Source organism: Solanum verrucosum, unplaced genomic scaffold (assembly GCF_900185275.1).
Source record: "Solanum verrucosum unplaced genomic scaffold, falcon-dt-bn FXZP01000142.1, whole genome shotgun sequence".
Lineage (NCBI taxonomy): Eukaryota > Viridiplantae > Streptophyta > Magnoliopsida > Solanales > Solanaceae > Solanum > Solanum verrucosum.
Window position 1 is genome coordinate 165,692 of NW_026020259.1, and position 143,609 is coordinate 309,300.

Consider the following 143,609-nt stretch of genomic DNA (forward strand, 5'->3'; position numbering starts at 1 on the left):
CACAAAATTAAATAAATTTCTGAAAGTCAGAGCATCCAAAGATGATTTTTAAAACAAGTTCACACTTCACACTACACACTACACACTACACACTTAAAATAAAATATTCCTTTCGTATCAAAATACTTGTCATATTTTACTTTTTAAAAATAAAATTACATGAATTTTAATCGATATTACAATATATATTTTGAATCATATTAATATGATATTATAATTTATAATATTATTTATTTATTTTATTAATATTTAAATTTTAGCTTTAGAATATTAAATTAATTTAACTCTAAAGATCAATCACTAAAAGTGATTTTGATTCGTCGATTAAGACTCAACTCCTCGATTTACATTAACAGTGATTTTAATTCGCCCATTTAGACTCAACTCCTCAATTTACATTAGTGATACATATACTCATTTCAAAAGAGTGTAAACACTTCTCAATTTTTAAAAAATTAGACAAAATCCAAAAATTGTTGGTAAATAATTTTTTTTAAAAGTATCCACCACCCCGCACCCGCACCCCACAAAAAAAAAGTGTAATAATAAATATTTTTTTTTTTTAAAAAAAGGTCCTTGAGGAATGGGCTGAGCTGAGCATAGCAGAGAAAAAAAGTATAGTACCAAAAAAAAACATTTTTATCGTCATTTCATCTTTCAGCATACTACTGAACTAACCTTATTTTAGTTGCAATATTTGAAAAATATTTTAAAAATTTAAAGTACAATAAGAACAAGTTTTAGTTATATTTCTTGTAAACAAATAGTACAAGTATATTGCAATAATATGAAAAATTCAAAATAAAAAAATAAAAACAATCAACTTAGAGGATTAGTATCACTAAACCTTGTTGGATTAAGCCTTTCTCCTGTTGTTGCTGGTTCTGATTTACATCTTGTAAGAAGTAATGGATGAACACAAGCTTTACTACTTTCTTCATTAATGGAGCTCTGCATTTCTTCATTTCCATGGCTTTTTCTCGATCCTAAATCCCCAATTATAGGTTTTTCGAGAACTGGAGGAGGTTTTTCTTCTTCTTCTTCTTCTTCTTCCTCCTCCAGTTCTCGAATATTATTTTGGGGATTTTGACTGTTCAATGGAGAACCCCAGAATTTACTAGCTAATGATGAAGATCTATAAGGTGCTGATCTACATCGAGTCAAAATCAAAGCATTTTTTGGTGGATTGAAATTAGAATCCGCATAGCCATTTTCATTTTCTTCTGATTCAGAAATTGCAATTTCGGCATTTGTTGTAACAATTTTTTGAACTTTTTGAGCTGATTCAACTTTTTTTACACAATACCCAAATGGAAAACAACAAACCCATTTCTTCAAATTTGAAATCAACGATTTGGGTCTGTGTAATTTAATGATTTTGCATTGGAATTTACAGCAGCATGTTGTTGTTTTTGGGGTTTTCTTCTCTTCTATACGTTGTCGTTGTTGATGTTTTTTTGTGGTGTTATTGGAGGATCTGCGAACACGAACTTGACCTATACAAGTGACTTTTGGGGAAGAAGGTTCTTGAGTTTTTTCAATAGCGATATTGTTTTTGTTTTTGCGCATAAACATAGGGCTAGCTCGTGTTCTTGCTCTGCTGCTTTTGCTTCCAACATTGCTTCTTAAGAACCTCATTAATGGCGGTGGAAATTTTTCTGTTCGATTAGGACTTGAAATGGGTTTTGAAAATAAACTCTTCATATTCTTATGATTGTTCTTCTTTTTATGCTTTTAGCTCTCTTTGTGTGTGTGTGTATTTTTGTTTATGTTGTGACTTTGTGTGTTTGTTGTTGGAGTAATGGAGAAGATAGAGAAGGTGTGGTTTTGTTCCTTTGCCATGTTTCTTTCTAGTTTTTCAGTTTTTATATGGTATGGTGATTATGGAGTACTTTTTTTGTTTTCTTTTTCTTTAGGTATTTGGTATTCGGATTTTTCTGTTTTTAATTAGAGATTTTAAATTCAAGTCTTGTAAGAAGAAAATAGGCATAATACATAAATATGACCATTAACTTGACTTCAACGGATAGCTATGCCTATCAACATTAAGTGCGCATAAATAGACATTTAAATTTGTATAAAATTGAAAAAGTAGACAAACTTGTCCTACATGACATAATACACATAGGACGCCACGTAGGACACAAAATTGTCATGTAGGACGAGTCTGTCCATTTGCTTAATTTTATACAGGTTTAAATGTCTACTTGTGCACATCCAAAATTAAAGGTCATAATTACTAGTTGATGCCAAGTTAAATGTAATATTTATGTATTATGCCAAGAAAATATTATTGGATGCACCGTTTTAAAAAATAGATTATGTAATGCGCAAATCAAATTCTAAGTCGATCGAAATTCAATTTGAATAGCTGAATGTGTTGAGGTGTGTGAGAATGTTAGCAACTTGATTGATGAGGGTCGATTTTTTATTTTTTAATCTCTTCTTCATTTTTCCTTCCTTTATTCCTATTTTTGAAAAAAATAAATATTAAGGAGTGTAACCAACACTCATATTAGAGTGATATAATTAACTCATTAGTTCTAACTAGTCAATAACTTGAATATTATATAATTCAGCCTATTTTGACCTGTTTGAGTTCAAAATCTTTTATTTTATATATATAACAAACAAATATATTAAATACAAAATTTGATAAGAATCGAATGATTTAAATTATGATGTATTAGTTAACCTATTTTGATTCAATTCATTTCATTGTAAGTAACTTTTCAATAAAGTCGATTGATTACTTATTTATTGATTCAGTTCATTTTGACAATTCATTTCAGCATGATCATTTCCCTGAGAAAACTAATTAATTAATAGCAATTTTGATAATGAATAACAAGGAAATCCGAATACATAATCTACGTCTACTCTATATTTTATATTAATAAGCTGAAATATATATATATATATATATATATATATATATTAAATGTAATCATTTCATATAAAAATTTAAAGGCATTAAAAAATACACATTTCTATTTATTTAATTATATCGTTAACCTAACAAAATGGTAATTAAATACCCCTGACATCAAGAAGCTTTAAATATGATGGCAATATTGACACAACAAGAATAGTTTAAACCGAACACTAATTAGTAAAAAGTTTCAAATAAATTTATAGAGTTTAAAGAATATTGGTTCAAACAAATTCGATATCACGACATTATATCCACTTCCGATTATACCAAAACCTTTAGATTTCTGATAAAAAATATAAAAGAATATTAACTATCTTACCAAATACTCTTGGTAATTCTTGTGATTTTTACTTATATATTGGTATTTAATAGAGTAAAATGATATTGAGGTGGTGGGGTTTGGTGCAAAATTTATTGTTGTATGTACAAGTAATATCAACAGATTTGATCAATACTCACAGAATTATGGTCAGAGTGATGAATTTTATTTTATTTTATTTTATTAGAAGTTTTGAATTTGAGTCCTCTTAATTACAGAGTCATCTCTGTTAGAGTGAGTTTCACCCCTCATACGAATTTTTTCAATGAAAATTTATATTGAATCAGACTTCAATATGAATATTACTCTCCGAAAAAAAAACCAAAAAAAGAAATATTAAAAGTTGTGCACGTTTGGCTGAATAAGACAAGTAGATTGTTTAATTGTAGCTTTGTATCCTTTCTTTTGGCTTTATACTTTTTTTCACCACAAAATTTCTTGGTTTTGGCAATTTCCAACTTTTGTATTCTTTCTTTTCATCTTTTCTCCCTTTCACACATTTATATTTTGTGGGGGCACATTTATTTTTATAGCTCAGTAGTAAAACAAGAAGAAAAAGAAATGTTGAAACTTGTAGGGTTTTGGTACATTAATTAAAAGTTTGGGTTTTTTGGATATAAATAGTCTGTCAAATTTATTGTTATGTATTTTTTCTATCTTGTATATATAAATCATATACTAATTTTACATAATTATAAATATATTATATATCTAACAGAGTGACATTTATCTTTAGTTTAAGCGATCGAGTGAATTGTTATTTAAGTTAATCCTTCCAAGAGTTTTGATTGTTATTTGTAGAGTTAATGATAAAAGTATATGATCTTAACTATCACATATTTATTAATTTACTTATCCTAACTAATTATTATTCTATTAATTTATCTAAATTATCATCATCTTAATTCTTAACTATCACTTCCTTTGCAATTAAACGTAAATACAATACGATGTTAAATTGACCTACACACGCCTGTTGTTAATTAGAAATAAATATTTGATCAACTCATCATTGAGGTGTGTTTTAATGCAAATGGACTAATAGTTTGAGTAGCTAGGTATAAAGAACATTGAATAGCTGAAGTATCAAACTCGTAAAAAGATGATAGCTTAATATATTTTTGACCATTAACTTTTATTTTTTAGTAACTGATTTCGACTATTTATTTTGTGTAGGGGTAAGTCCCAGATGAATCACCTAAAACCTTTTAAAATATGAAGCACTATCAAGGAGTGTGATGAGATGAATGAAAAAAATCTCGAATTCAGATTTTATAATAAAAAAACTTTTATAGAAAACATCTCTCTTTTAATGAAATTTACGTGACATGAATCTAAATTAGTGTGACTTATATACAAAATATTTCATCAAAGGAAAATGATTTTACCTGCCTTTCACGTTTCAATGTAATATCAATTATCATGTAAATACCTAACTAAATCTACCAAACTAGGCCCTAAGAATAATTCAACCAATCGTTTAATAATCATGCTTTCATGACCTGATTAATTCAGATTTATATTATGTAAGATTCATTAAAGGAATAACTACTCCGATCCCTATCGAGAGTTTCTCATTTTTTAGGATTTGAACTCTAAATCGTTGATTCTAGCATTTGAAATTCACCGATCCAACTGATTATGATTAGCACTACGTAGAATTTATTAAAAGGAAAATGCTTCCTATGAAAAGTTTCTCGATTCTCAGGGTTTGAACCATGAATATCTTGTTCAAGTATTCAAAATTTACCAACCCAACTAATTTAGATTTGTATCAATAGTTTCTCGATCCCTAGAGATTGAACCTTAAGGCCTAAATCTATGATTCTAATATTCAGAATTTAATGACCCTATTAATATATTAAAGGAGATAAGTTGTTTATAGAAGGAATTTCTTAATTCTCATGGTTCGAATCTGATACCTCTACTTGAAAGTCGAAAGATCTTATTTGTTCCACCATACTCCTATATGATTGTCATTATTCAACCCATTTAACTTTCATATTTATCATCATTTTTTTCACATAACTAATCAACAACTTGATATTGAAAGTTGAAATAACCTCCCCTAACATGGGTGGAAGTTAGTTCTATAATTAAACTACTCTAAGCAAACTCCTATAATTTGACAATTATTGCAATCTAACAAAACCTAGACAATTTATGACAATTATTTCATGACAAATTATGATAATATAAGGTAAAAGTTCCATCATAATAAATCACAATAATTAAATCAAGGGTAGTTGTCTTTATTGTTTATCGTTTTCCTTAGTTTTTCCTATGGTGTAAATATTTTTGTAAAAAAATGCAAATATCAATTTCTTCTTGATTTATTTAACCACATTATCATATTAATTACTACAAAGATTAATCGATGATTTATCAATAAGTCACACAATCTTAAGAAGTTATAAATATACTAAGCAATTTTTTTCAATTTGCTTAAAACCTTTATGGGTAAAATTAGTGATGGAAAGTAGAGAAGAGTTAATGGTCAAAAATATATATGAACTATTATTTGTTCTCAAGTTTCATACTTTAGCTATCTGTTATTTTATTTTCCTACCTGAAATGTCACCATCATTTATGTAGAAAAAGAGGAACAATTAATAATTGTTATGTATTTTAATACATATATAGATGATGATAATTTAAATTGAAAAAAAAAACCTATCGTTAGAATGTAAAACTCGAAAAAGAAAAAGTAATTTGACCATTATTTTACCCTACACAAATATAAAAAGAAAAAATTCTCTATTAATTTGATTTTCAAAAAAGAGCAAAGAGGGACAATTTTTAAATTTACCACCATTGCTTGAGACCAACTTCTCTAAAAGCACATGCAAATTCAGTACTTTTTATTTTATTTATAATATATTTAAACATAATTGTCAGTAGAATAATAAAATAATACCAATACAAGAAAACAAAAGGTCAACTAATATTTCAGAAATCCTTATGGCAATCAAGAAAATGCTTGACCCCAAAAGGACAATAAAAGAGGGGTAACAAGTCAATCAAGAATCATCCTACTGAAAAAGTTCTGGACACAAGAAAACCAATCAATTTACAAAATAAATTATTCAAATATTTGACTTGACACAAAATTTAAGAAAAAAACGTAAACCTCTGAACTTGTAATACACAATTTGTTTGGCAACGAAACCAAAGCGTGCAAAGCCAAATTCTTTAACCTAACAACAACGAAATGAAAAGATGAGGTGCCTCAAGCATCCGCACCCTACTTAAAGGGATCAATGGTTTTGGGCACATAGCTTTCCTCACCCCTCTGAGTGGAGCATATGCTACTGGAAATCGAGTTTGAAATTCTCACCTTTAAATGAAAATTTAGCGTAAACTAGAAATAAAATATGTCATATCAAGACATAAGGAATTATAATTTATAGTATAGTTCAATATTAGGATGAAAAGACTACAAAAAACAGTGCTTATACAGTACCTACTACACTATTACTCATAGTAATTTCCATCTTTTCAAACTTTTTCCTTTTCTCTTTTTCTGTGGGTGATTCTGGACAATAGTTTCTTGTAGGGGACTGTTTTTGTGATGTTATACAAAAAATGGCCCACAGATTCTAGAAAATAAACTTATCAGATGATTGCACTATCAAGTATATTTTCTTCACTAAGGTACAATCCAACAGTTTCATCTTTGTGAACCATCATATTTTAATGTACAGAAAGCTCGATGCACAAAATATTTCGTATTAATAGGGTCAAGGGAAGGGCCGTGCCTCAAGAGGTACAATGTAGACAACCTACCCTAATGCAAACATTAGTGACTGCTTACACGATCACACGGAGACAACTTTATCAACTTCATATGTTAGTACTTAATAATACTCAAAAGATCATTGATCTTTTCATCCCAACTACTGATTTTCCTGATTCAGGTCCAATTTTCTTCTCTTGATCCCCACCACCAATGATCTCATCTTCCATTTTGCCGTCAGTTTCTTCATCTGGAGAAGCAACTCAGAAATTATTAATAGTATCATAATTCCCAAAAAGAAAAATGAAGTCCAAAGGGGACATAGTTGACAATATAGCTATGTTGCTAGGTTTCTCCAAAAATACTGCCGCCACGCTGTTGGGTCCTCCAAAAATGCACTACTTTTGGAGGATCTGACATGTGCTCGTCAATATTTTTGAAAAGTCTAAGCAACATAGCAATATAGTATGATGCTAAAGCCAATTTGTTCCTTGCTTTTCTGCTTTAGGATTGAGAGTCAACCTCAACTAATTTAGAATCGAGACCTAAGTTGCTCAAACTCGGGTGTAGGCGTCTGATACGGGTGTGGATCTAGAGGTCGGATCTATCATGATCTAATTTTTAAGATTCGGGGATATGGATACGGGTGCAGGGATTCGCCTAAAAATAATTAAAATATCTAAAAATAGAGTTATAAAACATAAATTATGAGATATTATGTAAAGAACTCGAGTAGAATCCTGGAAGGAGATTAAAAGAAACGGAGTAACATAGAAATTTTTATATAAAAGATATTCCATTTTCTTCAATTTCACCTTAACTTTTGTATTGATTATAGAAATCACTAAAACTGTCCCAACTTCTCCCATTGATTTTGGTCAAAGTACCCAAAATCGATTGACCAAATCGGGCACAGATCCCACACCCACACCCATGTCATGTCGACACAGGTGCAGCACCAAAAGTGAAGAGTCTGAGCAACTTAGATCGAGACATAGTTGTTCCTATAGTTGTTTTCTTTATACTCCTTTGATATGTCGTTTAACGTTTGGCATATCCAACTAAATAATTTGGTTAATTAATCATAAGGGATACAACAACAACATACATATCGGATCCAGTGAAATACCACAAGTGGGGTTTGGAGATGGTAGGATGTATGCAGACCTTACCCCTACCTTTGTGGGGTAGAGAGGTTGTTTCTGATATTAATCATAAGGGATATTCCTTAAAATAAGTATAAACGATGATAAGCCTTCTAGTATACATCTAGATTTATGAGGGGCATTAGTTAGTACTTATTATACTTTGGCACGAAAGGGAAGTAGTGATACCTGAAGCATTACCTAGAGAAAATTCAGTAAGACGTCGGACACAATCCTTGAGTGCTTGGAGCTCAGCTTCTTTCTCGTTGAGTTTCGAATGAGTTTGGCAAAGCTCAGACTCTAACTCCACTATCTGGCCTTCTTGTTGTTCAATGAGCAGATGACAAAGCTTTTGATCCAGTTCAGATGGCAATACTCCACTGCATTGATAAGTTTCTGCATTGAGGTCATCAGCTTGGTTAAATTCTTTCTCCAGAAAGTCATCCTGTGCAGCAAAAGCCAATAGTAAAACATTAGTTTGTGAAGCGGAACGAGAAGATGGAAAATCTTGTATTATCGACATTTGCATGTTCTGCATTTAGCTAATTGGTTAGATGTTGGAGTTCCAATGATAGGTCTAAATCAGAGAACAAAATGTTCCATGAACTTCGCTATAAACCTCAAAAAGTGCGAACACAAATATTCCTAATGCTATAAGAAAAGTACCAGCACGGCCATCTATAGTTGCAATTAAATTCGATTAAGATATTTAGGCCATTATGAGAATGATAATCAACTTTACTAGTGTAAGAGAAGAAATCCCACTTGATTTGTTGTAACATGGATTCATCCTTGTTAGGGAGCGCATTGGGACTTCCCAGCGCCAATCGAGATTTAGTAGGGCCCCAATACAAGTACCGGACACCGGATGAGAAACCAAAAAGAAAAATGGATTCATCATAGCCATGAGGGGCTGTCCAACCATTTCTAGTTAGAAAAAGTCCAAACAGCCTAACCTAAGAATAACTTCCAATTTCTGTTAATGCTTATGTGACTGTTTTATCCAAATTCATGCTACCTCTTAACAAGAATAACATAATGATGTCCATTTGGATTGACCAATTGCAAATACTACTCTTTTCAGATATCACATTGTTTTAGTCCAAATGCCTACTAAGTTACTACTTGATAAGTAAAAAAATATATCGTTCATCTGACCCTATCACAATTTGGTTAGTCAAAAATTACCCTTTGACTATGATTTTTTCAAACAATTTTTACACATTCTATGTTCATGAATTCTGACTTAGAATTATTTCTGAACATGTAAATTTTACATAGAAACTTAAGGAACAGTTCTTTTTCATACCGCATCACTTTTTCTGGATCGAGGCAGTAGTATTGATTTGTATATAACAACATATTACTTGCATCAAGATGATGCTGGAAAGATTTTTAGTAGAATTTGTTTTAAATGGACCCAACGAAAATGTACTCATTCACAAATATAGGTAAATTATTAAGAAGTTAGGAAACTACCAAATTGTAGTGAAAACATAGAGATGGAAAAGATATGCAGGGTAGTCAAGATCATATAGAGGAAATTTAATACACAATGAGCTCACCTGACATGGATCTCTTCCTCCATTCAAATCCATATCTTCTGTAGAACACCATGGAAGCTTTAGTAACTCGGATTCGAGCTCAGCCTCCAGCTGATCCATTTCCATAACCTCAGGTTGTGGCTCTTCTGTAACGACACTGCTTGCACATTCACCCTCCTCAGCCACTTGGAGATCTAGTGCTCTATAAATATTCCTGTTCTCATTGTTACTCTCAGCAATCGCATGTATTCTACATTCTCTATTATTCTTTTCATCTATGTCGCCTTCATTCTTCGAAGCACACAGGTTATGTGCAACTTTTTTCCTAGAAAGTTCAGCTTTTAATTCCTCTACAGCTTTTGCAGTTTCATCCATGGTAGTGTTAAGCCTATTGATCTCAGATTTCCCAGCTGACATCATGCACATCATTCCAATTCCGAGTCCATAACCAAAAAATGAATTCCCTGGACGATGTAAAGCACATTAAGCAAGGGAATCTAAAAAAAATGCATAGGGCAGCAAATGATATATAGGTTCACGGTTCACCCAGTGTTATCAAAGGCGCGCTTAAGCCTTGAAACGAGGCTCAAAATATGTTGAGCGCTTCGCCTGGCTTTATGTGCGCTTCAGTGTCTTCATGAAGGTTCAAAGACATACTTTTCCTTGCCAATGAGCAGAAGTGACACTAAACAATTGATATGTCACTTTATCATAATTTTTTTTTAAAATTTCTTTGGTCATATATTTGTCATTCATGTTTATAATTATTAGACTTGGACTAAACATATATATTTGTGTTTTTTTCTCCCTTTGCACCTTTTTTCATTAAAGCCCACACTTTATTTGCGTTTTGCGCTTAAAGCCCCACGGACCTTAGAGCCTTTTTGCACTTTTCGCCTTTGATAACACTGGGCTCACCTACTTGGAGCAACTTAATATAAGAGATAATATTCACTCCAATAAGACTATCAAAGTAACATGCACAAATAGAAAATTTAGAACTAAACAGGAAGAGTAACTATTCTTTTACGTCATCAAGTCCGACCAATAAGATAGTAGTAGTATGCCTCGAGCTTATTTAGAACTGTTGTTTCTTTTACATTGATCATCTTAACTATTTCCGCTGTCAATATTCTTCTTTTCTATGATATTTTCATCTCAGCTTCTTTATTCTTGTATTTTCCAAACCTGTTTTGTAAAATGTTTTTTCTTGAACCGAGGGTTTATCTGAAACAACCTCTCTACCCCTCAAAGGTAGGGGTAAGGTCTATGTACACCTCACTAGTGGAAACACACTGGGTAAGATAATGTTGTTGTTGTAGTTTGCATCGAGCCATGACAGGATACCAGCTGACCAGAGAAAGTAAATACAGTGATGAAAGACAGTTCCATAAGTGGCATTCTATACTAATTGTCTCGTTCCCACCCTTCAATGCACCCATCCCCACTCTTCCCCCACCTACCACCCCAGACCCCTGTCCGACAACCCCATCCGCTATATTGTTTGCTTAGATTACATATAAATGACTTGTGATAATATATTTGCTTACTTACCAAGCACAAAAAGACAAGTAAGCAGACTGCTTATATTGCTTATTTTCCAAGAAAACATTTTCCTTCATACCAAACACACCCTAAGATACTCTTTTTTTATCAACACAACAGTTTTCTGTAAAAATTACCAAGAGACTTAAACAGTATAAAGCTCTCTTTCAATTAGCAATCTGAAAATCCCGAAAGCAAATCCAAATGGGAGCATACTTGTTCCACACTTTCATTGGTATAAGTAAACCTATCAATTTTTGACAAGATATGGTTTTGCTCTCAACATGAGAGAGCTAATGTTTTGGAGCTTTATACTTATTGGGATCTGGCATCTTTCTGCTTAATTCCACAATCAGGTGAACAGTGGTTTTGATTCCACCAGCAGTTGACCGAGCTATTTAACGGGAAAAAAAAGGTGTCCGGTTAATGTATCAAAATGCAGATTATCATCATCCCTATGGTACTACTGGTCAGACTCTTTTAACGCAGGACAGGAAAAAACCTCGCCAACCCCATTCAAAAGAAAAAGAAAGGCATAGAAGATGAATAGGAGAGTAGATCACATCGCTAAAACATAAATAGCACATTTTGTGAATTTAATATATTGCAAAAGTAACATTACAGTATCTATGATGCCTATGCTAAACAATGTACAAAAGTTACTCTGCTGATGTACCATTGCACTAGTGTAACTCTTCTCTCAAAATTTTGCTAAAGGTAAATAAATAGTCATACTACTTGAAGCCACCATTCTTTAGCTTCAGGCCCCTCACCTTTGAACGTGATTAATATAGGACGGTTGAAAACCTCTCCATCTGATTATGGAAGTTGTAATTCCAATTTGAGTTTTTCACATCTCTTTTTATTGGTTTCCAACCTAGTGTCAGGTACCTACATTAGATCCCCCGAGTAAATCTGGATTCCATCCGAAAAGTCCCACATTGGGGTAAAGCGCTACCTAACAAAGGCGACTTCATACCTATGCAAAACTAATTTTCTACTTACATTCCATAACAAACACAATTATCAACCAACACATTCAAAATTAGAGTGTCATGATGCTTCTATGAGCAAAAGATAGTGGACTTGAGAGCAACATTAGCTAAATGAGAAATTGTGATCCACAATTAAATTGAAACACAGTCCCTACCAAAGCATACTATTGCATTAAAGTGACAGAAAAGAAAATGTACAATATATATATATAATATTTTAGAAAGTTTACCTTTGGAAGCACAAGAATCACATTTCCCTGAAGGAACTTTATTAGTTCTCCTCTTCTTTAAACAAACATAAAATCTCTTCCCATTCCTTCTCTTCCTCTGATCCAACCTAACCAATTCCTTTTCACCACTCCTCACATTTCCACATTTTCCCCCTAATTTCCCACCACTTTTTCCCTTCCACTCCATCACATTCCCTTTGGTCTTTTTAGAACCTTCCACATTTTTCTTCCTCAAATTCCTAAACCCCATTTCAGAACCAGAAGCACTTGAAAACCTAAAAATTGACCCATCAGAAAACCCCTCACTCTTTTCTTGAATGCTACAGCCAAGATTACACACAAAGTTTGAATCTTTATGCTGAAAGGGAGTGTTAAACCCTTCTGGATCAAAGGGTTTATCAAAATTACTGATAAAGATTGAATCTTTATGCCCTTGTGGGTTAAAGGGTTTATCACAAATACTGGTAAAGATTGAATCTTTATGCTGAAAGGAAGTCATAAACTCTTCTGGATCATTGAGTTTATCACATTTACTGTCACTTTCAGTGGAACCAGAGATGGGTTCAGTGGCATTTTGGTTAAAGATTTTCTTGGCTAAAAAACCAGATCCTGCTGCTGCTGCAACTACTAAAGCTGGCCACATTTGGGTGTTTTTCTTTCTCAAGATTTTAGACAAGGGGTTTAAGATTTTGAACAAAAACAGAAACTAGAGAGATCACATTCAAAAATTGCTAGTAAATGTTGTTGCAGTTCATAATAACTAAGTGAAAGTGACAAGCTTTGAATTTTGTCTATGTGACATGTGGTGGGGGGTGGGGGTAGGGGGTATACGTGGCTTCTTATATAGAGTTTGCTCACGTGCTTCCCGCTTACTGATAATTTTTTCAATTTTGTGGTCTTTGGTCCTTTAGAAGGCCTAAAGATGGAGATTTTGGGCCAATTTACCAACAATCCATTAAGAAAACCTCTCTCCTGGGTGGGTATAGTACGATAGATATCTAATACCATATTGAAATTAAAAAATTTAATGTTATGATTTGAATTTAATGATATTTGATATGTGTTTATTTTAAAATTTAATATTTTGTATTTATAAAAAAAATATTAAAATATCGTATCGAAATATATAGTTATATATAAAATTCATAGTTTCATATGTATGTAACTAATTATTTAAATGTCGAAATTTTGATTAGTTTGTCTTGATTTAAATGTTCTTTTTGGGTGATTAATTAACAAAGAGAGATGTTTGTACTTTGTTTTGAATATTTTTACATGTATAAGGTTAATATATTGTTGAGATGTTTCTTGAAAAGCCAAAGTCATAATTCTTTATCATACGAATATATATATATATTATTTTGAAGAATAAACTATATTATACTTTCACATACTTAGACATATAAGAATTACTTAGTACCTATAGGAAATAAAAATATAAATTAAAAATCTCATGTTACAACATCATGTTTATATCCATGCTATCAGCATAAAAAATATTTTATATCCATGATATTAGCATAAAAATGAAATTTGTTCAAAAATCTTTGCATAACATAAGAAAAAGAGTTTGGAAGCATAAAAAAGCTTTATTTCATATGGATAAAACAATTTCAGAAATGGAACAAGTATATCTGCATACTAGCCATAGTTATGGTGCAATAATTTTTTCAATACATGAAATGAAAATGTATAGAATACAGGAGTATTTTGAATATAAAAATGTTCTATCAATCTTAAAAAATTATAGAGTATTTACTGCATAGTTATCTGCAACCCTATTTTAGAACAAAAAGAAACTTGTTTAAAATGTTTAAAACAACAAGAAACTAATGTTATCAGAGCCAAGGCACTAAAAGAAATTATGGAACTAGATTTTACTCTAGTAAAACCTATATGGTATATAGAAAGAGAAACCTTAGTAGCAATACTACAGGTAATTAAAAAACTAGATAAATATCTAAAAAGGAAAATAGTAACCATAATTACTCTGAAAAATAAATCTGAAGAAGAAAGATATGAAATGCATTATAATTTTTCTGAAGAAATTATAGATGATATGAATACTTCTGATTATTACTTTTCAGAATAAATAAAAATGAGCCTAAAAGAAGTCTCAGAATTTACTAAAACACTTAATAGAAAGTCAAAAACAACTAACTCTAAGGTTAAAAATGATAGAAATAGAAATTATTTCTATAAAAGAAAATCTACGAGGAAGAATTACAAGCATAATTGAAAAAACAGAAAAGTTTGACAAAATGGTAAGTCAAAAATACATAAACGAATTACTAGCAAAAAAATTTGCGAGTAAAAATACTTATCAAAAAGAAAGTATGGATGAAATATTAATCCAAAAATTCCTAGAAAAACAAAAAATTGAAGAATAAAATCTAGAAATAGCAGAAAACAATTCTTCGGAATCAGACAAAAAATTGCAAAAAGATGAATGAACTAGATGAACTGGTTTATGCTTTGGAAGATCTTAATCTTTCAGAACAAGAAATAAAAGTATTTATGAATAAAGGAGAAACAGGAGGACCCCAAGGAAAATTTGAAAAATTTGAAGAAGGTGATGGATCCAAATCTATTAAAGAAGAATGGCAAGAGCCAGAAAAGAATGGAATTTTTTTTGCGCATAAAGCAAAAAAGAATAATGATTTTATAAAACACTATCATAATAGTGATAAATCAAAATTTATGCCAAATAGACTCCGAACAGGAGATATTGAAACTCAATTCTTAGATCTCGATTGTAAAAGAGATCCAGAAAATAGTTTAGACTTATGATCTCAAAACATGCTTCTATATTTCCTATTAGGAAAAGGAAATTATACAGATGAAGAAAAATATATCATTATGATAAATATTTTTATTGGAAAAGTAAATAATTGGTTTTTTGGATTAACTGATGATGCAGAAAAAATAATTAAAAATGATACCATAGAAGGATTAAAAAATTCTTTACAAGAAGGTATAACTAATCTAAAGCAATATATAGCAAATGAATTCTTTGGTGGACAAGGAAATACAAAGGAAAATAAAGAAATGATAAGAACAATTGCGAAAGAGCAATTAGAAAAATTACAAATTTGTAAAATGAGTTATATTCAAGAATACACTTGTGAATTCGAAGAATATTACTATAAAATATTTGATAGTGGAAAAGAAATGTTACCATATCTTGAAAAGTACTATAAAAAATTACCAAGCTTTTGGGCCAAATATTTCAGAGAAGAATATGAAAAAGAAAATAAAAAAGGAGACACTCTTTTGTCAAAGAATAAGCTTCTTAAAAAATAGACTTGATCAATTATGTATGTCACATAGCATTCAAAGAAAAGCTAAAAGAATAAATACACAAATTTATTGTTTAGATACTAATGCAGCTGCAGCAATGAAAAACCTTATAAAAAGAGAAAACTTAAAAAAGGTTTAATAAAAAGAAAGGATTTTTCTAAATAAAACTATATTCCTAGAAAAAAATATTATAGGAAGAAAAAAGAATTTACAAAATCAAAACCTGCAGAAAAATGCAAATGTTATAATTGTGGTGAAGAAGGCCATAAAAGTTACGAATGTAATAAAAGAAAAGTAAAAATCTCAAAAATTGACAGAATAGAAATTGATTCTGATTTAGAATCCATAAAATCTATAGATAGCGAAGATTTCTTTAATGAAATCTATGAAGAATACTCAATCATTCTAAAGATTCTAACTAAATAAGTAAAGAAATTCAAGAAAGAGAAGATTCAGTTCAAATCTTAGAAACTGAAGAAGATCACAGAGGATATGCATTAAAAGCAACTTTTGATGAAGAGATATTCCGAAAAATCCAAGGATTAAAACTTAATCTTAAGACAGAAGATAACTTATTAAGTAGAATGCAAAGAATGTTTGCAAGAAATAAAATTTCTTATCATGAATATCAGGAAATAGAAAAAGTAATAGAAATTACCCAGACAACAAGAAAACATAAACTAAACTTGTTAACAAAACCTATGATAGATCAAATTCTTAGGAAACTCCTGAAAAGAAAAGGAAAAAAAATGAATTATGTTCATTTAGGAGGAATCCAAATATTAGTCAAATCGACTTTTAAAGAAGGAATCAATTGTCCAATAGTTATAAATCTATCAGACGAAGATTTATGAATGCAAGAGAAGGAAATCTTGGTATAGTAGAGAGAAACCTAGCCTATACAAAACTCCTCTTTACATATTATCCGAAATATTGTATTTCACTCAAAGATGCTGATTTCAATGACGCATTGAGTTTACATTTTCAGATCAAAAGAAAAGATCTATTTAAACCAGGTAATCATATAATGAGTATTTATTACCAAGGTTTGTACACAGTTACAAACTCAAACTATGGTAAAGTATATAAAAATAAAGAAATGATCGAAATAGATCAAGAATGTACAGGGATAGCGAGAATTGTTGAAGCAGAAATTCAGCAAGCTCAAATTCCAGACGAATATGAAATTCAGTTTGGAAAAACACAAGAAATAGGAAGTTCTAGTAACCCTAGACTATCAATAGAATATGGAAGGAATTCCATTAGAAAAAGTAGATATCCTACAAAGATGATAGAAATTTCAGATATCACTAGGATTAAAGGAAGAATCTTTAATGGAATTGAATGGAAACATCAAGAAATCTTGATACAAACAGGAGCAACTGCTAACCATGTAAAAGGGATTCTACTAGATGGAATATCAATATACGAGGTAAGCAATATACTTATAAAACCTTCGAAGGAAATAACTTTAGTTGTAAAAATACAATAAGAATAACAGTTCTGTGCTATATTACAAATCATGAAAGTGATCAGGATCTAATCCTAGGAAACCTTTTCCTAAATAATTTAGAAGACTATAGTATAGGGAAAAATGGCATAGAAATCATAGACAAAGGTGAAAGTGTGAAACATGTTTCATACCAAAAATGTAAATGCCAAAAGAAACTAATTTTAAAGTTTCAGTTTTCGTAGAAATAACCTTCTATGATACAAAAATAACAACCTGTTGTCAAATAGACAATGGATCTGAAGCAAGTTTAGCAAAATCTTTTTTAATAAAAGATTGAGACATAAACAAAAATAACATATCAATGATTAGAATCACAGGAGATAAAGAAAGACTTTCAAAGTTTAAAGAGAAAGTAGAGATAATCTTAGGATCAAAGATTGTTTCTATAAATAAATTATTTGCTTATGATAAACTGGAAACAGATTTATTATTAGGAAATGATTTTCTACAACAGTTTCAGGATTATCATCAAACATTAGCATGATAAGCCTTAAGACTCCTTGCGGACATTTTATAAAAGTCCCAAGAAAACAAAATCCATATAATCTTGAAAAAGATAATGGAAATTTTAAAAGAAAATACTTAGAAAATCTAAGAAAAATTACTTGTAAGTGTCTTAATCTACAAAAGATTAAAGAAAATCTACAAAAATCTTATGGAGAAAATCCATTAGAAAAAATGGGAACAAAATCATGAAAGGGCAACTTTAACCTTAAAAGACCCTAGCATAATCATCAGAGTAAGACCCATGCTCTACAACGAAAATGATAAAATTGAATTTAAAATTCAAATTAAAGAATTACTCAACTTAAAATTAATAAGAATGAGTAAAAGTCCTCATAGTAGCCCAGCATTTATGGTAAGAAACCATGCTGAAATAAAAAGAGGAAAAGTTCGTATGGTGATAAACTATAAAGAGCTAAATAAAAACTGTTTATTTGATGGATATTTTATCCCAAATAAAAATAATCTGATTAACCTTGCAAAAGGAAAAACCTATTTCTCAAAATTTGACTGTAAAAGTGGATTTTGGCAAATAAAATTAGCAGAAAATTCAATTCAGTTAACTGCTTTCAGTACTCCTAACGGACATTATGAGTGGTTGGTCATGCCCTTTAGGTTAAAAAATGCGCCACAAATATTCCAAAGAAAAATGGATAAAATATTTTCAGAAATTTTTTTTTTAATTGTTTATATAGATGACATTCTATATGTTCTAAAACATATGAAGAACATTTAAGACATCTGAAAGAATTTTCAGAAATTTGTTTGAAAAATGAAATTGTGTTAAGTCAGAAAAAAGCTGACATCAATAAAAATGAAATAAAATTCTTAAGGATGATTATTTCAAAAAATGGAATAGAACTCCAATCACACATCTCAAAAAAGATCATAGAATTTCCTGATAAATTAACAACAAAACAAGAAATTCAAAGATTTTTAGGTTGTTTAAATTACGCAGGAGAATTTATTCCGGATTTAGCTAAGAAACGAAATATACTACAAAAATTAATAAGAAAATCCAATAGACATGGATGGACAGAAGAACACACACAGTGTATCAAAAGTCTAAAAGAAGAATGTGCTAAGTTGCCAAAACTTAGATTACCAGAAGACAATGATGATCTGGTTTTACAAACTGATGCATCTGACTATCATTGGGGAGCATTATTGCAAACCGATTTAAATGAAATTTGCAAGTACACGAGTGATACTTTTAATGATGCTGAAACAAGATATTTTACAAATGAAAAAGAGTTATTGGCTATTGTTAGAGGAATTAGAAAATTCTCTACTTTCCTTTTGCCAAAACAATTTGTTATTAGAACTGATAATACGCAGGTATCAGGACTAATAGTTAACAAGCTTCTTTCTGAACCTTAATACAGAAGATTGCATCGATGGCAAGTGTTATTATCCTTTTATTCATTTACAATAGAATACATTAAAGGAAGTGACAATTTTCTTGTAGATTTTATCTCCAGAAATGTCCAATATGGACAATTGGATGAAAATCCTGGTAAACTGGATATATGCAAAAATGGAAACAGTGGATGAATCCATAGACGATAAAAGCCAGAGGCTATTCAAAATCAGAGATGAACTATCAGAGTTATCTGAACAAGCTCGGATTTTACAATTTGAAATAAATCATCTCAATACCACACAAGCTGAAAAACATGAGAGAATTTTTACTCTTGTGTGAACATTGGATACATATCCAAAACAGAATTCAATTCTAAAGGGGAATATTAATCCCAACAAAGTGGCAGGAGATGTCCCACTAGCACCTAGTGCCCAAAACATCTCAAAGGTAAGCACGGAAATGTCTATTCATATATCGAAAGATGTAGAAAAAGCCGAGCAATAGAAGCTTCTACTTCGAAAGAAGGAACAAGCTCATCATCAGCAAAAGCTGGAAAAACCTATCTCTTTGGGAAACCAGAAAGTAAAACTAACCAAGTTCCATCAGGAACAAAAGTGTTTTCTTCTTTTCAGGTTGGCAAAAAACACCCTAAAGAAGAAGAGTATCTTGCATTTACAAGATACGTATACAACCTCCCTGAAGAAAGCGGAGAAACATTTGGTGTTTTAGGAACAACAAGTTTGTTTCCGAGAATATCAATATTTCCAAATGGATCACCGAGCTTCACAGCTCAATTATTTGAATTTGGATATTTAGATCGTGTATATGCAAAACAGGATCTAAAAGAATTATCACAACTACCAGCAAAACTGTTTAATTCAGTTAAAAACTATGCCCAAGGAAATGGCGTTTATTGCAGATTTTACAGCATTTCTATGGAATGCAAAGATTTGCAGGCTTATTATTCAACTCTCAACTACATAGCAGTTGAAAAAATAAAAGATTTCAATGTCAAAGTCACAGGTGTAGACAAGAAACTTCCTCATCTTAACAAGAAATGGATTCAAACTAGACGAGCTTTAGGAATAAAAGCATTATATTTTATTCTTAAACGATTCTATAATGAAGACTGCAGAGTCATAGATCAAGACCAAGATTGGGTTTTGATGACCAAGATTGGGTTTTGGTAACCAAAGAAAAGTCTAAATTAAAAGATAGAATTCTTGACATAGAGCTTCACAGATTAGGAGCAACAGAAGAAACATGGAAATTAGCATGTAAAATGCTAGATCATAATCACCCAGGAGCGGAATAGCTGTCAAATGAAAGACAAAACAGGAGACGTAAGCACTTACGTCATTAAGATATCAACAACGAAAAGAATCTTTTCTTTTCCTCAAAGTCAAAAAGAGAGGTCACATCTTGTCGGCCATCAACAAAAGAAGATGGAAAAAGACATCCTCATCTTATCAACAAAGAATCTTCAATCAGTGAAGGACTAAAGAGAAAATATGTAGAAGTTTAGGGAAGTCCCTAAAAACATATATTTTGTAATAAGTCCCTCCTTCCATCTATAAAAGGAGAGGAACTTCATACTTGAGAGGCAGACTACATTTTCTGAGAGAAAACACTTGAAAGAAAAATGTTAGGTACTTCTAAGAGTATGAGTGTGAATGAGTAGTAACTTCTCCCGCCAGGGAAAAGTATTTCTTTTATGTCGTGAGTATTGTAAAATATAGTATAGTTTGTCCGTAAAATATTCATATGAAATAGAGTTTGGTTTTTATAGCTCTCTTCTTATACTCCATAAATAGTCTTAAACGAAGGTTGCGATTTTCTGCCTTAAGGGGGAACAATAAGGAAGTAAGCCGCAAGACTGAGGTCGATTAGGCTGAAATACTGTTCATTGCCTGGAGGAGAACTACTGCGGTAGTGATAAGGACTATTCATCGAATAAAAGAAGGAAGGTATAAACACACAACTTTTATCTCATATTATTATTTTGAAGAATAAAATATATTATACTTTCACATACTTAGACATATAAGAATTACTTAGTACCTATAGGGAATAAAAATATAAATTAAAAATCTCATGTTACAACATCATGTTTATATCCATGCTATCAGCATAAAAAATATTTTATATCCATGCTCTTAGCATAAAAATGAAATTTGTTCAAAAATCTTTGCATAGCATAAGGAAAAGAGCTTGGAAGCATAAAAAAGCTTTATTTCATATGGGTAAAGCAATTTCAGAAATGGAACAAGTATATCTACATACTAGCCATAGTTATGATGCAATAATTTTTTCAATACATGAAATGAAAATGTATAGAATACAAGAGTATTTTGAATATAAAAATGATATATCAATCTTTAAAAAAAAAATTAAAATAAATAAATATATATATATATATATATATATATATATATATATATATATATATAAGTTGAAGACTTAAAGTTGACCAAACTATATTAACCGATTTACCGTACAGTAAAATATTGAAACCAAACTTTAAAATACTAAATCATACCGAATTAGTTTGTTATGGTAATAATATAATATTTTTAAAAACCGTAATTAAAATTACCAATCCAGGCTTTTTAATACCCTATCATGTCCACCCCTCTCCATTTGTGGTGTTGGTTAATTTAGAGGGGTTCAACTATAAATTTTGGATCAAATATGATTTTCAAATATTTTAAGCTTTGAAATATGCATATCAGGAGCTAGTGGAATATATATATATATATATATATATATATATATATATATATATATATATATATTCAAATAGATCTTGCTATGAATTTTTTATATATAAATGAAACTCTAGACTATACCTAGGAGTTTAATGAAAATCGTGAAGTTTAAACTTATAAAAATTCACAAGGTTGAAATTTCAACCGTCAGTTTTAATTCCAAGAACACATTATAGGGTCATAATATTTCACGTTAGCACCGAAATTTAAAGATTTTTATGTTACAATCTGATCATGTCACCTTCTGAACGACACTTCAACAATTAAAAAATTAAATTAAATTAATTTTCAAACGTAGGCTAAATTTGATTAACCGTTCAAAAGGTGGATACTTGCCCATTTCTCCCTTTTTGTGGTGCCTGAGATTTTAGCTTTACCATTACATAGTAGAGGTCGATAAAAGATAATAATCTCGAATAAATTTAAGATTAAGTTTGTCCAAATTTGATTTGAGGTATCAGTAATCTCGAAATTACTATCTCATATAGAAGGTACAAATCACACAAAAAATTATTGCTTATCTCATTCCATGTACCAAACGACCCGTAAGAGGAAAAAACTACATAGCAAGCAAGCAATTCCTTGCAATATGAGAGCTACAACTGTATGACCAGATGATATTTTATAACACAACACATCAGCATTTCAGTATGAAGAAAAATTAGAATTTCTTACTAAAATATTGGTCCAAATTACTATATATTAAAACAAAAGGCAGCTCTCATCAAACTTTGACTATTTTTTACTCAATAGAACTTGCAAAGAGTGTAGGAGCAACTACACTATTAACTTGTAACTTACCTGTTATACTTTCCCTCTTGATCCATTTACAAACACTTAAAACATAAATGTCAGATCAAAACTAGAAAGATGTCCAAGTAAAGGAAGTAGCGATAAACAACGTCTAAGAGGTATGTGAACCTCCAAACCATCAAATCCGAGTTGGTCAAGCTGGTTCAACATCGAGTTCCACTCTTTTGGAACATCTGCAACAGTCAAAAGGAGAAAGAATCAAAGAACTCGTCCGGAGTAATGAAATAGAAATATTAGCATGAAGTTTTAATGAAATAGTAACATCTATTTCTTTGCACAGTACAAGAAGGAGCAGGGTACTGTAATAACAAGTTCCATAAAGAATCACCTCATTCTGGAACATATTTAAGACTCCCCTTGTACTAGCAAAATGAATTTGAAGCAGTAATTCGAAAAAATAGCTCTTGGTCAATACACATCGATACATATTGCAATGGACAGATTATTATAAGACATTATTTCGGTTATACATTACAAAATCAATCTGGTGTTATATTGCATCTCTTATAGCGTGACGACATTTTATGCTTTCTTATACCTCTGATGGATTAAATTAAGGTAGAAGGAAGAATAGGTAATATATCGAAGTTACTGCATGTTATAATTTGTTAATAAACAGACATTGAGTCTAACTCAACCACAAAAGTTATCTTATGAGGAGAGAATAGCCCAAGATCATATAAAGAAAACAACAATATATTTCCTTAACCAATGTGGGACACTTAACACTCTCCCCCCTCCTGCTGCACTCCCACGATGGATAATCTGTTATGTGGATGATATTGGGCGAACCAAGAACAAGGATGTGTTTGGCTCTAATACCATGTTAAGAAAATGAATGATTGCTTTAAATCAACTCTAAAAGCTAGCTCATGAGGTGAGCGTTGCTCAAAACCATACAAAGAGACAACAGTCTATTTCGTCAACTAATGTGGAGCACTTATAATATGATTATTATATGCATGTCTATAATTTTGTAAATCAAGTGTGACACTTTGTTTTATTCCTATATTCACCTATATATTCCCTTCCTTGTGCCTTGCAAGCACGAGATGAAGCATGCTCCACCATCTTTCAGAATAACTGTAGTAAAGATGCAAGCACGAGATGTAGCATGCTCCACCATCTTTTAGAATAACTACAGTAAAAGATGTGTCGAGTTCCTATTCTAATTTCTCCATACTTCAATAGTCTTCTACCACCTTCAATGATGTCACTCCTGGCTATGTTCCAGAAACAATGAAATAAATCCATGTTGAGACCAGCAATTGCGTCTTCTTCGCAGCTCCCAACTCCACTCATACTTCTTCCTTAGGAAACTCCTCACCATGGTCTCACCCACTCCCTTTATCTTCCTCTGTTTTATTTAATGAATGCCCTTTTACCTATGCTTGCATCTATACTCTTCTTATATAATGGGATATAGAGTCCTTCTAATTGCACCTCTCACTTCCCATTATCCACATGACGTTGTACAAACTACATCACATTTGGACAAAATTAAAAACAAATTCGTGCAATCAGAACAAGGCTGGCACTGGATAGCCAACTATTATGTTTTGTGCTACTACACTAAATTGTCTATCACTCTGTCGAAACTAATCATTTGACTTCACCATAAGTAATACATTCAAGGCAAAAAATCTATCCACAAAGTCCAGCACAAATCCTTCAAATTATTTTTTGAATTAGTGTCATACATTGTTTCTTTCAAACTTTTATTCCAAATCAGTTTATAAACAGGAGTACAAAACTAGGCCGTCAAAGTACACATGTTAACAACATTTCACAAACACTTTATTGCAAAATGAGCATGCATTACGTATATCTCTCAGAATGACACTAGTACCATTTTGAGGAAATGGTGATGCAAACTTACAAGAGAAGCATGTGTAATTACGCATATTTCACTATACAAACATCTCATAGAAGAAATGTACTCATGAGGCTACAAGTGTTTTGAGAAGGAAAGGTTAAAATAATAACGTTAAAGTCCTTCACTCCTTCATCATACTTGATGTAGAAATTTCTCCTCTGTGAGAAGTCAAGTAAGCCTCCCTCCAAAATTTAATCAACAACCATGCATATTTCTAGCAATTAAGATGAGAGAAGGAAAAGGTTCTCTAGAGAAGAGTTGAGTCATGTATAAATACAAGAATGTACGAAGTTTTGTATTAAACACAAGGATGGAGAAAGCATGGCACACTTAATAGTCTAATAGGCCTTACTTAGAACTTAATGTATCCTATACAAAGAGAAAAGTATCCTGATTTATGGAAATACAATTATTCCTTCACAGTATAACTACTTGATTTGCTCCAGGTATAGGGGTAAGGTCTGAACACACTCTACCCTCCCCAGATCCTACTTGTGAGACTTCACTGGTTATGTTGTTGTATAATTACACATGTTACTCAAGAAAATATACTTCCTAATAATTCTTGCTTGCACAACCCACTCTATGTATATTTTAATAAAGATTGTGCAAGCTTCTCATCAAGAATAACGGAAGTCGTATGCATCTTTCTTCTAGTAATCTGCTAAATGTGTCATCAAAGTCATTACCAATGAATGATCAAGTCAATAATGGAACCACACAAAAACCAGTGCATGAAGTATTTCAAAAATCATTCTTCCTTTTCCTTCAAAGTCTTATCTTGTTAAGTGCATATGAAAAAAAGATGGCAAGTGCTTACGATAAGACTTTGTGACATGCAAAATCTCAGCATAAGCACAACATCATATTCTAGGACCTCATCATAAGAAAATAGATAAAAATAACAATACAAAATCAATGCCCATTTTTTTGAGCTCTTGTCTGACACCCTCTTCTTTTGACAAACTAATCAATATTCAAGTATTCTTCATCTTGTCAAGTTAAAGCATGAATTTGACAATATAATAATACTACAAAGAACAATGAAACATAAAGATATAAAGAATAATCATAAGTTAGGATTTCATGAAACAAAAACTTGTGAATTTATATAGATAAAAATGGAAAGATATCATAAAGTATCTTAAATTTTATAATTTAATAGTTGGAGGTTATGAATATGAAAACTTAAAAGTCATGGAATTAATAATATTATTAAGAATAGAAATTTAATCGATTTAAGTTATGAAAGTGAAACTTAAAAATTAAATAAATAAGAAAAAAGACAAATAAAGAAGATAAAAGAAATACATTTATATTATATAAAGATATAAATTTCTTGAATTGAATAAATAAAATAAAAAAAGTGAAAAAAGAACAAAGAAAGGAATGACCATTAAAAAACCATAAAATTAACTATCGTGAATAGTTTGTCGGAAATTTTAAAAATCAAATGAAAAGATTTGTAATACTTGATGAGAAATTGAGAAATACTTAGGAAAAGAGAATACTAGCATTAATGACAAAATAAATTAAATATGGCTATTGATAAAGATATAATTAAATATGATTATTTTTAATATTCGTTAAATTTTTAGGTGAATTTTTTTTGTATTTTAAAATTAAAGAAAAGGTTAAAAAAAATCACAAAAAAATAAATAGAATTGAAGCTCATAGAGAGCGTCATATCACCATTTTCATTTTCAGCTTTATTATTATATATAGATTGATTCCTGTCAAACTTTCAAATGAAAAAATTATAAAAGCTTACCCCGCCTAAAACATGTCATCCTAAAGATCAATTGCAAGCATGTTGCACTCTATCAAAATACGGCCTGAGGTCTACTACAATCTCATTATCATCAGAATCAGATTCAGTGGAACCTTAAGAAAACAAACACAAAGGAAGGAAAATTATTTACTGGAACACCAATTTGTATCAATACAAAATAAATATGTAATATGTGTAGAATGTTTTACCTTCTTGCCCATAAAGTCAATCTCTAGCTAGTACATAACTTCGCCTCCACATTTCCAGGTAAAGTAGAACTCGTAAATTTTAAAATAATACGACATTCAATGCTAAAGATAGATTTAAAGGCTAGTATGGTAATAGGTCTACTCAAGACGCCCCTTGCCATCAATGAGAGTTCAGAATACTTTAGTCTATTTTCCTTCCAATGGGCACGTATATCCAAATTTGAATTTACTTTACGGTCAATATTCGGCTCCTCTGTAACGACTTGTTCCCGTCGTTATAGAAAATCCAACAGGAAAAATTTTGGGCCTGAAAACTTTTTCGTAGTAACTTGGAATTTCCCAATCTAGTCCAGATTTGGATGAAATCGGAGTTAGTAAGGTCTAGGAAAATCTGGTAACAATTGGGAGATTTAATTATGATATTGATCATATGAGTAGATAGCTAAGACGTTAAGGAAACCGTACGACTTTACGGAATTGATTTCGGGTGAGTAGAACTCCCGAAACTGATCTTAGCGTGAACGGATAGTTTCTGAGTGTCGTTGGTTGAAGATGTGTTGTGAAATGGGAGTTTGGAATTCTTAAATCGACTCACTGGTTCCGTGCAAGCCGCTAAGACGGGATTATTCCCGCCAGGGTGGGGCCTTTGTAGCAGGGTGAGTACCGTTGTGGCGGGACAATCGCGATTTAAGTCGGAAATAAACCCCAAAAACATTTTATTCTGCACTTTTCGACTTTGAGAGCTAGGAGACGACCATAATTTAAGCAGATTTTTATAACTATATTTTTTTATGTTTGAATTATTTTTAGTGAAATCCGTGCACCTATATCCATACCTGGATCCATACCCTCTGTTGGTTTTTTTAAAAGATGGGGCAGTAAAAAGAAGGGTTGAAAATGTCTCACTTTGGATTGAACTGACTTTTAATTGATTTCAATAATTTTATTAAGCATTGAGGGCTTTAAATAGTCAACATAAAACACATAATCAGCATAATTTGAAATTTAAACAACCTAAAGTATCTCACATAAACAAACTAATTAAAATTCAAAATTCAAGTTCATCTTATACTAAACAACTTATTTTACTACTGCAGTAACTACAAGCTAATTTCAACACTCCCCCTTTGCTTTAATTACTGCAATTTTAAAAACTGCTCCTCAATTTTTGCTCTAAGCAATTTTAAAAACTGCTCCTCAATTTTATGCCACCGAATAGTGATTTTTTCTTCTTTTCATTTTGTGCTTCGAAAACACCTTCCATGACATTGTCTTGTGTAGAAATTCATTTGAAAGTGCTTTTATATGGACAATTGTAAGATTTGCAAAGTGTTGTTCTAAGATTTTTCTTCCATCACAACAACACATGGTATAGGTTATAAAATATGATTTCATTTTCACTGACCAAATCTGATAATTTTTGTTAGTGAAACTTTTTTGGGTATTCAAAGAGAAACTATTGTTCGACATCGATATTTGTTTAAAATAGCCTTGTGCTTTGAAAATAAGCACGGGTTAAAATGGGTAGCCCTGACAGGTTGAAAGGGTAGCAACTTACTGGTTAAAATGGCAGCCTTTACGAGTTAAAAATGGTATGTTAGTTCTTTGAAGAACTCACAGATCTGTAAGATAATGAGACTCTTGATACTGCCGTTGGTTTTTTTAAAAGATGGAGCAGCAAAAAAGGTTGAAAATGTCTCTTGGGATTGAAATGACTTTCAATTGATTTCAATCATTTTATTAAGTATTGAGGGCTTTAAATAGCCAACATAAAACAAATAATCTGTGTAATTTGAAATTTAAACAACCTAAAATATTTCAACATAAACAAACTAACTAAAATTCAAAATTCAAGTTTATCTTAAACTAAACAACTTATTTTGTCAAAAACTACTCAAGTAACTAAAAGCAAATTTCAACACCCTCGAATCTAATCATGAAGGATCCGACCTCTAGATCCGCACCCGTATTGAACACCAAACTCGTGACCTACGGAAACAACTATGACATTGCTTCAAAGTTCCCCTTTCGAATTAACATTATATGTAAATAAATTAAAAGAATTGTTATTTTTCATTTTTCTTTAGATTCAATTCAGCATTATTACTTTGTCATTGCAATTGAATAAACAAGAAACAATTTTTGTTGGGATTCCGAGTAATCCCATGATAGATCCACAACACTGAATAAATGTGACAATACACATGACAAATAGGCTCATAATGTAAAAACAATAAATGAATATGATAATAAACGTGACAAATAGACTCATACGATGGAAACACTAAATAAACATGACAATACAATCATACTATGAAAACACTAAACAAATGTGTAAATACACATGACAAATAGACTCATAATGTGAAAACAGCAAATAAACATGACGAATAGACTCATAATATGAAAACATTAAATAAGCATGACTATACACGTGACAGATGGACTTGTGCACCTACTATAAATTTCACAAGCATTCCACTCAAAATTGCTCAAGCTTATTCAACCAAAACATTTTATTTCTTCTTTAATTATTTGTATTCGCAATGGATAAGAAGACCGGAAAGGGTAGGCAAAAGATTGAAATGAAGTCGATTGAGTCTAAAGAAGCACACACGGTTACTTTCTCAAAAAGGAAAAAAGGATTGTTCAAGAAAGTGGATGAGTATTCAACTCTGACCGGAGTAGATATTGGTATTTTACTCTTTTCACCAAGTGGAAAACCATATTCCTATGGCTCCACGAGTGTAGATGAAATAACTGATAAATTTTTTTATTTAAAACTTGATGATCGCCAAGGTGAAGGTGATCATGCCGATGTGGGAAAATCAAATGTTTTTGAGGCATTTGAAGAACTTCGTAAAGAAATACAAGCATTGGACAAGAAACAAAAAGAGCACCCTCACTCGGACATATTGTTACACAAATACATGTTGGAGGAGTACATGGCAATCAAGTTGCGATTAGACAACATTAAAAAGGACAGAAAAGGTAAATCTGTCCATGAGCCTGAAAAGGAGGAGAGTTCTTGAACTCATAATTACCATGGAGGTGGTAATTGGAATTCTTGAATTTGGAGTTGTGTTTGGAGGAAACTTTACCAGCTACCAAGTCGTTTATGTATTGTCAAGTCTTGTCTTTGTTATTAAGTTAATTGTTGTTAGTCTTTAGTCGTCCATTTATTTGAGCCTTTAGGTGACAAAAAGGAAAGGTTATGGAGTTCTTGTGTAATTAAGAGTTGGTCATTTCGTTTGTTTCATCTTTAGACTTTAATGATGTTGTGTTGCCTAGATTGGTAAATCAATTGAAATCGTTTATCGAACTAGTGAACAATGTGAAAGTGATGGATCTAAGAAAACCCTCATGCACTCATTAGTGTTCTTTTTATGTTTCCATGTCCAGCGAGATTGATGCATTTATTTTACACCACGGCTAGCTCTCTGTGAGATGGTGGGCATCTCTTTGACATGAGTTTATCTAATATCCATAGACATATTCAGGAGGGTGCTCTTTTTGTTTCTTGTCCAATGCTTGTATTTCTTTACGAAGTTCTTCAAATGCTTCAAAAACATTTGATTTGCCCACATCGGCATGATCACCTTCACCTTGGCGATCATCAAGTTTTAAATAAAAAAATTTATCAGTTATTTCATCTATACTCGTGGAGCAATAGGAATATGGTTTTCCACTTGGTGAAAAGAGTAAAACATCAACATCTGCTCCGGTTAGATTTGAATACTCATCCACTTTCTTGAACAATCTTTTTTTTTCCTTTTTGAGAAAGTAACAGTGTGCTTCCTTAGACTCAGTCAACTTCATTTCAATCTTTTGCCTACCCTTTCCGGTCTTTTTATCCATTGCAAAAACAAATAATTAAAGAAGAAATAAGATGTTTTGGTTGAATAAGCTTGAGCAATTTTGAGTGGACTGATTGTGAAATTTATAGTAGGTGCACAAGTCCATTTGTCACGTGTATAGTCACGCTTATTTAATGTTTTCATATTATGAGTCTATTCGTCAAGTCTTGTCTTTGTTATTAAGCTAATTGTTGTTAGTCTTTAGTCGTCCACTTATTTGAGCCTTTAGGTGACAAAAAGGAAGGTTATGGAGTTCTTGTGTAATTAAGAGTTGGTCATTTCATTTGTTTCATCTTTAGACTTTAATGATGTTGTGTTGCCTAGATTGGTAAATCAATTGAAATCGTTTATCGAACTAGTGACCAATGTGAAAGTGATGGATCTAAGAAAACCCTTGTGCACTCATTAGTGTTCTTTTATGTTTCCATGTCCCGCGAGATTGATGCATTTATTTTACACCACGGCTAGCTCTCTGTGAGATGGTGGGCATCTCTTTGACATGAGTTTATCTAATATCTATTGACATATTCAGTAGTTCAAGAGCCATATCGAATCTGGTTTCAACCCCATCCACATTTGTAATGAAATAGAGTACCTTATTTCATTTTATCGAGAGCACATACACAAATGGGGTTCCTTTCTTGTACAATACAAAATAAAGTTCACCCAGTTACACTAGCCTTAGAGAATACTTTTCCAGATTCCACTTATTCCTTTTCTGGCTACAATCTTTTGAAACCTTGATTACTAAATTAGCAATGTAGATATTAACTATACAAAGTCAAAACTGCTCTTTCGAAGTAAGTAATTCATGTGAATAAATCTTTTAAGTATTAATGACCACCTAACAATCTTCAAAATTATAACAATCAGAGGCAAATGTATTTTGCATTACTAAACCATGCATTAGGAACACACAATTTGGGCATAGAACACAAAAAGGAAGAATTTCATCCCCGAGAAGTACTAATGTTCTTTGTCTAACTATTAAACCTCGTCAAGGTAAATTGACATGCATAGCAGTCACCTATCAAATTTTATGATACAAAAATTTGATAGGTAAACTCAGAATGCAGGATCTTACTTGACCAAGCTTAACATCTCCACTGCTTGGATTATATAGCACATGAATGTTCCTAACTGCGGGCCCCTCATTGACTGGGGTTCAAGCAATCAAAGCAGCCACTAATGTTTGCATCAAGGTGGACTATCTAGATCACACCCCTTGTGGACTCGATTGCCATTTTGTTTTTCTACAATGTTAATTCTATATTATGAAAGAAAAGAAAACATGGGAAATAACTAGTTTTGTTTTTCATTTACATGTACATTTTCTCCTAATGTGTACAAGAAAAAAATTGACAACTCCAACTCAATAAAACCTTATAAGATCATTTTAAACCTCTAATTAGTTACATTTATTGTTACTTTTTAACCTTGATTAGCTTAAATGAAGTTGTTGAGCTAATTACTTCCCTTTTTTGACATTATCTTTTTCACTTCCAGTGTTATTTTCTAGATTTCCTTTGAAGTAATATCGGCAAATGGCAATTGTATGCCCAGTACCATAAATTCATAGTGCATACATTACAACTCACATACATTAGACCTATAATTAAAGTATTCCATAAAAAATACATGTCTTTAATATATTCCATCCAAAATACACAAGATATGATTTAACACTTGATCCATCTCAATACTAATTCTTGGATTGGCAATGCCCGCTCTCTTAACCAATTCTTGGTTCTTATTTCTCCTATATTGGCTAAACGCCATTAAGATCAGTCCTAACTTTCAATCGCATCGTTAATATTTACTGTGAAGACTAGTACCTTATCATTACTTTACTTGAAGGTCTAACATCCTCTCTATCTTCACTAGGTAGAGATAAGGTTGCGTATGCACCATCCTCCCATATCCCACTTGTGGGATTACACCGGGTATGTAGTTGTTGTTGTTATAAACACTACAAGTCCAATTATTTGAAATGCACATCTGTCAGAAAGTAATTCCTTTTATTATTATTTTGGTAAATTATGTTAGATTGAATTAAAGTTATCATCTGTTTGGATATTTGAATTTGTTGCCTGAGGTTTCTGATCAAATATCTTTCAAAATTGTCCCAAACTGGAAGAGTACATTCTATATGGTTATTAGGAAATTCAAGTGAAAAGTCAACTTATCAAATCGTTCCGAGCAACTTAGTGATATAGTACTTATTTTGGGATTGTGCACGATCCTTGGGTGTGAGATACGAGCCTACACATTAATCAACTTAGGCACATCATGCATTGGATATCCTTGAATCATGATGTGCATTGTCTTTCAATGAAAAAAACTTATGATGCTCACAGAGCGTTTTCCAAGTAGAAAGGTATATTATTGGAAATAATCTAATTCACATCAGTTGCTCTCAGCATGAGAGTATATGTCCTGGCGATCTCATCTCTCATGAATCTGTGATCACAATAAGAGTCGTCATAGACCTATACATCTTAAGATCGGAATCAAGAGATGAGAGTTAGGTACTAACAATTACTCTCCCTTAATTCGTCTAGGACGTAAGCTAAGAAGGATAAAATTGCATGTTAACCTACAATAGAAGGAACTTTAGTTTCTTCATCACATCTTAGGTCATTGCAAGTCTTAATCAGTTCACTATAAGCAAATATGTCCAATGTAACAACCTATGTAGGCCTCACTATGCACAGATAAGTAGGTGCAATAATATGTTGATTAAAAGTGATAAATGGGGACTAGATACACCAAGAGAAAAATTATCTCCAGAAACCTACAAATCATGGAGTACGTGTGGACTTAGTTAAGGACACAACAGAAGAATTTAGGGATCCGCATGACGATGGCAAAGAAGATGCTCCTAGCTGAATAAGACCATGTGGAAAGAACTCACTGAAACTTGATTATTGCATTGTATCAATTTAAAGTATCTATGTTTTTTGGTATGCTTACAATTCTATCAGTTTTAACCATTTGTGCTCCTTGATATTCTTCACAATTGATGAACTTTAACAGAAAAGAGGCTATGGTGGTTTACTGGGTTCAATTCTATAAACTTAGATTCAAAAATAGGAACAGGCTATTCCTAATCGACACAGTGCTATTATGCAAGAGATAAGTTTAAAAATATATGATAGACCTTATGCTTCAGTTTCAAGTTCATTGGACATAATAAAGAACTTTTCTTGTGCTTCCGAGGGTGTGATCTAGTGGTCAATAAGAGTAGAACCATGATGTCTTAAGTTCAAATCCAAACGAGGCAAAAACACCAGTCATTTCTTCCCATTTTCCTACGCCTTGGTAGGCAGAATTACCTGTACTGGTGGGAGGCAGTAGGTGGCCGGTTAGTCGAGGTGCGTGTAAACTGACCCAGACATCACCATCAAATTTAATATATATAAATAAATCACCGTGGTTTTTCTGTCTGCCTTGTCTCACCTCCTCACTTATAAATGTTGTCTTAATCAAGCTTCCCTCTATTTGGCATTTCATATACCTTTAAGTTTGTTTCTTAACCAAGAAATCATCTTGGAGGTCTTAAAACTTGATAGATTTGCACTGAAATTTAACTCTACCAACAACCCATCAGAAGACAACTTCCCTTCATTCAACCATCTTTCAAACCACCATAATATCCTTTAAGATTCAAGGAAGTAACAAAGTAATTCCAAGATAGATGAAGGTCAAATTTCTCACAGATTCGACAAAAAAGTTACTTTTGAGTATACTTTGAGTTAACCATGAATTTTCATTAGTTTGCAGTATTCATCCATAAACTAACATCGCAGATGATCAATCTCTTGTGATGGAAAGGGTTCAGGTTAAGCAGAACTAAAGCCGAATACTTGGAGTGCAAGTTTGGTTATGCCGTTATGGAAGTGAGATAGACGTGGAAGTGCGGCTTGATACTTGGGACATCCCTAAGAGAGTAAGTTTCAAGTATATTGGGTCTTTAATCCAAGGAAATGGGGAGATCGACGATGACGTCACACACCGTATTAGTGCAAGGTGGATGAAGTGGAGGCTCGCTTCCGGAGCCTTGAGTGATAAAGAGGTACAGCCAAAACTTAAGGATAAGTTCACAAAGTGGTGGTTAGACCAACTCTGTTGTATGGGGAGGAGTTTTGGCCAATCAAGAACCCCCAATTCAAAAGATGCAAGTTGCAAAAATGAGGGTGTTGAGATAGATGTGGGCCATACTAGGAAAGATAAGATCAAATATGAGGATATTCAGGGCAAGGTGTGAGTGGCATCTGTGGTGGAAAAAATGAGGAAAGTGAGACTGAGATGATTTGGACATGTGAAAAGAAGATGTGTAGATGCCCTAGTAAGGAGGTGTGAGAGGTTGGATATAGTGGGTGTGAGGAGAGGCAGAGGTAGACTGAAGAAGTATTGGGGAGAGGAGATTAGACACAACATGGCACAACTTCAGCTTATCGAGGACATGACCTTAGATAGGATGGTATGGAGGTTACAGATTACGGTAGAAGGTTAGTAGGTAGTTGAAGCGGGTTTATGCTTGGTGGGAGCCTGGGAGCACTGTGTATGTCATAGTATTAGTCTTTTACATGCATTTTCCTTTTCGCTACCGTATTATTTAATTGTTGTTACTGTTTTTTTTCCTCTTAGAGCTTTGTTCTGCTTTCGCTAAGAATTGACATGTTTTCTTCACTGTCGTGTTCCCTTTTATGTAAATATTTTTATTTGTTGCACTTGAGCTGAGGGTCTTTCGGAAATAGCCTCTCTACTTCCACGAGGTAGGGGTAATGTATGTGTATTCTCTAGCCTCCCTAGACCCCATTTGCGGAATTACACCGGGTATGTTTGTTGTTGTTATCCACAAACTAACACTTGGAGACAAAGTACTAGCAGGTATGATAGATAGACTACTTTCTTGATAAATGCAGAACTTCCAAACATAAAATTTGTCATGACAAGATTCTGGAAAATATAGACAACCGTGCATTCTTAAAACAGAACAATATTTTGTGCTATAACATTGAATGATTGATTTACAAACTAGTAACACACTAAGAATGATGTATACATTCATATATCACCAAACTGATTAATCGAAAAACATAAATACTATTATCAGATATATCAGAGAAGGGCAATTAAACTAAACACATTATACTTGTAGTTCATTCACAATACAAAACTAGTCATACTTCAACCGCAGTTAACTATAACAACACATCACACTACAACAATAACAACAACTACCGTCAAGCCCAAACTTTTTGGGACTGCTATATGAATCCTCAAAATACACTCCGCCCCACTTGGAGTCATTTCATTCCGAAACTCAAATAATAATGTGTACTTTTACAAAAACGAAGGCCAGGGGAGGGGTGGTTTATAGGGCATTTGATGGTGCCCATGAACACATGGTCTCTCCACCAAATTAGATATTTTATGTACATATTTCCAAGAACTGATCTAATATCATCTGTTGGCACCTATGCTCCAAGAGGACTAAATGGTGCACTTGGTTGAATGCTAAGTTATTTACATAAAGGAGCAAAGTATTAATTCCCACTTATACTTCTTTTTTCTCCTTTTTTAGTGGTGCAATCATGTTATAAAACTCCTAAATTCTCCTCTGACTAAGGATTCTCTAAGATAAACAGACTAAACAAAGTATATTAACTACGCCTTAGTTCCAATTAACTTGGTGCCGGCTATAACAATCACATCACAAAACAATAATAACAACAACTAATATCAATCCCACACTGTTGTATCTGTTATATGAAATACTCAATATACATTCCACTCCACTTGGAAACATTTCATTCCGACATTCAAATAATAATATGTAATTTTAGACAAAATAAGGGTTATCTAAAATAAACAAATTACAACAACTACGCCTCAGTGCCAATCAAGTTGGTGTCTGCTATATGATCCACACTTCTACATTTAAGCTCATTTCACATCATAATCATCACCATTGTAACAAAAAGAACATAAATTCTCTTACCAGTGAACGGCAAGTAATCAATCAGCACGCTTGTAGGACGGGTGTTTCTTCGCAGACCTTGCATTCTCATACTCAAATCTCAGAACATTAGGAATATGAGAAGTGTCCTTAACATAAAAGAACCTCCCGAAAGCACTCTCTTCAATAGCAGGAAATAAACCACTGAGCACATTGTTAACAATCCAAAACCAACCCCAACCAAGCACAGTCCCCAAAGCAGCACCAGCAAACACCTGTGCAACCGTATGATAACCCAAATACACCCTCGAATACATCGTCAAAACCGCCAATGGCCAAACCAAAACAACCGCAACCAACAACTGATTTCTAAAAATTAGCCCCAATTTCTTATAAGTCAATAGAGTAAAATACACAGCAAAGAAAAACATGTATTGGGAATGACTAGAAGGCCATCCATGAGAATCACACATTTCAAGAAGTGCACAAGTTTCGGGTCGGGCTTGCTGAACTGATTTCTTGATAATTTCATTGATAAACTGAGAAATGATAAGCCCAATTGCAAAGAACATACCTTGAAGCTCTCTACGAAAAATGAAGTGAGAAATGAAACCACCAAGGCTTATAAATACAGGAACCAATGAAACCCACGCTAAGAAATGGCCTAATTGATCACCCTTTCGGTATCTAACATGGGTAAGTGTCACTGCCTTCAATGGATGATGAGACATTGAAAAAGATTGGTTTTTTAGTCAGATCTGTGATGTGGGGAAGAGTAAAAAACCACTGAGGGAACACCCTTTTGAAGATTGTTGAGAAATGAAGTGAAATCAAGAATGGGGAAAAGGGGGCAGATGTTGAGTTGTTGAAGGAGCCATAAATGTGGGAAAGACTACACAATGAAGGAAGGTGGAGATAGACAAGTGTTTGGAGATGATTGGTAGAACATATAAGAGTTCTAATTTTGACAAGTGTCTACATTTGTTTTTCTAAAATTTTGATTTTATTAATTCAATTAATTTAAATTTTCGTTGCGTAGAATTCATAAAAAAATAATATCAATCCGGAGCTTTTTTTTATTGCAATGTTTGAATCTGGAACCTCTAATCAAAGGTTAATCAAGTGAATGAGCTCACGTTATCTTTAGTTGATAAGTATATTATTAAGATAAAATTATTATACTACTTAATTACTCATCATAGCTATAGTTTGTTATAATTATCATTCGCGACTAACATTAACTATTAATTACGTGGGCTGACTTCGAGTTGTATAATCAACCACATTTGTATAATTCGCAACTAGCAATACTTCTTTTGATTTGTATTTGTATAAGATGATTTATATTTGTATATAACAATAATTTCCTTTGGTTTTTTAGTTTTGTCACCATATACATTCAATCTTTTTGTATATAACTTTTTAAAATTTGTATAAACGTGTAGTTTTCAGATTTTGTATAATATAAGTTATATAATTAATTTGTATAATATATTTTGTATAATTATTTAAAGTCATATGTTTATGTTTGTATCAATTTGTTATTTCAAGTTTTATCATATTTGTATAATTTCAGACTTTATATTACTCAATTATACAAAAACACGCGAATTATACAAATGAGATGTGAATTATACAAATTATTTCCCTCTTTCCTCCCTCTCCCAATCTCGCTCGCCTCTCTCAACCCTCCTCGAATCTGGCTCGCCTCTCTCCTCCCTCTCCCAATCCCGCTCGCCTCTCTCCTCCCTCTCCCAATCTCGCTTGCCATATATACAAATGCATATGTATAATATACAATTATCTAACCAAAATACATATACAATTCACCTCTCTCCCACTCTCTGCCCTCTCTCGCTCACCTCTCTCCCAATCTCGCTCGCCTCTCCCTCCCTCTCCCAATCTCGCTGGCCATATATACAAATACATATGTATAATATACAATTATCTAACTGATATACATATACAATTCACCTCTCTCCACTCTCTGCCCTCTCTCGCTCGCCTCTCTCCTCTCTCCCAATCTCGCTCGCCTCCCTCCCAATCTCGCTCGCCTCCCTCCTCCCTATAACATGTAGCTACGAATAGTAATTATCAAACTATAGTTATGGAGAGTAATTAGGCAATATTTGAGTGGCTATATCAAAAAGTTCCTTTATTATTAATATATGAAAAAAATGTTCTTTTAAATCTTTAAAATCGTGTGTTTTTATTTTTAATTGTTGATGAATTTTGGTGAGGTTAGGGATTCCACATGTACTGTGGACCATGTAAACATTTGTTTTTTATGCTCTTTTGTGATAAATATTGTTTTATTCCTTGTATGTTGCAATTAGGCTAATGTAAAAAAACTTTTTTTTTAAATTGAAATTTTAACTGTGATAATTAGAGTTACTAAATTGTCATACTTAGATAAAATATTACTGATTAAAATAGGTAAAAAATAGGTAAATGACATAGTATAAGAAAGAAATTACTTCCTTTTCTTACTTTTTCATTAATTACCAAAAATCCATTTTTTTAGTGTTTTTCGGATACATAATATAGCAGTGTGGATACTTAATATAACAGTGCAGATACTTTAATTAATAACGGGCGGATACTTAAATTATTAAGTTGTTAGCAGCACAGATACTTAACGGGCGGATACTATAATTAATAACGGGTGGATACTTAAATTATTAAGTTGTTAGCAGCATAAATACTTAATTAACGGGCGGATGCATAATATAGCAGCGCGGATACTTTAATTAATAACGGGTGGATACTTAAACTAATAAAGTATCCGGTTAAGTTGAATTGGGGGAAAATAAGGGATTTTTGTATCTTAGTAAAAGAGTAGGGAAATATTGAAAATAAGTAAAGAAGTGTTGTGTATTTAAGTAATTTTTCCTTAAAATAGTTCGCTACGAATGGTATAGTCAAATTGTTAAACGGTTATAACAAGGCATATAAATATGGTAATCATAGTCTTGATACTAATTAATCAATACAATGAGGCTCAAATACTTGGTAATGGGTTATTAGATGGGTTATGAATAATCACAGTCAAATTACTAATAATCATAAGTGACCCGATGTAAAAAAAAAAGAAAAAGTAAGAGTTAATTAGAACAATCTAAAAGTTAATTAAAAAAATGCATTTAATTATAAAAAACGTGATTTTTGCTTACATAACACTGGCAGTATTATACATGTTGAGTTACATAAATTGTTTTATTTTTAAATTATCTGTATTTTATTTGAAGTTTCGTTTTTATCTTTAGTGATAATAATGTTAAGTTTTCCTAATGACATATTGAGGAAACCTATATATATTAACATATGTCATGATTATACGTGATATCACTTCTTATTCTAATAGTCAATTTAGTGAGTTCATTTTTAGTTCTTTAATTTTTTTCCATTTTATCAAATAATTCACATATTCTTTAAGGATTAATCAAGATATTCATGCCCTATGCAACTCGATATTTTTTTCATAAAAACTTTACTTATCCTAAAATTGAGTTATAAACGTTCATTCTACATTATTATGTTCTCGCTATTAGTCAAATTAGAAGAATGACTAATTGAATTACTTAAATGTTGTTTTAAATAAAGCTTTATAATTTTAAAAAATAAAAATACATTGAGTGTGTTCTATGATAATGCAAGTTAAGATGAGTAAGATGACTTGCTCGATCAATTTGAGATATCATACCTTATACATTGCTCACGATTTAAATAAAAATCAGATTTATATATTAAAAAATGTTGTCTATTAATCCTATAAATACACATTAACTCTTTTCAAACCATGATAATATCACACCTTAAACCTTCCTTTTTCTATTTTTCATTTTTTTATATATATTCTCTTATCTTTTCCCTCATCCTCCATTAAAATAAATTAATTATATCTTAACCCTAAATAATTTGACATACTTAAAAAAATATATAAAACTTAAATTTTACATCGTATAACAAACATTTACATATAAGTATTGACGAACAAATTAAGTTTCAACTATTAATGCGCGTGTAAAACATCCAGACTAAACTTTTTATATCTTTATGAAAATTCGAGCTTATATGATTACGCATTTAGATAAAAATGTTAAGTATTTTTTATTAATTTATTTATGTATTTTTTTTATAAAAAAAAAGAATAAACAAAGCCGCTGGGGTTTTACAAGTAAACTGAATTCATCTTCTTAAACCCTGCAATTCCCACAACTTGTTTCTCAGCTGCCAAAATTAACTTGTAGCGTTGCCTCAAATTTCAGCTCCAATTTCTCTGCAATCGAAAACCCATCTCAGAGTTATGGAAAAAGATGCATCTTTCTTGTTTGGTGGCATCTCTTTCAACCGCAAAAAGTTTGCTCGCGATTTCGACAGATTTAAGGTATTTTGTTTTTGATTTTTTTTGCTTCGACCCTTTTTTAGTTTCAGAGTAAAATAGTGAACTTTATTGAGAAATATGGATTTTGGGAATTGTGGGGTTGGGTTTTTTTTTGGTTTGAATTTACATTGCAAAGATTCTTGAGTTTTTTTTGTGTGTAATTTGATGTGTAGGGGAAAAACATAGTTGATTCAGCTGAGAAATTGCAATTGATTGAGAAGGTATTACTGTTGAACTGTGTAAGTTTGATTCTACAAGCAGTAATAGGAAGGAACCCGAGTTCCTCCGAATCAGTGTGTTTATAGCATTTTAGCGTATTCATTGTTTCGATTTCAGATGTTTCTTGTTGTAAAAAACTCAATGATTTATTGTGTGTATGTCATTGATTTGGTTTTATATTTCACCTAGGAGGATAAAACTATTGATGATTCATTAGAGAAAGTGGAGTTCGTCGAGAATGAGATATCTGAAATGGAGGATGGGACAAGTACTAGCGTGAGTAAGAAGAGGAAGAGGAAGGAGAAGGGAGCAGTTCCTGGTAAAATTCCTTTGTCTGTCTATTTGAGCTTCTCGTTTATTTCTTTGTACGTAGTATAAAATAATTACTGAAGTTTGCTGTTTTGGCCCTTTGTTCTAATTCATGGCATTGGTTTTAGACTCAGTGGAGGGATTTTCCGTCTTCAAGAGTTCAAAATTGAAAAAGGAAGCTGCAAGCGAAGAGACTGATCAATCTGTAAATGAACTGCTTCAGGGAAAAAAAGAATATTATCAACAATTGGAGGTTTGTCTCATTTGCTATGAGTTGGTTGTAAGCCTTTTTGCTGCGTTCATGAATTGTTGATAAACTTTTATTGAAGAGATATTTCTTCTGTTCCTTTGATTTTGTGGATTTAGAGGGACGCAATTTTTCGGAAGATGCACAACATTCATGTTTCAGGGAGTAACATCCCTTCACCATTGCTCAATTTTGCTGAACTAAGATCAAGGTACTCTGTCATGCATTGTGTTGATTTTTGATCTGGAGACACATGATTCTCTACCTCCCTTTCTCTAATGGTCGCATGCTTTACCAAGGCCAAGTATTTAAGATGTTTATTTATTTACAGTAGGATATACATCTAAGTTGCTCGGACTCTTCACTTTCGGTGTCGCACCCGTGTCGACACCATGTGGGTGTGGGATCCATACCCGATCTGCTAATTTTGGGTGCTTTGACCAAATTCGAGGGAGAAATTCTGGGCAAATTCAATGATTTCTATAATCAAAACAAAAACTAAGGTGAAATTAAAGAAAATGAAATACCTTGCATAGATAAATTTCTATTGTTACTCCTTTCCTTTTATCCCCTTTCAGGATTCTCTCTTGATCAATATTTCTCCTCAAGTTTTCCACATAATATCTCATAATTTAGGTTTTATAACTTTATTTTTAGATATTTGAATTATTTTTAGTCGAATCCCTGCACCCGTATCCACACATGGATCCGTATTCCCGAATCTTAAAATTTAGATCATAGAGGATCCGACCTCTAGATCTGCACCCATATCGGACACCCGCACCCGAGCAACTTAGATATCCATTGTATGGAACAGTTCGATCATGTTAAGGAAGTTATTTTAGTGAAACTCCCAATAAGAACTTAGTCTATTCATTTTGTTGACCGCTTTCTATGTCTCCTTGAATCTACTTTATGTGAGTTACACATTTTGTTGTAATGTGTCGAGCAAGAATAGGCTGTGATGGGGTGTTGAGGAATATTTTAAGCTGTTTTGAATTGATCTAGCATGCAAAATAAGTAGGCTAATGAAAGATTTTGCTGTTTCTCCTGCATTTATGGTATCTTTTTTCTTATCTATTACAATTTTTTATGTCTTATATTCTTTTTCTTGGGAATGGTTGGGGAAGGGAGATCACTTACGAGGCTTAGCTTAAGAAGCATATAGGACAGGGCTTGTAGAAATATATCATAAATGCATAAATGATTTTGTTCTCAATTGCTACTCTTTTTCGTCATGTCATCTTTACTTGTGTACTGTGCCTCTTTTGGGGATAGACTGTTGGTGGTAAAATGAGGTAGGATTCTGCAACTGTGCATTGAAGTCCTTTTTCTCTAATACTCCTTTCCATATATTCCCCTTTACGTCATATTCCCTTTCTTAGGACATAAACGGGGGATGTACTAAGTTGTTGTTAAAAGCAAATTGCTTTGTCTCTATTGATCAGTTAATTATTGTTATCTGCACTTGACGTTCCCTCTGTCCTCAGTTTCACCAACAGTCTGTTTGTATATGGTGCCACAGATATAAATGTCGATCATATCTATTACGAAATCTGGCAAAACTGGGATTTAAAGAACCAACGCCAATCCAAAGGCAGGCTGTTCCAGTCCTCTTATCTGTATGATCTTCCTTGAATTCCGCCACTGTTTTATATATACACATGTATCTTTCTTGTTTTCCTTTGAGAATCTTTAATCATGTTTGACTTTCACCAGGGGAGGGAATGCTTTGCTTGTGCACCTACTGGTTGTGGCAAAACATTTGCTTTTGTTTTTCCTATACTTATGAAACTCAAGGTACATATATATTGGCATTGTTATGTTTGCTTGTCATCATTTTTATTATAAGTTAGAAGACATCTGACAGCCATCTTTTTTGATCAGCACACTTCAAAGGATGGTGTCCGAGCTGTAATTCTTTCCCCTACAAGAGAGTTAGCTGCTCAGACAACAAGAGAATGCAAAAGGTTGGCCAGGAAGAAGTTCTACATCAGGTTGATGACTAAACAACTCGCTAAAAGTGGGGACTTTTCTAAACTGCGATGTGATGTACTGATCTCGACACCATTGCGCTTAAAGTTTGCTATCCAAAAAAGAAAGCTTGATTTAAGTAGGTATGTTCCTCATTTTCTAGGGTTCAAACGCGTATGTGCTAGTGTGGGCATTTCAACTTTCAACCTTGTTGATATTAAATCAGTGTGGTCTAGTTAAGTACGAGTTTCTGAGGTGATGACATTGTAGATCCCAAGACGACTGCATAATTTGTACTGTAATTCATAACAAAAAGCAACTGGTGAAGTTAAGGGTCTAGTTTAGAGATATAAAGCTCTTTGTTATACTGCTTGATTTGCACCATCACAATTAGATTTAATTATTTTTCAGGCTGAGTTTGTCTCATTTTTACTTTTATCATTGTTTATTATTGTTTGTTAATAATAATCTACCCTAGTATGTCGTTTATGGCATTTCGATTATCACATGATATTATTGCTGTTTTGGCTACTTTTGCACTGTTTCTTGTTTCAATTTCTCTTCATTGTCTTCTTCTTTATACTGGGATTTGTTACACTTTAGCCGAGGGTCTTTTGGAAACAGCCGCTCTACCTCCATGAGGTAGTGTAAGGTTTGCGTACATTCTACCCTCCCCACACCTCATTTATGGGATTTCACTGGGTATGTTGTTGTTGCTGAGTTTGATGTAGAGGAGCATATGCATTGGCTTTATTCTGTGTAGACCTAAAAAAAATGTTGCTATTTGGAATTGGTGCTAAGTATTTCCTTTTTTTAATCAGCATTAGCATGCCTTTACACCAACTCCTTTTGGATGCAGGGTTGAATTTCTTGTCTTAGATGAATCTGATAAGCTTTTCGAGCCTGGCATGCTAGAGCAGGTTGATTTTGTGGTGAAGGCATGCACAAATCCTTCAATTCTTCGGTCATTGTTCAGTGCTACTTTACCCGATATAGTTGAAGACCGAGCACGTACAATAATGCATGATGCTGTTCGAGTAATTATTGGTAGGAAGTAAGTACTAATAGGCCTTTGGTAGATGTATCTTAACTCTGCAGTGAAGTGAATGGTTATTTGGCTTCATACTCTCTTTTTTTTGTTGTTTTTTGGTGAAGGAGGAGAAGATCTTCCTTCCTCTCCTATTTCTGACTTTCCATCTTGGTGAATGCTTACTCGGCTGCTTTTGTATTTCTGCAGAAATTCGGCATCTGAAACAATAGAGCAAAAATTGGTATATGTAGGGAGTGAAGAAGGGAAGCTTCTGGCTCTTCGTCAAAACTTTGCAGAGGTATGATCCTCATGTTCCTTAGTCATCAGAGCTGATTGTATACCTCTTTTATGTGATTGGAGCCGCCACTGGCATAATAATTGCTTGCACAACACCTTTACTTATCCCCAAAAATCCTAGAACAACAATATTTACATGAGGGATTTCACATGAATACTAGTTTCTACACATTTGCTGTGGAACTATCACTCTTGAATCACTCTAGCATATTTAGATAGTGCATTTCTGTTATTTCCTGCATTTTCTTTCTTTCCATTCCCTCAGATGTCCATCTGTGCTGTCAATTGTTCACCGTTTTCTTTTTCTGCTCAGTTGGTTTTTATATTCCCAGAAAATGGGCTCTAGTTGAAACCCCTTGATTTGATGATTTGGAGCCATTGTTTTGCTGAGAGGGATTTCAACATCTGAGTCGTGCTTCTTTCTTTTTGTTCACTCTATAAGAAACTCCTGTTCCTTTTGCTGCTTACCATTGTGTAAGGTTGTACTGTTACTTAAGCGAATCATCTTCTTCTTTTGATAGGCAAAGGGGAGTTACTACCTTGAAAAACAATTAAATCCCCGTAAAACATTATATTGCATGCTACAAAGTTTGTCCAGTTGTCTATACAATATGGTATGTTATGTGTGCTCCAAAAACATAAAAAGAAGGCTTAATAACATAGACAACCCCTTAAACTTGTCAATAAATTTTGAGGGGCTGTGATTAAGGCTTAAGCCTTAAAGGAAAGAGGTTTTTTAGATTTATGTACAAACCGACGACATCAGCCCTCAAGGGGAAATTCCAATACGATATTGCTATGTTTACTTCCAAAGTCACATTCTTTTCATCGACACTCGCTGGAACTTTCACCAACGGTCAATTGCATTTTCACTTCTTAGTTTGGTGTTTTTATTTGATACCATAGTGATTGTTTGGAAAATCTTATCATCGTTGCTAATTTAGTTAGTTTATCTTTTTGCTATTTTGTTGAGCTGATCTATGATCAACATCTACAATGATTTGTTAACTTGATAATGTATACCTAACTCATCTTATTATTGCATTGTCTCTCTGATTTATTATATATATATATATATAGAGTTTGAACCCACCAGTGCTAGTATTCGTTCAAAACAAGGAGCGTGCAAAGGAGCTATATGACGAGCTAAAATTGGAAGATATTCGACCTGATGTTATCCATTCAGACCTTTCTCAGATACAGGTAACTTTTGCATGACTTCTGTATTTTCTACATCAAGAGGAGATCCATCTGCCTTCTGTTTTAGATAGAGCAATATATGTCGATGTTGAAGTTCAGGGTTATGATTTTTTCATATTGGCTGATTACATTGTATCCTGCTGTATAGAACACTTCTTCTGGTTCCTACTTATACTTTAATTTTAATTCAGAGAGAAAATGCTATTGATAATTTTAGAGCTGGAAAAACATGGGTTTTAATTGCCACTGATGTTGTTGCCCGGGGTATGGATTTCAAAGGGGTTAACTGCGTGATAAATTACGATTTCCCAGACGCTGCTGCAGCATATATTCACAGAATTGGTAAATATCCAACCCAAATTCGACTTATACAACCTTATATAGTGATTCATAAGTCATAGTCTTACAGTGAATCATAAGAGTTTCAATTGTTCACTGAAAACTGCACGGTGATTCTTGTAAATAGGACGTTCTGGCAGAGCAGGAAGGAGTGGACAGGCGATAACATTTTATACTGAAGCAGATATTCCCTTTTTGAGGAACATCGCAAATGTTATTACATCTTCTGGTGGTGAGGTTCCAGAGTGGATCATGTCTCTGACCAAGAAAAAGTGGAGGAAACACAGACCACAAAGAGAAACCATTTCAACTCAGCCAGACATATGAAACATCCCTCACAGTTTTGAGCATTATATCAAGTTTATAAACTTTTTTTACAACATTAATGTATGATTCAACTTGTAATTTATTTTATGTATGAGTTTGGAATGTTCACTTAAATGTTAGAGATATGAATGTTGCCTTTTTTGAAAAGAAACTCTTTGTAGTCCTTGATTCTCATTAAGTAAATGGAGTTCCTTCAAGTTAGTTTGTGGATTGTTTTTAACTCCACTTGTTATAACTAAGTTTTTTGGAGTTGGTGTTTCATGTTTGAGGCGAGGGTCTGCCAGAAACAACCTCTCTACCCCACAAAGTTGTGGTAAGGTATAGTCCGTGCACATTCTACTTGAATCTGTGAGATTACGTTGTTGTGGTATTTCATGTTTGTTTTAAGCTTTTTTCAGGTGGAACTTTTTAAATCTTTTACTTTCACGAAAAGGACGGAAAATGTAGTCACCTTATCTTGATAATCATTTTCATGACTCGAACCCATCATTTAGATTGCTTGCACATATAAAAAAACATTATTTTTCTTACTCGAATCCATAACTTATAAGATAAATACAAATTATGGCTTGAACGCATAATTATTTTTCTGACTTGAACCCATAACTTATAAGATAAATAAAAATTAAAAGCAACTTTCACATATAACAAATATAAAAATTATATTTGTATGTTATAACTATAGTTTGCATAATTGTGCTTCATAACAAATTTTATGTTTGCTATGGAGCTTTTGATTTGTATAATTCGCTACAAACATCCAATTTTATACAAATTGTTCAGTTTTGTATAAATTTATTTATACATTGTAATTTGTATAATTATAAGTGTATAGGACGAAAATATATGTATTTATATATACACTTTTCTCTCGCTTTATACAAACACATTTTATACTGAAATGTATAAAATGACTAATTGTATACCGAATTAGACGGCAAAAAAAGGGGATGTTTGCTGCGAATTACAATTAAAATAAACTATGACTATAACATTTAATTTGAATTAATTATTTGTTATTTCATACAATTTTCCCTAAATATTATGGCTCGAACATGTGACTGCACACAAAAAAATAGAAAGGTCCTACCGGGAGTCGAACCCAGGTCGCTGGATTCAAAGTCCAGAGTGCTAACCACTACACCATAGAACCTTGTTGTTCTATTTTCTGTGTTATATTAACAAGTATGTATTATAATAAACCAAAGAGTTAAATTATCAGCATATCACTTTTTCAATTTTCAATACTCAACTATCCATTATTTTCTTTATCGCCCCAAACTATCATTTCATTTGTAATAAAACACACTTCGATATTGCTTGACTAGATATTTGCTCCCCCTCGACAACATGCGTGCATACGACAACTTATTAATTAATATACAGAGAAAGTGATAGTTAAAATATGAAAATCACAAAAAGATGATAGTTTAGGTGGATTAACATAAAAATAGACAGTGAAGGCATAAAACTCACGAAAAAGTGATAGTTCAAATATGATTTTTTTATCGTTATCTCAAATTCGGAAAAGTGTAACATACTAAAGTTCAGGGAGACAATTGCAAAATCTGGAAACCATCCAAACCAAAACATAAAACCCCACAAAAACCCTTGTGTTTCTTCCTGTAAAATTCACTTCCATCTACACAAGATTCACAAAAAACCCTTGGTGTATATGAAAGATTCAAACTTTCTCTAAAACCCAATTCCATCCATGAATTACTTAACAAAATCAATAGCAAAAAAGGCCTTTTTCTCCTCTTCTTCTCCCCAAAAATGCCAACTTTTACTCCAAACCCTCAGTTCAAGATTTGCCTCTACAACCATTTCTAAGCCAAGAAAACCCAAAATCCCTAAACCCCAAGAACCCTCTTCATCTTATGTGCTTACCCATCCAAGAATTGAGATTTATGATGAAGCAGAAGATGTGTCTTCTTGGCCAAAGCCAAGTGAGATACCTTACCAAGCAAAAGTTGCAAATTCTGTTAATCTTGTTGGTTTTGTGCAAACCCCAGTTCATTTTGAAGCTTCCACTGATGGGAAATATTGTGCTAGTACTGTTGTTGCTCATGAGAATAGTGATGATAACTCTGTTTTGATGATTCCTGTTGTGTTTGCTGGTGATTTAGCTCATATTGTTGCTTGTCATGTTAAGGAAAATGATTGTGTTTATGTGTATGGGAAGTTCTCTATGGAACCATTGTCTTGTGAATTCATGGATGAATATCAGTCTTGTTTTCATATTGTTGCTGAAAATGTTAACTTTGTGCAGGGTCTGAAACGAAATGTTTCCCTAAAGGGAAATGTAAAATCAGTTTATCCGAAAGGTAAGAACTTTTTGTTGGATGAAAATGATAACCAGCATTCTGATTATTTGGTCAAACAGAAAGAAAGGTTGTCTGGTTTAGAATATGATGATTCTGTTAATTTGGGTGAGAGCAAGTCGGAGGAAGGTGTTACGGGAGGTGATGATTGGAGAGACCTTATTAAGAATCCGAAACAATGGTGGGATTGTCGAAAGGCGAAGTTAGATGGAATTGTGAAAGCAAGGCACCCTGATTTCAAGAAAAAGGATAGTAGTACTTCTCTATGGATTGAGAATGCTCCAAGGTGGGTTCTTGAGGGACTTGAAGGACTTGAATTCGATGCTTATGCTCCTAAATCTAAAAGCGTTGGGAAGGACGTTGATTCTTGGAAAGATTTGCTGGAGAATCCTGATAAATGGTGGGACAACAGAGCTAGTAAATTGAATCAGAAAGCACCTGATTTTAAGCACAAGAATACCGGTATAGGGCTTTGGGTCGGTAGCTCACCAGATTGGGTGTTGTCTCAGTTGCCACCATTGAGGGATCAACGAGCTGCTTCTTCAGACAAGTAGGGACATGCAAGTAGGACTTGAAGGAAGGTAAGCAATATGCACGATGAACCAGAGCTATTCTCAACTTCATTTTAGGAAGAGTTTCCATATAATTTTGATGCTATGGGAGTAAACTTTGTCCAGTGTAGTCAAGTCTAGGCCACCTATAGTTTGAGAAGTATTTCGGTGGAGGGAAGCACATTGTCGTTATGCTTATAAAACACTTATTTCCCCCCATAATGGTACATCTTATAGCACTTTCTTATGATGGTTTTGTTTTCCGATGCATCTTTTCGTTGTGATTTTGGTGAATATGAAGTTCTTGATTGTAGTATTTTGAAAATAATGGTGCTGTTTGCTCATTCCTCGTACTTAAGCTCCGAGGCCAAGCCAAATTTCTTCATGCAAAATTTTCTCAATTTTTCTGTTGGTAGGTACCAGTAAGATAATATGACATGTTGGAAAATTTGCAAAAAGTGAAATGTAGGGGAAAATAATGACATGAACTTGAATATCAACCTAAGCTCACTAGTCTGGAACTTTTACCAGTTGTTTAGAGAAAACTACTAGTAATAATAGTATGCATCCAAGGCATGACATTGTTGAACACATATCTGTCTTAGATGACTTACGAGTCTGTCTTATCTGCTGCCTGGCATCTTTAAGACACTTGCGAGTCTGTCTTATCCGCTGCCTGGCATCTTCATATAGCGTTACAGCTTTCATTACTTGAAACTATGGATAAAACAAGTGACAGATGCTCCTTTGGTAAATTCTGACTGTTAGAAGTCCACATGTGAGTGATGACTGGTTTATTTTGATTACAGTGTGCGGCCAAGGTATGCACAAGTTTGTTTTTGTGTGCAGTGAGTTAGAATGGCCAAAATCACATTGCATCGCACAAAGAATCTGCACCATGTATAGATTATTCAGTTCTCCAATAAGTTTTGAAGTGAATTAACTTGCAGGGTCATTTTAAATTTCTCAACTACAGCTTAAGCTTATAGTCATGTAATGACCTGGTTGGCTAAAGGATCAACTTTTGGGAACATTATGCTATTTTCTATATGTTAGCAAGCATATTTTGAAGTCTGAACCATGTTCTAAATGGTACAGCAAGTTCTGAATGTTGTGAAATTTGTCTATCGTTGTTGGTTTAGTAAGCTGTCACAATAATAGATAGAGTTGGTACTCAATTTCCCTCTGGTTTCAATGTCACATTATTTCGTTCTTGTTATTGCTCTCATAACTATATTCCCTTTTTCAAACTGTTTGGCATGATTTATTTAAGCGGAGGGTCTATCGGAACAATCTCTCTATCTCTATAAGGTAGGGGTAAGGTACATACACTCCAGTCGTTACATTTATGTTAAGTCTAGGCGCTTGGCTGTTGTACCTTCTATTAGATGGTCGCTACATTTATGTTACATCTAGTTGATTGGCAGTTGTACCTTCTAATCTGGATTCGCACTGCAAAAGGCCCATTTGAGGGGAAGGTGTTTTCTAACCAAAAAAAATTCATACCTAGGATTCGACTCGAGACATCTGGTTAAGGGTAATGGGATCTTATCCTTGCCACCACAACTCTTCTTGGTGTTTTACCTAGGTGATTCTTACTCTGTATGACTTTGACAAATGTGTGGTTAGATAGTTGTCAATTATGTTGCCCATATCCTTCAAAAAAATGTTGACGCATCCATGCCAGATATTTCAAAAATGCACAACTTTTGGGGGGTCCGATACACATATGGCTATATTCTTTAAGGAGCTGAGCAACATAGATTGTCTTGCCACCTTGTTTACTTATATTCCAAACAAGTTCTGAACAAAAACTCATACAGAAAGTAATTCAAAGTTCTCAATCCTAAACTAGTACTCCCTCTACCCAAATCAGTTGTTATGTTTCCTTTTTCGAAAGTCATTTTAATTTATTTTCGAAACTAAATTAGATTAAATTAATTTAAGATTTAAATATTCAAAAACTATACAATAAAACTCTATAACTTACAACTTTTCTCATGTTAATTTGATGAGAAAATATACTTTAAAATGCTAATTAAATTTTACATAGTTTCACTCTCGAGAAGCAAAATGTAACAACTAATACGAAAGGGAGGGAATATCTATCTTATTTCCTTTTTTTTCAGGTTTCACACTCAAAACTAGTATTTTTTTTAAAAGTCTATTATCATTAAGATTCTGATTAAACATCATTATGAGTTCATAAAGTTTCTGATTAAATATCATTAAACTTACCTACTGTTTTAAGTGAGTAATAATTAATAATTATCTTTAAAATAGTACTTCATTATGATAAACAATTTAAATATGGTCACCAACTTGCTTAAACAACTCAATTAAAAAAATAGCAAGGTGCATGACATTTCAAATATGAAATTATTTCTTGAATTTTAGGTGTATGAGCTTTCCATCTCAACTAATATTTGGTATAGAAAGCAACTTATTTCCTTCTGCATATGATTAAATTTCTTTATTTTTTTCTTTTACTTCAAGCAAAACCCCTCAACAAATGAAATAAAATTGAGAAACAACCAGCACTTTGTTTTCATTTAACCAACACCTTCAATCATATATATGTTTGTTAGCTCTTGTCCTATTTTTATTTTTTTCTATTCTCTATCATAGTAGTTATATATAATTTCCATACTACATTTTCTTGTCCATTACATCATATCATAATTTTCTTCTATTTTTTTTTTTGTTCACTAAGATCAAAGAATCTTTTATGGGGTCTTTAGAAAGATCAAAGAAAAAAGTTCAACTATGGAAGAAAGCAATTTTTCATTTTCTTCTTTGTTTTGTTATGGGATTCTTTACTGGCTTTGCTCCAACAGGCAAAGGCACTACTACTTCAATGTTTTCCACTAGGAATGCTATTGCTATTCCCAAAACTCATCATGAGTCAAATCAAACATATCCTTCATTAAACATGATGGTCAATAAACCTTTGTCAGACGAAACATCATCAACAACAACAACAATAACAACAGTAACATCACAATGGTCTAAACTAAACGAAACGAGGCACTCAAAAAAGGTCTTAGCAGAAGATCAAGAGGAGGAAGAAGAAAAGCAACAAGATCAAGATCAGGATCAGGATCAAGAGCCAGAAGAGGCTAACGATGAGTTCTTGAACACCAAAAGGCTACTAATAATAGTCACTCCAACAAGCGCAAAGGATCAAAATAGAGGAATGTTACTAAAGAGGCTATCAAACACATTGAGATTGATTCCACAACCAATTTTGTGGATAGTTGTGGAACAACAAATTGAGGATTCACAAGTATCTGAAATACTTAGAAAAACAGGCATTATGTATAGACATTTGGTTTTCAAGGAGAATTTCACTAACATTCATGAAGAAGTGGATCATCAAAGAAATGTGGCACTAAATCACATTGAACATCATAGGTTAAGTGGGATTGTTCATTTTGCTAGCCTCTCTAATGTCTATGATCTCACCTTCTTTGATGAGCTTAGAGCAATTGAGTAAGTATTCTTATTTTCTTCTCCTCTCCATTTTCCTTTTAATCATTTCCATCATATATATATTCTTTATACAGATGCAAACGTGGAGTTAGGATTTTGAGTTTCTCAGATATGGATTTTAGAAAATGCAACTTACTGATCTCTTGATAAACTATTTAAACATAAATACATGGTTTGAGCCAACACTACTAGAATATAACCCTTTAGGTGAAACTATAGTTCCGCTCTTTATAGGTTTTTCAATTGTTCATTTAACTTAGATTTCTTGGAAACGTTATAACAAGTAACTTATTTTATTTTTCAGATTATTGATGTCACTTTTGTAAATGACGGTTACAGTAAGCTATTTAGATGGAATAATAGTATAAAAATTACTCTTTTAAATTGTCAGTGTATAAAAGCTAAACTCGGAGAAATTTGGATACTCTCAAGACATCAAAAGTTAGTTGGGAAACCAAAAAGAAAAATTACAATGGAAAAGGTGTTAGTTGGGAAATTCTTGTCCCACATATTTAAATATAACATGAAAAACTTTAGTTTTTTTTAACAAATCCGACTTATGGACTTGTTTATTTGGTTGTTATAGTGTCTCACTACTTAAACAATTAAAAATAAAAAAAAATGCAGTTAAAATCAAGCCTAATTGACTAATAGTCTAATAGAATAAGTTTATCATATCCAAGTTTTTTTTTTCTTCAATTAGTTTGTTTATTTATACTTAACACTAATTAGTGTTAAGAGATAGATTTTTAAGTTGATTAAGCATCTTATATTATGTCTTTATAGAATAAGGATCCAAGAAAATCTTTGACAACTTATACAAACACATGGCTTTGCTGAGTTTTTTTAGAAAATTGTTTCTAGAATTTATAAAAGGAACAATTTGATGCACTAAGTTCTTGTTATATGTGAGATTTGGGAAGAGTTGAACCATATTGAGAATTTGTTTTATATAGATTTACCTTATATTATTGTGAGAAGTTGTTTTTACGATTTAAAAATCGTGATCTCCTGGTCTAAAGGTGCAAATTCATAATTTAAATTTCATATTACATATCATTTGATCTACTGGGTTCAAAATCTATTATTTATACTTCGTTAGTAAATTTTTAAATACACATACATGATTTGAGTCAAAACTACTGAACTTAGACTGTCAGACGAACTCATAATACGTAATCTTACCTTGCATTTTTGTGAGACAATTTTTACTGCTTGAACATGAAACCTCTCGGTCCAAAAGTTAATTCATAATTTAAATTTTATGAGTTAGATAATTAACACAAACCTTTTGGTTTATTTTATCTCAAAATTCATAATATTTATACTTATTTTAGTGAACTTTTAACATAAATACACAATTTGAATTCAAACTACTGAATTCACATTGCGCAACCTTAAGAAGTTGTTTTCTCTACTGAAAACCTCTAACCTCCTAATTCGAAGATAGATTGAAAATTTAAATTCTATGAGTTTAATATCACATATTATATGATTTGAATCAAAATTACTGAATTTTATTATAGGGGATTTGGGACATGGCCAATGGCATTATTATCAGCAAACAAGAAGGAAGTGATAATAGAGGGACCAGTTTGTGATTCATCAGAAGTTATGGGGTGGCATTTGAAGAAATCAAATAATTCAAATATAGATGAAAGGCCTCCAATTAGAATTTCAAGTTTTGCTTTTAATACTTCAATTCTTTGGGATCCAGAAAGATGGGGTAGAACTTCTTCTATACAAGACACTTCTCAGGTAAAATAAATAAATATATTATTTTAATTAAATTTTAGTTTGGGAAAATTCATTTTAATTAACTTGATCTTGTTGAAGTAAAAAATGTGACATTAGTTCGATAATATGCATCTTTAGTTAGCTTTTCGATCTTACACTTAAATTCATTTTAGCAACAATTTATCTCATGATTATTATTATTATCAAGATAAAGAATCTCAGCTTCTATATATATGTGATGTAGAATCAGTAAAAGAAAAAAGTTACTTCCTGAAATGTCAATTTTTTTTTAAAAAAAATTAAGAAATTTAGTAGGTGACCTCAACAAACTTCTAGTCATCACTATCATTAATTGACCATAGACAGCCAAGTGCTTTATAAGAAATCACTAATTATACACCTAATCATATATTTATAATAATTGACAACTAAACTTTACCAAAACTTTTCCATAAATGAATATAGGTATAATGAAAAGTAAAAGAACAACTCAACTATATGATCTTGTCACTTTCTCCTAATTTCTTTTAAAAATAAATTACAATATCCTTAGATTTTAGAAGCGAATTCATAATTTTGAATTTATAGATTCTGAATTTTATGACGATATAACGAGTGAGTTTAAAATTATGTTATTTATGTATTTTAATGAATTTCGTAATATAAATACATAATTTAAGTCTAAACTATTGAATTATGCTGAACTCATAACTTGTCCTCTGTATTAGACCTTACAATAAACTTCAAATCATATGCTTATTGTCATAGTTTGAAAATCTTAGTGTCACGAGTTTGAATTCTAATAATATTATGCTTACTATTTCTCATTAATTATGTTTGTCTTCTCACAAAAAACTATGTGAAAAAATTTAAATTAAACGATTTAAAAAATATTCAACTTCCAAAATCCTCCCTAAATATACAAAAAAATATTTATCCCTTTTTTTGATAATTTTTTTAATTATTATTTGCAGGATTCTCTAAAATTTGTGAGAAAAGAGGTTCTTGAAGATGAGACTAAATTGATGGGAATTCCTCCAAATGATTGCTCCAAAATTTTGTTATGGAATCTTCCACTTTCGACTTGAATATATTTCAGAGTTATTTGATTTTAAGAAAAAAGAGAAAAAAATAATCATCTTCTGATAAATGATAAAACAATTTGTTTTGCTAGAAAAATCCTATCAATATTTCAGAATTCTCATATTTATTGTTATATCCCTCTTTTTTAGTTTGTTGTATTTTTCTTGGTCCATTACTAAAATTTTGTTTTAGATGTAGACACACATTGGTCTTGGCATTTTAATTGAAACAATTTTTCCTTTGAGCTTTTTTTCTTTCTTTCTATTTAAGTGAAGTTGTGCTAAATTAAATATTTTTTATATTGATAATTCTAGTTATAACAAAAACATATACTGATGTAATTTTATAAGTGAAGTAAAAAAATTGTAGGATATATTGTTGTGATTTTAAGGTATAAATAAATAAAAATATAACATATACATTTTGGGATGGCACAAAAAATGCACCTTTTGCGTTGCACTTCTTCATCACACTCTTTTATTATCTATGAATTCAGAAGTCATGCCTCAAATTTTAGACAATGATTTTTTTTTGCCTATTTTCTTAATAAAGTAAAGTCCTTGTGGTGACTCGAGATTGTCTTTTAAGTTCGACGAAGTTATTGATATTTGAGGTACTACTACTCTAATATATCCTGGAAAAAAGTAATCCAATACTTCAGACACATAAAAGAAACCGAATATTTCTTAAGAATAAAGTGATCAAATTAAATGGGCTTGAATTAATAATTATATATTTTGATTTATTGTTCTTAACTCATGATACTACTAGTATGAGGATTTTACCCCTGGATATTTTGTGGGACAAACATACTATTTTCGATAGAATCTCAACTAAGAAAAGTGTAATCAAAGAAAGATTGAAAGTAAAATAACGAGAAAACAATGACAAGATACACAAAAGAATCAACAAGTAATAGTGAGAATTGAAGTAAAAGACACTACACGACTATTAACTAATATTACTAAATACATGGAAGATGAGAAGATGAGACTGACTCCCTACCTCTCGCACATAAAAGTATGACAATATGTACTCGGCTACCTATTAATCTTTTTTATCCTAGTTCTCTTACACACCTTATCTAGGTTATATTCTCAATAAGATAAGATGTATCATGTCTTGTCTAATCACCTCCTTAATTCTTCTTTGGTCTACAATTGTCTTATCTGAACCATCTCAAACTCACTTCCTTCATCTTGTCTTTCACGGAGGTCACTCCACATTGTCATGTGTAACTTCATTTCTAATTTTATCTTTAATAGTACGTATATCCACACATCCAATTGAACATTCTCATTTCCGCTACTTTCATTTTCTAAACATATATCTCTTGATTAACCAGTACTCTACCTCGTATAACAATTTGGATCTACCCACCACTATAAAACATATTCTATAACATAACTCCATTTGTCCATTCTCTAAAAAGTCAAGAAAGTAGATACAAAATTCAACAAGTAATCACTATGTTATCTATAGCAATATAATAACTCCAAAACTATGTTTTGTTCCAAACAAAAAGAACAAAAAGAAGAGGAGAAAAAACAAAGAAAGGTGGGGGACTAAATGCAAATGCACTATCAATTTGTGGGGTTGATCATGATAAAATGAAATAATAATAATAATAATAATAATAATAATAATAATTAATAATAATAATAATAATAATTATTATTATTATAACGGTCACGTAAAACTTACATTATATTTTATTGTAACGGTTGTATTCCTATATATGTCAATAAAGTAATCTAGTTAAATAAATGCCTTGATATTATACGATGAATAAAGAAATGCCATAACAACCATAGGTTTAATTTTATAATATTCACATCTTTGTCAATCAGGTTTAACAAAAGTTATTTTTTTTTGTTATAAAGGACAGAAGGTGACAGTTGGCCACCTAAGCACAAATAAATTTGCATTCATCTTATAACTCTTACATAATATTTGTTACGTTAATCCTCACCAACATAAATATTAAATAATTTTATCTATAATAATTTAAACATATCAAAAAAATACTTAGTAATAATTTTTATTCGGTTGAAATTTAAACCCGAAGTCTCATAATTTCTTTCCGAAAAATAATAATTTAAGAAGAGAAGAGTTTACTTCAAATTTACGTCTATGTTTTAATCATATAAGTTTTGGTTCTTGCTAGTTCAAAAACTTTTGATGTTTTGTTATTGGTGAAATGTCAACTTCACCTTGAGTGGAATATTAACAAACACACAGATTAGAACTTTGTATTATATCTCTGTGTTTCTAATTATTTGTCCATTTTTGAATTGACACATTAATTAAGAAAATAATTATTAATATAATAAATTTATCATTTTACCCCTATTAATTATAAAATAGATGAATTAAAAATTTAATATTTTAAAATAATTAATTGAGGGTATAATAAACTAAAAAAAATCATTTCATGATTTATCAAAATGAACGAATAAAAAAGAAAAATTAGACAAATAATTAGATACAGAAAGAGTAACAAGTAACAACCTTTAGTATTTAGCATTACTAGAACATTACTGAGAAAAGCACATAATAAAGAACTAGAAGCATCTATTCATTGTTCACTTTAAACTTTAATGGTGTGTAACATCTTTTTCTTTAACTCTTATATAAAATAATAATTTACTTTAAACTTATCAAGAATCAAGTAAATTAATTTTTAAAGTCAAATTTATTTAGTTCAATTCAATCTCATTATGATCTTTTCATATTTTCATTCTTGGATTCTTCTTTCGTAACCATGGAAGGACGTGGTGTAAGTGGATAAGATTTTTTTATTTTTAGTATTTTGAAGTATGATAATTTATTTTCAGATAACACTTTCTATTAGATGGATTCTGTATGATGATAATCTAATTAATCGAACTTTAATACGAGTTCGAAAGTTTCAATAAATAAATCTTTCTTTAGCCAAGATCTGATTTCTCCCTCTCTCCTTACTTCCCTCACTTCTATACTAACAAGTGCTCATCTCAAAAGGGGTGACACCAAAAGGGTCCAGCTATTTTCTCTATCTTTTTTGTTTTCTGTATTTTGAGAAGAAAGAAAAAAAAGTAAAAGCTTATAGTCCTTTCAAGAACACAATAAAGAAGTATAAGCTCCCATAGATCTATCAAGCTCCAATCTTTACTGGGTATTTTTTATTTTTTTTAAATATCAACTAAAAATGTGTGTTGTTCTTATTGTATGCTAGCTCTGTATTTTCTTGTTTCCTGTTTGATTTTTCAGTTTTCTTGAAATTTTTGGTTGTTTGTATGATTGATAACTGGGAAATGTTTGATCTTTAGTACATTATGTAAATGTTTTTTTCTTCTTTTGTATATATTTGGTGGCAATGGCGGAGTCAGAATTTTCATCAAGGATTCATTGTATAGTATATATACACAAAAAGATTTGACCTTTGTATATACAATGTGACTTTCTACTGTTTGGTGGAGTTTTTGCTATTTGGTGCATTATCTTCTGTTAAAGTTGATTTATTTGCTTTTCAAATTGAAAAAGAATAAAAAAATCTTTTAAGCTTAATTTATCCAATTGGTTTAGTAGTTGTGTTATTTAGATTAATTTGGACTTAAAAAGCTTGGATCTTTATTTTGTGTAATTTAGGCACTTAATAGAAAGGTGCAATCACTTAAGTGTGTAATTTATTGTGTTATAGGGCAAATTGTGGAATGAAAAGAAGATGGGGAAGAAAGGAAGCTGGTTTTCTTCTGTAAAGAAGGCTTTGAGCCCAGATCCTAAGGAAAAGGCTGACAAGGTATATTGTAATATCATTTATGTTCTATAATGCTCGGACTTTTCAAAAATGTATTCGGGTGAGTGTTGGATCCTCCAAAAGTTATCAATTTTGGAGGATCTGACGCGGGTGCCGCAACAGTTTTGGAGAGTCTGAGCAACATAGTTTCTATCCATTCCTTGTGAATTTTGTTTAGTTTATCTAGTGTTTAATAGGAGGTTGTGGAGAAACATGGATTAGGGTAGAAGATTAGTAGGTAGTAGAGTATTGTCTCGCTTATCCATCTAGTAGTTGTAGTATTTGTCGTGTAGCTTCCTGTCCGTCGATTTCTGTTACTATCTATTGTCTTTAGTACTTCCATTATCACACTTTTTCAGGTGTAGATACTGTTCCATTTCAGTTATTTCTTTTTCGATATGCTTTTCCTTGAGTTGATGGTCTATCGGAAACAATCTCTCTGCCTCCTAAGGTAGGGGTAAGGTCTGCGTACACTCTACCCTCCCCAAACCCCACTTGTGGAATTACACTGTGTATGTTGTTGTTGTTGTTATCTAGTTGCTGATACTTATTGTGCTTGAACATCAGAAAGCAAGTAAATCAAAGAAGAAATGGTTTGGGAAAGAAAAGCATACGCTCCCTGATTCTTCGACCGTGGTAACTGCAACAGCATCTCCTCCTCATCCTGTTCCTGTCCCCCCTGTGGAAGAGGTCAAATTGGAGGAAGTGGAAGAAGAGCAGACGAAACATGCTTATTCAGTTGCAGTTGCCACAGCTGCAGCTGCTGAAGCTGCTGTCGCAGCTGCCCACGCTGCTGCAGAGGTTGTCCGGTTGACTACAGTGAACCAATTTTCTGGCAAATCACAGGAGGAAGTAGCTGCAATAAGAGTTCAGACTGCATTTCGAGGTTATCTGGTATGCTTTTATTTGCTATCGAGTTTTGCATTCCCTGATATGGTCGCATTTGTTTCAATTGTTTATGACTTCTGAATAAATAGCACTAAATGTATGTTGTTTCGTTTTCGGAGAATGTAGAAGAAGTGGTTGATGCTGAGATAACCTTGCAAATATTTTGGTTTATCATTTGTAGGCTAGGAGGGCATTGAGGGCCTTACGAGGACTTGTCAGACTCAAATCGCTTGTTGATGGACCTACGGCCAAGAGACAAACTGCAAATGCTCTAAAATGCATGCAAACACTATCTCGGATGCAATCTCAGATTAGTTCAAGAAGGATCAGGATGTTGGAGGAGAACCGAGCTCTCCAGAGGCAGCTTATGCAAAAGCATGTGAAAGAACTTGAGAGTCTGAGGGTTAGTTTATTTCTTTTATTCTCTTCTTCTCGTTAAAGAGAGGATTTGGTGCTGGAATAGACGAACATGATTCTTCAATATGCACACTCAAGATAAATCTACCCCTCAATAACCAGAATGCCATTCAGTCATAGTCCCTTTGTCTCAATTTGTTCGTCTTACTTTCCTTTTTAGTCCGTTTATAAAAGAATGCCTCTTTCCTCTTTTTGGCAACTCTTTAATCCTAACTTTCCACGTGACATATTTAAGACCACAAAATTAAAAGGGATTTTGGTACGTTCTTCATATCTTTAGTTTAAGACCACACGATTCAAAAGTCTTTTCTACTTTCTTAAACTTCATGTCAAGTCAACAAACTAATTGAAACAAGAGGGAGTATTAAGTTTCTTACTTATGGGTCCTGGGGTGGGGAAGTTATGTCACAATTCAGCGGAATGGTGCTCAGAGTATGCTGCAAGACGGGATTAGTTATTTTGTTTCAAACATCTTCTATAATTGGTCAAAATACTTTGTTGATTTCCTATAGCTCTCTTTTGAACAGCTAGGGATCTTTGTATCATTCTGTGTTGTCAGCCAAGTTTATCCTTCCATTTCTTCTCTTTGGAGGGAGAGGGTTCTCGTCTTTTGGTTTAAGTAGGTGAATGTTTATTCTGGTGGAAATATGAACTTTCCTAATGAATTTGAACTTCTTATCTAACAGCACTCTTTGTTTTCTCATTTTTTGATAGAGAGGAGAAGAATGGGATGATAGTCTACAATCCAAGGAGCGGGTTGAAGCTAGCTTGCTCTGCAAATATGAAGCTGCAATTAGACGAGAAAGAGCGCTTGCATATTCATATTCTCACCAGGTATTCAACTAATATTTGTTTCATAGATTATAAGGCCCCGTTTAGACATGATCCCAAATCGTATGTCCAAAATTAAGAATGAAAGATTGCTGATAGCTTGGCCTCCACTCATGTTGTCCTCCCCTATTACACATACACTAATGCAAGACTCGAGAGATTGAATGATCGGTGTGTTTAGAGATTATAATTTTTCTCGAGCTAACAAGAACTTTATGAGTCATTGATTGTGTCAATTTTTAAAACTGAACAGCAAACCTGGAAGAAATCATCAAGATCTACCAATTTGTTGTTCATGGATCCGACCAATCCGCAATGGGGTTGGAGCTGGCTAGAGCGGTGGACGGGTGCTAGGCCTTGGGAAAGTCAAAGCATGTCTGAGAAACAACTTAAAACCGATCAGATATTTGTTAGAAGCGTGAGCATTTCTGGAGGAGAAATTGCGAAGTCATTTGCCCGTCATCAGCTGAATTCTGAACTCCCTTCGTCTCCATCCAGCCAAAAGCCGAGCCATCCATCAGGCTACCACTCTCCAATAACCCCTTCCAAGCCAACCACTTCAGTAGCAGCAGCCAGAAAACTGAAACCAGCAAGCCCGAGAATTAGTGCAATGAACCAAGATGATGATATCCGAAGCATGCAGTCAGAACGGAACAGGAGGCACAGCATTGCAGGATCATCTATAAGAGATGACGAGAGCCTGGCAAGCTCGCCTTCAGTCCCAAGTTACATGGCGTCCACTCAGTCTGCGAAGGCCAAAACACGGTTGCAAAGTCCGTTAGGCACGGAAAATGACACACCAGAAAAAGGATCAGCAGGGTCTGTGAAGAAGCGGCTCTCTTATCCACCGTCACCTGCCAGACCAAGGCGGCATTCAGGCCCACCAAAATTTGACAACACCTCCTTGAACACCTCCATCACCGAAGATCATGTGAATGGAGTCGTCAACTAATTATTCTTGTCACAAACAATAAGCAATCCTGCCACCCTTCTGGCTTATAGGTATGCGTTTAAAATGCCATTCTCGGTGCGATATCAACTACTTTGATTTGCTGCACTTGAGTCGAATGTCCTTCAGAAACAGCCTCTCCCTCCCCATACCTCACTTGAGGGATTTCACTAGGTATGTTGTTGTGCGGGCTTTGCCCTGGATGACTCTTGCTTTTCGCGTTACTTTCTCTCGCGGTTGTTGATGACAACAAAAGTGCCAATAGTTGTGAATCATTTTAGATAACATTTCCTTGACTGTGATTACATATATGATTGTATTATTTTTAGTACTATGTACACCCTAATAGTGAAAAAAAAAATGTTACTATTTCTTTGTTCAGACAATTGGATACTGCTTGTTTCACCTTCCCATGTATCTGCAGAAACTCTAAAGTGAATATAGTAAAGTAGACAATGTGATTGGAAAATGCACGTCGTGTACAATGACTACGTCTCAATTCCAAATAAGTCAGGGTCGATTATATGAATCTTTACGAAAAAATACACATGAAATGTGAATGATCAAATACATCTGAAATAAAAACTAATACATAGTCCTCTCTGTTAGAGAATTATTTTTCAATTTAAGAGCTGAAGAGAGGCTATGTTTGTGTGAATTTTACCAGCAAGCATGCAGTTACTTCCGTCTGTTTAATCTTCTTGTCTTAACTACTTATGTTTTAGATCGTTTAAAAAAAAATGATTATTTTGGAAATTTCTTAATTGCCATTTTTTAAATGTCATGTTTAAGAATTAAGATCACAAAAATTTAAAAACATTGTTTTAATCTATTTGTCTTAATTTTTTTTATAGTTCCTTTGAAAAAAATGATTTTTTTTGACATTTCCTTAATTGCAATTTTTCAGATGTCTTGTTTAAGAATTAAGATCACAAAATTTAATTATTTTTGTTTACTTCTCAAAATTTTATGTCAAATCAAAGTTAGATAAATAATTTTTTTCCTTTTTTACTTCTCAAAATTCAATATCAAATTAAAATCAGACAGCTAAATTAAAATGGAGAAAATATAATACATATATACTCCCTCTATCTCAATTTATGTGCACTTTTTGTTTTTCGAAAGTCAAACAATTTAAGTTTGGCCAATAATTTGCGCATGGAATCTTCAAATTTTTTGAAATTTAATTTATATATTTGTAAACTACGTAAATAGTACTATAAGTCAAAATATAATAATTCAAAGTATTTAAAAGATCTATGAAAAACTAACGATAAAAATAAACTTATTTGAATCTCGAAATCTGTCACATAAAATGAGACGGAGAGCAACTTTTATTTGAAAAGAAAAAGAGTGTTTAACGCCATGCAATTAGTTCAAATTAGATACACAATAACTTCAAATAATTTTTTTTGTCATTAAATCACCTTTATACGTGACAACATGTAAAATTTTATGTAACCTCAAGATCACAAATTCCAAATTTTAAAGAGACTTTACTATAAATAGTCTTCTCAAGTGACTTGATAATACTTTATCCATTTATTTTTATTTTTTTAATATTTCAAAAATATATTTTTATTTTTATTTGTGACTTTTAATATATCAAAAAAAGACAAAAAAAAAATTACTTTACTCTCAATATTAATTACTTATTCTCCAAATTATTTTCTATTATTTAAGAACATACATCAATTAATATGAATATTACGATGAAATATATAATCTTCTCTATCTGTTCACTTTTACTTGCGGAATAAAGTAAGTGTAAAATAGAACAAATAAAAATTGACGGAGCACTAACCCTAACAAGAAAAAGTGCGACCCAACAAGAAAAAACCCATCAATGGATTCTCACTTGGTCTAAATCTCTTCTTCGTTATATTCAAGCTCTTAGGTGAAGAACCATCAGGAAAAAATGGTGAGAATCTTTTTCTTCTATTAATTTAGGACTATTTTTATGGAAAAAGAATCATAATTTTTACTTGACTCTTATTAATTGTGAAAAAAACTTAGCAATTGTCTGTTTTGTTTACCTTCAATAGTTGATACTGGGAATTTATGAATCTTTAATCTTTTGTGTTTGTTCTATGCCTTTTGTACTTTTGAGGGTTGTTATTTGCTGATTTTGATCATAAATATTTGAACTTTTCTTCTTTTATTTGAAGAAAATTTATCTGAGACCAACCCTTATGACCAACTGCAGCCTTTGTAACTCGAGGATGATCGGCCAACCCTTAGGCTCGATACTTGATTTTGATATGCTTTACTTGAGCTGATATTTGTTGCTCTTGAGTCGAGGTCTTTTGGAAACAACCTCTCTAGGTAGTGGTAAGGTCTGCGTTCATTTTACCCTTCCCAGACCCACTTGTAGTATTTCACTAGGCATTTTGTTGTTGTTGTTTACTTGAGTTGAGGGTCTATCGGAATTAGCCTCTCTAATTTCACAAGGTAGGGATAAGGTTGTGTACATACCACTCTCCCCGAACTCCACTTTTGGGACACACTAGATATTTTGTTGTTGTTGTTGTTAGTTAGTTAGTTAGTTATAGGGCTGGAACTTGGGATCTAAGCCGCAAATCCCTCAACCTCTGCCAATTGAGCTATGCACGACCTGGGGCATAAAGTTTCGAACTTTTAATTCTTTGATTTGAGATTGTTGCTTAAAATGGTTATGCTATGAACTTGAGTTGAGAAATTGCTATTTTCGATCCAAGGTATCATTTTTTGACATCAAGTCTCTTTGTAAAAGCCTTTGGTTTCTTCTATTATGTGAGTATTGGGTTTTTATGCGTCTTTAATCTTCTGCGTTTGTTGTCTATGGACTTCATTCTTTGGGAACCTTTATCCTTTTAGTTATGGTAATAAAACTTCGAAAATGCTTGTATTTAAAGCCAAAGGGTCTTATCAAATACAACCTTTCTACCTTACCCACGGTAGGTAAGGTTTGCATACACACCACTTTCCTCAGACTTCATTTATGATGTCACGGTTTACCTTTTCCTTTGAAAAAACCTCTTGGAAGTGGCAATGTACGGATCGCTCTAAACCATTTGGAACAGACCGGCTTCTTGAGCTCCGTGGATAGAAGAGATAAAGATAGGGATCTATCTAGATTTTGATTCACTATTTCCTGTTTTATTTTCTTGATTCTAATTGATTGCTTTTTTGAGGGAATCCCCATCTGCACCCGAATTAGCTAAATCTAGTATAGAGGGTCTTGTACCGATGCAGGATAAAAGGCATCTCCATCTGATTGGTTGCCTCTTTGTACATTCTTGAGTCATTGTTCAAATGGGAATATTATTGGGAAAAACGGTTTTGAGATAGCTCCATACATTAGGCACCGTACCTCGCCTCAGATAAATGCCTCATAGTCTGGTATTTAAGTGGAGAAGGGTATTTTGTCTTGTTTACACTCGAAATTTACATGATTCTAAATTGTGCTTCAGGTCGCGCCATTAGTAGCAGGAATGGCTATAGCCGCTGCTGCATATGCTTCAAGGTATGGAGTCCAGGCATGGCAAGCATTTAAGGCCAGACCTCCCACTGCGAGAATGCGCAAGTTTTATGAAGGAGGTTTTCAGCCTACAATGAACAGAAGGGAAGCAGCTCTGATTCTTGGAGTCAGGTCTGTTCTCTTATTCATGTTAACGCGTTGCTGCAATTCCTATATGAGATGTTTTAAAGTACTACTCAAGTTAAATCTATCTCCTTGAGTCGAAGGTCTATAAGAAACAGTCTCCTTAACCTCCCAAGACCCCACGTGTGGGAATCATGTTGGGTATGTTGCTACATAGGTTAAGTCGTTATATGAATACAATCTCTATTCTTTAAACAACCAAAATTTCTATATTCTGAAAAATCCTTCGTTCTACGTTGTGAACGTGTTAGTCTGATCGTAGTACTTCACTATCCAATCCACTTTCTCTGATTTTCAAAAAAAATAAATCCACTTTCTCTGAAGGTACAGTTAGTACTATTCGCCTCAATTATATGGAGGTAAACTACATAACGCTATCCTTGAACCTGTTAGGTTTGCACCACATTTTTGGCGTTCTTGACTTTTGGTCTAACGCTATTATTTGTTGGTGTTTGTATAGTATAATGATATTCGATATATAAGAACAGCAGGACGAGTAGTCTTTCTCGTCTGTTTTCCTTTCTGGATTTCATTATATTGACATCAATATCTTCAACAGGGAAAGCACTGAAGAAGATAAAGTGAGGGAAGCTCATAGGAAGGTGATGGTAGCTAACCATCCAGATGCAGGAGGTAGTCACTACCTTGCTTCTAAAATAAACGAGGCGAAAGACACTTTACTTGGACAGACGAAGAGCAATGGATCCGCGTTCTAGGCTACACGAAATTTTTGCTGGTGCTTAGACATTCCAAATCCAAGAGTCTTTAGGCAAAAAATTAGACACTAGAACATTGAGAATACATTATAATTCTTCTAAATGAAAAAGATGTACAAGTTACAACTAGTTTGTTTTAATTCTAAGCAAGCTTGAGAAGTCGATTATATGAATTCTCTCTATTCATGTGGCATTTTGGGTAGGTGAAAGGCTCTGCTTACACACCATCCTCTCCAGACACTGTCGTTGTCGTCATGTGGCATTTCACTCCATTTGTATAGGTAAGGAGGCTGAGGAATTGCAGTAATATTACTAACAGAACTAGAAATGTGTATGCTTCCAAAATATGAATTATGTGGTTTTGAAGACCAGTTGCCAGCACCCAGTAATCTTTGACAAGATCAGCAAGGAATCAAATTATGTTCCTTGTGTATTACTCATTCTCTAATATTTCTAATTCTAACAACATACCCAATATAGTTCCACACGTTGGATCTGAGGAGAGTGGGGGTAAGCAGACCTTGTTCCTACCTAACGAGAGGAGAGAGGTCATTTCCACTAGATCCTTGTCTCAAGAAAAATCTATTTGCTCAGTTAAAGACTTTGCTGATACAGTGAAATTTACATCAAAAATTTAGAAAATAAGCATCACTGGAGATGTTACGATCAACCTTCTGTCAAATTGGTCATCAAACACAGATCCTTGTAACAAACAAGGCAAAGATATGCCCTCTTAGAGAAAGAAAAAAAAAAGAGATTCCTGTGATCATCTGTTACTCAACTTCTGCTGTTACAATTCGTAGTGAAATCCGAAAAGCACTATCCACCCAAGACAAAAAAATGAAAAATATTTGGAGCCCATTAGGACCGCTCGTACATCTGACCTTTGTGCTCCTGGAGAAATGGAGCATTCGTGTAGTATATACATCAGTAGTTAGTGATGACGAAACCTTTTCTGCTCATTCTGCTGCCAAATCTAGATTTGCAGCTTCCTGTTCTCCATCTTCTTCCGTTGGAGCTTCAATGCTCTCTTCAAGAGGCCCCCGAGGGCTTCCGAAAATTGTCAGGAACATTTGTCTCTGGCATTCGTCACAGAAGAAGAAATAGGAAAAGTGTCCCTCGTCAGGGAGCTTGTGCACCACCACTCTTGGCAGAATTCTAGCTATATAGTCGGTCATTTGGTGCGGTACAACCTGATCATCCAATCCCTGTTCATAATTCAAATGCTGATGAAATGTGTACTACACAGTTGAGACAATCCTATCTTTGCACATACAATGTTCTAAAGAAACTCAATGCAGGAAGAAACGGAGAAAGCAGATGAAACCGAAAAAATAAGATTTGAATGTTCGCAAACCTGCCATATGTGAACTGGTCCTAGAAATCCAGTCAATTCGCACCTCACTTGACCATAACCAAACTTAAGCCATGATAGAATCCCTTTACCAGAACACTTTTCTTGCACTTGAAGATCCACAAGGCTAAACCCCCAATTTGACACCTGGAGTGAAGCTTCCTCTATAAATGGCTTAGTGCTGCCCTGACGTATTGATTCCTCAACATCCCTGTGCCAAAACTCTTCAAAGGCTGGTTCTCTGATCAGCACTTTATCCTGAGAACACAAGATAATACATGGCAAAGATAATTAAAATGTTACTGAAGACATTGCAAGCAGAAGACAGAGAGAAGTAACCATGTCTCTTTTCTGCATCTCTCACAAATACAATCAAATCAGTCTCAATCCAACTAGTTGGGGAATTGAGGTTCTCCAGGTAGGGGCTGAATTTACAATTTTCTGCTACATCTATCACACACACAACAAAACACAACAAAACAAAAAAAGAGGAAGAGGAAGAACTTGACTGCTTTCGTAATGATGCAAAGTGTTCACTTTTTAAAAAAATAATAAAAGAATTATATTTTGGAATGAAATCTTTTTAAGTTTTTAGTTAGTGCAGGTCACTTACTACAGGCAATCCAAACTGAAAATATAAGAATGAATACATTGTGGACTCTCTTTTTCTTGTTTCTGAGAGGTGCACAAGTAACATTTGCTTTCCATAATCACTGATACGACCACCTCTGGAGGACCGGAGGGGGTAGGGGGATCCAACATTGAAAATTTATAGCTGAAATCCACTTACTCAAATTTCACATTATTTGCATGCAGGGTTTTCAATTTCTTCTGTATAAAAATATCTACCTTTTGTCCCAGCGATAGAGACATGTATTCATCAATTTGACCATGCTTTCCAGATAGAAATGTCCGGCGATAGAAGTAATCAAGAAATTTTGGAGATCTTCGAGCTAAATAGTATGTCAATTTCCTTTTCCTTGTCCACTTGTTCCAAGTTTCTCTCGTCTCTTCCTTGGTCATGCTTGATTCATATGGGTTGATAAATGGGGAAAACATAGCTACACCTGTAACAGGATGATAAAATCATCAGAAATTTGAAGAGTAAGGTTTATGTGATCAATTAGAGGGTGATGTTTTATCAGACGATCCGACAACCAAGTAAGCTATTGCATTACAGTGTGAGTCATCCAAGAGATGTTCCTTTTATCTCTCCTATTTTAAGAGATCACCAATTGTTGATTGTGGTGAACTGTCTTAATTGCATATTACCATGCCATTCTACTTTAACTTTGACACTCCATTCATGCCAAAAGAGAAAAATAGCCTTCACGGTTTAGTAGAGAAGAGTTAACAATAAAATGGGAGAATGAACATACCAGCAACTCGGTCAGATATAAATTTCATTGCAGCCCAAGCATGTATTGCTCCACTTGAGTAGCCCAAAACCCAGAATTTACTATTAACTCCTAAGGCATCAGCCAAGTATTGCATGTCCAGAGCAGATGAGTTAAGGTTCCGCTCAGGGTGTGGATCACTTTCTCCAAAACCTGGAAGGTCATAAGTTACCAAACGAATGCCAAACTCTTCAAGAAGTGATACTTTCACTCCAGGTATACCTATCACAAAAAACCATATAGAACAAACTAATTAACATCAACCATTGTTGTTGTTGTTGTACTAGCTATACAGCAAGTTCCTACCTCCAAGTCGAGAAGAGAGGAAGCCATGTGGAGCAATTACAGAATATCTAGCTTTGTTTGATGGAACTCCTATTTCATGGTATGCCATATGTCTGCCGTCTGGAAGCAGTATACGAGTAGCACTAGGAGGATGTATGTGCACTTCTTTCACTAGCTTGCCTGAGGTTTCTTGTTTACTATTTACACTCAATGCTGCAGACGCCACCAATTATCAAAAGACAAACCAAGAGAATCATGAACCACAAGGAAAAAGGAAGGAAGTATAATTAAGATCCCAGGAATATAGTAATAGAGCCTAAAAATGTTACAAAGGATCCCACTGTGACTAATAAAATTACAATGGATCCCACAAATAATGAGAGGAAACATTTCTAAAGCTTCTTCCTCATCGAAGATAATGCTAGATTCGAAAATTTCCAGAGATCTTAAGTAGTTAAAGCCTTTAAATTTCTTTACTCCATCGTCTTCAAAAGAATGGAATGGTTGAAGCAGGAAGGTAACTCATCTACTTTTTTTAAAAATTGGATTTCTTAAATTTTCGAAATGAAATTCACATATTCAGAAACCATACAATAAGTACTACAAAATACACTATTCTAAAGATCAGAAAAATTTTAAATTTTTTTTTTAGAACTGTAGCAACAGAAAAGTATGATTCCGAATAGTAATAATGCCAAACAAGGAGTCTTTTTAAAACATAAAAAAACTGATCTACTAAAATAGTCGGACAAGCAACTGAGCTACTAAGATTGCCCGCTAAACAGGGATTAGTTTTCCTATTCTTCCATTTCTATGTGGAGCCATTGTTTTAGATAAAGAATTTCAGTTCTACAACTTGTATGAGAAGTTAATCAATCAAACATGGATAAAATCCACAAAAGGTAATCAAAGGTGTCGAGTATTTTGACTACTACAGACTACAGTAACTAAAACCTCACACTTCGAAATTCAAAATTGATGTTTACAGAGTCTACATACTACAGACATAATGCCGATGCTAAAGTAGAAATTCTCAAAGTACTAACAGAAAGCAAAAATTTACCGGACAGGGCGAGGAAGAAGACGAAGAAAATCACCGGCCAAGCATGCACCGGATCACGATCCTCCGGCAAAAACTCGTTCAAAACACTCAACCTCCTGGAAGCTTCAGCTAAAGGACCCTTAGTTTTTTTGCACAATGTATGATTCCTCAGTTAACAAGCTTTGTTGCACCACATCTCTACAACCTCTCATCAATTCCAGCAACATTTCTCCCCAAGCCTTTGCGAAACCCTCGATTTGGTCCTTAAAACTCTCAGGCTCTGCTACAACCTCCTCAATCGCCGGCGACTCATACACCGATCTCTTCTCCTCAAACGCCGGCGTAGAATACGTCGGAGCAGAGATTTCTACAGCATCTCCGGCAAACCTTATCCCACTATCCTCCACTAAACTCGCTAGCTCGTCTCTCCATGACTTCGCAACTGCAACATCCGCCATCGTACGTCTTATCTCTAAATATATATCTAGTTGATTAGCTGTAGCTCATCGTTTTTTCACCTAAATACTTCATCACACGTGCTTCACCTATAGATTCCACCAGCTACACGAATTTTCAGTTGAGCTGTCTACACTTACAAACACACATTACGAAGCAAATATGAACATAAATTTCGAGTTTTCCGGTAACTGTTGACTATCTATTTTAGTGTTAGTAAAACTATAAGTAGGATTTTACTGATTGAGTGAGAAATGTAGGGAAGATCGCCGCCGTGTTCCGGGGACTTTGCGGAGGAGAGTGGCGGTGCACGGTGGCCGGAAAAGGAACAGTGGAGAGAGAATATTGTATAAAGGAGATAGTGATCTGGTCACTTAGTAGTAGCAAGTATGTGACGGTAATTAATTAATGTACAATAATTCTGTGGGGCCCATTCTCTTTTTTAGTTATTTTTCTTTTTATTCTTTTGGTTTTGCCGCTTTTTTTTTTTGCTTTTTAAAAGAATTATTAAAAAATGATTTATTTATTTATAGTATAATTTTATGGGTCAAGTTTTAATTTACAAAAAATTGAAATCTCGTAATTTCAAATCACATATTCAGCGTTGATTTCAAATTATGACTACGTATCATATGCCAAATACAAAAAAAATTGATATAGAAATTTCATATTATGATTTTACAGTTTTTGAATATAAAATTAACATAAAAGTTTATATTCTATAAAAAGTAATAAATTTCCCCGCGTTTCATATCTATTAAATTTGTGTTTCATATATAAATAAATTTTATAATTGATATTATTATTCTTGTCAATTTTTAAACTATTTATAGTTAATATAACTATTACTTTCACCAACATAAATTTCATTTTCATCATACATCTCATTAGTAACAAACATGTTATTTTTAAATATTATGTTGTTAATATTGACACACAAATACTAATTATCCTAGTTTATGTAGTGTTACATAATGTTTTGAAAAATATTTAAATAGTGATGAAATATTCATGATTAATGAATAACTCAGAATAATACTAATAATTCATCCCCTCGACCGACAATCAAAATTTACACATTCAATATGATGAGATTATTCGTACTATGAGATAGAATTGTATTGGCTTGTTTGGAAAGTCATTATGATAATTAGATTTGGTGTAATTACGTTGTCTAGCATGTTTTACTTGATCAACATGTAATTGAGTATAAATGACATACATTGTTAAACTCTTCAATTTTCAAGGAGAAACTGTGAATTGTTGATAATTACATGTGTAATTATAAGCTGATTACTTTTTAATTTTTATTTTTGTTGTTTTAATTTATATTTATTTATATTATTTTATTTTATTTTTAATTTTATTATTCTAAAAAATTCTAAAAATATTTTTTATATTATATTATTTATATTTCATTTCCTACTCATTCTCAATCTTTACTTTTTGTGATTCCATGCAATTTTTCGTATTATCTATTTTATTGATTTATTTTTGTTTATTTTTTTCATTATATAATTTTGTTAGTATTAAGTTTTTAAACTAAAGTAGAATTCATTGTTGAATAAGGTTATAGATTTACATTTTTATTTTCTTTTAAATTATATTTATGTAGGTTATGTTGAAATTTGACATACGAGTATTATATTAAATTTTTTATTTTGAATTTAGAACTTATGTTATATTTTCAATTTCATTTGTTTTAATAGTATTGACTTGATGTTTCACGTTATAATTCATTTATTTTTTAGTTAGATTTGATAGATTATCTTTTCGTCAAATATTTTCATAATTTACAACATTATATTATAACATTAATCTTTTTGCAAAACATGTATTTTATATTATTCATAAAAATCTTGTACTTTTAGGTTTTATTATTAATTTAATAAATATACTAATTTGAAAATATATACTAATTGTTTTTTTCATAATATTAGTTAATTAAGAACATATGTTTGTTGATTAATATATTTTTAAAAGATAATATATATCTTAAATATTTAATTTAATATCATTTATAAGACCCTTATTTATTTAATATAAATTTTTAATTTTAGATAATTAATTTTGTTTTTCAAATTTAATATAACCTTATGATTATACTTGTGCAATCAAACAGTACATTTATAATTACACTAAACAAACAAATAATTCAATATAATTAATAAATAATATAATTATTAAACTGATTACTACTATCTTAATAATTACATCAATTTCAATTACGCCTTCTAAACAAACCCACAAGAAGTAGTGAGGCGCATGTGAGGTTTGCTTTTACGTAACGTAAAATATACTCTCTTTCCTATTCAATCCTAACCGACCATTGCAGAAGAATCACATCTTCTGCCATTAATAATAAAGTTTAAAAATACTAACATCACCAAAAAGTAAAAGTTAAAAAAATAATGTCTATTATGTATTATTAATATTTTTTATTGTATATTTCTGGTTTACATATATTTTATTGTATATTGAGAGATGTATTGTTGATATCATGAGTTTTTATGTATTGGTATTTAAAGGATTTCAACACATTTATTAAGTTTGATTAATAGCAACTTTATCTCTTAATATATTTGTTGACATCCAATTTTGACCCTGCACAATCTATATTATGGCTATCTCATTTTTCTTTCAGCCCAATTTATTCCTCCAATTCTCTTTTGGAAAAATTATGTGGTTAAACAAACTTATACTATTTAATTACTCATCATAGCTATAGTTTGCTATAATTATCACTCGCGACTTAACATTATACATTAATTACGTGGGCTGATTTTGAGTTTATATAATTAGTCACGTTTGTATATGTATAATTCGCTAGAATATACAAATATATAAGTATAATATGCAATTATCTAACCGATATACATATACAATTCACCTTTCTCCCACTCTCTGCCCTCTCTCGTTCGCCTCTCTCCCAATCTCGCTTGCCATATATACAAATACATATGTATAATATATAATTATCTAACCGATATACATATACAATTCACCTTTCTCCCACTCTTTGCCCACTCTTTGCCCTCTCCTGCTAGCCTCTCTCCTCCCTATAACATATAACTATAAATTGTAATTATCAAACTATAGTTATAAAGAGTAATTAAGTTATTTTTGAGTGACTATATGTGATTTTTTTTTTTCCAACCCAATTCAGCCCACTTTTATTTCCCAATCGACCCAAACCCAACATCCATCAGCATATACACGACAAACACAATACAACAATCAAACGGCAGCAGCGTCAACAGTAGGTTGGAGAGGGAAGCACAACAATGGCGAATGAAATGGCGGAACAACAAAAAAAACGAACAATGGAGGCATTAGAGCGAAGATTTGCTCAAGCAAAAGCTGAAATTCATCAACAGCAGCACAAGAACAAGAGAGTAGCTGTTACTACAACAAAAACTCTAGCTGAAAACAACATTGGAGTCACCTCTTCCCAGAGTAACAATTCTTCGCCTTCGCCGCTCAAATCAACTACTACTTCCTCAGCTCCGTCATCCAAAAAAGGTTCTTTCTTTTATTTTTTCCTCCCTGTTTCACTAGTTTTTAATATTTATCAATCAACTATTGTGGCTGAGCCAAAATGAAGAATTAAGCCAAGGGGACTTGTTGGTATATACAGGGTAATTTTCCGTTGAATAAACCCCTTCCTTCTACCTGGCTCCACTCCTGAATTCAAGGAATCCTCTATATTCATGCTGTCTATATTAATAATAGAATTCGACTAATATTGTATTTTATGCCTGGACATCAGATTACTGCAAACCTTCTCCTTGATCTGCACTTTGGGTGGAATTATGTTCCAATTTTATGTCTTCTTAAACGAATTTCAAGTTTAAAGTAGCAGCTAATGTGTTTTGGTTCATTGGAGGGAAGTTGAGCTTTTTTTTTTTTTTTTTTGGGGGTCTCTAGGTTTAACTGTAACCGTGATTGACTGTCTTTATATGGCATAGGCTAAAACTGGTTTCTGGCCTTTCTTCTTAAATGAAATACCAGTACTTTCCACTGTTTCAATAATTGGCACTATTGTTATATGATGCGTCAAACTGTTTTTGATTTGGCTACAAATTTTTCAAAGGATATCTTAAGTTATTGTGATTTATAGATTCTTTAATCACAAAGTAGTTCTTTAATCCAGCATACTCAGTCATGTCTATGCTTGCATCTGTTCACTCTCTTAGATGACAAAGTAGTTCTGCAAGTTTGAATCAAAGGTTCAAACTTATTCACCAAATTCAAATTTCTGTGCAATATGCACCGAATGCTCAACTGCTATACTTGAAACCAATTCATATCCTTCCGTGATTCAAATAGGGTGAATACCACGTTCTAACAATTTCTCCGCTTGTTCTAGAACTGACTTAGCCATGAAAATAACTTCAATAGTTCCATCACCAATTTCTTTATCTTGACTTCGCGCCAACTCAACCATCAAATCTGCAATCTGATTCTCAACATATGGTTGCATCATCATTTCTGATATTGACATCCCTGTTAGGGTTCTGAAATCAGTGCTAAACCGTGAATTTTTTTTCTGATATTCTCTTTGATTTATCTGTAAGCTTTTGGCATCCAAAAGCAGTGTAACAGTTGGCGTTTTGCAGGGAATGTTAGTTAGACATTTTAATGTGATCCCTCTTGATTTCATCCTCCAAAAATAAAAAAAAATAAAAAATGAACCCTTATTGATTTATCTCATCCAAACATTTTCCTGGTTTATTTGTAGGCTATATATCTTTTTCTGGCCATACATCTGCTCAAGGTACAACATTTTCCTCTGTATGCTTTTCTTGCATTTTATCCATAGAAAGGTATACATGAGACTAATTCAGGATGCTAAATTTCGTCCTACCACATAGATGTTGAACTGAATAATCCAGCATACCTTCAGATATCCCATTCAGTAGACGATAATCTTCTGAAAATTACCACTGAGGTAAGAATAAACATGATCAATATGATGTTTCAATGATGCGCATTATTAGTTAGTCGCTTCTTCATTACTCATCCCGTTTGTTTGTTGCAGATTTCTGGTAAAAACATGACTGCTAACGATATTTTGCATGATCTTCTCCAACATGGTGATTCAGCTCAGAAATATATGCAGGGGTCAAAAAATGTGAAAGTTGATAACTGGATTCTTCTTGATAGTGTTGTGCAAAAAAGCAGCATTGCTACTGGAGCTCGTAGTCGGGCTTTGCAGAGACAGTCGAAGAGATCTAAAAGACATATGTCCCTAAAACAACATAAGAAGTTTGGATCATTTGATTTGCCTCAAGAGTACCATAAGTGAGTTCCATCTACTCAGTGAGGAATCATGTGTAGTTTTTAAACTTGCTACAGTACACTGCGGTTTGTCTTTTCTTCTGTTTGACTAGATGAGTCTAACTATGTTGGAAGTTGAATGTTGAAGTCTCATGGTAATTTGTAGATTCAATTGTGGTGTGATTACTTATTTGTTTTGATATGGTAAAGATTTTCTTAAAATCTCTTAATTAAGAGCCATCACGTGGAAAGGTCATCTTCTAAGAATAATTCACGCATTTTTTCGTCTAAAATGAAGTTGGTGTGAATTATTCTCAGTAAGATGACCTTTTCATGCGATGGTCTTGATTAAGAGATCAACTGCTACATTAATCTCATGTGGCATGTGATATCGGTCGTCCTCTATCTACTGTGGTTATTATTATTTTTTTTAATCATGGAAGGTATTTTATTGAATGACCAGTAACCAGAAGGTGCTGTGAGTATTTACAAGGAGTTGCAATATTGCATACTGTGTAATGATCTAAAAAATCTATCAGCCTCCATATCATTTGATCTGATGTGGTAATTATCTGCACAGTTAACCTTGGGAGGACAAAAGATGAATAGGATGCTATTTCTTCTCCCTTATGTTGTTAATGATATATATTGCTTATCTAGAAAGTTAATGCCCAAAATGGATATCTTACACAGTGTGGTTCTGCTGCCTAAAATTCAATTTCCAAATGATTGAATTCATCTGGCTACTTATTTGACTTTTAGCTATGTTGTTCATCTAAGATTCTAGGAACAGGGTTACTTGTTAGATGCTTCACCTTGTTCAGCAGTGAAAGCTTATATTTTTTCTGGTGCTTGCGCACTCTGGGGTCACATAGAGCCAAATATTCCTAGATACTTACAGTTGATGATACCTCATGGATATTATATCCTTTCACTTTTATATGCATCCGATGTGCGCTTGACCTTATTCCTTGTTCTTATATTGGTTGGTTCTCTTATAGGTTGGTGTCCCCCCCTGTTCCTGTTCCTTTTTCCTTTTTAATTTAATATGGGGTATTGATTTGAGCAGCAAAGTTATGTATTCACTTTTTGGTGTTGCCTGGATCATCTCTTGTTCTGAAAACTCTCTATGGCTTGTTCTGCAGCTATGACATCTTCAAGCCAATGCATGATAGGTGGAAAGACTACGTGACAAAACTCCTAAAGAATATTGGGTTGGTGTTTTGTTTCATCACTTTTGTTATGGTTTAGTTTTTTCTAAAATAGGCCTTTCCTTTAGTGATTCTGATATACAATTGACTTGTATGTCTCTCTCACCTACAGTATTGGTCTTGCAGGAAAAATCAGTTATCACAATGTCTTCTTAATGCAGACTTACATGGTGCACTTATTCTAGGTGAAGTATAAGCCACATCTCCTCCTCTTTAACTCTTTTAGGTAGACCTTTCAAAACTATAACAAGGAAATGCTATATTGTTACTCACTGATTCGGTCCTGTCACTAATGTTTTACAAGGATCTAAGCATTCTTTGTGGTTGATCTAAATTAGGATAAGCAGTTCTCTTTATCTAAACCCTGAATAATAGAACTTTGATAGAGAAAATTTTCGCTGTTTAACTCTTGTACAGTGGCACATGCTCACAGATAATATATCTTTGTTTCTGAAAAATTGTGACATTTATTTCTTGCAGTTGTTCAGTGCAAAATAGCAGGCATAGTTGGTGTACGTGGTATCATGATTCGTGAGACCATAGAAACATTTGGAATAATCACAGAAGACAACAAATTCCAAGGTTTGTCCTGTTCAACTTAGATTTTGTTGGCTACAATATGACATATATATACGTAGCAAATATGTCCGTTACAGTCTACTTTCAGTAGGATTGATACCGGAGTAGAACATATTTTGATGCTTTCTTGCTTCTATCTTCTCTTTATTTTTCTTTTGCATTCTTGGTTGAGCGCTTTTTGGTTGGGCCACTCACCTTGATGAGCAATGAATCATACTACCAACTGAGGCAGTATTTTCAAGTTTTGTTAGTTTTCATTTCTACTTGTGTCGTTCACATCCTTAGCTTAAAAGTATGGTATTTCAATTTTGAATCCAAAAGAAATTGGCACCCTAGCCGTTTTGCTATTGTTCTGAAAGAAGTCTTTGGGAAGAGTAATCCATTCCGACTCTCCTTCTGGGAATCGCACCTCAGTGTAGGCTCATTTGGTAAATACTCTGTCCAACCGTATCCTTATTTCAGCTAATTTTAGTTCTTCCACTTTCCATTAAGCTGTGAGTAGTCGCCCATGCTGTCATTGCGACCTGAACTTCTATTTGATGCTCCTTGTTGGTAATTTGGTGTATATTCTGTAAGATATTGTATTGATTAGCTGGTTCTTATTATGTATATTAATTTTCTGAGGCTTGGTAACTAAGCCTATAAATCCAATTATTGTCTCTTTTTTTATTTTTTGGATGAAGGAAGGTATTTCATTAAAAAGCATCAAGCAGATGCAAAATTACAGAATAGACAAAAGGGCTCACAGAGAGCATAAGCAAAAGTTGTTAGCTCCTTTACAATCTTCAAACTAGTACTAGAGAGCTAACAAGGTCAATAATTAGTTCACTGTCAAATACAGGGGTTAAATTAACCCAACTCCGGTTCTTGTTTTTTTACTGGCTTCTCTCATCTTATTGCTTATCTGAATTGCAGTTGTACCAAAAAAGCTTTCTGTATTTATGCTACAAGTGGATTGCTGGAAAGTTACATTGCTTGGAGACAAACTCATTTCAAGAAACATGACTGCGTGATCGATATTGTTAAGACAAATATTTATCATATGGGAAATTTCTTTGCATTTCAGGTGAGAGTGGCATTACTCGCAACTACACATCTAAAATTGTTGCCACAAGCTCTGGTTATAACTAAACTTTCTTTTTGCAGTATCATCTTACAGATGAACAATGATCCCAATAGCTGTATTATTTCTTGGAAGATCAATTGGCCTAGTTTCGTTCTTTTAGCCGAGGCTGATCAAAAGAAACACTATGTTGGGATTACAAAGGAGGCATCTAAGGGCATAATTAGTTTTTGAAATTTCAATTCTGTATTAGAATTGAATGCGTCTTTGTTAGGTAAGTTTTCCCTCAGTGATAAGAATTGATGCAACAGTTTTGTATATTTTTATGAGGCACTGGTCAAGGAGCATATCAATTGCTGCAACAGAAATTCAACAACACCTACGTGTACCCTGTGAATCTCACAAGTGGGGTCGGGGAAGGGTGATGTGTATACAACTTTACTCCTAACATGTGAAGGTAGATAGATTGTTTTTGATTGAGATATTCCTCGGGTCCGTTATAGGTGTACAATTTAACTTTTTATTTAGAAAGCGACATTTGTCATATTTATTTTCTAGTTGTGTAACTAATAGCCATACACATACTGAGTTGCATAAAGTAAGCACTATGGAAAGAAAAAAAACTACTAAGTTCTAAAATGAAGGAAATAATTGAAATTTATGCATGTTGGATCTTCTAAAAGTTCACTAGTTTTGGAGGATCTCGCACACGCCAATCAATATTTTTGAATAGTCTGAGCAACATAGGTTGAAATTCACGTGGCATACTTTTGGTCTATATATTAAGATAAACTATATATGATGACAAAACAAGGTAATATAGCCCTTGGATTCAAAATGTTTACTTCTCCCTTGTTATCTTCTTTGCATTTTGCAATCACTCTTGAAACTATAATAGCTTTCTTTGAGATTCCATCTCCAAATTGCTTCATAATTTTTCTATGTGCACTCCAACAACTAGTAGAAAATGATTCAATCCAATTAGTTTCCTCATGAATTAATCTACAATTTTGGACTATGATTTTGCATACACCACATGTTTTCTTGTTACAAATTCTTGTCGCCTTGTCAAGGCCTAACGAACAAGTAATCGTTGCACCATGGTAGAAAACTCTCTCTACTCTCTTTTTACTTGAACTTCTTGTGGATCTTGAATTCATCGACATTTTCTTGCATTCTTCAAAATTTTCAATAACCTTTTCACTATGGTTCACTTTCAAGATTTTTTCAATTTTGTATCCTACTTCATGCTTCCATTCAAATCGAAAAATATCTTCCACTATGGTTTTTAAAGGATTCCCTTCAGGAATCTCGTCTAACAACTTAAACGGTCTGTGCACATTAAATCTCGGAGAGTCACAAATGTTGGTACAAGAATTAAACACCAGCCCCTTTCTTGATTTTGATATCCCTTTGTCTTCAAGTGGATTTTTTTCTTTTTTTGGAGAATTAGTTGAACTTGGCTTTGGCTTGAAACATCTAATAGTAGAACTTGGATGACAAACAAGAATTGCTAGAGATGTCATTAAGAGACATTTTTCAGCCATTTTTTAAATGTATTTTTTGGTATGGGAATGATGCCTAATGTATACTAAAATTCAAAAGGGCTAAGAAAATCTCAATATTAATGATCAAAATCAAGAAAAATATTCAATATGATATTATTTTTAGTACTTTATAATATGGAGATTTCAGAACTTACGAGGTGTAAATTAAGTTCAATTATTAAGATTTTATAGCCATTTAGATAACCTAATAACATAGTCTACAAAAGGAAACTTAGAGATTCTAATGAGTTAGATTTATTTCGATTAATACAATTAATTAAATCTTTTTCAATGTACCATTTTTAAAAATTAAATATAATGACTACCCCCAAATTATCTAATCAAAGTAAAAAAATAATAATTGGAACACATTCATTATATTTTCAATTATTTGTCATGCATTTAGTTAATTCGATTTCGATGCAATTATGCACGATCTATTATGATATATGCAGTCCGTCTCAAATTATATGTCGTGATTTTATTTATATAATCCTTAGAAAACATTAATTATGCAGGATTTCTAACTATTTTATCCGTCATTAATATTTAAATTTTCTCTTTAAACAATCATAACATCACCCCATAATTGAGGTGTTTGTGTCCTTAGAAAACAATTATTACAAGTGGGAAAAATTAATTAATTTTACTTTGAATTTTTGAAATGTCAAATAATTTGAGATAACTATTTTTAGAAATCGAGATATAAACAACTATATTGAATCGAACGAGTAAATCTCACTCAACCCTCTTAATGTTTTGAGTTTGGAAAACAATATTCTCTTTCCTTTTTGAGGGAATAATAAATCCCATAATCTTAAATTAACGATAAAAAATAAATTGTATCATTACATGTTTATTCAAAATGTCAAATAGCCCTCAATTTTTTTTTCAATAATAAAAGAATTTATGCAATTCTAATATATAAAATTTAAACTTCCATAACTCTATTTTTCTCGTTTAGCTCTTCTATTAATATTCAAAACCTGTCTTTTTTTCATCAAATATTCTTTTTGTTGAGTCCGAAATAATCTTAATCCTTCTTGTTTTTATTATCGTCAAAATTGAAATTTGAGTTAAACTAGCCAATTTTCTATAAGATATTTATTCTGATTTCAAGTCAATTATACATATTTAAAGGTGAGCTAATTTTTTTTGAAAATATATTACATTGGTAGTTATTTTTTTTTTTATAAAAAAAAACATGTAACAATTTCGAATGATAATACAATTTGTAGGTAACATAATTTTCAAATTTTAAAATCATTTGAAATGCTAATTTAAGTGATTTTTCTATTTTATGCTAAAGATGAATGGGTGCCTCATTATTTATTTACCTCAACCTCTTTTTAGGTAAATCAAATAAATTACTCATTTCTATAATATACATGGCAATTTTTAGTTATTCTCTAATTTTTAAAAGAAAATATATAATAGTTTTTCATAAGTTCATAACTAAAGGTTATTGTGACCTTTCATATATAAAATGATCTAACTCAATTTCGGTCGTTGATTTATGGAGTCTTAAGAGAGCCTTATGTGGTGAATTAATACCTCCGTCAATTTGAAGGTATTTGAATCAAATTTCGAACACAATAAATCGTACATCAATTTAATGCCATTTAATCCTCTCAAACTCTCATTCATGCCTAATTGATGATAAGATGTTTTGGAATTTATATGATGGTGATTTGAAGCTATAATTCTAGCTCAGATATATTTCTTTTTGATATTCACACCAACTTCAAATCTGACAATTTGAATTTTTTTAATTTTAAACTAACCAATTTCAACTTCAATTTCACATATTTGAAATTAATTCTAGAACGGCTAATTTTTTATTTTTTAAATATATTTTTCAATTATTTTTTAAACAAAGATCCTAAAAATGGTTATTTGTACTTCTCTCCTGGTTAGGAAATGAATGAAGAATAGGACTTCGGATACATGCATTCGGTGCGTTCGAAAACAAGTATCTCGGATATACGGGGTTAAAATTAAGTGTAATTTGTTATAGATATACTGTATCCAAGTGGATTTGCATGTATCTTGAATGCACAGACAAATCTCGTCGCTCTCCCTCCTATCTCGCTCGCCACTCTCCTATCTCACTCGTATATCTGGTATCTCAAATACATGTATCTAGTGTGATTCACATGTATTTGGGATACATGGACAGAGATCTCGCATGCATCTTCCTATTTCAGCGTATCTGGTAGCAAAGCACATATATTTAGATGAATCTGACTTGAAATCTGGTATGAAATTATTAATTAGTGAGACTGAGACAGTATGCAATTATTTCAAACGATGGGGAGAATTAATAAATATGATAGAAATGTTTGTGTAATTAAGTAGTTTTCCAAAAATAAGGTAACTTACAGAAATTCCACCAGTTTAGGAGTTAATTATTTAGATACATGTTAGTTTGCAATATTACAAATCTTACCACATTTTGAACTTCAGATACATGTATTTGATACATTCAGATTCATGTATCTCGAATACATGGGGTCAAAATTAGGTATAATTTGTTCTATATATATTGTATTCAAGTGGATTCGCGTGTATGACAAATCTCGTTCGCTACCCCCTTCTCGCCTCTCTCCTTATTTAAACGTATCTCTTAGTAAAAAATATGTATCTAGGTATATGCGACTTGAAATCTGGTATGAAATTATTAATTAGTGAGATAATATGTAATTATTTCAAACTATAAGAAAAATTAATAAATATGATAGAAATATTTATGTAATTAGATAGTTTTTCAAAAATAACAAGAGTGGTTAAGAGGGTGAAAAAGAAAATTATAATTTGGACCTCTAATGGGCCGTAATGGTTGCTGAATGCTGATGCATCCTTCAGGGCCTTCGGGAACTCGGCCCAATGGGCTTAAACATGGGTCATGTAGTTTTCATTTGAAAATAGTCATTGTTATTTGAAAAAATTACTTGGATGAGTGCATTTTAATAAATAATTATTAATTATAGTGATACTTTTTATTTATTATCATTCATAGTAATACATATCAATACTATGATAAATCTGCAATATGTATTACAATTGAATTATGTATGCAATATATATGTATTATAATTGTTTTAAAATATATTATGCTTATTTGGTAAGAAATTGACACATTATATCATAAGTGTATTAAAATGTGTGATATATGTATTATACATCAATAAAACTTGTATTATATGTGTTTTATAAATTGTTCTTTATAATATATATATATATATTAAAAATGTATTAAAAGTGATCAAATAAAAAAAATTGTTACTATAAATGGTAAATAGTTTCTTGATACAGTATATTTTTGTAAGTTTCCTTGTCATTTTATGAAATTTTATTTGTGAAATTTAAAACTTCATAATAATGCCTATTTATCGGAGTATATTTATCGAATTATCGAAAAGTAAAAGAGAAAACACTTGTTCCCGTTATTCTTACTTTTGTTGACAAAGGATCATTTTTTTACTTCTTCCAAATTGAGCCTAAAGTTTTATTAATTCCTAAAATATATCATATCAAATTATACTTACACATATAATTTTATAAAGACTTATCCAAGGGAAAAACTTAAACATAAATGTCAAAGTTGAATGTTTCTAAGCGATATTTAAATTTGTTACCCCATCTCTCAATATTTAAATTAAACAATAATATTGTAATATATACCTATAATTATAATCACAACAAAATTGTAATATATATCCGTAGAGGATCTTGGATTATCATTAAGGAGTGTCAATGGTTGTAGTAAAAATATAATTATGAGTAGTAAAAATATAATTATGAGATTAATAGGGCTAGAACACATAACCTCAAGGAATTTTCACAACAATTAATCACTATACTACAATTTTAACTTGTGTCAAAGAAGGGTCAATACTTGTATATATATTTATTAAACCAAATTTGACGGCGAAAGGACACTTCTTAGGTGGGTACGCCACTAATAGATACAGAGTCTCATTTACAACAACAAAACTATATAATAAATCAGTAGATTGTCATGCATGTTCAGAAACTTTAAGATCGATATTTGTGTCCAAAGAACCTACCATCCGACTCGAGAATAGCGCTACACCAGTATAAATTGCCACAAGTCGGACAAATGAGGCGCTGATCTTGAAATGGAATACTCTTGTGGCAGGACTGATAGTGTTTCTTGAGTAGATCGGTGCTTCCAAAGGTATGATTGCATTGCGTGCATTTATGATTCGCTGCGGACGGGTTTTCTTTTTTCGATAGGTTGTCCTAGTCATTGATAGGTATGGAATCGACTGTGAGATTGCCAGTGAAAATAAGAAGACGATGAAGATTCGGAAAATCGTGAAAAAGTTTGAGAGAAGAGTCGCAGATAAATCGCAATTCGTAAACCTTTTGACACAAAGTGTATGAAATCTTCGAATAAGAATTTATACAGGGTTTTGATAGAGGAACCATATGGATTCGTTCCCGCATACCTAAATGTCATTTATAAAGTGATTTTTTGTCCGTACGATTATAACTATAATAAATAATAATATGAGTGTATATATATATATATATATATATATATATATATATATATATCTTAATTAAAACAAAAAGAGGTCATATTTGCCCTTAGTCATACTTTTTTAATAGTATAACTTGCATAAATGACTATAGTTTTAGGGTTATTAGATTGAAATAGTTATAAGTATCATATTTTAAAAAAAATAGCTACAGTTTGAGTTAAAAAATAGTTGAATTCCATAAACATTTGGCACTTTAAAAAATGTAACTGGCCTATACCTTCTAGGATTCTGATAAGTTTAAAAATAGAAAATATGTTCCTTCTTTCTTCTTCATTTCACGCCTAAAACAAAAATACAATTCCATGGCAACTATCACAGTTTTGATCCGGCATTCGGAAAATGGAGCGAAGAGAATTGCTATGTAGAATATAGCATTGACGGGATAGTGTTGAAGTAATATGCTTCGTATTCTGATTTAGTTGATTTGATTTCGATACAATTGAACGTCGATCTTACAAAAAAGTGTATGAAAATCAAATACACTGTCAAAGGTAACGACTCGCCTATGGAAATACGTAACTACATGGGTGTGTGCGTATATGTTCAGTTGAGAAAGATCAACACTCAATTTGGAGTATATCCCTTGTGTGTAAGTATTTTCGATATTGATATAGTATATTCTGATTCTGGAGAAACTTCTATTGAAGGTGATGTGTTGCAACTTGAATACAATCAAGAATTAATTGGTACGAATGATACATTACCAATTGTCCCAACGTTTGGCAATCAACCAGTAGATGCATTTGATGGTGGAAATGATTTAATAATTACGAACATCGCAAAAGGAGATAATGGTGGATCAGATATACATGGATAAGTCGACATTGAAGGATGTGATGGAAAAGTATTCAATAGAAAAAAGGTTTAAATTCTTGGTGGAGAGATCAAACTCTATTAGGTAAATTGTTGTTCATTTTAAGTGTATTGAGTTATGTTTGCAGATGCAAAGCAAAACTAACAAAAAAATATAAATTGTATTCGCAACTATTGAAACGACCCCAAAAATGCCTGAAAATGTGCTTCGGAAACACCTATAATTGTAATTTCCATATATCTCAAAATCCGTGCATGATTTCAGAAATTCGACTTCATATTCTTATTCAGGGGGTCAAATTGAGTGGGAGATGGGTCTAACCCAAATTTTAGAGCAACCGTATCAAAATTCAAAAATCGCAAAAAAATGCGATTTGGAGGGTCAACTTTAAAGAGGCATATCTCTTAGCACACGAGGAACTGGAAGGGCCACTACCTATTAAATTAAAGCCCTTTGAGTTAGCTTTCCAACGCACTTAGTTTCACCTCATTCCAAGTTAGGATGAGGGAGTTATGACCATTTTCGTAAAACCTGTCTGTGCAGATTTGTAATTTCCAGTAAGCTGTTTTTTTTTTAAAGCCTCATTTTTGAGGCTAAGTGTTGGGGCGTTTTTTTTTATAAGAAGGGGATATGTCCAATACTTAGTCATATTTTTTTTCTAACTTCAAAACACTCAAAAACACTCTCTAAGCCCTCTCCAAAATTCCACCAAGATCTTCAACCAAATTCAAACATCTCAAGCTCTAATTCCGGATTCAAGACTCAATCTCAAGCTTCAATTCTCCATTCCAATCTTCATCAAGGATTCTCCAAAGTTGAGGTATGTGGGTTTGATTGTGGAAACTTTCCTTTCCACAAGTCCAACCATTTATCCTCTATTTTTACTTCAAGTTTATGGGTCCTTATGATTATTTATGAACTCTTGAAGCATGGAATTACTACTACACACCCTATTATGGTTTATTTTGCATATTATCATGAAATGAAATTATTATGTGATGTTTATGGTTTTCATGCTTCCATGATCAAATTATGAAGGTTGATTTATATATATGTATATTGTTGGTAGGCTGATTTATATGGATTTTGAAATTGGTTGAACTTAGTACTCTTGAAATACATAATTTTATTTACATGAACAATAACCCACCATGTGTTTGATAAAATGCCCATTTATAGAATTCTTAGGAAATGGAAGGTCCAATATACGTCCTATGAGTCGGATGGTCATATAATCATTGAAATGATGATGAAATGGATACATGTATACGATTTTCTCTATATAAGTGTTGTGAGTCGACCAAGCCTAGCTCGGGGGTTGTCGGCCCGGGTAACCGTATCGAGGGGTTGGTACATTGGTTGCCTAGTAGGGGGGGTAGTAGGCCCGTATAACCACATCGAGGGGTTTGTACCTTGGTCCCTAGCTCGGGGGTGGTAGGCCCGGGTAACCACATTGAGGAGTTTGTACCTCTTTCGCCTCTCCAAGGGGGTGGTAGGCCCTGAAAATACTATATTGATGGTCACTCGCCACACATGTACTACGTCCCACTAAATATGATTTTTATGTAAGCATCATTATACATATCAGTTCATTAATATGCTATCTATCGGGTATGATTATGCATTTTTCCTATGATGTCCATCTATTGTAGCATTGCATTGCATCCCATATACTTAGTACATTCAAACGTACTAATGCATACTCTATGCCTACATGATGTCACCATGTAGGGACCGGAGCACCGCTTGACCATCCTCCTCCGCGTGGCTAATACGATTTTCTATTGAGGTTATTGGTGAGTCCTCCATTCCGGGGACGTTGCTTATGATTTTTTGCTATGTATAAGACTTTTCCTTTTTAGTTATGTTTTGACTATGAGGGTGAGCCCGGTAGTTTGTCTTGGCCCCCGCTAAGTACCCATGTTTAGAGGCGGTGTTGGACAAGTTGTGTATTGTGCTTGAGCTTGACTCATCTATTGTATTTATGTATCATTCCTTTTTTTTTTCTCTTGCTCCCTTAGTCCCGATTTCCCCCTTGATTATGCTTATCGCTTATGGTCATTTTAATTGCTTCCGCGACCAAGGATGTGTAATGATACGCTATGAGGCTTGTTTGGGGTTTCTTCGGGTTCCCCATTCGCCGGTCACGTCTAGGCCCTAGGCTTGGGTCGGGACAACTATACTCTTGTATGTCAATCTACAGAATGCACATGGTTGATGAAAGCCTCAAGTATTAACAAGTCGAAGATGTTCAGAACTATAGTTTTTAACTCTGAACATACATGTCCTTTAAAGGATGAGGCACATTCAGATTGTCGTGCAACAAATGGATTGATTGGAGGAATAATCGCACTTAAATGGAGAAATCACAAGAGAAAGTACACTCCAAATGATATCAGGGATGACGTTAGATTGGACTTGGGTATTGATATTAACTACAAGTTGACATGGCGAGCAAAAGAGAAGACATTAGAATCAATAATGAGGCAATCAGCTGCGTCTTTTGGGAAGCTACCTGGATACTTGTATACCTTGGATAAGACGTACCTTGATTCACCTATACCCATTTATGTAATCACGTATGTCACTTTCAACATTTGCAACACATATTTCGCTTCCAACTTGAGCATATGTGGCATAAATTTCAGCAATTTTTGACTTGAATAGACAATCAACAATAGTGTATCTGTAGCGACAATTGATGTTGTACTTACTTTTTTTACGCAAATAATATCAAACCACATCAATATGCTATCAAAAAAATAATAATCAATAAATGTATATGCCCATCTTATAAATAGGAACAATACCTTTTGCGTATATATTCATATTTTTACCTCATCATTCAGAAGTTGTTTATCATAAGACAAAGAGTAGAACCAATTCTTGTTTGATATCAGATGAATACCCAAATTCATATCAACCGCTAATTCTATGCATACATACAAGGCAACACATTCAAATAGAAGATGCACTGACACAAAATAATTTTGATGCAAAAAATAATCTGAAAAGTATCCACATATTCAGTAAACTACCATTTAACTACAGTCATTTTCAAAAAATGGAATGACAACATAACCCCAAATACACTAGAAGGTATTCAATGTGTGAAAGTATGCCACACTAAAGGTATGCCATAGTATAATACATTGGAAGGTATATCCTCCACATAACCTTTCTTGTTCGACTTACTGTACATTAGAATGATATTGCTTACAAGTTACAACTGGCAACATACACGAAAAGCCATTGAATAACATGCTAGACAACAATCACATGTACAAGTACATTAATGTTTCGCGAGTAGTTGCATTAATGAGATTGTTGTACTCCGACATACATTAACTTAACAAAATAAGGATCTCCTAAACCACATATAAATGACACAATAAAAAATAATCCAGGCTCTATTAAAATGTATTTACTATGTAAAACTATGCACCAGAAAAAATCTAATATGCCAGAACATAATGCAAAATGGTTGCACTAATAAACATTGCATGCAAGTTGAATACATTACAAGTTGAACACTAACTATAATCCTACATCCAGATTACTTGCAATTTCTAATGCTCATATCAAAAGAAGATTACATGTTCAGTTAAAAGAAGCACTTCAGTATTCATATTCATATAGAGCTATAATAACAACATCCCCACTAAAGTCCTACAAGTGGGGTTTGAGGAGGTTAGTATATACATAAACATTACCACTAAGCTCAGAAAATTAATATGAGCGAAGAAACCAAGACAAAATATTACAAAGGCACCTACTCTAAAATTTTCAGTTCCCGATACTCCAGTTTCAAATTGTATATCCTCCACCTAACCTTTCTTGTTCGAATTACAGTACACTGCAGGTATATATGTATACATTTATTCTACATCCCAAAAAAATTAAAAAATATACATAACTCTAGTTCTTCTTCACTCCTTTCTTCTTGTTCTTCATTAACTACATGATTTCCAATCATGCCCGAAACAACATGTTTGACTTTCCTCCTCTTGTCAATTTTTGTTTCATCCACTTTCATTGTTGACCCTTCTTTCCTTTTAGAAGAGCCCGACCTTACTAATTCATCATTCAAATCCAATGTTATAGGGATATTAAGAAATTTCGATTTCTTCTCTATCTCCATTGCAGCAATGGAGCCTGAAATTTGTGATTGCATTTGAGTTATACACAAATCAAACGAGGGTATTCCCACCATGCAATTATCGGGATAATCTGTACCTCTTGTGATCCTCCTTGGAGTATTTGTTTCCGACATTGCAATATTGAAAACAACTTTCAACTTCAACACTAGAAATAAATATAAACGTATAGCTATATAAGACTTTCAAAGAAAAAAAATAGAAAAAAATAAGAATTTGAAGAAACATGTAGGATCTAAACAACAAATAAAACTCTGAAAATCAAGCAATGTCGTTGATTGAAAGGATCCGGGCGAAGAGACTGATTTTGTGAATACTTTGAAGAGGTGAAGTTGATTTAGGAGTAATTTTTGTTATTTGAGGATAAATATTTGATTTGGGATAATGAATGAAAGCTGAAAAAATAGGAGTAGTAAAGAGAGAAGCGTGAACAGAGGGAAAACAAAATTTAGGCGTGTGAAATTGTATAAAATAATTTTAGGCGTGTTAAATTGTATTTGCTATTTATTAATTAAATATAACCATCAAATATAAATAAAGTATACTATAGCTATATTGTTTTAATATGAGATGTAGTGTGCCATTTTCTGTAGTTTTTCCTTTTTAATATAGGATAAAAGGATAAATATATCCTCAAACTATCGTAAATGGTATACAAATACCATCCGTCATACTTTTTGGACATTGGTACCCCTGTCGTCCAAACACCAGAGCATATTTGCCCTTCACTCTAACGAAGACTAATTAGGGACATGTGACGCAATCCTACGGATCAACCCGATTTGACCAATTAATTAACCCAAAATTTAAATACCCGACCATCGACCCGTTTAACCCACCTGATACACCCATTACTCACATTAATACTAACATATCTAAAAACCTAAAAAAAATCTCATTTCTCTCAACTCTTTCATTCATCTCACAAACTAAAACCTTAGTTCATCAGACGTAAAGTCGTAAACTACTCACTCGTCTCCGTCGATTCTCGATGGATTCACTCTGATCCGATCATAGGTACTCACACTTTCACTACGTTCATCTCATAGATCTTGTTTGTGTTTGATTTTTACTTGTATTGCCATTCGTATTGTGTAAGAAATATGTTGTTCGATTCTCATTGGTATCTTTACTTTTTATCTAGAATCTGCATTTTATAGTGATTTTTAGGGGTTTGTTCACGTTTATCTTAAAACATGAATTGTGGTCGTTTTTTTGTTTTCTAGGGTTTTACTTTACTGTCGTCTTATGCGAATTTGTTAGGGGGTTTGCACCTCCATCTTAAAGAAATGTTTTTTTTTTGTTTGTGTTTCAGATGTATTACTTGCGTAGTGTTGTTTTCTATGAATTGTGGATATTTTATCTTCTTCTTTTGCCCATTGTCTTCATCCATTTCTTTATCTCCTTTCTTTATGTCTTTATCTTTTTCTTTTGTTTATTTGTTGTCAGTTTCTTTACTTGGTAGGATTTTCTATTATTTATGACTATTTATTGACATTTTGTAAAGTTAGGTAGGTTCACAAGAACGAGACAAGTATATAATTGTAGTTGATATTTTGTTTTTTACATTTATACATTTAGGTATTAGGACCACTTGTTTAATCTTAATTTACATAGCTTATTTGTTAATTAGTATTGTGTAATTAACTCAAATACTTAACAGAGACCACTTATTTAATTATTTTACTTAATTGATCTATTAATTAGTATTGTGTAATTAGTCCAAATACTTAACAAACTTAAACCTTGAGATAATATCTCAGATGGTCATTCAACTATGGATAGTTCTCTTAGAAAGTCACTCAACTATGCATGATTTTCTCAGAAAGTCACTCAACTTTATTTTGTAACTCAAAAGTCACTCAACTAAGGATAATTTTCTTAGAAAGTCACTCAACTACTGATATTTCACCTAAAAAGTCACTCAACCAATTTAGATGATTTTTCCATTAAATTTAATTTTAAAATATTTAAATTAATTGGGTGACTTTCTAGATAAAATATCAATAGTTGAGTGACTCTCTAAGAAATTGTCTTTAATTGAATGACTTTTGGGTTATAAAATAAAGTTGAGTGACTTTTTAAAAAATTATGCATAGTTGAGTGACTTTCTAGGAGAACTATCCATAGTTGAATGACCATGCTTTAGAGATAGGTTTTTGGTCTTAATCAAAATAGGCTTTTATAGTAATGGTTGGATCTACTACTACCTCATCCATTGAGTATAACAGAGCAAATGATGGTATAACAATGAATATAGGGATGATACTAGGAAATATGGTCCGGAGAATCTCGATAGTAGTTCCATGAACAATCCTTTGCGGGATTGGAATTTTTTTATAGTGAAAAAAAGCGCGACCCAAGATTCATGATATGAAAACCAAAATTTGAGATATTATCTCCTTAAATCTTCCTTGTTTAACTTACCTTATTTGATTGTCAAGTGTACTTATCCGCGCCTCGCACCGTCATAAAAAAATACAAATTATGAACAAATGTTAGTGTTGTAATTTTGCAAAGAATATTTTATTAATCAAGCATCTTTTCATGATCTTGTCATTTTTAAAAGATAAAATACATAAAATAAAAAAAACCCTAAACTTGGCAGCACAACTTACTTTAGCACTTAAACTATACGGGTGTTTAAATACCATCCTTAACATCTTTCAAGTGATTAAAACACCCTTAGCCCTAAGGGATGATGTGGCAGAGAGAGTGAGTGCACTCTCCTGAAAATGCATGAAAAAAGAGGGAAAAAAAGCTAAATTTTTAAAGCTTTACACATGGCCTTTTTAAATTTTATTGGCCAATATATAACAAATTATTTAAATAGTTTTTTTTATATATTAAATCTTTAAAATATGTAAATTTTCTTATTAAGAGGTAAATGAAATTAATGGGTCCCCTTTTTAATTTCTTTAATTTTTTTATTTTTTATTTTGTTGTCTTCCTCAATACACATCTTTCTCTGTTGAAACATCTCCTCTTCCATCTTCTTCCCCACCTCTATCCACTATTTTTATTTCACTAGTCTTTTACTAATCCGTAAAATTCAATACCAATGTCATTTTATTGACGTCAATTTCACTCTATTATTTGTATCGATTTGACAAATGTAAACTTTCTTAAATTTTGAGTGACCCATTTTAATTTCTAGATCATTCAAACATTTCTCATAAAATTTATATTTTTTTTGGATCAACTTTCTTATACAATCTTCATTTCTTATTTGAGTTGTCAAGAAAAAATTGGCTTTCAAAAAAATCCATTCTCCAAGAGGGTAAATTCGTTGGGAAGGTTCGAAGAAGATAATGTGAATTTCTTTCTTTAAAGTGACTTAAAAAATTGTTGAATAGTGAAGAAGAAGAAGAAGAGGAAGAAAAGAAAGTATTGAAGGTTGGAATAATGGTGAACAACAAGGAAGAAGAAAGAGAGGAGTGGAGGGTGGGGGTATGCATTTATAAATTAATCAATTGATATAATTAATTTTAAAAAGTGTTTAAGAAAAAATAGTGAATAAGTAAAAAAGAAATAAAATTAATGACATGGTGCCTATATGGTTATGATGTGGCGCTTACGTGGCAATGATGTGGCATGTGAGAGTGGTGTTATAGTCTCAGGGTAGAAAAAAAATCACTTCAAAGATGTTAAGGGGGTATTTAAATGCCCGTGTAATTTAAGTACTAAAGTAAGTTATCCGACCAAGTTCATGTTTTTTTTTGTTTATGTATTTTCTCTTTTTAAAATTCATATATTTTTAGATAATATATATTCTTGACTGAAAGATCATGTAAGAGACATCAAAATTGAATATGAAATTATTTGTTTATCATGTATTAATTATTTGACAATGGATGCCTCTTGGCACTTTGGTTAAGTTCTCACTTCTGTTCTTTCATAAGTAATATTGAAACCAAGAAGTGCTCGGAATTTCTGGTGGAAGTTTGTTTTCATAGAAGTTAGAAGGTGATGTCGTTTAAATGCAATACAGCATATCATCTTTTACTCATGCTAATTTCATTTAGGGACAAATTATAAATCAAACTGCAATTAGATAGGAGATATTTAGCGACGTATTAGTAGGATCTACTAATAAATTCCATAGACAATTCTATATTTTTGAAATTAAATTATTTTCAACTCTAGAAAGATAATATTCTTTTTGTAACGGACTAAAAAAATATGTCACATAAATTGAATAAAAGAAGTTCTTATTATTTTTATGACCATTATGAACTAAATAAGGAAATAAAAGAAGATTAATTGTATCATTACATGTTTATTCAAAATGTCAAATAGCCCTTAATTTTTTCCCCAATAATAATAGAGTTTATGCAATTTTAATGTATAAAATTTAAGTTTTCATACCTCTATTTTTCTAGCTCTTTTTTTTTTTTTTTTCAATTTTCAAAACCTGTCTTTTTTTCTTTTTGTTGAGTCTGAAATTAATCTTGATCCATCTTGTTGTTTGTATTATCGCCAAAATTGCGATATGACTTAAACTAGTCAATTTTACATATTTAAAGGAGTATAGGTGTATATAGTACTTATTTTTTGAAAAAAAATAAATTATATTTCATTGGTAGTTATATATCACAAAAGCATGCAACAATTTCAAATGATAATACAATTTGAAGCCTGTAGGTAACATAATATTTTCAATTTTGAAATCATTTGAAATGCTAATTTCTATACGATACATTGGCTATTTTTTGTTATTCTCTAATTCTTAAAAGAAAATCTATCTATATTTGGGTGGTTAACTGATGAGGGTATTTGTGGTCTCTTGAGATAACGGCGGGGTATTTTTTATCCCAAAATGTAATGTAGGGTATAAGTGGTCTATTTCGTATAATGAGGGGTAATTTTGACCCTTTTCCGTCTATAAAATGTAAAAATAACTTTTAGTTATGATAAATATAAAAATATTTTCTTTTTGAGTACTAATAAAATAAAGAAGACACTGTCTTTACAATTTTACTGTTAATGAGATAAGGGTCTTGTTTGGTTGCCTGACCTTGTTTGGTTGCCTTCTTTTGTGAATTCCTGAATTTATCATATGACCATTTGCACACATGACCTCTTTCTTCTTTCTCTTCACTTTGATGGACCTTCCACACATTGTATGTCATTACTTTGTGTCCATCAAGTTATTCATGTGATCCATGCTATCCGTCTCATTATAAGAAAAAGTACATAAACGAAAATTAGAAAGAGTCACATATAATGAAAACTTTTGAATAAAGAGAATAAAACTGTTTGAATGAACACGAAATCTGTACCACTGGATGGTATAATTAATCCTTTTCTACATAGTTGACTCGAAAACAATATATATATATATATAAATTTGGAACAAAAACATACATTAAAAAAATTGAGAAGAAAGTTATTAATAAGTAACAACAGTTGTAGAATACTTAGAATTGATATAAATGAAAGGGAAAATGCATAAGTACCCCGCCTATGCCTAAAATCCATGAGACACACCTAACATTTACTAAGGTCCTATTACCCTCCCCCCCCCCGAATTTATTTTATATATAATTTTCTACCCCTTTTCGGCCTACGTGACACTATCTTGTGGCCCCAGTGCGTGTTGACAATTTTTTCAAGGATAGTGCCACGTAAACCGAAAAGGGGTAGAAAATTAATTAAAAAATAAGTTCGGAGATAATAGGACCTTAGTAAAGGTTAGGTGTGTCTCAGGGATTTTGGGCATAGGCTGGGGTACTTATGCATTTTCCCTAAATGAAAATCACCTATGCTTATACCTAGCTGTAATTTCTATTTTTTTGAGAAAATTTACAAAATTGTAGAACATAACTATCATTTCTTAACCATACCGTTAGAATTTGGAGTGTATTTTTTCGTCAAAGATTTACATGAGATTCGGTTAAATAGATAAAATGAAAAATGAAACTAAATGTACAAATATATATACGATCACAAAGTTGGCTAGAGGAAGTACACAATTTCGACATTGATATCTAAAATCTTTTCAATTACATTATCAAAACAATAAAATCGTAGACATAAAGCTTTGAAACACACCTTAAGAGTTATGAAAAAGTGATTATGTAATAATGAAATGAAAAATGGAAAAGTTACAACTACAAATTTTGAAAGACCATATCTGTAATGCTTGGATAGAGGTTGATTTGAACCCCCATCTGATATAGCAATTTGACAATATATACTTTTGAATAAATAATCTATATAAAAGAGTCAAGATAACCTATATCAAAGAATCACAATTATGAACATAGAAAAAATAACTATTAATCATAATGCATATTAGATTTTGATAGTGAATATGAAAATGTTTGGATGCCATGTAAGCTAAAAATGTGTACAAAATTATAAAAAAAAATTGAGTTTGTGATGATAATATAACCTTAGTAGAATTCACTTCTGGTACCTTAATGCAGGTATACACTCATGGTGTGTCTAGCCGAAGGAAATATTAAATCATACAGACGGGGTTGCAAACTGAAAAGGGGACTTGGTCCTTCTCAGGTTAGTATCACTTATGCTACATTGTTTGTATGTCAACATCACTGCCACGTGTCCCTCGCTTATTCATCGCGTCAGTTTCAGACGTCTTTTTTCTTTTAAACCAAAAGGTAGCTACTGTTTGGGGACCCGATGTCTTTTTGGTTTTATATACTACTTCTCTTAGTGAATCAAATTACAAAATCTCAACAAACAATTCTTGTTGAAATTCACTAATCCCCTTTCCAAAGCTTTTCTCTCTTTCTCAAAATGCCCTAACTCTAATTCTTCTTTAAAGATCCATATCTCCCAAGAAGTTGAAAATCCTAGTTCATTCAACTTATCCTTTTCTACTCCAGAAGGCTGTAAAGAAATCTCCTGTGAAAAGGGAGAGAGTTAGAAAACAGGTGGCTGAAAATTAAAACTAATAAAGGGACCAGGTCCTAGGGTGCAAAAACAAAAGTGAAGAAAAGGAAATGACAAGAGAAGAGCGGATAACGGCAATGGAGAACCAGAAGGTTTTGAATGGCAGAGTCTTTGACCCTGACATTCTAACCAAATTTGAAATATCAAATCTTTTTGATGCACTTGCCACAAAACGTGGAGATGTCAAGAATGCAGGGTTACCTAAAAGGTTTCTTAAAGGAAAATATCAGTTGCTTTTTGAGTTCATCAACAAGGTGTTAGTGCCCAAAACTTATAAAAAAAAACAGCGGCTTCTGCTGCTGATCTGTTTCTCATGGAGAAGCTTGATGAACTTGAAGAGATCAACATCTCTGCCATTATGCTGGAATGTGAGTGTGTTGAAGGAAAAGCTAGGGGTAAATCTTAAGTGACAGATGTTCTAGAGCAGCAGGTTGCTCTTAAACAGGAAGTGACTGATCTTACTGAGATTTTGATTAACAAGGAGATTGAAATTTCTTCACTGAGGTCTGAATTACAGAAGGTGGTTTCGAGGGGACCTAGTACCAGCGATGGAAATGAACATGTGTTGCAAAAGTTGAGGGATGAAAATGAAGGATGTTGAAGACAAATGCCTCACCCAGTGAGGAAGTTAAGGCTCTCAACATGCAGCTTATCAAGGCTCATGAGGATGCAAATGAACGTCTGTCTCTATTTATGCGCACCCTCAATCCCTTTCCCCCTCCGTCCTAAAAGTGTTTTGTTTCCCTAGTTTCCCTCTTTGTTCTTCAATCCTGATTAAAACTCTTGTGGCTTTGTGTTGTTTTCACTGACTACAGTGGTCAGTATTTGTGATCTAATGTTATTTATGTTTCTGCCCTGTTCATGTGTGGTTTAATATTCTCTTTATGCTTACATACACATGTTTTGTGTGGCCCAAGGCCCTGAATTCTTTATTGCCTTGCATTTAACTTGAATATGTTTACTGTTTCACCTTTTCAATGATGTCAAAAGGGGGAAGTTTTGTTGTAAAGGTTGGCTGTGGAATTAGGGGCATTGAACTAAGGGGGAACATACAAAGGGGGAATTTGTTATATATTTGAATGAATGTTTGTTCACTCAAGTGAGGAGTTATGCAGGTTGTTTGTTATCATCAAAAAGGGGAAAATTGATAAGTTCTTATGTTTCTTGATGTTTTGATGATCTCCTCACAAGTGCAGAGACCTGGTCTTCTGCAAAGTATGAAATTGATAAGTGTTTATGTTCCTCGATGTTTTGATGATCTCCTCACAAGTGCAGGGACACTAATTAAGGGGGAACACCAGTTATTGAATGAATGTTTGTTCACTCAAGGGAGGAGTTATGCAGGTTGTTTGTCATTATCAAAAAAGGGGAAATTGATAAGTGCTTATGCTTCTTGATGTTTTAATGATTTCCTCACAAGTGCAGGGACCTGGTCCTCTGCAGAGTATGAATATTCGTCCAGTGGTCAAAGTGTTGTACAACTGGAAAGTTGTCTGCGTCAGAAGGTTGGTGAACCTGCAGAGTACTCCACCAATCAGAAGCGACGAGGTTGCTTGTTCATTGGATAATAACTTTTCATGTCTAAATATATCCAAGGAAAAAACAACAAACTAATTCATTCATTAAAAAGGAGAGAGCCAACACGTATTCTCAAGAACTTACTAAGAGAGGTTTGCAAGGGACCTGGTCCCTGCAAGACTGCGATGTGAAAGGATGACAAGACAGCTGTCAGAAAAGTTGCCACTTCTGATGTGGTAGGTGCACAACTTTTCTAAACAGCAGGCTCTCAGCCAATGTGCGGTCCCAAGGAGTTTGTATTCATTTTGATATAATCTCTCAACACAAAACACAAACTCAAGATTTTGGCAAGCAAAAAAAAACTCACAAGCTTAAAAGGAAAAAGCCATCTTCAAGGTAGAACAATACTCACACTCAACAAAAGGATCTGATAAAGTGCTGAAGCATCTTTGTTAAGTTTGAGTTTTGTGTCTATCATTTTATAGGTTTTTGCATCTTGAAAATTCTCAACTATACAAGCAAAGACTATCTTGGTGAAGTATTCTCAGACAAGCACAACAAGGACCTGATCGAGCTGCAAACGTCAGAGTGTGTCTTAGGAGTTTTACTTCTGTGCTTATATTGTAAATCTGTTCCTAATCTATAAAGGATTCAGATTCTTGTGTTCGTTGTAAAAGTCTAAGTCAGTTGAGGCTAACTGATTTAGTGGGCAGCATTGTTTGCTGCTTAGTAAAATTCTAAGTCATCTAGGAGCTAGTTGATTTAGTGGGCGGTGTGGTATCCGCTTAGCAAAGTCTAAGTTATCTAGGGGTGATAGCTTAGTGGGCAATGTTGTATCTACTCTGGCTCATCTAAGTAATAGGAAGTATTGCTTAGAGTTGGGATTAGTAGGCTAATCTCAGTTTGTAAACTTGCTTTTACTTTTGCTTGAGAAGATTAGTGAAAACAGTTTTTTGAAAAGTCCTGGCAGGCCAGGCCGTGGTTTTACTCCCTTAAGCAAGGAGGTTTCCACATAAAATTGTTGTGCAATCTTTACTTTCAGCACATTGTTTATTTTCTGTTATTGTAACTGTGCTGAGGACCTGGTCCCATCTAGACCAGTGGACGCATACATTCCAACAATGAGGTTCAAAAGAAATTCATTTGCTCAGTTGCCATGACTATTTGAGTATGTTTGTGTCTCTATCAAAGCTGTTTGTTGGTCCATGTGGTGTGTGATAAGTTTTATTTGTCAATGACGTTTGTTGAAAGGACTTATGTAAATGATGTATATAAATGTAAATTTATTATTCATATCTATTGGTGTCGTCTTATTTTTCATTGTCTCACCTGTGAGAGCTATTATGGTGTCCCGATTCAGTCATCTTTAACTATTATGAAGTTACCTCTTAGATTATTGTTTGGTATTCCAATTCACTTTAAAAAAAAAAAAAAAAAAACCTTTAGTTGTTAATAATATGTTTGCATAATGTAGTTGCTGCCACATAGATCTTGTTCACTCATTTGGGTAATTTTACTGTATGTGCTCTCTAACCTTAGAATTGAACATGCTTTGTCCGTATACGAGTCCTCCTTATTTGGATACTCCTTAATTTAGGGATTTAAAAATACCATTATGTGTTTCCTTAATTAGTTTTAGATAAATAAGATTCTTATGTGATTTTATCGGAATTCAACTCAACCCGAGTCTCTTTTGAACTCCCCTTGCATATCTTTGAGTTGAATTCCTTCGAGTCAGCCCCAGTGATGTCTGAATTACAGGTCTTAGAGGTAAAAAATGGATGATATATGGGCTGATATACAACAGCACCACAGTATATACATCAGAGTCTAAAACAGCTTATTTCAATATTTTTTAACCTTCAAAGTAAACTAATATTGCAGGTACTATCATTACAGGTTTTATTGTTTGCTTCTCAAATCACAATTGTCAACAAAATGATTCAAGAGAATAAAGATGAATGCTAGTATCATATCAATGACAATAATTTCCCTAAAATTCAACCTTAGTTTGATTTTTTTTCATTTCAGCCGCATCAGGTTTTCGAGAAAAAAAGAAAGCATTGCATTTAATTTCCTATCGGCCCTCTTCTCTAATGTTTTCGGAGGAAGCTTGAGAAAAGTCATTTTGATTATGGAAAAAAGACGCATTGCCAATTATTTTGAAAGCATTGTATTGTTTGCCTTTAGTTCTTGCTATTTTTGTTTTTACCATCCCATATTTTAAAGAAAAAATGACCTAAATTCACAACATATATATTTTATCATATTCTTAAAATTTTCTACTATTTAAAAAAATTACAAAAATTTCTACTCTTTCCAATTCTCGGATACATCACTTTACGTGATGTATTGAGACGTATGTGATGTATCAGGACGTTTAGTGATGTATTCGAAACAGAGACGCGATGTATTGTGATGTTGAATGGTGTATCCGAAATCAGGACGTGATGTATTGAGACGTTTTGGGATGTATCCGAATTCCACAAAATTTAAGGAAGTTTTGTAATTTAGAAAAGATTAAGGATATGATGTAATTAACTCTTAACACTATTGCCCTCTCTCCTCCATCTCCCAATCTTGCTCGCCAGATATTCAAATACATATGCGGCCAGTTACATATATACAATTATCTAACCAACATATATATATACAATTCACCTCGCTTGCCACTCTCCTCCTTATAACATGTAGCTACGAATCGTAATTAGCAAATTATAACTATAAAGCATAATTATATTATTTTTAAGTGGCTATATGTGAAAAGTTTCCCCTAATTAATTTGCTTATATGGAGCATGAAGTTTAGTTTTCCCAAATATTGTAGGAGATGAATCATAAGTAATTTTTTTCTTTTCAAAATAAGAATGTAAAGGATGTCCGAAACATAATGGGCCTGACAGTCGTACCTATTCCAAATCCTTATGAATATAGGAAGTCCTGCTTTGTCTCCCTCCCTATTATAAAAACGCCCTCAAATTGTTCAATTCTTACAATCCTTGTGTATGCCCTAGACTTGAATCCCATACATACCAGATCTCTCTTCTCTGCTATGGCGGCGGGTTGGGCAGGACTGCCAAACGACCTCCTTGTTCTTATTGCAAAGCGTGTTAAAGTGATGGAAGATTACATTGCTTTCCGTGGTGTTTGTACCTCATGGCGAATGGCTTCTCCCAAGGACAATTTCAATGTGATTTCTCCTCAGTTTCCTTTGTTAATGCTTCCTCAGAAAGATGACGATTATCGAGAATTCTATTCTCTTTCCAAGGGTAAAGTCTCGCGCAAATTGTACCTCCCCGAGGCTAAAGGCCGAGAGTGTTTCCCATCTCATCAGGTAGGATGGCTTCTCACCCAATCATTCGATGGAGAAAACGTTAATTTGTTGAATCCTTTCTCCCGTACCCAAATTCGACTTCCTAATCAATTTGCCCTAATTGATGAAGATGAGGAATTAATCGAACAAGAAGAGTATAACTACATCAGAAATGCTATTTTATCTGCTAATCCTTCTTTTACTTCAGATTATGTACTCGTCATTGCATATAATACAGATGTTAATCATTTAGCCTTTTGGCGACCTGGAGATATCAATTGGAATAAATTCCGCATCGGTCACAGAGTAGGTGGAGTGTCCGATATGATTTACTTCAAGGGCCAATTTTATCTTGTTACTTGGAGCGGTGCATTAGGTATTATTGATTTTCAAGGACCTAATAGTGTTCCTGAGTCTAACGTAATTTACCTTAACGATGATAAGAAGTTGTTTCGACAACATTCAACTCAGTTCTATCTAGTTGACGTAAACGATGCACTCTTACTTGTTACCCGATTTGGTAGGAGGCGTTCAAATGCTAGCAGGGCTCTCGAAACTGTTAAATTTGAACTATATGAATTAGATGTAGTGAAAGGTAATATGAAAGAGATTAACAACTTGGGAGATTCAACGATTTTTGTGGGATGTAATGGAGGAACTTCTATCGACTCCACTAAATTTACAGGGGTGATCAAGCCTAATCATATATATTTTACTGATGATTGGTTTGATCAAAACTATCATTTGGAATGTGGCGGTGGAAAAGACATGGGATGCTACAATCTTGAAGATGGAAATATTGAATCTTTCTATCCTAAATTATCACTAAGTCATATCTGTCCGCCAACTTGGGTTATACCATCCTTATGAGGATGAGTTATTGTGTGTGCTATATATTCAGTTAGGTTATTCAATTTTATTTGTTTTGTAACTTATTTAAAAGTTAAGTTGTAGTATTTGTTTTATTTCATAATTTCACTCAATAAGAACTTTATGTTATTTGCTTTATTGTGTTGATTTTTTTGTAGCATGATCGATTTTATTTTGATTGACTTGGTTGCTTTGATTATTCGGAAAAAAAAAAAACTGAAACTTTTTGATAATTAGTCTTATTAACAACTCCAATTAATCAGAAGGAATTATCTAGGACAAAATTATATATGACACAAAATTTCTCCGCCTATTCCTTTCTAGTCGAGCCTCTTGGTCTAGGCAGGATTAAAGAGAGACGTGCATAATCTTGTGAATTTTCTGATGTAAATTGGACACTCTTTTTCTATTATTTCTTTCTTCATACGTATCCTTAATAACAAGTTGGTTACACCTACAACGGTTTATCTTAATGTTTGTTTTATTATATAACTTGTAAAGAAATTAAAAATAAAATCACTTGTCTCTTGATTACCTAATATGATCAGAAAATTTGATTACGTATTCCAAATCCTTGTTCACATAGGATTTGGTTTATAAATATAAAAAGAATGACGTCCAATAGTAACCTATGGCGGATTGGGCAGGATTGAACAACGACCTCCTTGTTGAGATTACAAAGCGTGTTAAAGTGATTGAAGATTTCATTGTTTTCGGTTGTGTTTGTAATTCATGGCGAATAGCTTCTACTAAGGACAATTTTGATGTGCTTTCTCCTCAACTTCCTTTACTAATGCTCCCTCAGAAAGATGATTATCGAGAATTTTACTCTCTTTCCAAGGATAAAATTTCACGGAGATTGTACCTCCCTGAGGCTAAAGGGCGAGAAAAATAAATTTTGAGTCAAGTTAAAAAATAAATAAAAAAAGCTTTAACAATATGATCAACTAGCATACTATTCAGATATAATTTCATCCAAAGCAGGCAAGGGGTAAGTGATAAGGGTGACAACTACAATACCCCGAGATGAACTCGAAACACACACGACAGACGATGGCAATGAACAACAAACTGGCCACCAAGCGGCACACAAACTTGCCAAATACAACACTTTAGGGGATGAACAATAGACAGCAAACCTGAAGAGAAAAAAACAGAGCATATAGCAACTCTATTCCAGAATATTTTTTAGCTCTTCTACATTGTGATTGAACGATACTCCCTTCAATTGACCGACCTACATTCAAGTAAAACTTGTCAAATAATCAAATAAGAAAGTGATTTTTCATTCGAGACTGCGAGTTATTGGGGTTTATTACTAAGCACTGTATCAGTTCTCATCCACGGATGCATCAATGTTACTGGCTTCAAAACTAACATTTAGGGGTTGTTTGGTACAAAAACTAATAATGCAGGGTTTATTTTTATCAAGTGTTTGGTTCATTATTTCCCACCTCATCTTGTGTTTGGATTAAAACTTTATAAAAAAGTTCTTTTCGATTATACCCTTAAATTATTATGTAATTGAGTTAAGGTAAATAATTGCCAGACAATATTATTTTTTTATGGCCTTCTAACTAGCTATGAGAAGAAAATTTTTGTTGTCATGTTTGTCTTTTTTTCCATTTAAATTATTTGAGGATAAATTATTACCATCTTAGTAAATTGTTCACTTACAAAATGTCAATTTTCAATTTAAAAAAGATAAACTATATATCACATTAAAAATTGAAAAGGCGGTAAACAATAGTAAAATTGAATAAATCATCTACATTTATACATAAAAATTGCAAGTTGTAGTTTTAATATGTATGCAATTTTATAAAATTTTCAAAATACAAATATATATATATATAAAGGTATTAATCATACATCCTATAATACCATGTAGGAGGTATAACTAATCCATGGATTAGTTATACATAGGCCCAAATTTCTACTAAACATAGTACTAAATAATACCACACATAATACATGGACTATTTATTTTAATGTGCGCCTACCAACGACCCCTTAATACTACAAACTAATAAAATTGAACTACTATAAATATAATTTAGGCTTAAGTCATTAGCGGCCCCTTAAAGTTGTCCGCATAATTTACTTAGACACCTCAACTAAGACTAGTACCTATTGAACACTTTTATCAATTCAAAAATTGTTCTTATTAGGCATTTTTTGATAATCAGCAAAATATATGAAGAGTGTGTGATACACTTGCGGTGACGTGGCAAAACGGCTAATTAAAAAATAACACGTGGCATTGGGCCCCGTAAATTATAAAAATAATAATTTTGTTTAAAATTATTTCAAACACTTTTTATATCTAATTTTTTTAAAAAGAAAAAGAAAAAAATGAAAATGTCAACTTATTCTACCCAACCCCACCCCTACCCAACCCCTATTCATCTTCATCTTCTTCCCAAAACACATTCTTTCTCAAATCACAAAACCTAATTCTTTTCAAATAACTTGAAGATTAACTGTTAAAAAAGATATATATACATTTTCATACTAAGAGTGAAGAAGAAAGAAAATTTTGCCGGCGATTATTCATTTCTACATCGATGACAAAATGAAATTGATAGCTCAAAAATTAATTCTTTCAAATTTTTGAATGTCATTTTTGATAAATTTAATGGGTTTGTATATGAATTTGAGTAAAAATCTTTGTTCGAAAATTGTGATAAACAAATATCGGCTAACTTTTTTTTATAGGTAAAAATCATTTATCTTTTTTCTTCTTCTTCTTCATATTTGTTCCTTATTTTTATGAGATTTGAAATAAATCATACGAACTTTCAAATCTGAATCTTTATAGTTGATTTTCATTTATCTTCATATTTGGAAGAAATAATATTCCTTTTTTTATAAAAAAAAAAAGAAAAAGAAAAACAATGTTGGAGCTAAAATGAAGAAAGTTTTGCAAACTAAAGTATGAAGAAGATGATAGGTAGAGAGTGGATCCTTTTCTTTTTTCAAAAAAGTGTAAATGAAAGAAGAAAAATGTTTTTAAGTTAATTATAATGTCAAGTGTCAATAAAAGAAGAAAAAATGTAAAAAAATTTCAAAAAGACACTATTTTGAATCTTTTCACACGTTTTAGGGAAGTGCAAAACACATTTTTTGCCATATCAGCATTTTGTGTTTAATAGATACATGTTTTGAACAATTTAGGTGTTCAATAGGTACAAGTCTTAGTTGAGGTGTCTAAGTGAATTATGCGAACAACTTTAAGGGGCGGTCGATGACTTAAGCCTATAATTTATTAATTTACTATCAGAACCTCAAATTGTTAAAAAATTGATAACCCTCAAAATATGAATGTAAATGAAGTCCAGTCGTACCTATTACAAGTCTTTTATTAAGAAAAAACAAGGAAATTAAAAAATAAAATCACTTAATTCATATTACCTTATATGAGAAACTTTGATTACCGTAATTAGTTTGACTTTTCTAAATCCTTGATTTAAATTAGGATTTGGTTTATTAATACTTATTATAAATATAAATAAATCCTTCCAATTGTTTTGTAAGTTTTTCAATCCTTCTTTCTTAGAAACCTATGGCGGATTGGGCAGGATTTCCCCATGACCTCCTTGTTCTGATTGCTAAGCGTGTTAAAGTGATGGAAGATTACATTGCTTTCGGTTGTGTTTGTAATTCATGGAGAACCGCCTCTTCTAAGGACTGTTTCGATCTTCTCTCTCCTCAACTCCCTTTGCTAATGCTCCCTGATGATGATGAAAAAACTTATTATCGAGAATTTTACTCTCTTTCCAAAGGTAAAGTCTCACGCAAATTATACCTCCCTGACGCTAAAGGGCGAGATTGTTTCCCAACTCATCACATGGGATGGCTTCTCACCCAATCATTAGACGGAGAAGAGGTCAATTTGTTCAATCCTTTCTCCGCTACCAAAATTCATCTTCCTAACCAATTCGCGTTAAGAGCTTTACAGAGTCCTGACGACTTAATTGAAGAACCTGAGTTCTATCGCCACATCAAACTGGCTACGCTATCTGCCAATCCATCTTTTACATCTGATTATGTACTCGTAATTTCATATGACACAGATGTTAATTATTTAGCTTTTTGGCTACCTGGAGATATCAATTGGACTCTATTTGACATGGATGAAAGACATGGTGGAGTCTGCAATATGACTTACTACAAGGGCAAATTTTATCTTCTTACTTGGGGAGCTGAAATCTGGGTTGTTGATGTCCAAAGTCGTGACCGACGCGTAGAGTCGCACTTGATTTATCTTAACGATAACAAGGACTTGTTTCGACATTCAATTCAGTACTATCTAGTTGTCGTAAACGATGCACTCTTATTTGTTGCCAGATTTGGTAGAAATCGCTCTAATGATAACAGTGCCGTGGACACTTTTAAATGTGAAGTATATGAAGTAGATGAAATGAAGTGTAAATTGAAACGGATTGACAACTTGGGAGATTCAACAATTTTTTTGGGTCTTAATGGAGCAACTTCCATCGACTCCACTAAATTTACAGGAGCGATTATGCCTAATCACATATATTTTACCGATGATTGGGACGAGCAGAACTTATCGTTGGAATGTGGTGGTGGAAAAGACACAGGAGTTTACAATCTTGAAGATGGAAATATTGAATATTTTTATCCTGAATTACCACTAAGTTGTATTTGCCCACCAACTTGGGTAATACCATCATTGTGAGGCCAACTTGTATGAGGAGCTATTGTGCTATATGTTCAGTAATTTATTCATTTTTGTTGTTTTTTGCAATTTATCATAGTATTTGTTTTCTTTCGTGATTTCAATCAATAAGAACTTTATTTTATTTGTTTTATTGAGTTAAACTTTTTGTAACATCTGTGTAACGATTTCTCATCTCAATTTATATGACATGCTTTTTGAATATAATAGTTCATAGTTTTCTTGACTAATTTGATAGTTATTCAAGAATGGAAATTGTCAATACATATAGCACTCATTGTTATGTATTGGATACATAACTAAACACACCTAATACAAAGATGACACAATACATATGGTTATGTATTCATGTATCAGATATGTATTAGGTGTGTTTAATCATGTATCAAAATTATCTTCTACGATACATATCAATATCATATACTTACCATATTTGTATATTTGCAAGCAAAATATAAAAACTGCAGCCTCCATAGCAAATAGAACTATAGCTATGGAGCGCAATTACTAAAACTATAGCTATATTGGAATAATAATTAGAAGTTGGAGTAGGTTTTCTAAGTTGTTTAGAATTTGTTATTTTTGGTATTTATTTAATTATGTCTAGTTAAGATTTGTTTGTCCTAATTTATATAGGAATAGATTTTTTCTAGTCCTAGTTTAATTTGGTTGAATACTAGTTAGTTTTCTATATATAGAAAATACAAAATACACAGAATAGATAGAACTTGAAGTAAGATTCAAATAATATATTTTGGTTCAGAGTCTTATTATTTCTAAAATTTCTCTTTCCTTTTTCTATTCCAAATCCTTGTGAATACAAGGAAAGTCCTGCTTTGTCCCCTTATATATAAAACGCCCTCAAATTGTTGCAATTCTTACAATCCCTTGCTATGGCGGATTGGGCAGGAATGCCCCATGACCTCCTTGTTCTGATTGCAAATCGTGTTAAAGTGATTGAAGATTTCATTGCTTTCAATTGTGTTTGTAATTCATGGCGAACAGCTTCTACCAAGGACAATTTCGATGTGCTTTCTGCCCAACTTCCTTTACTAATGCTCCCTGATGATCATGAAAATAATTATTATCGAGAATTTTACTCTCTTTCCAAGGGTAAAGTTTCCCGCAAATTGTACCTCCCCGAGGCTAAAGGCCGAGAGTGTTTCCCATCTCATCAGGTAGGATGGCTTCTCACCCAATCATTCGATGGAGAAAACGTTAATTTGTTGAATCCTTTCTCCCGTACCCAAATTCGACTTCCTAATCAATTTGCCCTAATTGATGAAGATGAGGAATTAATCGAACAAGAAGAGTATAACTACATCAGAAATGCTATTTTATCTGCTAATCCTTCTTTTACTTCAGATTATGTACTCGTCATTGCATATAATACAGATGTTAATCATTTAGCCTTTTGGCGACCTGGAGATATCAATTGGAATAAATTCCGCATCGGTCACAGAGTAGGTGGAGTGTCCGATATGATTTACTTCAAGGGCCAATTTTATCTTGTTACTTGGAGCGGTGCATTAGGTATTATTGATTTTCAAGGACCTAATAGTGTTCCTGAGTCTAACGTAATTTACCTTAACGATGATAAGAAGTTGTTTCGACAACATTCAACTCAGTTCTATCTAGTTGACGTAAACGATGCACTCTTACTTGTTGCCCGATTTGGTAGAAGGCGTTCAAATGCTAGCAGGGCTCTCGAAACTGTTAAATTTGAACTATATGAATTAGATGTAGTGAAAGGTAATATGAAAGAGCTTAACAACTTGGGAGATTCAACGATTTTTGTGGGATGTAATGGAGCAACTTCTATCGACTCCACTAAATTTACAGGGGTGATCAAGCCTAATCATATATATTTTACTGATGATTGGTTTGATCAAAACTATCATTTGGAATGTGGCGGTGGAAAAGACATGGGATGTTACAATCTTGAAGATGGAAATATTGAATCTTTCTATCCTGAATTATCACTAAGTCATATTTGTCCGCCAACTTGGGTTATACCATCCTTATGAGGATGAGTTATTGTGTGTGCTATATATTCAGTTAGGTTATTCAATTTTATTTGTTTTGTAACTTATTTAAAAGTTAAGTTGTAGTATTTGTTTTATTTCATATTTCACTCAATAAGAACTTTATGTTATTTGCTTTATTGTGTTGATTTTTTTGTAGCATGATCGATTTTATTTTGATTGACTTGGTTTTTTGATTATTCGGAAAAAAAACTGAAACTTTTTTATAATTAGTCTTATTAACAACTCCAATTAGTGTTTTAAAAAACTCTGTTGGGATTCGCCCTAGGGGGTACTCTAGCAAAGCGCTCTGAGTCTCAAGTGTGGGGCTTAGTTCTATAAGACATACGCCCTAAGAGCCCGACTGTACACTCTAAGCACGCCCAACGCTCAACGGTCGAGGCTCGCCTAACAGATCTTACACAAATTATGTGTTAAAATCTTAAGTTAACATTGTTGACCCTCATAATTCTTGAATAATTGAATGATACATAATAATTTTTAATCTATAGAGATAAAGAAGATTGATAATAACGTTCTTATTTGGTAACACTGTGAAAGTAATTACATATTACATAACATTTCTTTTATAAATACGTCGCTTAATTTTACCTTTTCACCTATCATTGGTCTTCATGGTTTTGTCATATGTCTCAAAATTATTGTATTTTATTTAGCTATTTGAAAGTAATTTTATTTTTATTCAGTATGGAGTGATGTTTTTATTATAATACTAGTAAGGCTATTAATTATTTTCTTTTAGGGGGTAAATCGTATAGTATGATAAAAAAATATTTTTGAGAAACAATGATTCTTTTATTGATAGAAAGTTACGATATTAGATTATTTATACTTGTATAATCATGTTAGAACTTTTATTTTCTATTAGTTTACTTAATCATATTTGTAATTATTTCAAACTATTCATTTATTTTTATAATTTTGTGTTATTATATTATTATACTATAATATAAATAAAAAAATTTAAGATCCATAGGGCTTACGCCCCAAGTCTCGAGGCTTACAACTCACCCTATACTAAGTAAAACGCCTCGTCTCACGCCCCGCCTTTATATATGACACAAAATTTCTCCGCCTATTCCTTTCTAGTCGAGCCTCTTGGTCTAGGCTAGATCAAGAAGAGAAGTGCATAATCTCGTGAATTTTCTGATGTAAATTGGGCACTCTTTTTCTATTCTTTCTTTCTTCTTACGTATCCTTAATAATAAGTTGGTTACACCTATGGCGGACTGGACATAATTGCCCCATAACCTCCTTGTTCTGATTGCAAATCGTATTAAAGTGATTGAAGATTTCATTGCTTCCGATTGTGTTTGTAATTCATGGCGAACAGCTTCTACCAAGGACAATTTCGCTGTGCTTTCTCCCCAACTTCCTTTGCTAATGCTCCCTGATGATCATGAAAATAATTATTATCGATAATTTTACTCTCTTTCCAAAGGTAAAGTCTCACGCAAATTATACCTCCCAGAGGCTAAAGGGCGAGATTGTTTCCCAACTCATCAGATGGGATGGCTTCTCACCCAATCATTAGATGGAGAAGAGGTCAATTGTTCAATCCTTTCTCCGCTACCAAAATTCATCTTCCTAACCAATTCGCGTTAAGAGCTTCACAGAATCCTGACGACTTAATTGGAGGACATGAGTTCTATCCCCACCATCTCACGCCAGTGCTTAACATCTGGTGCATGGGTTTGGGTAATTTTTGATTATTTTATTTTGGGCCCCAACATTTGACCGACGAAATTTCCTCTTCATTTTCCAACTCTAAACTCCATGGGTTTTTTCCCCAAATACTTAGAATTGATTAAATGTTCAAAGTACAACAGATTCTACTCAAAATCAAACCTAAAATCACGGATTCGGATCAAACAACTCCTCAACGATTTCAACAAATCAATAATTTAATAGAACTTCAACAAATCCATCAGGAACTCAATTTCTAAGCTTTCAAGAACTTAAATTTTGCTGAAATAAATCATGATTGGCAAGTGGGTGACCTAACCCAACGCTATGTGATCTCACATACCTTGTAGGGATCACCCCCGACGAAATCCACAAGCTAATCTCGACGAATCTTGAACGTTCTTCTTCTTTCTTCTCTTTTCTCCTTTCTCCAAGCTCTAGCGTGAAATTCACTTTTCTAAAACGGACTGAAATCTGACTTTACCCCAATTAAACTCCTAAAAACGGATTAGAATAATTAGATAAGGAAAAGACTAAATTACCCTTTTAAAATCCGGATTTAGACTTTCCTTAATCCAACAACCCAACTTCCAAAGGGAATATCTTACTCATACGAACTCGGAATCGCGCAAACTCGGCGGCGTTGGAAAGATCATTCCAAGATATTTCCTACCATATCTGGAAGTACCTCTAACTCATCCTGAACCAAAAGTTATGGCCGTTTGAAGTTGGCCAAAACTCAACTTTTCCTAACTTAAACAAATTTCCAGAAATGACTATTTCCAGTTCTTAGCTTCTTCCTAGCTATTTCAAATTGCAAGATGTTCCAACAAACCTGCGAATTTATACAAATCCGCGAATTATACAAACGTGATAGCTTAAATTGTAGCTACAGCCCATAAATATGCAAACTATAGTTATGGAGCATAATTAAGTTTATTATAGTGGCTATTTGTGAAAGTTCCTCTTTTTTCCCCTTATCTAGTCATGACATTAGGGAGATAGTAAAAAAAAATCAAATATATAACTTTTTAGTTATATGTCAAAGAGTCTTATCTGATATTTTAAAACTTTGAATTAAATTAGTTGAAACTTATTATCTACCTATAACATTTTAGAAAAGAATAATCAAGGTATTGTACTGCAACAAATAACTAATCTTTAATTCACTTGAAAGAACTTTTGTCAAGTCTTCCAATATATATGTGAAATTTAAAAATATCAGAGATTGATAACAAAACTGTCATCTAAGTGCGAAAAATGAAGAAGAGAACTTATACCATAGATCTTCTTTTCCACGGTCAAAAGGCTTGAAAAAAAAGTAGAACGTCATATTTGTACTCGCTCGGTGCATAGAGCGGCATTAGTTCCTAAATATTATTAAATATATCATAGATGGATAACAAAATTGTTATGTAAGTTCAAGAAATGGAAGAAAGAATTTCTTACGGTAGATATACTTTTCCACAGTCAAAAGACTTGGAAAAAAAAACAGAACGTCAAGGGGCATTAGTTTCTAAATATTATTAAATATATCATAGATTGATAACAAAACAGTCATGTAAGTATAAAAAATGAAGAAGAGAACTTTGTAGATCATCTTTTCCACGGTCAAAAGGCTTGAAAAAATCAAAACGTTATATTTATACTCTCCCGGTGCATGACATTAATTCCTAAAAATTATTGCAATTTACAAAAACAAATAAGCTTAGTATTGTGAACCTTATTTGCTACTCGATGCCGGACCTACATTCTAATAATGATTTTCAAAGTCATTTTACATAACAGGGAAACAATTGTAACATCTCGCAACTAGAAAGAACTAGAAGAAGTTTAAAATCTGGAAATAGTCATTTTTTGAAAGTGTAAGGAAATCTGGAAAATTTTAAGTAAGTTAAGTGAGTTTTTGGTCAACTTCAAATGACCATAACTCCTAGCTCAAGATGAGTTAGGTGTAGTTCCAGATATGTTGGAAAGCTCTTGGGATGATCTTTCCAACGCCGCCGAGTTTGCGCGATTCCGAGTTTGTATGAGTAAATTATACCCTTTGCAAGTTGGGCTGTTAGATTAAGGAAAGTTTAATCCGGGTTTTTGGAAGGGTAAACTAGTCTTTTCCTTACCTAAGTTGTCTATTTCGTTTTTAGGAATTAATTGGGGTAAAACAAGACTTTATTCAGTTTAGAAAATTAGAATTTACGCTAGGGCTTGGAGAGGAGAAGAAAGAAGAGAAAAGAGGAGAGAAATCAAGAAATCGCCAAGAACGTTCAAGCTTTGCGGGTGGAATTCGTCGGGGGTGTTCCCTACAAGGTATGTGAGATCACATAGTGTTGGGTTAGTTCACCCACACGCCAAACTTGTTTCAATTCAACAAAAATTGAAGTTGTTTGAATGTTAAGAAAGTGAAGTACTTGAAGAACATTGTTGAATTCTTGTTGGTTGATTGTTGAATGCCTAGTGTTGATTTGATTCGTGTTTTCGAGTTGTTTTTCGAGTTAAATCTATTGGGTATTGAGGGTGCTAATGATCCTAAGTGTTTGGGGAAAGAACTATGGAAGTTTAGAGGGTTTAGAGATGAAAAACGAAGGAGGAAAGTTGGAAATTTCTAGGGAAAAGGGTGGGGCGTCGTGCCAGCCAGCGCGCCCCAAAAGAGTCTCTGAAGTTTACCCCTTGGGGCTCCGCGCCAGCCAGTACGCCCCAACTTGTCCTCTGAAGTTTGGGGTCTGGCGCCCCACGCCTCTCAGAGCGCCAAGGACGCCAGTTCACCCCATTCTTCCCCCATTTTTTCGTACTAGTTTCTAAGTGATGTACCTATGTTTCCTAGTTGATTCTAACACTCTAAGGTACATCTAAACATCATGAAATCATCCATAAACATGAGATCATGAACCTTGACTCCATAATCCAATTCAAGGAAAGTTAAGATCAAAGTCAAAGAAGTCAAGAGTCAAGTCTAAAAGTTACGAAGCAAGTCAAAGCAAAGTTTCCTAAGTTTTCAAGAGTCTTTAACAATGTTTTAAATTCATTTTAAGACTCATGTTTTCAAGTTAAGCAAAGAGTAAGAAGTTGAGTTCATTTCTCAAAATAAAAAGCTATTAGGGAACTAAGTATTCCCAAAGAAGTTTATAAATATTTTCATATTTGAGCAAAAAAGGGGAACATCGATTCTAAGAGAGCCTTTGGGATAAGCTTTGAGTAATTATCTCAAGCTAAAGAAAGAGTTATGTTTTAAAATAAATGAGTAAGTATATATTTGGAGTAGTATTGAGCACCGATATGGGGATGCGAGATCATATTAACTCAAGTCTCCATAAACCATGTAGTCATCATGAGTACTAATGGGTCATACTTTCTAGATGATCACATAAGTTAAGCTAATGGATCCACTAAGTTAAGTAGGTTCTATATGACGGCAAAGTATAGGACCGTTCTAGCAGCGTGTCAAAAGACGTATCACCACTTAGGCTCATAGTGGTGGTTGTTAGTTAGAGAAACTCTCACATAAACTATATTACTTTGTATATGAGTAAAGTTGAGTTTGTTATTGCATTTTCTTTAATGAACTAAGTTGCTTTTACTGTTTTATAAAGCTTTTCATATAATGCATGTGTTTCATTGCTTTATACTGAGTTAAGTTTATTAATGAGTTGAGAAGATCCAAGGTAAGTGTTTTCTTCAGATTTCTTTCAAGCCTATATCTTGTTTTAGCATTTCAACTCGCATACTCATACATTCAATGTACTGATGCCAGTTGTCCTGCATCTTCTTATGATGCAGACGCAGGTAACCAAGATCAGCATCTAGCGCCTCGTTAATCCAGCTTGAGCACTCAGAGTCTGTGGTGAGCCTCTTTGCATTCGGAGGACTCCTTTTATTTGCTTTCTAGTTTAGTTCATTAGGATGTTGTGGGGTTTGTCCCAACATCCATCTCAGTTGTTTTAGAGGCTTCATAGACAGTCAATTATTAGTTCTTTAGTCTTCTCATTTTTTTCATATGCTAAGACTTGAGTTGCCATTTTGGCCAAGTTGAATGTTAACCATTAAACATTCTAAGTTATTTCACTAATGTTATTTGAGCAAGTTCATTTGATTATAGTAAAATGTTTAGAGTCTTCCGCTGAGTCAGTAAGCCAGGCCAAGGGTTCGCTTGGGGCCAGCAATGGTCTTCAAGTGCCAGCCACGTCCAGGGTGTAGGCTCGGGGCGTGACAACAACATATAGTACAACAACATAAAACTTGTCAAATCAAAGAAGTTTTCCTCTGTTGATTTGGAATCACAAACTGAACAGGGAAACAAATACAGGAACAACAAAGACAACATCAATAACAAGACTAACACTACCTGCCCAGTGTTGCTCCCAATGGCATACGCAAGTATACGTTAGACTTGTGCGCAAGTAATATAGTGGCTCTAAAAGAGCCGAATTATCGAACCCAAAAGACTTGTTAATTAACTATTTTACTAAATTATACTAGTTTAATTATGTATTCAAGAGTGTCAAAAGAATTTTGACTTTTATTTGAGACAAAAGAATGCAAGAATAATTAACTAATAAAATTAACTTACAATGTTTGGACAATTCCAGGGTTGAAGCATACTAAGAATTCATGTATCACATCTTTTTCATGGATTTCATACGGTTATCAAATTATTGGTTTACAAAGTTGATATTATGATCATGATCTCTCGACCTCTAACTGCCTACCCTAGTTGACTGTCCAACTACATCGTTGAGTGGGGATAGAAAGACTCAATTGGTGAGCATTTATATTTCATCATGTTTCGTAACCAAGTACGGTGTTCGTCTGGGTGTCAATCCTAAACATGAATCTGAACAAGTGTTCATACTATAACAAGAATATAAGAATAATTTATATGATAATCAATATTCATCCAAACAAAATCAATGTTCGACAATCATTCGTATCCGCAGCCCCAGATCAAGGGTTTTTAGCTACTAATGTCTAAGAAAAGAAGAAAAAAAAAAGAACCCTAAAAAGTATTGATGATTTTTTCTTACAATGATAGAAAAGTTCCCCAATAATTATTCTTATGGGCTATTTATAGATATAGAAAACCTTAAATAAAATAATTGAGTCCAAAACAATTTTTTTTTTTGGTTTCCCACCTGGTGTTCGAAGTCCACATTGAGCTCTAACTAAATCTGGATCGCGCTCTGCAGGGCCCATTCGGGGATGGCGCTCCCAACAAAATTTTCTCCATACCCAGAGCTCAAACCCGAGACCTCTGATTAAGGGTGAAGCACTCCCACAGTCCAAAACAAATTAAGAACTCAAAACCAAAAGGAACTGGGCTTCCTAGCTGTATGTGTATGTCCAACCGCCTCAAATTGCCACGTGTTACATCTGATGTTCATGCTTGACTGGTATTATTTTATGGTATTATATTAATAATAAATTTGATGTTCATGAGAATAATAGTTATATGAAATATAAATTATAAATTTTAGTTACATATGAATAAATGGTTAGCAGATATAAATGTGGATGTTTTTATAAAATATAAATGTGTGAGTTAATTTTTGTATTTGAAAAAATAAACATTTATCATTAAATAGATAAAAAAAGGAAAATATTTGACTCAACTAAAAGTTGGATACTTGTTACGCGTGTCTGATTTGATATCTTTTACGACCTGTTTAGAAAGCTAGCCCAATAATTAAATTTGGTGTTATTGAGTGTAATGACACGTTTGGTTGGCTATGTAATTACTTCGTCAACGGGTAATTAAGTGTAATTTGTATTAGGTAATTACACTCTTCAATTCATAGGGAGGAGTTGTGAATTGCTGGTAATTACATGGTGTAATTACAAGTTGAATACTTTTTTATTTTTTATTCTTATTTTTTGTTTTAATTTATTTTTATTTCTTTTATCTTAAATTCTATTTTTTTTTATTATTCTAAAATTTTCTAAAAATATATATTTTAGTTTACATTATTAATATTTCATTTCTCTCTCATTTTCAACCTTTACTTCTTGTGATTTCATGTGAATATTTGTATTATCTATTTTATTTATTTATTATGTATTTTTTTTTTTCATTAGCATAATTGTGCTAGTATTCTAATTTTTAAATTAAAGTAGAATTCATTATTGAATAAGGTTATAGGTTTACGTTTTCCTGTTCTTTTAAATCAATTTATGTACATTGTGTTGAAATTTGACATAAGAGTATTATATTAACGTTTTTATAGTTGAACTTAGATCTTATGTTATATTTTCAGTTTCATTTGTTTTGTTAGTGTTGACTTGATATTTCATATTGCAAGTCATTTAATTTTTAGTTAGACTTGATAGATTATCTTTTGTCAAATATTTTCATAATATATGACATTATATTTATAATATTAATCTTTTTATCAAACGTGTATTTTATGATGTTCATAAAAATATTATACTTTTAATTTTTATTATTAATTTAATTAAAATATACTACCTTGAAAAATATAATTTAATCCTCTTAAGTTGTAAAATATTTATGTTAATTTTTTGGGAGTTGTAAATTTGATGGAAGAGGATGAGTTTTACTTTTCTTTATATACATAGCTCGAGTCAAGACCAATGATTTTCACTAGTACATTCAATTTCACTACCATACCAACTGAAATTTTAGACAAACACATGATTTTTACAAGTACATTCAATTTTTTGGGCTTTAATGCAACAACTTTTGTAGACTCCTCATCATTCTTTTTGCTTTTTGTAGATTAGATTTTCGAAAAAAAATAATCAATTTTCTGTCGTTTATTTTAAATTTTCTTATACATATGGATTTGGTCCATCGTTTAGTATTGATTTTACTTAATTAGTTCCACAAACGGAAGATCTAGTCCCTCATGTTTTTGTTTCCGATAATGATGATTTTCATGAAAACTGATCAAAAAAGTGGGAGAGAATCGATGGTTTTACTGTACGGGCGGCCTTCTCTACCCTAGGCTCATATTTCTAATATGCGTGTGTTTACTTATATATCATGTTAATGTTTTAACTATCATATACATTATAACTTTATTTGTGTACAATGTATTTGATACAAATGTTCATGTTGATACATAACCCAATTATTTCAAACATAAATCAATATGAATCTTATTTATAGTCATGTATCTGATACATAACTATGTCAACTTTTATTATATTTTAGTACATGATACATATAGTACTCATTGTTATGTATCAGATATATAACTAAATACACCTTATACAAAACTGACACAATACATATGTTTATGCATCATAATTCATGTATCGGATTTGTATTAGGTGTGTATCAAAATTATTAATTTCTAATTCAGCTGCAATTGCTGATTTCAGATTCACAAATGAAATACTCTCCAATGTGATTGTGTGTTTTATGAGATTGTAATTTAATTTTACGTTAGTTTTCTTTTTTTAGCTTGACAGACGGAAAAGGGAATGTATCAGGAGCTATGTATCCAGACATCTAGTGATGTATCCAAGATTCTTAAAATTTAAGGGATTTTTCAATTTGAAAAAAAAGAAGAAGATATAATTAGCTCTTAACACTATAAAATATAAGAAATATATACATGTTTTAACTACTAATGCGTGTTTACGATTTGAAATTCCAGTCCAAAACATATTGGGCCTGCCACTCGTATTCCTTTTTCTATTCCAAATCCTTGTGAATACAGGAAAGTCCTGCTTTGTCCCTTAAATATAAAACGCCCTCAATTTGTTGCAATTCTTACCATTCTTCCTATCTATAATAGTGCTCCTGAGTCTAACATAATTTACCTTAACGATGATAACAAGTTGTTTCAACAACATTCAACTCAGTTCTATCTCGTTGAGGTTAATGATACACTCTTACTTGTTGTCCGATTTGGTAGAAGGCGTTCAAATGCTAGCAGGGCTGTCGAAATTGTTAAATGTGAAGTATATGAATTAGATGTAGTGAAAGGTAATATGAAAGAGATTATTCGGTTGTTAACCATACCCAAAAATAAAAGAAACAATCCATTCAAAATGTGAAAAAAAAAGTGACAACAATCCATTCAAAACAAAAAATAGTTAGAATGACTTAAATTATCGAACTTTCGATCGTCACTGAATTTACTATCAATAAAGCTTTAAAATTCACTATATTAGACTAGAAGAAAGAGACAACAACATTTTCAATCTCACAAAAATTGTCATAGACACTCATATACATGAAATCAATAACATAAATGTTTTCACCTTGGGTATTCTTGCTTTCAATAAGTAAAGTATAAAGAATTTTAATGAAAACATATATTATTAGATCTTTAAAATTGTTTATAAAAACAACTTATTAAGTATGTATATTAATAAAATATATGTATATAATTTATCGGTTTGGTTTGGTTATTTCTTCGGGTTTTTTTCGAATAAAATCATAACCAAACCAAATACTACTAGTTTTCCAAAATCTAAAACCAAACCAAATCAAACCCAAATAAAATCGGTTTTATTTTATCGATTTGGTTTGATTTTTCGGTTTGGATCGGTTTTTATCCAAACCGTAAACTCCCCTAGTTGTAATACAATACCTTGGTTCTTCTCTTCAAAAATCTTATTGATATATAATAAATTTAAAGTAGTTTAATTCAAAGTTCTCAAATATCAGACAAAATTTTGTTGTCATTTAACTAAAAACTTGTAAATTTGAAAAAGAAAATTATTGTCGGCTTAATATCATGACTAGATAAGGAAATAATTATTTTTTTAAAAATAGTATTTGTAACTTTGTAACACACATCATAGTAATTTTCTAGGGGTTATCAGAAAACTTTTATTGAAAAATTAAAATTGATTATAAGTTGAGATATTACCATATAACACAAATGTTAATCATTTGGCTTTTTGGCTACGTGTGGATGGATATATCAATTGGACTGAATTTGACATCGTTGATAGAGCATGTGGAGTCTCCAATATGATTTATTACGAGAGCCAATTTTACCTTGTTACTTGAGCTCTAAAATATGTACCGTTGATGTTCAAGGTGGTCCTATACCACGGCGTAGAGTTGCGTATAATTTATTTTAGCGATAATAATTTCAACAACATGCACCTCAGTTCTGTCTAGTTGAGGTAAACGATAATCTATTACTTGTTGTCCGATTTGGTACAAGTCGTCCAAGTAAATCAATTATTTTTTTCAATTAGAAAAGCTTATTTATGCCAATTGCTACCATTTAAGTGTTTATAGATCTTTGGTCACTTGTGGGATGTATATGGTACGTTATCTAATTGCTTTATTTCTTCTTCTTCCTGTTATAAGATTGTTAAAAAAAAATTATTTTTACTATAATTGTGATATTTATGAAAGAAGAGTACTCGTATCTAATTTTCATTGCACATTTAGTAAATTATAAATGCATATCTGCACTATGTTTCATTGTATGATGTAATTTTCTTTTTACAAAATTATATAACATGAATATGAGATACACGTGCTTCGTACGTGCTCAGAGACTAGTAAATCTTATAAACATAAACAACTTAAAGGAAGTGGTACCATATTTTTAACAATTGAGGATCATTAATATTCAAGAATGTATTGGTTGTGTATAATGTACATTATTATTTCAATTACAATAACAAAACTGAGTTTATAATTAATTCACCGTGGAGCAATATTTCCTTATGTAATTGTTCCTGGCAGGTGAGCAACTCTATGCAAAAATGGTTAAACAAAAAAAGCACAGTAAACTTGTTGATATGTTTCGAGAACCTGAAAGTTTTTTAATGCAAATTATAATGAGATACATGTTTATTCTATGCTGAGGATGGAGGCTTGTTGGTATTGTGCATTAACGTCAACCTTTAATAAAAAGAGTAAATACATATGTCTCAACTGTTGATTGAGGTTGTCGTCAATGTGTTGACCTATGAGTGTTGGACAGTATGGTAGCGCTCTATTGTAGGGCAACAAAAACCGTTGTTAATTAAATACATATGTGTTTGAGTGTTCTATAGAATGGAAAGCCATGCGGTGGAGGCCGCAACGCTTGCAAAAGAGCAAGTGCCGCTAGGATAAATTAGTAATTTAATATTTAAAATTTTGGAGTTCATACTTTTAAGGTATTATGCATGTTATGAGATATGATGATTAATAAAGAAAAAAAATCATTAGTACCAAACACACCAAATTAACAAATGTTTCAACTTTAATTCCACCCTAGTTTTATTTTATCTTAATCTTATATAGGAAGAGAAAGAAGATTCAGTCATAAATCTCAAAAAAACAGTAAACCTTGTGGATGGTCACTGTATGATCAGTAATTTACCGGATACAACATATACAAATTCCAAAATAATTTTACTTTTGTAAATGATGAAGGTTTATAAGTTGCGATGACTATTTAATTAATGTTTCACGGTTATTTTTGTGAAAGTTAGGCAAGATAAAAAGGGGTGAACAAGGGATTTAAATTTATATGTTTCTCTGATATTATGGGTCAAGTATGAAAAGAATCAAAGTTTAATTATATAACTTTGAGAATGATTCATACATGTTAATAAAATGTTAGTCATTTGTTGCAATACAATACCTTGAATCTTTTTCTCAAAAATCTTATTGATAAATAATAAGTTTAAAGTAATTTATTTCAAGGTTCTCAAATATCAAATTTTGTTGTCAATATTTAGCTAAAAACTTGTAAATTTGAAAAAGTAAATTTATTGTCGGCTTAATGTCATGACTAGATAAAGAAACAATTAGTTTTTAAAAGTAGTATTTGTAACTTTGTAACACACATCATAGTAATTTTCTAGTGGTTATCAGAAAACTTTTATTGAAAAATTAAAATTGATTATAACTTTTAGATATTAACATATAACACAAATGTTAATCATTTGGCTTTTTGGCTATCTGGATATATCAATTGTACTAAATTTGACATCGTCGATAGTTTATCTTAACGATAATAACAACTTGTTTCAACTACATTCACCTCAGTTCTATCTAGTTGAGGTAAACGATGATCTGTTACTTGTTGTCCGATTTGGTACAATTCGTCCAAATGGCCCTCGACACAATTTTGTACACTAGCTTATGTGGCATTCAAACATCTCCCACATGCATCAACTATGTGGAGTTACGGAGTGTGCCACATAAGCCAATAGGTATACAAAATTTTAAAAATAATGAGTTCGGGGTAGTAAGATATTAGTTTAGTTAAGATGTGTCTCTGAGATTTCGATCATAGAGGTTACTTGTGTCTTATCCCTATTTGTTTTTTAGCTGTTCATCGTATTTGCCTCTATTCCTTCCTTATTTTTAATTAAATTTGTATACATTTATTTGCATTGATATATATTGGTTTGTATTCACCTAAGACATAAGTGCCAACGACTCAAAAATAAAAAAAATAGAAATTAAAATGGGCCATCTTACCAGACAATTTAACATCTGTAAAGTGTAAACTCCCTAATCTAATCTGGAAATTGTATTATTATTATCTCAATAAAGGTAAGTTGGTGAAGATGTGATTTTTTTAGTTTATTTATGAAATCACAACTTCTCTTCCTTTTTATTTTATTAAAAATCATATTATTAATAAGCGACCAAAAGTTTTCATCAAAAATTATATTATTAATAAGCGATCAGAAGCAGACAGTTTTCCATCAATATACATGTTTTAGCAGAATATAACATATATATTGGATTTGTGATAGCACAGGCTCCGATATCTAATTCTTATAGTAATATATATGCATGTGCCTAATGTATATCTTGTTAAGTTATTGCTTCATTGTCAGTTAGTTGTCAAAATATAATTATGTAGTTTTGATTATTATTTCAAATAATGACTAGTTAATTACCCACAAACCTAGATGCAAATGACTAACTATTTATACTATAATAATTTTATTACACTTTTGAACTATATATACTTAAATTTGATATAATTTTAACTCTTACTTAGGGTCTTAAAGAATCTTATATTTTAAATTAATGTTATTTGATATTTTTTTGACTTAATCCGAAGCCTACAAATTTGTTTTCATTGCTCAAACTCGAGAAATTTAATTACTTGAATCTGACTTTATAGAATTTTTCGAGCCGTTTACAGTGTTATAAACAATAAAAGGAACAATTGTTAATGAATATTCCTTTTTATTGCTTAATTATTTCTTGAAATTAATTGTCTAACGTACCTTATAATCCATTTCTTAAAAAGAGGGTAGTTAATTAGTCATAACTATGTATTTTTTTAAAAAGTTTTTCAATAATTGTAATATGATTGTACAACTACTGTCTACTAGTCCTGTTTAATTATTGAATTGGTGGGAGGTTAAAATTATATTTTTAATTTCTTATTAATCGGTGTTGTTAGTGTATATAATTAAATTTTTAATTATAATATATATTAGTAAGAAAAAAAAGGATCAAGACATCAAATATTATCTGTATTTAAAGTCGAAGTGATTAAGAAACATTCTTTCACAATATAAACTCGAAATATATATGACCAGATACTTCTTAACAATCAAATACTAAAAAAAAAAAAAAACTATAACATCCTATGCCCTAGAGATATGCACCACTTTGGCCCTCGATTGATGAAACATAAGGGACGACCAAGAGAAGTTGTTCCTCATGTTGAGTTGATAAGACACTTTTACAAACACTGATTTTTTATTTTTTTATGACAAGGGAAACCCACTGTCGTTATCCTTTGAATGCGCACAGGGTAAAATTCCCACTCCTATGCAATAGAAACCCGCAATCGCTACCCTTTGGGTGCGCACAGGGTAAAACCCCCGCTCTTATGCAATAGCTCGCAAACCACATAGGAGAGGTAACCCGCACTAGGCAAGCCCGGTGCGACGAGCTCAACCCAGAAGGCAAACCCCTTACTTTCGCTGGCAAGGGATTTCGAACTTGAGACCTCCAACATGGAAGTCCCAAGCCCAAACCACTGGGCCACCCCGAAAGGGTCTTTTACAAACACTGATTGTCGTTGAACACATGCAAATGTTTCATTTTAATGTTGTTTTGACAATTATTTTTATACTAATTTAGTTTGTTTGGACTTTTGGATCAGGGCGAAGCTAAAGTATAGATTTGATCGAATTTAATAATTTAGCCTTTATTTTATTTTATTTTATTTTTTTGAAAAATTGTCAAATACTATGAGAGGTGGTGTGAGGATAGAAGTGTGGGATGATGGGAAAGGAGTTGGCTATGGGGTAAGGGTGATGATGAAGATGCAATGTGTTGGAGGATGAAGAGCACACAACCAATATGAAATACAATTTAGAATTTATTTTTTCAATCATACTAGGAAAGTCCATTTCCACATTTTATAAAGAACTTATTTTCCTACAAAATATGTTTTTCAATTTTTTTTATCAATTACCAAACACTATCCTCCGTACATAACACACCCTTAAAAGGTTGTACTTAAACGTCGATTGGTTTGAAGACAAATTATGTTGGGATATGTTATGTTGTGATTAGTTATATACAGTGATATTAGTTATGTTGAGATTAGTTCTTATGAACATAAAAAAAAAATGTTGACTATATCGATACCTTCTTAAATTTTTAAGTGAATTTATGTTAAACATTTAAACTATGTTTTATTCCAATTAAGCACTACTATTCATTCATAAATCCTTTTCACCCTTAACTAGTCACTAGATGGGACGTCAACAATGGAAACACCAAAGAAAGACCTGAACCTAATTCACGCAGTCAAGCGACAAAGACCTCTTTCTCTTCGGAAACTTTTATAACGACTATAAAAAATATTACCCACCTCATAAAAGGCTATTAAAAAAATCGATTCCTTCAACTCTCCTTGACGTTGAAGGTCGCGAGAGAAAATAAAACTATTCTTCGTAACATTTTTTTCAACTTACCTAAAATAAAGAAGAAAAACAACTATCATAAAATATTTTAAAATTTAAATCGTAAATATCTAACTTAAATGTGTTATAATATAATCAATTGAAATGAATCATAATTCGAATATTTAAATAAAATTCACTAAAATAAAAAAGAGTTCACTTTCACTACAATGGTTGTGCAAGTATACATACATTTCTCACTGTCAATTTTAAATAGACCAAATTTAATTTTCTTGACCAACAAAGTACAAAAAAACAAGTTAAATAAATTTGAAAGTAGAGTTACACTGTCAAAAAATTAAATAAATTGACAAGAAAACAAGAAGGAATCTAATCTAATAACTCCATGTGTTTTGGATTTTTGGTAAAAAGACATGTTGGAAATTTCAGACAGAGGAGCGGGACCAAGCGCGTGTTTCTCGAGTATACACATTTAATTGATTAATTCTGTCTTTCCGTTACTTTTACTTATTTATTTTGAATTTTATACATTTTTAAAAAATAATAATTAATATAAATATATTACTCCTCACAAGTCATAGCTATCTATATTAATCGATATTTAGTCTTAGATCTTAAAAATCGTTAATTTCCATCTCAATTTATGTAATGCAGTTTGACTTGACACGGTTTTAAGAAGAAGAAAAAATATTTGAAATTTATAGTCTAAAATAAGTAATATATTTTGGTGTGACTGTAAATCGCTTCATTAAAGATAGAATGAACATTTAAATTGTTATTAAATATACATATATGTCATTATTTTTTTGGGACCGACTATAAAAATGATCAATAGAAATTGAGACGGAGAGGTATACTCTATATCTAAAAGTAACAAGTAAAAATAAACGGAGGGATAGTAGAATGTTAAAATTCAAAACTTATTAGACATATAAAGAGACACTTTTTTTGAAATCAATCAAAATAGAAAGCAAGATACTTAAATGGAGACGAAATATATATATATATACTACTTTTTTTTTTTTTACCAAAAACAAAAAATTATAGAGGGAGTGAAACAAGAGAGTGAGAAAAATTAAAGAGAAATAGTGTGTGTGTTTCTTGGGAAACTGTGTACACTATTACTCTCCTTCTCAGGGGTTATATTGTAAGCAAAAATCTTTGAGCTCTTCACCTCACTTCTTTCTCTATATCTAAAAGTAACAAGTAAAAATAAACGGAGGGATAGTAGAATGTTAAAATTCAAAACTTATTAGACATATAAAGAGACACTTTTTTTGAAATCAATCAAAATAGAAAGCAAGATACTTAAATGGAGACGAAATATATATATATATATACTACATTTTTGTTTTACCAAGAACAAAAAATTATTGAGGGAGTGAAACAAGAGAGTGAGAAAAATTAAAGAGAAATAGTGTGTGTTTCTTGGGAAACTGTGTACACTATTACTCTCCTTCTCAGGGGTTATTGTAAGCAAAAATCTTGAGCTCTTCACCTCACTTTCTTTCTCCTCTTTTAAGGATATACTTCTTTTCTTGGATCTTGAGTGAGTTTTTCCTTTTTCTTTATTGAAAAATGTATGAATGACTTGTTTTTGGTTTTCATTAGAAATCTTGAGTTTCACTAGTCTGAGATCTTTCTGGTAAATTATAAAAAACTGTGAGGTACTTCAGATGTTCTTTCTTTAAAGTTTGAATCTTTTTCATGTTTTCATGGTGTTAGTGTTGTTGTATTTTCTTAGAGCATTGATTTCTCATGTGGGGTAGTTTCTTTTTTTGATAAAGTTTATGTCTTTGAGGAAATATTAATTTGGTTTTACAATGTGGGATGAGTTTTTGGGAAATATTAGCTGTTGGTTTGTGTTCTGACAAATCTTAAGCCGAGTGAGACGAGGTAGTGATAAGGTCTGCGTGCACTAAGTTTCCACAAGAAAACTTGAGTTCATCTTTCTGGTAATGTCAGATTGTTCATTTATTAATGTGTCATTGTTGTTATTTTTGTTAAAGTTTGAATCTTTATCATGTTTTCATGGGTTTAGTGTATCTGTATTTGCTTAATTTGTTGATTTTCTCATGTGGGTTGGTTTCTGTTTTGATAAAGTTTCAGTCTTTGAGGAGATATTTGTTTGGTTTTACAATATGGGATGAGTTTTTGGCTTCAAAGGCTTTGTCTATTGACTGTGTTCTGATGAAAGTGCTTTACTTTTTCTTCTTCTGTTTTTTTTCTTTGCCTGTTTAGAGAGGAAAATGATGTGTTTTTAGTTTCTTTAGATCTGTATAATTTTTCCCAAATATGGAAATAAAGAGAGATTACCATTATGATTGAAGTTTAGTTAATGAAAAATTGGTTTAAGTACCCAAAGCCTAACTAACTTTCTTCTTCTTGAAACATGACTGTCTGCTTTGCTGTTGGGCTAAATGGTCCTATTTTGCTGTTGTCTCTTTGCAATATCTTCAAGGGTTGGAATTGTCTTTTTTTTTTTTTGGTTTCCCACCTAGTGTGCGGTGGCACTTCCAACACGATTTTCTCCATACTTAGATATTGAACTTGAGAACTTTGGTTAAGGGTGGAACAATCCCACCACGGACTGCACGACAACAAGTAGACGTCTACATTTTCTCCTTGTGCGAATGTTGTTTAGTTAAAAAAGAAATGTTCTTTTTTCTTTATTGTCTCCTTGCTTCTGTTTTTGGGGTTTATTCTTAAGTTTTGGCAACCTGTGGGTTGCTGTAGATATCTCCATTGAAGTAGGTTTTAGTTCATATGTTTTTTGAAAGTAATATAAAATAATAAAGATACCTAAGTTTAGGAATCATTTCATCTTATTATGTCTGAAAAAGTCTTTTGGTGATTACTATGTTTCCTGTCCACTTTTGAGATATTTGTTGCAATATGATTTCAAATGTCATTTTCTTATGCACCACATACCCAGTCTAATCCCACAAGTGGGGTCTGGGGAGGGTAGAGTGTACGCAGACCTTACACCTACCTCGTAGAGATAGTGAGAGACTGTTTTCGACAGACCCTCAGTTTAACTAAAGCATGTAAGAGCATGAGTAAAGATAAAGGAAAAAGAAAAAGTGGATATATGGCTTAAGTAATGATATTTGTTTGCAACTTTTCTTTTCCTTTTTCTTTGTACTCTCATTTTCTCCTTTCCTTTTTTTGGTTTCTTTATTTTTCCATTGTAAGGTTTGGTTGGTGGAGTGGAGGTAGTTTATCTGGAGTTTCTTTGAAGGGACAGTGTTGTTTGTTTAGTTTGATTTCCGCTTTTGAGTGTTTGATTAACGTTTACATATACTTCATGAATCTTTATTTGTCTTTTGCATATGTACATATATTAGAATTCGTTCTCAGCCACGGAATCCTCTGAACTATTTCATGTGTTGTGGGTCAGGTGGACTTTAGTACAAAGCTCATTTAGTTTCTCATTTCTACATTTTGCTGCTGAGAGGAAATTGATATGCAGACACCAAAAGGAAGGTATTTTGCATCTGTTTTGTTTGTCATCCCGTCTTCATGAGACCAGAACATTGATTTGTTTGTCATCCGTAAATGTAGATAAATTTGTCAGTTCTAGAGTGTTTCAACTAATAAGTTATCAACTACCCTTTTTCATATTAAATTATCACCTTCTTGTTTTTAGTGCATTCATTCACTAAGTCGGAGGAAATTGTTCGTCTAGAACTCAGTGGTCTTTTAAGCAAGAGTTAACACTGTTGAACTTTTGAAGAAATTATTCTCGAAATGCTCGTAACTATACTATATCATGAAATTCACATGGTATCGAGGTTGAAGATTGGCAGATCCATTTTTTTCTGTTTGGGAAAAAAAATTATGTGATGTGGCCTTGCAAGAAGGAGGTTAAAGCATTAGATCAGCTTAAGAAATGTCATATTTAAATTTCTGCAACATATTAGTGCTACTAATGAAATGGCTTTAAGACTCTGATGTGTTCTAAATGAAGCCATTGGTGAAGTTTTCGCCAAAATATTTGGTGTGTTGTGCGATAAAAAGGAAACTTGACTTACATTATTAAAAATAAAACAAATTGTACTTATCGGCGAGTCTGTACTGTCTCTTTAACTAACTTGTTCTCTTTCTCCCATTTTGCTGAAGGACTGTTTCTGTGGAAGTGCCTCAAAGGACATCTGCTGCTACACTAAAGACAGCTCGAAAGCTCAGGACTCCAGGATCAGATGGTGATTCTGTTTCGTCTCCGAATCCAGCCAACAGAACACCTAAAGATAGGAGTCCGAAAGTTGTTTGTCGCCGGTCACCACGGAGTCCAGTGATAGAGGTGCTTGAGTTATGTTATGTGTTCAGATGTGCTAGCCACTTCTTTCTGTTTCTAATTATTCGTTCTTTTCGTAGGTAAAGGTACTTATAATATTATTCTAATGCTCATTGTTCTTATTTGACAACCTAGAAGAAGCGTCCTGTCAAAGCATCTGACTTGGAAACACAGCTTGCTCAACTCCAAGATGAGCTAAAGAAGGCGAAGGACCAGCTGAGTTCTTCTGAATCATTGAAGAAAAGGGCTCAACAAAATGCTGATGAAGCTAAAAAGCAGCTTGCGGTCATGTCAGAAAAGCTCGAGGACTCTAAGAAGCAGCTGCTTGATCTCTCAGATTCAGAAGAAGCTCGACTGCTGGAGTTGCGCAAGATATCACAGGATCGAGACCGAGCATGGCAATCTGAGCTTGAGGCTATCCAGAAGCAGCATGAGTTGGACTCTGCTGCTTTGTCCTCTGCCATGAATGAAATACAGAAACTTAAACTTCAGCTGGACCGGGTGGCTGATTGTGAAGCCGCTCAAGCTCATCATGCTGAGTCAGCTTATGTTGAGATACAAAGCTTAAGGATTGAACTTACAAAGACCCTTACATTGGTTGATAAACTGAGAAACCAGCTTAACGATAGCAAGGAATCTGAGGCTTGTTCATTTGAAGAAGTGAGCAAAGCTCAGATGCAGCTGGAAGTGGCCAAGATGACCGAGGATACTCTACGTTCTGAAGGTCTGAAAGCAATGGAGGCTTGCAGGACCTTGTCTTTGGAGTTGGAAAAATCAAAGGATCGAGTAGCTTCATTGGAGGAACTTGTCAGCAAACTCCAGTCTGGTCTGGTAGACTCTTCAGAAAGTTCTGTAGCCGCAGAAGGAAACAGCTTAAATGTAGAAGCTGATAAACTAAACATTGAGCTGAGTACCATCCAAGTTGAGGTAAGTCAATTAAGAGCTGCTTTGGAGGATTCCGAGAGAAAGTATCTGGAAGAATACATCCAGAACACCTTGCAGACACGAAGTGCTTATGAGCTAGTGGAGCGCACAAAATCCGAATCACTTCAGAGGGAGGCTGAATGGGAGGCAATACTAAATGAAGCAAAATCCGAAGTGGAAGAGTTGAAAGAAAAACTGATGAACATAGAAGCTCAACTTGTTGATATTTCGGATGTGAATAAGGGACTAAGTCTGCATGTTGAGCAAATGCAGTCAGCTGATAAAGAGTTTGAATTAGCTGCTCAACTGAAGAAATCAGAGTCAGTTTTGGGAGATCTGAGAGCAAATTTATTTGACAAAGAGACAGAGTTGCTGAGTCTTATGGAGGAGAATGAGCAGTTGAAGTTGGAAATCAGTAAGAGGGAATCGGAGAGTACCAAAATTAACAACAAGGCACTTGCCTTAGTAGAAGAAGCAAAAACTGCAGAAAGAGAGGCCCTGATAAAGCTGGGAGATTTGACTGAGGAAGCAGACAAAAGCAGCAGAAAGGTAACTCGTGTCACTGAGGAGTTGAATGCAGCACAGGCTGCAAACTCGGAGATTGAAACCGAGCTAAGGAGGTTAAAAGTGCAATGTGATCAATGGAGAAAGGCTGCTGAAGCAGCTGCATCTATACTTTCAACTGGAAATAACGGGAAATATGTCGAGAGAACAGGTTCTTTAGACTACCACACTATCGGTGGAAAGCTTGGTTCACCACTCTTGGACGACTTGGATGATGACTCGCCAAAGAAGAAGAATAACAACATGTTGAAGAAACTCAGTTTTTTATTGAAAAAGGGACAGAAGTAAATAATGTGCTATCGTGCAGGTTGCTTTCGCATGATCATTGTTCCATTTCTGCAGTAATCTTGATCATGTAAACATTTTTCATCATTTGTTAATAAATCTACTAATTTTCCTTCTCAGGACTTGCTGAGCTGATGCCTTCATGGAATTAATCGTTTTTGCGGATTTTTGTATAGCTGTTTGGAAATCTTCAGTTTGTATGGCAATTGGTATTTTTAGATACAGACTGTTGTATTTTCCAAGTATTTGTTGCAAGTGTAATGAAAGCTATGACAGATGATTAATGGTAAAATTTGTTCTGTTGCTTAAGATTTTTCATGTCAAAGATGGCATTTTGATCTTTATCTTTATTTTTACTCTGTGAAGAGTCTCACTGGTCATTTAATGGACGAGTGCTGACTTAGCTGATGAACTAGTTCTTGGGTTGAGTTTGATCCAATATTCATTTTTTAATGTAATATCAGAGCAGATTTATCTCAATTCTTAGTTCTAATATTGGGTTTCCATATTAATTTATTCACACGCTATATGTCTAGCCACAAGCGTGTGGAGGGATGTTAAGAGTCTCGACCCTTTAAGGGATAGATAGGGTAATTCTCACAAGTCACCTTTTGAGTTAATTTTTGAGATCAAGTTTAACTTAAAATTCAAATTCTTAAGAGAAAAAAGATACATATAAAAAAAAACTAAAGTACTCCAAATTTTTTGAGTTTCATACTTGAATTATAATGTGTGTGTGTTTTTTACTTGAACTATCTCTAAATGTTGATAGTTTGAAGTGTGTTTTTAATAAACAATGAGTGATAATTCAGATAGGACAATTCTCATAAGTCACCTTTTGAGTTAATTTTTGAGGTTAAGTTTGACTCAAAATTAAATTTCTTAAGAGAAAAAAAAATATAAATATAAAAAAACCAAAGAAGTTTCATACTTGAATTATGAGATGTGTGTTTTTTTACCTGAACTATCTCTAAATGTTGATAGTTGAAGTGTGTTTTTAATAAACATTTAGTGAACAGATAGAAAATTTACACACTGATAGTTCAAATATGAAACTCAAAAAATTAGAATGTTTTAGATTTACTTTTGACCTTTAGCTCTTTGTTTAAATGAACTTATACTTTGTGATTTTTTGTTTTGTTTTTACGTTGTTAGGAATATTTTTGGCTATTTTTTTAAAGTTGAAGGTATAAAGGGTAAAGAATATGTAGATTTAACACAAATTTTATAGTGTTAAGAGTTAATTACATCTTATCCCTATTCTTTTTCAAATTACAAAAATTACTTAAATTTGGTGGAATTTGGATACATCCCAAAACATCTTGATAACATTGCGTCCCAGTTTGGATACATCCTTCAACTTCCTACTACACCGAATCTTGATTTCGAATACATCACTCAACGTCCTAATACACCGAATCTCATTTTCGGATACATCACTCAACGTCCCGATACATCGTGTAAAGTGATGTATCCGACTGATACATCGCATAAAGTAAAGTGATGTATCCGACTGATACATCACGTAAAGTAGAGAATTATTGTATTTTTTTCAAATTGTAGAGAATTTTAGAGAATATAGTAAAATAAGTTGTGTATTTAAGTAATTTTTTCCAAAAATTAAAGATCGCCTCAAAATACGAACATTTGTGCCAATGACCCAATTATTTTCAAATCAACTCTATTGGGCCCAAATATTTGATCCAAACAATTTTATCAGCCCAAATGTAGCCCTCTTCGTATATACATATATAGTCCCAAAATTCTTAGAATTAGGGTTTTTATTAGGCGGCAGACTCTTCTCCTTCAACCTCTGTAAACCGGAGTAGTCATCTTCAATCAGCAATCATGGGGTATGCTTTATTTTTCATTTGAAATTTTATACTGAACTTATTTTCTTGTGAAACATTTTTAAATTCTGTGTTTTTATAAACTAATTTTCTTAGTTCTTGATAATTGTTTGGTCAAGTACTAGTGTGATTGTTTATAGTAGTGAAATCTATGTGTTTAAGAACTTTTTTTTCATTTGGGTGTGTGGGTTTTATTCGAAAATGGAACTTTTTTTTATAGTTAATTATCTTAAAGGAGCCATTTTGATCAATTTTGCTGAGTGTTTGAGGAATTGAGATTATCGGATAGGTGAAAGTAGGAAGTTGTAATTTGTAATGACTGTAAAGAAGTGGACTTCAAAAGGGGGGTTTGGTGTTGGGGCAGTGGCAGTGGCAGATCCATGATTTTCATTTTCAAACAAAAATGTAGTGCTTAAGATTTGAACTTTGAATCTCTGGATAAATTTTGAACTTCCAAACCATGGAGCAAACTTCTAGTCTTGTGTTCAGGGATTCAAAATGTATATATATATAGGGTTCTGGTGGATTCATATAACTGACTCTAACTTATCTGGGATTTAGGTGTAGTTAATTAATAATTGGGACATATGTATGATGGATTGTGGCTGTTGGGAGTGGCGTACCCTGTGGTGGTATAGTTGAGGTGTGCTCAAATTGTAGATGGTTCCAGCACTGTTATTTTGAAATAAATAATAGATGTACACACATGGATCAGTGCACGAGCTTGTAATGGAGTGTATTTAACAAAAGTCCTTTGATTTTCTTGCACCTGATGCTCTCCAGAAGGAGCCAACATAGCTGCTGATGCAGAGTTAGCACTACCCTGCTTCCATCCCCTATCTCACCTTCTTTTCCTTTGTTGACATTATCGTTTGGTCACTAACGGTCTAATTAGTCATATTATCCTTCTTTGGAGGGTTGGTTTGCCTTCTCATCCAGCTTGAGGTTGGCCAGATGGGCTTTTGCTTTGATTACTCGTCCAAAATGGACAGCTCACATGTGCTCGAACTAAATTAGGAATATCTTATAGAGCCATGATTTAACTGATAGAGATTCGATGTGCTTCTCGAGTTCTAAGCTTGTGATAATTGTCTATGAACTTTTTCAATTCTTGTATAGTTCTATACAATTTGTCATCCAAATGATGAGTAACATCTTAGGTGGGAAGCGCATTAATAGAGTATTTCTACTAAGTAACTCCTGACATGGTTAAAAATACAGGAAGACACGTGGAATGGGAGCCGGACGCAAGCTGAAGTCCCACCGCAGAAGACAAAGGTGGGCTGACAAGTCCTACAAGAAGTCCCATCTTGGTAACGAGTGGAAGAAGCCATTTGCTGGATCTTCCCATGCTAAAGGCATTGTGCTTGAGAAGATGTACGTTCATCTTTACTCTAATTTTTCTGCTTATGTATCTTAAAAACATCGAAAATTGTATCTAACCTGTGAAGTTGCTATTATGTATTTGCAGAGGTATTGAGGCGAAACAGCCAAATTCTGCCATTCGTAAATGTGCTAGGGTTCAACTCATCAAGAATGGGAAAAAGATTGCCGCATTTGTCCCTAACGATGGTTGCTTGAACTACATCGAAGAAAATGTGAGTCTTTTGCTCTTTACATGTGTAGAGCGTTTTGCATTTTTCTGGTGTACGTACTGACTTTTTGAGTTCTTGATTTTGCAGGATGAAGTGTTGATTGCTGGATTTGGTCGTAAGGGTCACGCTGTGGGAGATATTCCCGGAGTTCGGTTCAAGGTGGTGAAGGTTTCTGGTGTCTCTCTTCTAGCTCTCTTCAAGGAGAAGAAGGAGAAGCCAAGATCTTAATTTACCTCTCTTTTTTCGCGAAAATACACCCTCAAGCCTGCAATGGACTTTTTAGCTTGTATTCGAGTTATTATTTTGTCAACTACTATTTAATTAGACATTGTACTGGAATTTTGGTTCATTAATTTTGAGTTTGACTGTTACCTTAATGTGCCATCCAACAAAAATTTGGTCTCTTGTTTGTGTTTCCTTCTTGTATGTCTGCTTTGATACATGAATCAGGTAAATTATACAGAAAAAAGTACAACTGCATAGTTTAGGTGTGTAATTGATAATTTCACCATACTTTGGTGTGTTTTTATGTTTTATTCTGAAAAATGTGTTCTTCGAGCCTTCTTTCTTGCTCTCATCTATGATGATTGGTCTCGAATGTGAAACTATTTAACACCAGTAATGTCGTATCAAAGATCCCCTCACGAGATGGGACACAAGAGTAATAGTCAGAAGGTCAATAAGGCAAGGTCTCAATGTTAAGTACTTGATGAGTTGAAAAAAAAAATTATTCTCATTGAATGTTTATAACATACTAAGTAACTTAACTACATGAATCATTTAAAGTTGATATGATAGGCATGATAAGTGGAAAATAGGAAAAATTATAGAAATTTCACCTTTTAGTTTACTTATTACCATTATCTCCTATAAGTTTTATAAATTTCCAAAATTCCTCATTTTTGCGCATCAAATTAGTGTATATCGGGCATCAAATTAATGTATCAACGCTTATATTATTGTATTTCGCGCATCAAATTAATATATCATGTATAAAATGTACATCAAATTAGTGTATCATGTATAAAATGTAATGTATCTTACTTAACGATTAATGTATCAACGCTTATATTACTGCATCCATTTGAGGAAATTCTATAATTATAAACTTTTAAGGGATAAATTGTAATTTTGCCTTAAAAGTATGTGATTTCTGTAATTTACCCAAAATAGGAAAATACTTGCCAATATTTATAACACATCAAGCAATTTAACTAGAAGAATCAAAGTTTATGTGCAAGGTGTATCTAACTTGCATGGACTCTTCCATATCGATGCAGCACATGCTGACATTTTTTAAGAGTCCGAGCAACATAGCAAGATATCCTCATGCAACATGATATTTATACAGCAATACATGTAATTCAAAACAGATGCATTTATCAGACATCTCCAACGAGGGTAGGAAAAAATGTACTTACTGATAGAAATTTTCTTGCATCTAGTGAGGTTTGACTGTGAATCTTACATAGAAAGACATTCAAGGTTTTTACATTCATGTAATACATAAATCAGTGCTTGCACAGACATATGTTCTCAAAAACCTTGATCTTAGCTCAACACGAAAAGAAAAAAAAAATCATGCATCACTTAAGCCTTCATCATGTGTGCTATACAAACGTGATGCTTTTGCCACCCCCGGAAACTAGCCTTGTTCTTGAAGCCTAAAAATCTCTGAAGATCAAAGTTAACACGCAATTAGCACATCAATATACCATTATATAAAAAGCAAAAGAGGTTAAAGATTAAGGTTTTCAGAAAAGTTCACTACATTTGGGAGAAAGATCTTTTCATGATAATATCAGGATTCACATCTTTTACCTCGCAATGAAGCATGCTTGGCTATCCTCATAAATTGTTGTTCTCTTTATGATCGATTTGCAAAGAAGGCAAATCTAAATCAATCTTCCCAACTACATGTCCAGCTCCTTCACAAAAATCAAGACAATCACCGGAAGAATTCTTAACAGCAAAGGGCATCCTTCTAACTGCTACCTCAGGGGTATTTAGAGACAAATACGCCAATTTGTTCATTAGGGATTCCACCTTATTGCTAAATGGGGTCATGCTGACTTCTTCTACCTGACTGTTTAATTGGTCCGCTTGATTTGCACACACATTTTTCTTTGCATTTGTTTTCTCAGGAGTATTCAAATCATCCTTGAGATCTACTCTACCTTCATCACCCCTGAAAGTTGAGTCATATTCTCTCTCAACATGATCAATCTTGGTATGTTTGAGGTCACCATTTACATCATCCTCCAGGTTCATCTCATTCATCTGGCTAGGCACGTCCAAATTATAATTAACATTGCACTGAACACCTACTCCATCTTCATCCTCTGTTTGACAGAGTCTAATGTTTTCAGTAATAGAAACCTCAACAGCCTTGATGTCAATCTTCTCAATAGTATCCAAGTTCATTTCATGCTCCATAACACCTTGTTTTTGACCCTTAGTTGCAGCCAAACCAGCAAGGATATCATTGTTCAAAACACTATGATTTTCACTCTCAATTGCAACCAAACCATCACCTGGAACATCTTCAACTGTATCAGGTCCTTCAGCCACAAAGTCCTTATTGTTCAAAGTACTTGCTACTCTTTGGCTTTCGCTCTTAATGATAACTGTATCATTGTTCAAACTGACTTGGTTTTCACTCTTCATTACAACAAAACCATCACCTGCAACATGTTCAACTGTGTCGGGCTCATCAGCCACAACTTCCTCTATTCTTTGGTGTTCACTCATAATCACATCTGTATCATTATTCACAATGACTTGATTTTCACTCTTAATTGCAAATAAACCATCACCTGCGACGTGTTCAACTGTGTCAGGTTCATCAGCCACAACTTCCTCTATTCTTTGGTGTTCACTGTTAATCACATTTGTATCATTGTTCACAGTGACTTCATTTTCGGTCTTAATTGCAACCAAACCATCACATGCCACGTGTTCAATTGTGTCAGGTTCATTGGCCACAACTTCCTCGTGAATATCATTGTTAACAATGACTTGCTGTTCACTCTTAATTGCAACCAAACCATCATCTGCAACATGTTCAACTGTATCAGGTCCTTCAGCCACAACTTCCTCATTGTTCAATATAGCCGCAACCAAACTAGCATCTGCAACATGCTCAACTGTATCAGATCCTTTGGCTATAACTTCCTCATTGTTCAATATAGCTGCACCCAAACTATCATCTGCAACATGTTCAACTGTAACAGGTCCTTCAGCCATAACTTCCTCATTGTTCAATATAGCTGCAACCAAACTATCATCTGCAACATGTTCAACTGTATCAGGTCCTTCAGCCACAACTTCATCATTGTTCAATATAGCCGCAACCAAACTAGCATCTGCAACATGCTCAACTGTATCAGATCCTTTGGCTACAACTTCCTCATTGTTCAATATAGCTGCAACCAAACTAGCATCTGCAACATGGTCAACTGTATCAGGTCCTTCGGCCACAACTTCCTCATTGTTCAATATACTTGCTATTCCTTGGTTTTCACTCATACTTGAAACCAAACTAGCATCTGCAACATGTTCAACTGTATCAGGTCCTTCAGCCATATCTTCCTCATTGTTCAAAGCACTTGCTATGCCTTGGTTTTCACCTTGAGTTGCAACCCAACCAGCACTTCGGATGTGATCAAATGGATCAGGTTCTTCAGCCAGAACATCCATATTTTTCGAAGTATTTGCTCCACTTATTGCATGTTGAACTTCAAGAGATAACTCAGGAATAAGAGTAATATCACTTGGACCACCAATGTGATTATCTGAAACATTTGACTTGTCTGAAGAAGATGCAGGAGAGCGGTGTTTCAGAGTTTCAGGCCTTTTATTTGCCCTAAGAGGAACTCTTACACTCTTAGCTTTCGTGTTTGAGTTTCCTTTTGGGCTACAGACGATAGTTTCAGTTTTGGGCACTGGACTAGCTGAACTGGATTGAGTGCCAGAGTGATTATCTGAAATATTTGACTTGTCTGAAGAAGATAAAGGAGAGAGGTGTTTCAGAGTTTCAGGCTTTCTGTTTGCCCTAAGTGGAACTTTTACACTCTTAGCTTTAGTGTTTGAGTTTACTTTTGGGCTACAGATGGTAGGTTCAGTCTTGTACAGTGCAGTAGACGAATTGGAATGAGTACCATTAGGAGTCCGGACTGCCTTCACCTGCTTAACAATGAGTTTTAACATTAAAATTTGGAAGCACACAGATTCAAGAATTACAAAGATTATTACATGTAACGCAAGATACTTTCATGAAGCTGCCAGAAAATTCCCTTGACTAAATGAAAGTCCTCCACTTGGTAATCATTTTTTCCAGACAAAAAAATCAGCAGACTTAAATACACCTATTCTCTTTCCACTTGGTAATGATCTTATCTCATAATACTAGATGTTGTCATCACATAAATCATTTCTAATGCAAGGACATGAAAATAGATACATATAAAAAGAACACTAAACTGACCCCATCAAAGTAACCCATCTTCGGGGATGGCATGCGCAATCCTGTTGGTTTCATCATAGAGGCTGGACGAGAAACTGAGCCTGCTTGCTTTAAACTCTCTCTAGGTAAAGTTGTTCCCCTAATTTCGGGCTTATCTGACTTCTGATCACTTAAATGATTGTTTATATCCAAAGTTGAGGTGTCACTATCAAAAGATCTGCAGGAGCTGGTGTCAAAGCTAGTCCTTAACCTGCTTGACCTTTGGATCGCAGAAGATGATGATGATACAGAAGACCACTCACTAATAGAACTAGCAGGCGATATATTTGCGTTGATCTTAGAAGACATCAGATAAGCTGAGACAGCAGAATTCCCAGATGGTAGTTTACTCTTCACCGCGGCTTTTGAAGGGGTTTTGAGTTTTGCACTTGCAGAAGGTTGAGCAATAGGTTTGCTATCAACCTTTCTCCTCGCTACAGGAATTGAAGACTTAGCTGTCTTGTCAGATGAAGTACTTCCAGAACTATCACTTGAAGATCTTGTTGCATGCATTTTCATTGCAGGTGAAGATCCCACAGAAGATGGCTTCACCAACGTAGTAGGTTTGGGCAACACCCTACTAGTTTTATTTAAGGCAGATGCTTTTGGTGTCTGAGCCCCTCTAACAGAAGCTGCAATTTCCCATTAAACTATCTAGGTCAGAAAAAATGTTTAAGAAAGTGTTACAAACCATAAATGATTGAAGACAGCTATTACTCATCCTTTACTCAGAAATTAATCCAAAATTTCACAAAGTCTTTTACCACTTACCTGTACTGATTTTCATGCTGTCATTATCTGTTTTGACTCGTGTGATATCCAAAGAAGCCCTTTTGGATGCAGAAACAGGTTGCAACTTTGTGTTAACTTTTGGAGGCTTTAACGATGCTCCACTTGTCGTTCTACTGATAGACTTCATTAAACAACAGAAAGCAATGTCAGTAAAATATCAGAAGTCCCAATTCTTTTGCTAATCAATCAATACTTTCAAATCCTACAGCTAGCAGACTCAAAAAAAGGGAAAATTGAAGATGAATGATGATATTTTCTTTAAATATAAGGAATTTCTTTTAATTGGCTATAGAAAAGAAAATATGGGAAAAACAGTATTTCTAAACCTAAGGGAAAATATGAAAATATGATGACACTGTAAGGAATATTGTTTGAGCTGGCTAATAGAAATGAAACTTCAAAGACAAATTACATGCCTGTGTGACTTGTGCCTTATCCTGGTTCAACCCTTTACCCAATCTTTGTGTTCCTGTAATTTGCTTTGGCTGACTTTTTGGTATCCCAGCTTGTGCTCCAATGATTCTTTTTGGAGCAATTTTTGGCTTCATCTGACATTAGAGAATATAGACAATAATTGTTAAGAAATATAGAAAAGTAACTAAATTTTCAGATGTCATCTCTACAAAATTAAACTTACCCTATCTTTTGAAGCAAGATCCACTTTCTTTGCAGCTGTAAAAAAGATTAATATTAGATTGGAATAACGTGCGAGAAATATGCATATCTTTATGATGATTGAAACTTCAACTCAAAAGAAATCTGACCCTATAGGAAGTAACCCTTCTCCCACTCCCACTCTCAAATACTATTAACTTACAAGAATTAGCTCCATTATCGGTCTTTGCAAATAAATCCCCACTAGTTGGAATGGCCACCTTCTGGATTGAGGCTCTTATATCTCCAAATAACTCCGATTCAATATGTTCTAGTGTCAAATTATCACTTTCCAACGTGGAGATTGAATCAAGTGATTGTCGCACATCCTCCTCAATCATAGGTAAAGTTTGTTTATCACCTCCCTTAATCATGCAGGACAACTCATCGGCATCAAGCACACCTGAATATGTTGTTAGTAAACTTGAGTTTGCAGTACAGGATTAGATAAATAAATCCCCCTTAATACGAACTATAAACAAAAGCTACCTGCATCTGTAAAGAAAGCACTATCCCAAGCTAAACTTTTGCGTAAATTGACCTTTCCTTTTCGTCTGGCCTTCTCAGGTTCCTTTGACTCATGCAGCTGAGGGAACTGCTCGTCATGGTTACCTTTACCAGCCATGTCCATTTCCTCTTGAATATTAATAGCTCCTGAAAACACCAAGATTCTAGCCTCAGTCTGATTTGCTAAACAGCACAAAACAAAAATAATTCACACACAATGTACAATTTCGTGTATGCAGATGTGACTTAGTACCACTATCTGAACACAGATGAAAAAAGAAACGAATTGAAGCAGCATAAGCAAAATAAAAAGTTTTTAACTCTAATAAATTGTCATAAAAACCAAGGAGGAGAGTGAAAAAGGTCCACCCTTTGAGGCTTTATCGAGAAGTTTAGCAACTCTAAATCTCCATCAGGAAGCAACAACGCTAGCTATTCTTTAAGTTCTTTCAGTTACAGAATTCCACATACTAGAAAAGATCCAAATAGAGTTGAACAAAGTAACATCGCGCAGGCATAATTATAGCAGGGTCAGGATATTCCCATCCTTAGTATCGGATGTAAGGGCTTCCCCTCATCCAGCTCTCTACAGGGTAATCTCCACTAGCTGCTTCATAAAAGGTCAGCACCCTTTTTCATTTATGAGTTAAATGAGCTGGTTAGGTCCATTCCCACATTAAGTGATTATAATTCAGAGACATCCCAAATACAAAAAAGAAATAACACTCCATGAGCTCTTTAGCTCATGGGCCATCAATCAAATAGGATTAACAGATTACTTCTTTTCCAACAAAACTACTATCAAAAGGCTCAGAAAGCATGTCTAAATCCCTCGTAAGTGCTTCTCAGCCCCCAGCACGGGCTCAAAAGTTTAAGGAATAAACATGCATGAAGCCCAAATTAATAAACTCCAAGAAAATGTATATCAACCTCAAGCTACTTAGTCACTTTTTTCAATCAGCTGATTTGTTCCTTCAAGACATTTGAGGTGGGATGGATCAACCTGGAAACTCCTGATATTCCACACATTAATTCAAATGAAATCACATTAAACAGCCAAAGGGTGCGAGAAAACTCAATTTATTCCAGATCTTCACATACCCAGTGTAATCCCACAAGTAGTGTCAGGGGAAGGTAGAGTGTACACATACTTTACCTCTTACCTAGAGAGGTTATACCCTCAAAGAAAACTACTCTTTTTATTCAATAGTTCAAACACTAAACAAAGAATCAAAAACTATAAATAAAGTAAACAAAATCCACAACTGAAGAATTGAATTCATTAAAAACCCAAAAGGGTACAAGCTAATTTCCCTTCTTTTTCCAGATCTTGTCAGAAAGACTATCTTTTTCTCTAATCCCACAGTTTCAAATCTATCCAAAACAGCTTCTATATCACCCAAATTAGGGTAAAATCTGCATACACACTAACCTCTTCATACCTCACTAGTACAATTACACTAGCTATATCATCGTTGCTGTAATTTCAAGACTAAACAAAGAAAAAAAAACAGGTTTGTAAACAAAACTAACAACTAAAATCAACAATCACCCAAAAAAAAAATTAAAAAAATGGAATGGCAGGAACCTGAAGATGGGTATTCTTCAAGACCCCAAGAAGGGAGAGGAGAAGATGAATTTCCGATAAGATTGTCATTTTCCGATGAGAAATCAATGAGACTAAACTCATTCACTTCAAGATCCATTTTTTTCACTCTTTTCAATGAACCCCAACAGTACAAATCCAAGCTAAAATTTGATTTTGAATCTGAATTTGATTTCAAAATTGAATGGATCTTTGATGATAATAAGAGAAAAAGGATAAAGGGGTTTCTGAGAAAGAAAAAAAAGTGCGATGATAGAAATGGGAG

General features: G+C 32.9%; 17 protein-coding genes and 1 non-coding gene across 25 annotated transcripts; 12 read left to right on the forward strand and 6 right to left on the reverse strand.

The window, feature by feature from the left end:
- Window positions 1–819: 819 nt before the first annotated feature.
- Window positions 820–1,704, reverse strand: LOC125833450 (uncharacterized). The gene has a single exon (XM_049512609.1). It carries the CDS (start codon window positions 1,702–1,704, stop codon window positions 820–822), a length of 885 nt encoding a protein of 294 aa, XP_049368566.1.
- A 5,150-nt stretch (window positions 1,705–6,854) lies between these two features.
- Window positions 6,855–13,138, reverse strand: LOC125833443 (uncharacterized). 2 transcript variants are annotated; one of them, XM_049512602.1, is made up of 4 exons: window positions 12,450–13,138; window positions 9,701–10,143; window positions 8,325–8,580; window positions 6,855–7,240 (listed from the first exon to the last, which is right to left on the reverse strand). In XM_049512602.1, the coding sequence occupies exons 1-4, from the start codon at window positions 13,090–13,092 to the stop codon at window positions 7,122–7,124; spliced, it is 1,461 nt and encodes a 486-aa protein (XP_049368559.1). In that variant the 5' UTR covers window positions 13,093–13,138; the 3' UTR covers window positions 6,855–7,121. The 2 variants fall into 2 exon arrangements, with proteins under 2 accessions (XP_049368559.1, XP_049368560.1); XM_049512603.1 differs by having other exon boundaries at window positions 8,337–8,580; window positions 12,450–13,096.
- A 9,410-nt stretch (window positions 13,139–22,548) lies between these two features.
- LOC125833452 (lipid phosphate phosphatase gamma) lies at window positions 22,549–37,309 on the reverse strand. Of its 3 annotated transcripts, XR_007443302.1 has the most exons (3): window positions 36,431–37,287; window positions 23,039–23,072; window positions 22,549–22,883 (listed from the first exon to the last, which is right to left on the reverse strand). XR_007443302.1 is itself a non-coding variant. In XM_049512613.1 (2 exons), the coding sequence occupies exon 1, from the start codon at window positions 37,117–37,119 to the stop codon at window positions 36,448–36,450; it is 672 nt and encodes a 223-aa protein (XP_049368570.1). In that variant the 5' UTR covers window positions 37,120–37,309; the 3' UTR covers window positions 22,549–22,883; window positions 36,431–36,447. The 3 variants fall into 3 exon arrangements, 2 of the variants coding, with proteins under 2 accessions (XP_049368570.1, XP_049368571.1); XM_049512613.1 differs by lacking the exon at window positions 23,039–23,072 and having other exon boundaries at window positions 36,431–37,309; XM_049512614.1 differs by lacking the exon at window positions 23,039–23,072 and having other exon boundaries at window positions 22,549–22,871.
- LOC125833353 (agamous-like MADS-box protein AGL61) lies at window positions 29,113–29,598 on the forward strand. The gene has a single exon (XM_049512495.1). The coding sequence runs from the start codon at window positions 29,113–29,115 to the stop codon at window positions 29,596–29,598; it is 486 nt and encodes a 161-aa protein (XP_049368452.1).
- A 3,271-nt stretch (window positions 37,310–40,580) lies between the features above and the next one.
- LOC125833456 (DEAD-box ATP-dependent RNA helicase 57) lies at window positions 40,581–46,911 on the forward strand. Its single transcript, XM_049512620.1, has 13 exons — window positions 40,581–40,775; window positions 40,946–40,993; window positions 41,181–41,310; window positions 41,429–41,553; window positions 41,667–41,758; window positions 43,073–43,169; window positions 43,267–43,347; window positions 43,435–43,664; window positions 44,381–44,575; window positions 44,759–44,849; window positions 45,929–46,051; window positions 46,240–46,390; window positions 46,515–46,911. The coding sequence occupies exons 1-13, from the start codon at window positions 40,695–40,697 to the stop codon at window positions 46,712–46,714; spliced, it is 1,644 nt and encodes a 547-aa protein (XP_049368577.1). The 5' UTR covers window positions 40,581–40,694; the 3' UTR covers window positions 46,715–46,911.
- Window positions 46,912–47,795: 884 nt separating this feature from the next.
- TRNAQ-UUG (transfer RNA glutamine (anticodon UUG)) lies at window positions 47,796–47,867 on the reverse strand. Its single transcript has one exon. It is a non-coding gene; the product is annotated as a tRNA-Gln (tRNA).
- A 475-nt stretch (window positions 47,868–48,342) lies between these two features.
- LOC125833445 (protein OSB2, chloroplastic-like) lies at window positions 48,343–49,808 on the forward strand. The gene has a single exon (XM_049512605.1). The coding sequence runs from the start codon at window positions 48,429–48,431 to the stop codon at window positions 49,590–49,592; it is 1,164 nt and encodes a 387-aa protein (XP_049368562.1). The 5' UTR covers window positions 48,343–48,428; the 3' UTR covers window positions 49,593–49,808.
- Window positions 49,809–52,221: 2,413 nt separating this feature from the next.
- LOC125833446 (beta-1,4-xylosyltransferase IRX9) lies at window positions 52,222–55,932 on the forward strand. Its single transcript, XM_049512606.1, has 3 exons — window positions 52,222–53,081; window positions 54,608–54,839; window positions 55,793–55,932. Exons 1-3 carry the CDS (start codon window positions 52,318–52,320, stop codon window positions 55,904–55,906), a joined length of 1,110 nt encoding a protein of 369 aa, XP_049368563.1. The 5' UTR covers window positions 52,222–52,317; the 3' UTR covers window positions 55,907–55,932.
- A 2,939-nt stretch (window positions 55,933–58,871) lies between these two features.
- LOC125833444 (protein IQ-DOMAIN 2-like) lies at window positions 58,872–63,118 on the forward strand. Its single transcript, XM_049512604.1, has 6 exons — window positions 58,872–59,058; window positions 59,584–59,682; window positions 60,247–60,573; window positions 60,749–60,970; window positions 61,699–61,818; window positions 62,069–63,118. The coding sequence occupies exons 2-6, from the start codon at window positions 59,608–59,610 to the stop codon at window positions 62,765–62,767; spliced, it is 1,443 nt and encodes a 480-aa protein (XP_049368561.1). The 5' UTR covers window positions 58,872–59,058; window positions 59,584–59,607; the 3' UTR covers window positions 62,768–63,118.
- A 2,986-nt stretch (window positions 63,119–66,104) lies between these two features.
- Window positions 66,105–67,161, forward strand: LOC125833453 (mitochondrial import inner membrane translocase subunit TIM14-2). Its single transcript, XM_049512615.1, has 2 exons — window positions 66,105–66,395; window positions 66,967–67,161. The coding sequence occupies exons 1-2, from the start codon at window positions 66,238–66,240 to the stop codon at window positions 67,121–67,123; spliced, it is 315 nt and encodes a 104-aa protein (XP_049368572.1). The 5' UTR covers window positions 66,105–66,237; the 3' UTR covers window positions 67,124–67,161.
- A 729-nt stretch (window positions 67,162–67,890) lies between these two features.
- On the reverse strand, window positions 67,891–72,010 carry LOC125833442 (uncharacterized). The gene is given in 7 exon segments (XM_049512601.1): window positions 67,891–68,331; window positions 68,481–68,735; window positions 69,327–69,544; window positions 69,857–70,096; window positions 70,181–70,372; window positions 71,223–71,352; window positions 71,354–72,010. Coding segments are annotated over 7 exon segments (1,590 nt in total). The 5' UTR covers window positions 71,660–72,010; the 3' UTR covers window positions 67,891–68,082.
- A 2,891-nt stretch (window positions 72,011–74,901) lies between these two features.
- On the forward strand, window positions 74,902–80,049 carry LOC125833448 (ribonuclease MRP protein subunit POP4-like). The gene is made up of 9 exons (XM_049512608.1): window positions 74,902–75,179; window positions 76,399–76,434; window positions 76,532–76,608; window positions 76,699–76,961; window positions 78,083–78,151; window positions 78,275–78,333; window positions 78,629–78,730; window positions 79,643–79,793; window positions 79,874–80,049. Exons 1-8 carry the CDS (start codon window positions 74,942–74,944, stop codon window positions 79,738–79,740), a joined length of 942 nt encoding a protein of 313 aa, XP_049368565.1. The 5' UTR covers window positions 74,902–74,941; the 3' UTR covers window positions 79,741–79,793; window positions 79,874–80,049.
- Window positions 80,050–102,369: 22,320 nt separating this feature from the next.
- Window positions 102,370–103,500, forward strand: LOC125833354 (F-box protein At2g26160-like). The gene has a single exon (XM_049512496.1). It carries the CDS (start codon window positions 102,370–102,372, stop codon window positions 103,498–103,500), a length of 1,131 nt encoding a protein of 376 aa, XP_049368453.1.
- A 3,565-nt stretch (window positions 103,501–107,065) lies between these two features.
- Window positions 107,066–108,205, forward strand: LOC125833355 (F-box protein At2g17036-like). Its single transcript, XM_049512497.1, has one exon. It carries the CDS (start codon window positions 107,066–107,068, stop codon window positions 108,203–108,205), a length of 1,140 nt encoding a protein of 379 aa, XP_049368454.1.
- An 893-nt stretch (window positions 108,206–109,098) lies between these two features.
- On the forward strand, window positions 109,099–110,232 carry LOC125833356 (F-box protein At2g26160-like). The gene has a single exon (XM_049512498.1). It carries the CDS (start codon window positions 109,099–109,101, stop codon window positions 110,230–110,232), a length of 1,134 nt encoding a protein of 377 aa, XP_049368455.1.
- A 16,946-nt stretch (window positions 110,233–127,178) lies between these two features.
- Window positions 127,179–132,136, forward strand: LOC125833437 (interactor of constitutive active ROPs 2, chloroplastic-like). 4 transcript variants are annotated; one of them, XM_049512590.1, is made up of 4 exons: window positions 127,179–127,315; window positions 129,167–129,252; window positions 129,889–130,069; window positions 130,199–132,136. In XM_049512590.1, exons 2-4 carry the CDS (start codon window positions 129,233–129,235, stop codon window positions 131,837–131,839), a joined length of 1,842 nt encoding a protein of 613 aa, XP_049368547.1. In that variant the 5' UTR covers window positions 127,179–127,315; window positions 129,167–129,232; the 3' UTR covers window positions 131,840–132,136. The 4 variants fall into 4 exon arrangements, with proteins under 4 accessions (XP_049368547.1, XP_049368548.1, XP_049368546.1 ...); XM_049512591.1 differs by lacking the exon at window positions 127,179–127,315 and adding an exon at window positions 128,348–128,370; XM_049512589.1 differs by lacking the exon at window positions 127,179–127,315 and having other exon boundaries at window positions 128,931–129,252; window positions 130,199–131,858; window positions 131,957–132,136.
- A 1,469-nt stretch (window positions 132,137–133,605) lies between these two features.
- Window positions 133,606–135,658, forward strand: LOC125833348 (40S ribosomal protein S23). The gene is made up of 4 exons (XM_049512490.1): window positions 133,606–133,689; window positions 134,908–135,063; window positions 135,158–135,284; window positions 135,369–135,658. The coding sequence occupies exons 1-4, from the start codon at window positions 133,685–133,687 to the stop codon at window positions 135,507–135,509; spliced, it is 429 nt and encodes a 142-aa protein (XP_049368447.1). The 5' UTR covers window positions 133,606–133,684; the 3' UTR covers window positions 135,510–135,658.
- Window positions 135,659–136,768: 1,110 nt separating this feature from the next.
- Window positions 136,769–143,606, reverse strand: LOC125833460 (uncharacterized). Of its 2 annotated transcripts, XM_049512626.1 has the most exons (10): window positions 143,327–143,606; window positions 141,721–141,885; window positions 141,395–141,634; window positions 141,215–141,249; window positions 140,994–141,125; window positions 140,557–140,698; window positions 139,768–140,417; window positions 138,812–139,466; window positions 137,103–138,550; window positions 136,769–136,955 (listed from the first exon to the last, which is right to left on the reverse strand). In XM_049512626.1, exons 1-9 carry the CDS (start codon window positions 143,442–143,444, stop codon window positions 137,130–137,132), a joined length of 3,558 nt encoding a protein of 1,185 aa, XP_049368583.1. In that variant the 5' UTR covers window positions 143,445–143,606; the 3' UTR covers window positions 136,769–136,955; window positions 137,103–137,129. The 2 variants fall into 2 exon arrangements, with proteins under 2 accessions (XP_049368583.1, XP_049368581.1); XM_049512624.1 differs by having other exon boundaries at window positions 137,103–139,466.
- Between the last annotated feature and the right edge of the window lie 3 nt (window positions 143,607–143,609).

Coding starts and splice junctions, on each gene's coding strand:
- LOC125833355 (XM_049512497.1), top strand. CDS start 107,066: ATGGCGGATTGGGCAGGATTTCCCCATGACCTCCTTGTTCTGATTGCT.
- LOC125833356 (XM_049512498.1), top strand. CDS start 109,099: ATGGCGGATTGGGCAGGAATGCCCCATGACCTCCTTGTTCTGATTGCA.
- LOC125833353 (XM_049512495.1), top strand. CDS start 29,113: ATGGATAAGAAGACCGGAAAGGGTAGGCAAAAGATTGAAATGAAGTCG.
- LOC125833348 (XM_049512490.1), top strand. Junction 135,064..135,157: donor GGCATTGTGCTTGAGAAGAT/GTACGTTCATCT, acceptor ATGTATTTGCAG/AGGTATTGAGGCGAAACAGC. Junction 135,285..135,368: donor TGAACTACATCGAAGAAAAT/GTGAGTCTTTTG, acceptor TTGATTTTGCAG/GATGAAGTGTTGATTGCTGG.
- LOC125833453 (XM_049512615.1), top strand. CDS start 66,238: ATGGCTATAGCCGCTGCTGCATATGCTTCAAGGTATGGAGTCCAGGCA. Junction 66,396..66,966: donor GCTCTGATTCTTGGAGTCAG/GTCTGTTCTCTT, acceptor TATCTTCAACAG/GGAAAGCACTGAAGAAGATA.
- LOC125833445 (XM_049512605.1), top strand. CDS start 48,429: ATGAATTACTTAACAAAATCAATAGCAAAAAAGGCCTTTTTCTCCTCT.
- LOC125833443 (XM_049512602.1), bottom strand. CDS start 13,092: ATGTGGCCAGCTTTAGTAGTTGCAGCAGCAGCAGGATCTGGTTTTTTA. Junction 8,581..9,700: donor GAGGAAGAGATCCATGTCAG/GTGAGCTCATTG, acceptor TTTGCTGCACAG/GATGACTTTCTGGAGAAAGA. Junction 7,241..8,324: donor TTCTCTAGGTAATGCTTCAG/GTATCACTACTT, acceptor TTGCTTCTCCAG/ATGAAGAAACTGACGGCAAA.
- LOC125833444 (XM_049512604.1), top strand. CDS start 59,608: ATGGGGAAGAAAGGAAGCTGGTTTTCTTCTGTAAAGAAGGCTTTGAGC. Junction 59,683..60,246: donor CTAAGGAAAAGGCTGACAAG/GTATATTGTAAT, acceptor CTTGAACATCAG/AAAGCAAGTAAATCAAAGAA. Junction 60,574..60,748: donor CTGCATTTCGAGGTTATCTG/GTATGCTTTTAT, acceptor TATCATTTGTAG/GCTAGGAGGGCATTGAGGGC.
- LOC125833437 (XM_049512590.1), top strand. CDS start 129,233: ATGCAGACACCAAAAGGAAG. Junction 129,253..129,888: donor ATGCAGACACCAAAAGGAAG/GTATTTTGCATC, acceptor ATTTTGCTGAAG/GACTGTTTCTGTGGAAGTGC. Junction 130,070..130,198: donor CACGGAGTCCAGTGATAGAG/GTGCTTGAGTTA, acceptor TTGACAACCTAG/AAGAAGCGTCCTGTCAAAGC.
- LOC125833460 (XM_049512624.1), bottom strand. CDS start 143,444: ATGGATCTTGAAGTGAATGAGTTTAGTCTCATTGATTTCTCATCGGAA. Junction 141,635..141,720: donor TGCTTTCTTTACAGATGCAG/GTAGCTTTTGTT, acceptor CAACATATTCAG/GTGTGCTTGATGCCGATGAG. Junction 141,250..141,394: donor CGATAATGGAGCTAATTCTT/GTAAGTTAATAG, acceptor TCTTTTTTACAG/CTGCAAAGAAAGTGGATCTT.
- LOC125833354 (XM_049512496.1), top strand. CDS start 102,370: ATGGCGGCGGGTTGGGCAGGACTGCCAAACGACCTCCTTGTTCTTATT.
- LOC125833456 (XM_049512620.1), top strand. CDS start 40,695: ATGGAAAAAGATGCATCTTTCTTGTTTGGTGGCATCTCTTTCAACCGC. Junction 41,759..43,072: donor TTTGCTGAACTAAGATCAAG/GTACTCTGTCAT, acceptor ATGGTGCCACAG/ATATAAATGTCGATCATATC. Junction 44,850..45,928: donor TTCGTCAAAACTTTGCAGAG/GTATGATCCTCA, acceptor ATATATATATAG/AGTTTGAACCCACCAGTGCT.
- LOC125833446 (XM_049512606.1), top strand. CDS start 52,318: ATGGGGTCTTTAGAAAGATCAAAGAAAAAAGTTCAACTATGGAAGAAA. Junction 53,082..54,607: donor GATGAGCTTAGAGCAATTGA/GTAAGTATTCTT, acceptor ATTTTATTATAG/GGGATTTGGGACATGGCCAA. Junction 54,840..55,792: donor CTATACAAGACACTTCTCAG/GTAAAATAAATA, acceptor TATTATTTGCAG/GATTCTCTAAAATTTGTGAG.
- LOC125833452 (XM_049512613.1), bottom strand. CDS start 37,119: ATGTCTCATCATCCATTGAAGGCAGTGACACTTACCCATGTTAGATAC.
- LOC125833448 (XM_049512608.1), top strand. CDS start 74,942: ATGGCGAATGAAATGGCGGAACAACAAAAAAAACGAACAATGGAGGCA. Junction 78,152..78,274: donor AAACTCCTAAAGAATATTGG/GTTGGTGTTTTG, acceptor TTGGTCTTGCAG/GAAAAATCAGTTATCACAAT. Junction 78,334..78,628: donor ACATGGTGCACTTATTCTAG/GTGAAGTATAAG, acceptor TATTTCTTGCAG/TTGTTCAGTGCAAAATAGCA.
- LOC125833450 (XM_049512609.1), bottom strand. CDS start 1,704: ATGAAGAGTTTATTTTCAAAACCCATTTCAAGTCCTAATCGAACAGAA.